This window comes from Oncorhynchus nerka, linkage group LG8 (genome assembly GCF_034236695.1).
Source record: "Oncorhynchus nerka isolate Pitt River linkage group LG8, Oner_Uvic_2.0, whole genome shotgun sequence".
NCBI classification, from domain to species: domain Eukaryota; kingdom Metazoa; phylum Chordata; class Actinopteri; order Salmoniformes; family Salmonidae; genus Oncorhynchus; species Oncorhynchus nerka.
In genome coordinates, this window is record NC_088403.1 from 13,675,833 (window position 1) to 13,820,011 (window position 144,179).

Below are 144,179 nucleotides of genomic sequence, written 5' to 3' on the forward strand. Positions count from 1 at the left end.
ACTCACACAGGAGAGAAACTATTTAGCTGTGATGACTGTGGGAAAAGCTTCAATCAGAAGGTGAACCTAAAGAACCATCAACTGACTCACACAGGAGAGAAACCATTTAGCTGTGATGCTTGTGGGAAAAGCTTCAGTCAGAAAGGGTCCCTAAAGAAGCATACACTGACTCACACAGGAGAGAAACCATTTAGCTGTGATGACTGTGGGAAAAGCTTCAATCAGAAGGTGAACCTAAAGAACCATCAACTGACTCACACAGGAGATAAACCATTTAGCTGTGATGCTTGTGGGAAAAGCTTCAGTCAGAAAGGGTCCCTAAACAAGCATACACTGACTCACACAATGAAGTCAGAACTGACTGATGACTAAATTAGCAGTGCAGATGGCATTATTTTGTTAAGTGCAGAGATGAATTATAGGTAATAAATGTGCAGAGGACTTCTGAAATTCTACAGATTTTGTGGCGCAGCAGAAAGTTCAGCATATCCCAAATCCAGAGGTTGTGAGTTCAAATCCCAGGTGGGGTCATATTGAAAAGTCTACTGAGTCATGTCAAATGTAATCATATTGTCATTGCTTACCTTTTTTTTACACCATTTTAGCTAAACAGTGTATCACTAACCTTAACAGACTACATGGTCCCAAATAAAATACAATTGTATTGGTCACATACACATATTTAGCAGATGTTGTTGTGGGTGTTGTGAAATGCTTGTGTTTCTTGCTCCAACTGTGCAGTAATATCTAACAATTCACAATAATGGACACAAACAGTAAAATAATGGAATTTAGGAATATATCAATATTAAGATGAGCAATGTGGCATGGACTAAAATACAGTAGAATAGAGTACATTATATACATATGAGATGAGTAAAGCAAAAATATCAAAACATTATTAAAGTGACTAGTGTTCCATTAAGCAAGTGGCCAGTGAATTCAAGTCTATGTATATAGGGCAGCAGCCTCTAAGGTTCAGGGTTAGGTAACCGGGTGGAAGCCGCCCAAGAGAACATTCTCAAATATGTGAGTGTAAAACACTGTTAGAAGCACTGTTTGTGTGGGGGTGGCTGTCCCTAGCATTGCCAAAAGACAAAGAGCTGTGACTGGATCAGTGGTTCACTCAGTCAGGGCCTTGATGGTTTTGGCAACAGTAACAAGGGGTGATGTGTAATACAACATCAGGTGACGTCCCCAGGAACTAGACTAAAATCTCCAGGGTACCATGACCCAACGTTCCAGCTTTCAGCCAATCACTATACAGGACCCAAACTACCCGGTTTATAAGACACTATACCAGCAGTTGTACTAAACTCCTAAGGCCTACAAGTTCTTAAAGAATTAATGTGCATCATTCATTACTATGACCATTGAACAGGCAAAGAGGTCTGCTTAGATCATCTATGCAGAAAAATATACATATTGACGTAATGATTATGACTCAGTCGTGACTTTGGCCTGTTGGGGGAGGTTTATGATCACTCAGAGGCCCCGCCCAAGTGAACAGACTTTGGTTGTAAACTATGAAACACGCCCTTCTTTCACCACTATATAAACCCGTTGACGAAAACTTTCTGTTCCAAGGACGAGAGGACGGCAGTTCCCACGTTAAAAGGACAAGATCAGCAACAGAACTAAGCCAACCTCAGCGTAAGCTCTGGTTGAACGACAAGAACCTAACGAAATTAGCATTGAATTTCAACGTGAACATGACGATGAACACACCGAAAGGATGAATTTTGACAATACCAGCCAGAATATAGCATGAACTTAAAGTATGGCAACTTGGTATGAACTTTGAACTCTTATTCACGAAAGAAGGGATACCTCCTAGCCGTTGCGTTAGCAACAGCAGCTGTAAATGTGGGCTAGGAGAGGACGGACAGAATATCCATTCTACCACGCTCCAGTTCACCACTAGACATTCTTCAGAGGACAAGAGATCCATGCTGGACAACCCGGCCTTCTATCTACGACCAATCTACCGAAGCACAGCTCAGAATAAATATTTATTGCATTTTCCTTTTCCAAATGGGCAGTTATTTAGAATGCATAAGAAACTGTATTTGCGATAGCATAGCTGCCTACGGCCCGATAGAGACATCTCTTTGCTCCTCAGTCTTCCTGCTCTTTCATTCAAAACCCAACCCCCTTTCTTTGTGTAACCAGCCGTCATATCTGTTCCGTCCGCTAGGGACCTTTTCCTTTATGACATCATTTGTAATCAATGTATGATCCATTCTGTGTAGATGTAATTATGTGTGATTATTTAGGTATTTACTAAATAAATAATTAAACCAAATGTTGTATTGCTGATTCAACTTGTTAGCCAAGGTTCGTGAAGATAACCAAGAATTTACAACTTTCAGATGAGACTGAATAAGCCGACGATTAAATATTGACTGATATTGAGGTTAAATATTACTAGGTCTTTAAGAGTTTATTCGGAAGATAACTGCTCTATAAACATTATTTTGTGTTCCCTGACTTTCTAGTTAATTACATTTACATGATTAGATTAATCAGGTAATATTAATTACAGAGAAATTATTTTATAGAATAGCATGTCATATCACTTAATCCGGCATAGCCAAAGACATGACAACTCTAGCTTGCAGGAAAAAGCAGTTTCAGGTGTTTGAAACATGCTACGTTCTCTGAACCACGCCCCCTCGAACCTCACATACTTCGTGCCCCCTCTAAAATAATGGGTGCATGATGCCCCTGACTCTAACCAATTACTAAATACATTAAAACACACACACACTGTATTACAGCTCAACAGGACCATGCTAAACTGAACCAGACATGACTGACCTGGACTGACCCTGGGAATGAGGGAAGATGTTGTAGATGTTGTGTACTGTGGGGTCAGAGGTGACTGTAAATCAGGTTTAGGTTCACAACACCAGGAGAGTCAAAGTAAACAGGTGTGTGTTGTCCAGATTGACCACAATGTGGAGGAGTGGGACTTTCACTGTATGCATTAGTCTACTACAATAGAAAGAGGTGTAGATGAGGTATCTGCTTAAATGCTCCAAAAAGGAGGACATATTTTCCTTCTATACATACAGGCTTCTAGACTAATGCATGTTGAGTAAATAAAACTAAACACATGTTTGCTCCTCAGTGTCCCTCTAAGAGGTGTCTGCATGACATCCTACTGCAGCAAAAGGAAATCGGGCTAGCTGGCCAATGAAGTGGATCTATTACACTAACAAGGATCCTTTCAGTAGGCTACAACAACATGAGAAGTGAGAATGTCCATTGTATATTTCATCCCTCTCTTTCCTTCTCTGTGTGTGTCTCACACTCTCAGCCAGACCGACAAGACATGACTCAACTTTATTTTTCATTGGTTTCATCTATAAAGGTGACCTTTAGGCATGCCGTTTGTTCCCCAGTCACCCAAATGAACTAATTCAGTGACATGCAGTATGTTCTCTCTGATCCTCACGAGAGACAGTGTTTGGTCACCACAGGACCACTGGCTAGAATAGCAGTAGGCTACAGGCCTAGAACTATCAGGATGGGCACACTGTAGGTAGATATGCATGGGGACGGACTGTGTTTGTTCCCCACAGGACCACTGGCTAGAATAGCAGTAGGCTACAGGCCTAGAACTATCAGGATGGGCACACTGTAGGTAGATATGCATGGGGACGGACTGTGTTTGGTCACCACGGGACCACTGGCTAGAATAGCAGTAGGCTACAGGCCTAGAACTATCAGGATGGGCACACTGTAGGTAGATATGCATGGGGACGGACTGTGTTTGGTCACCACAGGACCACTGGCTAGAATAGCAGTAAGCTACAGGCCTAGAACTATCAGGATGGGCACACTGTAGGTAGATATGCATGGGGACGGACTGTGTTTGTGTGGACGTGTCCAGACAGCTTTGTATTTACATTTTTGTCATTTACTAGACACTCTTATCCAGAGCAACAATTAGTGCATTCATCTTAAGATGGCCAGGTGAGAGAACCACATATCACAGTCGTAGTAAGTACATTTCCTCATGACACTAACTGTTTGGGTGTCAACAGTTGGACTCAACAGTGTAAAGCCCTGTTTCTATTATGTACTCTGCCTGTGTGGTGAAGTGCTTCCATCTAGTGACTGACATGTGAAGTTGTAGGTAAAGTAATGATGACAATATGTTGCCAGACATTCGCACAAAAGGACAAAGCAGCACAACAGGACATTATAGAGAGAGAGTCACAACACTCTCCTGTTTCGCTCTACTAGATCTAAACTCTAGGGAAAAAAGAAACATCCCTTTTTCAGGACTCTGTGATTCTAAGATAATTCAGAAAAATCCAAATAACTTCACAGATCTTCATTGTAAAGGGGTTTTAACCATTTTTTTGCTGAGTTTAGTATCCTGTGGAATGAAACAGAAGTCAGTGTTCTGGGAACAGTATTCTTTCTCCTCTCCCTCTGGGCCATCCTGTCCTGTGCATGAGTGTGACTGTCTTGGGGGGAAAAGTCAATAGTTCCTTTTGAAAGGTAATGTGAAAACAGCTAGCCAAAATCATGGTGGACAGTTCAGGAATTCTTAAGTCGGAACAATTCTTGTTCAGCAGGAAACATTATTTTTATAGTTGAAAAAATTTGATTTTGTTGCATTATTTGAGTAAAACAATGTAGGGGAATTGTATAATATTTGTAATATTATTAATTTCCATGTCTGCACTTTGCCCTTGTCTGGAGTAAATTATCCCAAATTCAAACCCTCAAAAGTGTTTTAAAATTCTAAAAACAAAAAATAATAAATGTTAACTAAAAGTATCATATATAGATCCTTGTAATAATCCTGTCTGATTTTAAATAATATTTATCTCAAAACTGTGATTCCTAAAAAAATGAGTCCGGAGATTAGGTCAACTCATTCAGATTAGTCTAAAATGAATAAATGAATCAGGAATGAGCAAGGACCCCTTCTTCATCTCCTCATTACTTGCAGTGCAACAAGACCAGTGTGTTATGTTCTAAACTTTTGATAGATTTAAACAAACAATATTGAAATCACCATATTCACAACCATAAACTATCAACTCCATCTCCCTGATAGAATATTATATTTGGTTCAGACATGTTGAAGCAACTGAGGAAAAAGAACATTGCTACTTTGCTTTGCATACCACTTGAATGAAGAAACATAACATTTTTGTCAACTCTGGAAAACACCAGATTTTTGTCTGAAAATTATGTTTTTATTCTGGATTTTCAAATCAAATATTTTCTGTATTTTATGGACTAAGTCTGTTTCCGTCACTGCTGGTTAAGAGATTGTTTTGGTCAGTATTGCAAAAATATATTTGAATCACTGTTCTGAAACAAATGCTTAAACTATTGATGTATTTGGTGTGCTAGATCTAAGGCAGTGGAGGCTGCTGATGGGGAGGACGGCTCATAATAATGTCTGGAATGGAGTCAGTGGAGTGGTATCAACCACATGGAAACCACATCTTTGTGTTTGATGTCATTCCATTGACTCCATTCCAGCCATTATTATGAGCTGTCCTCCCCTCAGCAGCCTCCACTGATCTAAGGGATAATGTATAACTTTATAAATGTTGTTTTTAAGTTCTGAATCTAGAAAGATATGCTAAAATGCGAACTAAATTAGAGCATTTTACAGTGCAGGGATGGGCAACTTTGATGGGGGTGGGGGCCACGAAAAATATGAACTCATCATGAAGTTTTAGAGTTCATTTTGTGCAATTCTACACATTTTGCTAAGAGGCGTACAGAAAATGTTAGCTGACATCAGATAATTGAGTGACTGTCAGTGGCTAACATATTTTATTACATTAGATATAACTCAACAAATAGTGGAGACCCCAACTGAATTTTAAATGTATTAACTTTACGGAAATTGATCTGAGAGCTTTCAAAATGTCGGGTCACCAGTTAACCATCTCTGATATAACGCTATAAAATACAACAAAATGTTTGGAGATTTGTATTACATATTTGAATAATCTAATGTTAGAATGAAACAACCAAGGCCTTTAAACACTTGTTGGACAAATGTCAAAATGAGATTCCTTTTATGGCGTCTGATGGAGTTGACATTTAGTAAGTTGCATTTTCAGAAATAAATGTATTAATATGAAGAAAAATATTTGTGTGAAAATGTTTCCCGTCTTTCAAGAATACCATGAATCCAGTTGGTTGCATTTTATGGAAACAAGTAATAATTAGGTTATTTGGTTAATATTAAGACAAATATTGGTGGGAAAAAAAGGTAGAGCTTGTCTCGTCTTTCAAGAATCCCAGAACAACAGTATCTATTCACATTGTCGATCTGTAGCGTGTAGTAAAACCCCATCCACATGGGGGCGCTGTGATTTGTTTATGGGCTTGCCACACGCTGACAAAAACAGAACAAAACGCAAGTAAAACTAAGGGAGGGTTTGTTTTGTTTGTGAACACCATTTTTCCCTCGTGGATGTAAACATACTAGCTGAATACCCAACTCTCCGTTGACTGAAACATGTCTAAACTACAGTTGTTTCGTGTGTTTTTAAATGAGCGTTTAACGGCGGCAGCTGTGGAGATTTTCGGGGCATTTGAAGAAACGGTAGCGGAGTACCAGGAGGAGAATGATCGGCTACGGAGACTGCTGCGGATCACACCGGAGATACAACTATGTAGAATAGTTCGTATGTAGATCTTCAGATGGCTACAATGAACAAAAATTTGAACGCAATAATTTCTATGATTTTACTGAGTTACAGTTCATATAAGGAATTCAATCAATTGAGAAATAAATTAGGCCTAATCTATGGATTTCACATTAATGGGAATGCAAATATGCATCTGTTGGTCACAGATGTGTGTGGGGGGGGTCAATATCTGGTGTGGCCACCAAATTGTATTTGTCACATGCGCTGCAGTAAAATAACAGTAGCGAGGCTATATACAGGAGGTACCGGTACAGAGTCAATGTGTGAGGGCACAGGTTAGTTGAAGTAATTGGTAATATGTATATGTTGTGACTATGTCTAGATATCATGGTCCAAACACACTAAGACAGCTGTGAAGAGGGCACGACAAAGCCTCTTCCCCCTCAGGAGTCTGAAAACATTTAGCGTGGGTCCTCATCCTCAAAATATTCTACAGCTGCACCATCGAGAGCATGGTTGCATCACTGCCTGGCATGGCAACTGCTCGGGCCAGGCTTCCTGCTATCCAGGACCTCTATACCAGGCGGTGTCAGAGGAAGGCTCTAAAAATTGTCAGACTCCAGCCACCCCAGTCATAGACTGTTCTCTCTGCTACCGCACAACAAGCGGTACCAGAGCGCCAAGTCTAGGTCCAAAAGGCTTCTTAACAGCTTCTACCCCCACGCCATAAGACTCCTAAACGGCTAACCAGCAAGCAGGTGTGTTGTTACCACCCCTCACCACCTGGGGGCGGCCCGTCAGGAAGTCCAGGATCCAGTTGTAGAGGGAGGTGTTTAGTCCCAGGATCCTTAGCTTGTTGATGAGCTTTGAGGGCTCTATGGTGTTGAACGCTGAGTTGTAGTCAATGACCAGCATTCTCACATAGGTGTTCCTTTTGTCCAGGTGGGAAAGGGCAGAGTGGAGTGCAATAGAGATTGCATCATCTGTGGAGCTGTTGGGGCGGTATGCAAATTGGAGTGGTTCTTGGGTTTCTGAGATAATGGTGTTGTTGTGAGCCATGAATAACTACAGTGGGGCAAAAAAGTATTTAGTCAGCCACCAATTGTGCAAGTTCTCCCACTTTAAAAGTGGCCTGTAATTTATCATAGGTACACTTCAACTATGACAGACAAAATGAGAAGAAAAAAAATCCAGAAAATCACATTGTAGGATTTTTAATGAATTTATTTGCAAATTATGGTGGAAAATAAGTATTTGGTCAATAACAAACGTTTATCTCAATACTTTGTTATATACCCTTTGTTGGCAATGACAGGTCAAACGTTTTCTGTAATTCTTCACAAGGTTTTCACACACTGTTGCTGGTATTTTGGCCCATTCCTCCATGCAGATCTCCTCTAGAGCAGTGATGTTTTGGGGCTGTTGCTGGGCAACACAGACTTTCAACTCCCTCCAAAGATTTTCTATGGGGTTGAGATCTGGAGACTGGCTAGGCCACTCCAGGACCTTGAAATGCTTCTTACGAAGCCACTCCTTTGTTGCCCAGGCGGTGTGTTTGGGATCATTGTCATGGTGAAAGACCCAGCCACGTTTCATCTTCAATGCCCTTGCTGATGGAAGGCTTTGTTACTTTGGTCCCAGCTCTCTGCAGGTCATTCACTAGGTCCCCCCGTGTGGTTCTGGGATTTTTGCTCACCGTTCTTGTGATCATTTTGACCCCACGGGGTGAGATCTTGCGTGGAGCCCCAGATCGAGGGAGATTATCAGTGGTATTGTATGTCTTCCATTTCCTAATAATTGCTCCCACAGTTGATTTATTCAAACCAATCTGCTTACCTATTGCAGATTCAGTCTTCCCAGCCTGGTGCAGGTCAACAATTTTGTTTCTGGTGTCCTTTGACAGCTCTTTGGGCTTGGCCATAGTGGAGTTTGGAGTGTGACTGTTTGAGGTTCTGGACAGGTGTCTTTTATACTGATAACAAGTTCAAACAGGTGCCATTAATATAGGTAACGAATGGAGGACAGAGGAGCCTCTTAAAGAAGAAGTTACAGGTCTGTGAGAGCCAGAAATCTTGCTTGTTTGTAGGTGACCAAATACTTATTTTCCACCATAATTTGCAAATAAATTCATTTAAAATCCTACAAGGTGATTTTCTGGATTTTTTTCTAATTTTGTCTGTCATAGTTGAAGTGTATCTATGATGAAAATTGCAGGCCTCTCTCATCTTTTTAAGTGGGAGAACTTTGCAATTGGTGGCTGACTAAATACTTTTTTGCCCCACTGTATATAAACCACGTCCTCTGCAAACACACCTTGAATCCATGTGTTTGACATGGGGGAGGGGACCAGTAACTTTATGATCAAACTGTATCAATGTAGAAGCAACAGTCATTTTCACACTTTGGTCTGGTTTCCTTCAAATATCATCCAGTTTCATGAAAACATACTTTGACTGCTCATGACCTTTAACTGTCCACGTGCTCTGGCAGAGTTCCCGGTCACATGCTGTTTTCAATTAGAGAAATTGGTTCTTGAGTTCAGTTCTGCTTTAAGAAGATGCATTTTAGAAATAGGTGGGTTTATGTCTGTGGCTGTGCCAGCTAGTGACGACTGTCTAAAGGCTCTATAGAAAACCTCTGCTCATCTCTCCTTTCCTCCATATTCCCTGCAGCTCGCTGTCTCTGAAGAGGTTCTCCCTGAGCAGCAGCACTGTGAGCAGGAGTGGAGCCCCAGTCTGGGGCAGGAGAACCCAGAGCTTCCACAGATTAAAGAGGAACAGGAGGAACTCAGGACCAGTCAAGAGGAAGAGCAGCTTCAAGGGCTGGAGGCTGATATCAAATTCACTCCTTCCTGTGTGAAAAGTGAATGTGATCAGGAGGACCCACTTCAGCCCTTCACTTCTCCCCAAACCCAGACTGTGGAGAACAGAGAGAGTGACCCTAAACAAGTGGTTCTCACACATTTTCTTACTGTGACCCACCTTAAGGGTCTCTACATTTCCTGTGACCCTCAAGATAATCAAAACAATGCCTCCAGCCACAACTCAGCTGTAAGCAGAATCCTAGTAGAACTTGACAGCAGCCCACCATTGGATCCCAGCCCACCATTGGATCCCAGCCCGTCATTGGATCCCAGCCCGTCATTGGATCCCAGCCCGTCATTGGATCCCAGCCCGTCATTGGATCCCAGCCCATCATTGGATCCCAGCCCGTCATTGGATCCCAGCCCTTCATTGATCCCAGCCCGTCATTGGATCCCAGCCCTTCATTGAATCCAAACCCATCGATGGGGGAACACTGTTTTAAACCCAGCACCAGGTCTAGAAAACCTCACCACTGCAGTGACTGTGGTGAAATGTCTGCTCTGAAAGCTGACCTGCAGAGGCATTTGACTCTCTCCAAGAAGAGACTCAGCGAATGCCGCTTCTGCAGAAAACGATACAACTCCACCTGTAAACTGAAGGCCCATGTCTGCTTCTGTCAAAGTGGAAAACTCTGCACCTGTTCTGTTTGTGGCAAGACCTTCAAACTCAAAGGAGATCTGTCCAAGCACATGAGGATTCACACAGGGGAGAAATAATTTAAGTGTGGCGACTGTGGGAAGAGTTTTAGTCAAAAGGGGACCCTAACCTCGCATATACGGACTCATACAGGAGAGAAACCATTTCGCTGTGGTGACTGTGGGAAATGTTTCAGTTATAAACGGACCTTATCTTTACATATGCTGACTCACATAGGAGAGAAATCATGACTGTGGGAAATGTTTCAGTTATAAACACGACCTTATCTTTACATATGCGGACTCACACAGGAGAGAAACCATTTCGCTGTGGTGACTGTGGGAAATGTTTCAGTTATAAACGGACCTTATCTTTACATATGCTGACTCACACAGGAGAGAAATCATGACTGTGGGAAAGCTTTAATCAGAAGGGAGCCTAGGGACCATAAACTGATTCTGTGACATCTATTTCTCCCTCCAGACAGATGTAAAGTAACTAGACCAGAGAGTAGCAGAGAGCACTGTGGAGAGAAACGGCAGGTTACCAATAGAATAGATCAGAGACCAGAGGAACTTTAATCCAGAAGCATGGAGAGCAGGTCCCTAGGAGAGGTATCATTGTGTCGTCCTCCACCAACCACCGGATGTGAGTCTTTGAGCATGTACTCAGTCTCTCAACACTCTCCGAGGCTTTTTAGAGGAAAATACTGCCTTATCAGGTCATGTCACAAGTCTGACAGTGGCACTGCTAATGAACTCAGTGCTGACATTTCTCCTTTCTCCCCACTAGATGGCACTGTTGGACATGTTACCCATTACTTAACACACACACTGTATTTCAGCTAAACAGGACCAGACATGACTGACCATAAGGGGATGTCATCAAATAGATGTTGTGTACTGCGGGGTCAAGGGTGACTGTAAAATGATTCGGTTGTCAACACCAGGAGTGTCAAAGTACTAACATGTATGTTATCCAGATTTATCCCAATGTGAAGGAGTTACATTAATACAATAGAAAAAGGTGTAGACTGGTTATCTGCTTAAATGTTCCCAGAAAGAGGACATCTTTTCATTCTATACATACAGGCTTCTAGACTAATGCATGTTGAGTAAATAAAACTAAACGCATGTTTGCCCCTCAGTGTCCCTCTGATTAAGAGGTGTCTGCATCACATCCTACTGCAGCCAAAGGAAATCTTAAGGGTTAATGTATAACTATAAATGTTGTTTTAAGTTCTGAATCTAGAAAGACATGGCAAAATGCCCGCCGTCTGGTAATTTGATTTATAAGTTTAGATAGCTGGCCGTTAAACTCATTTACCAGTCTAAAAAATGTTAGCTGACATAAGATAATTGAGTGACTGTCAGTGGCTGACATATCAAGAGAGAAACTGCTGATGCACAACTACATTTCAATATTGCACCTTGTGTATTTTACTACATTACATTAGATATTATAACGCCCAACAATTAGTGGAGACCCCAACTGAATTTTTTTAAATGATTTATCTGCTTACGGAAATTGATCTGAGGGCCTTCAAAAGGCCGGGTCACCAATTAACCATCCCTGATATAGTACTATCAAATAAAACAAAACGTTTGGAGATTTGTATTACATATTTGAATAATCTAATGTTAGAATGACACAATCAAAGACTTTAAACAGTTGTTGGACAATAAATGTAAAAATGAACTTCCTTTTATGGGGTTAGATGGAGTTGACATAAATCCACTTAGTTGCATTTTCAGAAAACATCCTAATTTTTAAAATGTATATCTGGTTCATCAAAATGTATATTTCAAATGTTGTTTATATGAAGAAAAATATTTGTGTGAAAAAGGTGGAGTTTGTCCCGTCTTTCAAGAATCCTTGAGCTACAGCATCTATTCCCAGTATCATTGGTCTGTAGCCTGTAGTAAAACCCCATCACAATGGGGGCGCTGTGATTTGTTTCTGGTCTCGTTTCCCGCTGACAAAAACAGAAAAAAACAATACGGAAGTAAAATGGTAGGGAGAGTTTGTTTGGGTTTGTTTGTCCTCGTCCGCGAAAACATACATGCTGAATACCCAACTTTCAGTCGACTAAAACATGTCTAAACTACAGTCGTTTCGTGTGTTTTTAAATGAGCGTTTAACCGCGGCAGCTGTGGAGATTTTCGGGGCATTTGAAGAAACGGTAGCGGAGTACCAGGAGGAGAATGATCGGTTACGGAGACTGCTGCAGATCACACCGGAGATAAAACTATGTAGGATAGGTTCGTATGTAGATCTTCAGATGGCTACGCTGAACAAAAATATAAATACATTTAACAATTTCTAACATTTTACTAAGTTACAGTTAATATAAGGAATTAAATCAATTGAAATAAATTCATTGTGCCCTAATCTATGGATTTCACATCAACGGGAATGCAGATATCCATCTGTTGGTCACATATATCTTTAAAAAGGTAGGGGGGGGGGGACCTCTATACCAGACGGTGTCAGAGGAAGGCCCTAAAAATTGTCAGACTTCAGCCACCCTAGCAAAGTCTAGGTCCAAAAGGCTTCCTAACAGCTTTTACCCCCAAGCCATGGATTTGTTGGGGTGGTATGCAAATTGGTGTGGGTCTAGGGTTTCTGAGATGATGGTGTTGATGTGAGCCATGACCAGCTGTATAAACCACACCCCTCTGCAAACACGACTTCTCCGATGTTTGTGACAATGCAGTACTTATTTAAAGAGAAGAGAATATTATGTTAGCACACATTAAAATTAAGTGATGTCACCTTGTCCCCTTAATAATGAGTCCAAGTGTTTGACATGGGGGAGGGAACCAGTAACTTTATGATCAAACTTTATCAATGTAGAAGCAACAGTCATTTTCACACTTTGGTCTGGTTTCCTTCAAATATCATCCAGTTTCATGAAACACATACTTCTGACTGCTCATGACCTTTAACTGTCCACGTGCTCTGGCAGAGTTCCCGGTCACATGCTGTTTTCAATTAGAGAAATTGGTTCTTGAGTTCAGTTCTGCTTAAAGAAGATGCAAATCCCTAGTGGGATTTATGATTGTGGCTGTGCCAACTAGTGATGACTGTCTAACGGCTGTATAGATAACCTCTGCTCCTCTCTCATTTCCTCCAGATTCCCTGCAGCTCTCTCTCGCTGTCTCTGAAGAGGTTCTCTGTGAGCAGGAGTGGAGCCCCAGTCTGGGGCAGGAGAACCCAGAGCTTCCACAGATTAAAGAGGAACAGGAGGAACTCAGGACCAGTCAGAGGGAAGAGCAGCTTCAAGGGCTGGAGGCTGATATCAAATTCACTCCTTCCTGTGTGAAAAGTGAATGTGATCAGGAGGACCTACTTCAGTCCTTGACTCTTCCCCAAACCCAGACTGTGGAGAACAGAGAGCGTGACCCTAAACAAGTGGATCTCACACCTTTTGTTACTGTGACCCACTTTAAGGGTCTCTACATTCCCTGTGACCCTCCAGATAATCAAAACAATCCCTCCAGCCACAGCTCAGCCGTAAGCAGTGACCCAGTAGGACTTGACAGCAGCCCGCGATTGGATCCCAGCCCATCGATGGCGGAACATTGTTCCAGCACGTCTAGAAAAACTCACCACTGCCGTGAATGTGGTGAAAAGTTTGCTCTGAAAGCTGACCTGCAGAGGCATATGACTCTCTACAAGAAGAGACTCCGTGAATGCAGTTTCTGCAGAAAACGCTGCACCTCCACCTGTAAACTAAAGGCCCATATCCGCCTCTGTCACAGTGGGAGACCCTGCACCTGCCCTGTTTGTGCCAAGACCTTCAAACTCAAAGGATATCTGTCCAAGCACATGAGGATTCACACAGGAGTGGGAGAGAAACCATTTAGCTGTGGAGACTGTGGGAAAAGCTTCAATTTGAAGGGGAACCTAAAGAACCATATGTTGACTCACACAGGAGATAAATCATTTAGCTGTGGAGACTGTGGGAAAAGCTTCATTCATAAGTGGAACCTAAGGAGCCATATGCTGACTCACACAGGAGAGAAACCATTTAGCTGTGGAGACTGTGGGAAAAGCTTCAATCAGGAGGGGAACCTACGGATCCATAAACAGACTCACACAGGAGGGAAACCATTTAGCTGTGATAACTGTGGGAAAAGCTTTAATCAGAAGGGGTCCCTAAAGAAGCATAAACTGACTCACACAGGAGAGAAACCGTTTAGCTGTAGTGACTGTGGGAAAAGCTTCAATCAGAAGGGGAACCTAAGAAACCATAAACTCACTCACACAGGAGAGAAACCATTTAGCTGTAATGATTGCGGAAAAAGCTTCACTCAAAAGTCTAACTTACTGACGCATGTGAAAAAAATACACAAAGGAGGAAAACAGGATTAAAACTGAAAGAAAGAACATTATGACAAAGATCTATTTAGTCACAAGATGAACATAAAAAGTCAGGATGTGGACAATATTCTGAGTACACGCTCAGACACACATAGCTGGAATAAGTAAATGAAGTCTATGAGAGAATAGTCAGATTAACTGATGACTAAAATATTAGTGCAGATGGCATTGTTTTGTTACGTGCATAGATGTGTTATAGGTAATGAATGAGTAGGGAACAGTGCAGATGGCATTGTTTTGTTACGTGCATAGATGTGTTATAGGTAATGAATGAGTAGGGAACAGTGCAGATGGCATTGTTTTGTTACGTGCATAGATGTGTTATAGGTAATGAATGAGTAGGGAACAGTGCAGATGGCATTGTTTTGTTACGTGCATAGATGTGTTATAGGTAATGAATGAGTAGGGAACAGTGCAGATGGCATTGTTTTGTTACGTGCATAGATGTGTTATAGGTAATGAATGAGTAGGGAACAGTGCAGATGGCATTGTTTTGTTACGTGCATAGATGTGTTATAGGTAATGAATGAGTAGGGAACAGTGCAGATGGCATTGTTTTGTTACGTGCATAGATGTGTTATAGGTAATGAATGAGTAGGGAACTTCTGAAATTCTACAGATTTTGTGGCACAGCAGGAATAAACACAAACCAAAAAGTAAAATAATGGAATTAAGGAATATATAAATATTAGGATGAGCCATGTCGGAGTGGCATTGACTAAAATACAGTAGAATAGAATACAGTATATTCATATGAGATGAGTAAAGCCGTATGTAAATATTATTAAAGTGAGTAGTGTTCCATTATGCAAGTGGCCAGTGAATTCAAGTCTATGTATATAGGGCAGCAGCCTCTAAGGTTCAGGGTTAGGTAACCGGGTGGAAGCCGCCCAAGAGAACATTCTCAAATATATGGGTGTAAAACACTGTTAGAAGCACTGTTTGTGTGGGGGTGGCTGTCCCTAGCATTGCCAAAAGACAAAGAGCTGTGACTGGATCAGTGGTTCACCAATCAGGGCCTTGATGGGCTTGGCAACAGTAACAAAGGGTGATGTGTAATGAAACTAGGGTGCGCGTGCCCTGGGTAAACAATTTTTTGGGGTGGGGGGGGCATTTCTTTATGAGCATCGGGTAACGTCCTCGGAACAAACCGGGAACTAGACAAAAACCTCCAGGAGAGAGCATGGCACAACGTCACATGAACCTTTAGGGACCATGACACAACATCCCAAGAATTCCTTAAAAACGTCCTCGAGACCAGCCAGGAATTAGACAGATCCTCTAGGGAGCCATGACACAACGTCCTGACGACTTTAGGCGACCATTTTGTGACGTCCTGGGAGGTCCCAACGACTCATTGTTTACATAGAAGTTATGTTATTCATTAAATAAGTAACATTTACTACGTGTTATTTCATATTTTTGATGTCTTCACTATTATTCTACAATGTATAAAATAGTAAAAATAAAAACCCTTGAATGTGTAGGTGTGTCCAAACTTTTGACTGGTACTGTACAGTCGGCCAAAAGGTTTGAGAATGACACACAAAGTTTGCTGCTTCAGTGTCTTTAGATATTTTCGTCAGATGTTGCTATGGAATACTGAAGTATAATTACAAGCATTTCATAAGTGTCAAAGGCTTTTATTGACAATTACATGAAGTTGATGCAAAGAGTCAATATTTGCAGTGTTGACCCTTCTTTTTCAAGACCTCTGCAATCCGCCCTGGCATGCTGTCAATTAACTTCAGGGCCACATCCTGACTGATGGCAGCCCATTCTTGCATAATTAATGCTTGGAGTTTGTCAGAATTTGTGGGTTTTTGTTTGTCCACCCGCCTCTTGAGGATTGACCACAAGTTCTCAATGGGATTAAGGTCTGGGGAGTTTCCTGGCCATGGACCCAAAATATTGATGTTTTGTTCCCCGAGCCACTTATCACTTTTGCCTTATGGCAAGGTGCTCCATCATGGTGGAAAAGACCTTGTTCGTTGCCAAACTGTTCCTGGATGGTTGGGAGAAGTTGCTCTCGGAGGATGTGTTGGTACCATTCTTTATTCATGGCTGTGTTCTTAGGCAAAATTGTGAGTGAGCCCACTCCCTTGGCTGAGAAGCAACCCCACACATGAATGGTCTCAGGATGCTTTACTGTTGGCATGACACAGGACTGATGGTAGCGTTCACCTTGTCTTCTCCGGACAAGCTTTTTTCCGGATGCCCCAAACAATCGGAAAGGGGATTCATCAGAGAAAATGACTTTACCCCAGTCCTCAGCAGTCCAATCCCTGTACCTTTTGAAGAATATCAAAGCAATGATGAAGACACGTGTTTCCTTGCAGGTAACCATGGTTGACAGAGGAAGAACAATGATTCCAAGCACCACCCTCCTTTTGAAGCTTCCAGTCTGTTATTCAAACTCAATCAGCATGACAGAGTGATCTCCAGCCTTGTCCTCGACAGCACTCACACCTGTGTTAACGAGAGAATCATTGACATGATGTCAGCTGGTCCTTTTGTGGCAGGGCTGAAATGCAGTGGAAATGTTTTTGGGGGATTCAGTTCATTTGCATGGCAAATAGGGACTTTGCAATTAATTGCAATTCATCTTATCACTCTTCATAACATTCTGGAGTATATGCAAATTGCCATCATACAAACTGAAGTAGCAGACTTTGTGAAAATTAATATATGTCATTCTCAACACTTTTGGCCACGACTGTACATACATTTTACATACAGTAATTACATAATAATACATGACTGAACATAGACTCCTTACTCCCACCCTCAGCCACTCTCAGCCCATCTTACCTATCACCATAGACCACCGTCGTTTGATTGACATGTGCCATATATTTATGAATTGTGCCGTGATGTTTTTTATACATTTTGAACCTTTCTAATCGTATAGTATCCACAGATTGTGAGCCAAAGATGTAAACCTTTACTACAAGTTATTTCACTGACTGTGGCTTTCCAAATTGCCCAACACTGCTATTTGTAAGGTTCATTTTAAATGAATGTTGTGTTTTTTTTTACCATTCCTGAACCTGTGACCAGAGACAAGCTACATAGAGGCAATAGCAGAATAAATGATCTACGGAGTCTGTCTCTGCAGCCAAATCTACAGAGTTGAGATTGTTGAATGCCCCATATATATAGCATTCTGTTGGTGGCAAGAGTGTTGTATAACAATTGGAAAATCTCGAAGTGTTGAATCAAGTGTTGTTTGTATCAGTTCATAAACCATGTGCCATGGAATCGGTACATCGAAAATCTCTTCCCATTTATTTTGCAGCCTGTATGGCGAAGCTGTCAACATTTTTGTCCTCAAATGAAACTGGTATATTTTTCTGTTTATGCCAATTCTTTCCAGCCCATTTGTATCTTTACTATATGTCAGACAAACAAGTGCCCTACCTTCTCCCTCTTCCACTTGTCTCCTCCATTTCTGTGGTAATGCGTCAATCAGTTGGTTGTATGTTTGGATTGAACAGACATTCCTATATATTTTCAATAGCTGCATATGTGACATAACTCCTCTGTTTCTATTCATAATATTATTAAATATAATATTTAAAGAATGTTTTTTATTCATCAGTATATTTGAGTTTAACATTTGTTGTAATATATGTTCTATCTTTTCTGGAGGATAAAACTGACATTTTAACCCACTTTGTATGTCTTGTTTAAGAAAGGGTGATACTTTAATTTCATTTTAAATTAGTCGGAAATTAGAAGTTGTAATCTGCATGAAGGCAAAAAGGCTACTTTTTAAACAAATGTACTTAATCTACTGGAGAACCATTTTGGGTTTAAGTAGAATTGATGTATGAGTGAATCCTTTAATGAGAGGTTTAAAGCTTTAATATTTCATCATCTTAGCCCCCAAACTCATGTTCATTATATAAATAGGCACGTTTAATTTTGTATGGCTTAGCTTTCGAAATAAAATGATATATTTTGCTCATAGGATTTTAAAAACAAGTTGTCTGGAGTCCCATTAGTACGTAAGTAAACTGTGGTGGGACCAAAGAGTTCATCAATGTGAATTTTCCATAAACAGAAGTATTTGCCTCTCCATGGTTGCAGAATCTTATCTATTTTTGTTAACCTTCTATTGAAATTGATTGTGGTAAGTTAATTTATATTTTTTGAGATGTGAATAACAAGTATGTCTACTTCACCATCCGCCCATGTCACGCCCTGACCTTAGAGCGCCGTTTTATTTCTCTATTTGGTTAGGTCAGGGTGTGATTCGGGGTGGGCATTCTATGTTGTTTGTTTCTATGTTTTGGCCGGGTATGGTGCATCACGGAGCATGCTCGACAGGAAGCTAGATATTCTAGCACAGGGATGGGCCCACCTTTTGAAGGCCCTAGGATCAATCCCCTCAGAAAATATTATTTTGTATTATTATACTCTTTTTTTTAACTGTCTGGGTCTCAACTTACATTTGTGAGTTAGGATAGTACAAAACACAAGGTGCAATTTTGACATTTGGTTGAGCATTAACAGTTGCCTCTTATGTCAGTCACTGATAGTCACTCAATTAGCCCATGTCAGCTAACATTTTCTAGTCTAGTGGTCGAATTACCAACCGGGGGGCCCACATTGATTTTATTAGTTAGTCTCACTCAGATATCATATTAAAAATTGCAAACATGGACCATTTCTCTGTCCTGCTAAGCATTCAAAATGTAACAACTACTTTTGGGTAAGAGAGAACATTTATTGAGTAAAAAGTAAAAGTTGTCAAAAACATAAATAGTAAAGTACAGATACCCCAAAATACGACTTCAGTAAAAATACTTTGAAGTACTACTTAAGTACTTTACACCACTGTCGGATAGCTGGCCAATGAAGTGGATCTATTACACTAATGTGGATCCTTTCAGTAAGCTACAACAACATGAGAAGTGAGAATGTGAATTGTATTTCTAATCTCTCTCTGTGTGTAGCGAGTTTAGAAGGGGTGAGTGTAACGGAGTTAAAATCATATCGTAAACTCATTCCACAGCCAGCTTGAAATGTCACCAATGGAACTGTCAAAATAGATATGTTTCCGTACTCAACAGTTGGTACGTTGTCAAGGAGAGCGGTCACATGTTTGCAAGCAGCGGATCACTGGTTGGAGTCCAGTATGGGGGAAAGGGACCGTGGAGGAAGCTATACTGTTACCAGACCACCGTTTCACAGGGATACTAGGAGAAACAGGAGTACAACCACATATAGAATAATGGTTAGTTAAAAACTGAATGCTGTCCTGCTGTGCTGATTTGTCTTGTTGTGCGGCTGACTGTACGGCAACACATTGCCGTCAATACTTTACTCACAACGAAACAAATGACCCAAGTGGTGACGACAGAGAGTAGAAAAGTGTCTTCTGTTTCTCGATCCTCTTTGAGTAGATGCCAATTTCACTTCAGTCAGAATTTCAATGTGTTCCACTTATACTCCAAGGAGCCTTGAAATGAATGCTACCTTTCAATAAACAAAGATATCAATGGAGGAATGTCATGTAATTATATAATGACGTGGTTTGGTTGCCCTTGCAGTCCCACTACTATTCAGTTTTCTGTTGTGACTCACGTCATCATTGTGTTGTCCTTGATCTGTCTTAACTCCTTTTTACACCTCTGTGGATGATAACCCTGGTACATAAATCATGGAAACAGGGATGAACACTGTGGATGATAACCCTGGTACATAAATCATAGAAACAGGGCTGAACACTGTGGATGATAACCCTGGTACATAAATAATGGAAACAGGGCTGAACACTGTGGATGATAACCCTGGTACATAAATCATGGAAACAGGGATGAACACTGTGGATGATAACCCTGGTACATAAATAATGGAAACAGGGATGATCACTGTGGATGATAACCCTGGTACATAAATCATGGAAACAGGGATGAACACTGTGGATGATAAGCATTGTACATAAATCATGGAAACAGGGATGAACACTGGATTATAAGCCTGGTACATTAGTCATGGAAACAGGGCTGAACACAGTGGATTATAAGCCTGGTACATTAGTCATGGAAACAGGGATGAACACGGTGGATGATAAGCATTGTACATAAATCATGGAAACAGGGCTGAACACTGGATTATAAGCCTGGTACATTAGTCATGGAAACAGGGCTGAACACAGTGGATTATAAGCCTGGTACATTAGTCATGGAAACAGGGATGAACACGGTGGATGATAAGCCTGGTACATTAGTCATGGAAACAGAGCTGAACACAGTGGATTATAAACCTGGTACATTAGTCATGGAAACAGGGCTGAACACAGTGGATTATAAGCCTGGTACATTAGTCATGGAAACAGGGATGAGCACAGTGGATTATAAACCTGGTACATTAGTCATGGAAACAGGGATGAACACTTGAGTCCTGCTGTTGACAGTCAAATGTTTAGCGTCATGCTACACAGCTGGCTACAGACAAACACACACACACCTGTTCCCCTATGGCAACAGAGCTATTCTTTAACAACCAGTTAACCCAACTTTTGGTTTCAGATAAATTATGTATTAATAAATACAAAAAAGTGATAAAAGTAAAGTCTGATTTGATTCATGTGATAATGTAATGATTAAACAGAAATATACAAATGTATGCTTTCCAGAAAAGATCTCCTTCCATTTGTCCAAGAGTATTTCTCATCCATTTTGACCTAATGCTACTCAAACAATGATATTCAGTCGACTCCAGATAAGTGCATTTTCTATACTTACAAACTCTGTGTTAAGTAGATTACAGTGTTTTGTCAGACCCATTTCAATCGCATGTCTTTATAATTGCTCTTGATAATGACATTCTCTGGTTTAGTGCACGCTGTCCCATTAGTCCTAAGCATACACTAATAACAACGCTATTACTCAATTCAACTGTTTCGTGTTTCCACACGTAGTTATCGATTTCCATTGTAATTTATCTGTAACTTGTATTAAACCCCCCCACCCACATTGTGACGCTGTGTTGTGTTTATGGGCTCTCCACCCGCTTCTAAAAACAGAAAAATAAAATACGGAAATAAAACTAGGAGTGTGTTTGTCACCATCGTCCTTTCTTCAACTCTCAGTCGACTGAAACATGTCTAAACTACAGTCGTTTCGTGTGTTTCTAAATGAGCGTTTAACGGCGGCAGCTGTGGAGATTTTGGGTGCAGTTGAAGAAACGGTAGCGGAATACCAGGAGGAGAATGATCGGCTACGGAGACTGCTGCGGATCACACCGGAGATAAAAACTACGTAGAATAGGTTCGTATGTAGATCTAGTGATGGCTAGGTAGATAACTCAATAAATAAACTGTTTAGGTTTTAAGCGAGCTGCATTTCAATATGTTTTATTAATGGAGGAAAACATCGTCACGAATCAGGAAGTGATTTGAAGTTATAATTTTAAATGTAAAAACATTTTAAATAAATACTAGCTTATTATCTTCAGTTTGAGATTGAATAAATATTCTAGTTGTTCAATAATTGAATTCGAATGTTGGTTCACTTGAATTTACTTCTAATTGACCCAACCTTGCCTAATACATTACATTACATTACATTTAAGTCATTTAGCAGACGCTCTTATCCAGAGCGACTTACAAATTACATTAGACTTTGTTACTTTGCTGCTGATTACACACCTCTGAGGAGATGCTGTAGCTACGTTTGTTAGGAACATTTCCTCTCACAAGCTGCACAAGCCAGAATGTTTCATCAAATGTACTGTTAATTTGAATGTACTCTGTAACTGTTGACTTTTCAAAACGCTGGGTGCGTTTCGTTCGATTGAAAGTGTGCTGCGTTTCCTAACCGTTTTAACTGAACCACACATTTTTTATTTGGGGGAAAACAAGTGTGTATGTATAAAGATTATCAGTGGAGGAAAAAAGTACCCGATTGTCACACTTGAGGAAAAATAAAGATACCTTAAAAGAAAATGACTCAAGTGAAAATCACCCAGTAAAATACTACCCGTGTAAAAGTATTTGGTTTCAAATATACTTAAGTATCAAAATACACATTCCTGAGTAATAAAGCAACACTGGAGGGAATGGTATCTAAAACAATTGCAAAATATTATGGTGTCACAGGGATATTGTAAAGTGATAAGAATTCCTTAAAATTAAGTGAAAGACCCTCTGCATCTACAAGTTGGCTCACCAATAGGATATTATTTTTGGAACCAATATTCTACAAACAAAGAAGTATTTTTATACAATGTGTCCCGATTATTCCATATATAATATCTGTGTGGAGAAAAATTGTGCTTATAAATTAAGGATCATGACAAGAAAACCTGCCGATGAAAAGCAGAGTTTCACTGGAACTTTGTCAATATTATAATTGCAAACCAACATGAATTTAAGGTTACCAAAAGTAGAGAAGACATGATGAGGAATAAAGTTCTACATACAAGTGGGTCTTCTTAGGAATTGTTTTATCCAATTGATCTTAAAAGTATTATTTAAAGTAGTAAAGTCCAGAAAATTCCAATTCACCATACTCAGAAGTGTTTATTACAACAGTTTTCCTAATGTAATGGGTACGGTTTCTAAACATTAAGTTGAAAAGCTTCTGGTCTCTCTGCTTATTTTACCATAATAATATAAAGAGCAACATATGTTAGCCTAGAGATACCCTCAGCCTTGGTTATTAGGACTTTTAAAGATAAGTCACTCTGTAGCCATTGATTTAGCTTCTTCTGGGGGTTTTTAATAAGAGGGTTAAAATGTAATAAGCCTCTAGACTTCTGATCCTTATTAATGGTTATGCCTAAATATGTACGTTCTTCTTTCACTGGAATACCATAATATGAAATTGTTATACAATCTTTGACAGCCATGAGTTCACATTTCTTAATGTTAAGACATAGACCAGATGCTTCGGAAAATGATTATATCACATTGATCGATATGGGAATCTGACTAGCATATTTCAGAAAAAGTGAAGTATCGTCAGACAGTTGGGTTAAATAATGTCTTTACCAGCTATGGAAATACCTTGTACAGGACTATTATTTAAAGAATTTGTAAGAAGTTGATTAATAAAAACAGATATGGTGAGATAGGACAACCTTGCCTAATTCCTCTCTTTAACTCAAATCTAGGTGAGATGCCATGTTTCAGTTTGATAGAGCTGTTACCATTCCTATAGTCTTAATAGCCTTACATAAAAAATCTCCAATGCCACATTTCAAGGGAGTGGAAGAGGAACTGCTGCTCTGTGTCAAATGCTTTATAAAACTGGAAAAACAATACTGCCCTACCAAGCAAAAAGGCAGTAACTGCTCATAGCGTGGAACTGAGAAAAATGGCTTTTATTTACCTTGTTTCACAGTAACTTTATGCAGATACTGCTAACATGACCCCCATTTTGTCCAAAACACAATACAATAGAGGCAGGATACTTGTCCACATCATTAAGCATGTGTTTAATGGAGCAAAAAAGACATTAACTAATTTTCGAACAAATTAGCAGTTACTGTCTTTTTGCTTGGTAGGGCAGAATATGAAGCTATCCTTGGTTATTAGGTTTGAGTAGTCAAGTATGTCTAATAATAGTCTGATATCGTTAGAAATATGTATATTCCTCATAAAGCCAGACTGTGTTTCATCAATGACTGCATCCAGGACTTCAATTATTTTTGCAAGTAGTAAGGCTAATATCTTATAGCCATTATTAAGAAGACAAACTGGATGCCAGTTATGGATGAGCAGTATGGTGGTTAGGGTAGTATGGTGGTTAGGGTAGTATGGTGGTATGGTGGTTAGGGATTCTAAACTAAGGATTCCAGCTTTAACTTCTAATTGACCCCAACCCTGATGTCTAAAAGCTGTATAGAGAACCTCTGCTCCTCTCTCCTTTCCTCCAGAACCTCTGCTCCTCTCCTTTCCTTCAGAATCTCTGCTCCTCTCTCCTTTCCTCCAGAACCTCTGCTCCTCTCCTTTCCTTCAGAACCTCTGCTCCTCTCTCCTTTCCTCCAGAACCTCTGCTCCTCTCCTTTCCTCCAGAACCTCTGCTCCTCTCTCCTTTCCTCCAGAACCTCTGCTCATCTCCTTTCCTCCAGAACCTCTGCTCCTCTCTCCTTTCCTCCAGAACCTCTGCTCCTCTCCTTTCCTTCAGAATCTCTGCTCCTCTCTCCTTTCCTCCAGAACCTCTGCTCCTCTCCTTTCCTCCAGAACCTCTGCTCCTCTCTCCTTTCCTCCAGAACCTCTGCTCCTCTCTCCTTTCCTCCAGAACCTCTGCTCCTCTCCTTTCCTCCAGACTCCCTGCAGCTCTCTGTCTCTGAGGAGGAGGTTCTCCCTGAGCAGCAGCACTGTGAGCAGGAGTGGAGCCCCAGTCTGGGGCAGGAGAACCCAGAACTTCCACAGATTAAAGAGGAACAGGAGGAACTCAGGACCAGTCTGGAGGCTGATATCATAGAGTTCAAATTCACTCCTTCCTGTATGAAAAGTGAATGTGATCAGGAGGACCCACTTCAGTCCTTGACTCTTCCCCAAACTCAAACTGTGGATAACAGAGAGCGTGACCCTAAACAAGTGGATCTTACACCTTTTGTTACTGTGACCCACCTTAAGGGTCTCTACATTCCCTGTGACCCTCAAGATAATCAAAACAATCTACCCAGCCACAGCTCAACCTTAAGCAGCGACCCAGCAGCACTTGACAGCATCCCGCCATTGGATCCCAGCCCACCATTGGATCCCAGCCCGCCATTGGATCCCAGCCCACCATTGGATCCCAGCCCGCCATTGGATCCCAGCCCACCATTGGATCCCAGCCCACCATTGGATCCCAGCCCACCATTGGATCCCAGCCCACCATTGGATCCCAGCCCACCATTGGAACCCAGCCCTCCATTGGATCCCAGCCCACCATTGGAACCCAGCCCTCCATTGGATCCAAACCTATCAATGGGGGAACACTATTCCAAACCCAGCACCACGTCTAAAAAACCTCACCACTGCCGTGACTGTGGTGAAATGTTTGCTCTGAAAGCTGACCTGAAGAGTCATGCGACTCTCTTCAAGGAGAGACTTAGCGAATGCCACTTCTGCAGAAAACGCTACAATTCCACCTGTAAAGTGATGGCCCATGTCCGACTCTGTCACGGTAGGAAACCCTGCACCAGCCCTGTTTGTTGCAAGACTTTCAAACTTAAAGGAGATCTGTCCAAGCACATGAGGATTCACACAGGGGAGAAATCATTTAGCTGTGGAGACTCTGCGAAAAGCTTCAATCAGAAGGGGAATCTAAGGAACCATAAACTGACTCACACAGGAGAGAAATCATTTAGCTGTGCTGACTGTGGGAAAAGCTTCAATCAGAAAGGGTCCCTAAAGAAGCATACACTGACTCACACAGGAGAGAAACCATTTAGCTGTAGTGACTGTGGGGAAAGCTTCATTCAGAAGGGGAACCTTAGAAGCCATAAACTGACTCACACAGGAGAGAAACCATTTAGCTGTGATGATTGCGGGAAAAGCTTCAATCAAAAGTCTAATTTACTGACACATGTTATAAACATCCACAAAGGAGGAAAACAGGATAAGCTGAAAGAAAGAACATTATGACAAAGATCTATTTAGTCACAAAATGAGAATAAAAAGTCAGGATGTGGACAATATTCTGAGTACACGCAGAATATTATTATTATATATATATTTTTTCATTTAACCTTTATTTAACTTGGCAAGTCAGTTAAGAACAAATTCCTATTTACAATGAAATGATACCAAAAGGCCTCCTGCAGGGACAGGGGCTGGGATTAAAAATACAAAATAAATTAAATAAAAATATTGGACAAAACACACATCATGACAAGAGACAACACAACATAAATAGAGACCTAAGACCGCAACATAGCATGGCGATTTTCATGAGCTCGCACTGTCAGATAAGTTGACTTGACAACTAAGTATGTTTGTGCCTCAGTATCAAATCAAATGTTATTTGTCACGTGCCGACTACAACAGGTAGGAAAATATTTACTAAATTAACTATTTTCTTTATTTGATAAAAGATAAAAAATAAAAGAACAGTAAGGAGGCTATATACAGGGGGTACAGGTTAGTTGAGGTAATATGTACATGCAGTGGTGTGGAAAAAGTACTCAATTGCCATACATTAGCAAAAGTAAATATACCTTAATAGAAAATGACAGTAAAATACTACTTCAGTAAAAGTCTAAAAGTATTTGGTCTTAAATATACTTACTAATAAAAAGTAATAGTAGTATCATAGTATCAAAAGTAAAAGTATAAATCATTTCACATTCCTTATATTAAGCAAACCAAATGGCACAATTTGATTTAGATTTTGTTTTATTGGATTGTATTTTTTTAGATAGCCAGGGGCACGCTCCAACACTCAGACATAATACATAGTATAAGGTACCCCTAAAAACTACTTCAGTCGTACTTTAAAGTATTTTTACTACATGTTTACCATTGTGCACACCTGGGTCGGGGTAAAGTGACCATGCATAGATAATAAACAGCGAGTAGCAGCAGCGTAGAAAACGTTTGGGGGTAGAAGCTGTTAAGGAGCCTTTTGGACCTAGACCTGGCGCTCCGGTACCGCTTGCCGTGCGAAAGCAGAGAGAACAGTCTAACGACTTGGGTGGCTGGAGTCTTTGGCAATTGCCTCTGATTAAGAGGTGTCTGCATCACATCCTACTGCAGCAAAAGGAATTCGGTTAGCTGGCCAATGAAGTGGATCTATTACACTAACAAGGATCCTTTCAGTAGGCTACAACAACATGAGAAGTGAGTATTTCTAATCTCTCTTTCCCTCCCTGTGTGTAGCGAGTTTAGAAATGGTGAGTGTAATGGACCGAGGTAAAGACCGTTTCAGGTTGGATATTCGACGGATATTCGCCTGTAGTTTTCCTTACCTCCACCAACAGCAGTTAGGGACCGTCAACATTGTGACAAATCAAATTTTCAAAATGCCAATAGCTATTTAACCATTACTCCTAAAACTTTCAAACTGGTTCTAGCTAACCCTATGGTATACACACACATTGCACACATTTCTTTTGTCGATTTACATCTCACACTATTTTAAATTATTTATTTACATATTTGAATTTCAATAGCTCATTAATCATATGACCTACTGGACTCAAACAAGGTTCAGAATGTCCCCTAACTACCCTTCTACATTGCACACCCTTTGGTTTGTCCATTTTCATCTCACATGAGATTTTTCAAAATGTAAAATTTCAATAGCTCCTTGGTCATGTGACCTAGTGACTTCAAACAAGGTTCAGAATGTCCAGTCAGTGGGCCTACATATTAATAAGCATTTTTCTAAGGCTGGCCTTGCTTTCCACCTGGCTACCCCTACCCCGGTCAACAGCTCTGCACCCCCACAGCAACTTGCCCAAGCCTCTCCCATTTCTCCTTCACCCTAATCCAGATACCTGATGTTCTGAAAGAGTTGCAAAATCTGGACCCCTACAAATCAGCAGGACTAGACAATCTGGACCATCTCTAAAATTATCTGCCGCAATTGTTGCAACCCCTATTACTAGCCTGTTCAACCTCTCTTCCGTATCGTCTGAGATCCCTAAAGATTGGAAAGCTGCCGCGGTCATCCCCCTCTTCAAAGGGGGTGACACTCTAGACCCAAACTGTTACAGACCTACATCTATCCTACCCTGACTTTCTAAGGTCTTCGAGAGCCAAGTTAACAAACAGATCACAGACCATTTCGAATCCCACCGTACCTTCTCCGCTATGCAATCTGGTTTCCGAGCTGGTCATGTGTGCACCTCAGCCATGCTCAAGATCCTAAACTATATCAGAATTGCCATCGATAAAAGACAATACGGTGCAGCCGTCGACCTGGCCAAGGCTTTCGAATCTGTCAATCACTGCATTCTTATCAGCAGACTCACCAGCTGTGGTATCTCATATGACTGCCTCGCCTGGTTCACCAACTACTTCTCTGATAGACTTCAGTGTGTCAACCCGGAGGGCCTGTTGTCCAGACCTCTGGCAGTCTCTATGGGGGTGCCACAGGGTTCAATTCTCGGGCCGACGCTTTTCTCTGTATATATCAATGAAGTCGCTCTTGCGGCTGGTGATTCTCTGATCCACCTCTATGCAGACGACAAAATTCTGTATACTTCTGGCCCTTCTTTGGAGACTGTGTTAACTAACCTCCAGGCGAGCTTCAATGCCATACAACTCTCCTTCCGTGGCCACCAACTGCTCTTAAATGCAAGTAAAACTAAATGCATGCTCTTCAACCGATCGCTGCTCGCACCTGTTCGCACGTCCAGCATCACTACTCTGGACGGTTCTCACTTAGAATATGTGGACAACTACAAATACCTAGGTGTCTGGTTAGACTGTAAACTCTCCTCCCAGACTCACATTAAGCATCTCCAATCCAAAATTAAATCTAGAATCGGCTTCCTATTTCATAACAAAACATCCTTCACTCATGCTGCCAAACATGCCCACGTAAAACGGACTATCCAACCGATCCTTGACTTCGGCGATGTCATTTACAAAATAGCCTCCAACACTCTACTCAGCAAATTGGATGCTGTCTATCACAGTGCCATCCATTTCGTCACCAAAGCCCCATATACTACCCACCACTGCGACCTGTATGCTCTCGTTGGCTGGCCCTCGCTTCATACTCGTCGCCAATCCTACTGGCTCCAGGTCATCTATAAGTCCTTGCTAGGTAAAGCCCTGCCTTAGCTCACTGGTCACCATAGCAGCACCCAACTGTAGCACGTGCTCCAGCAGGTATATTTCACGGGTCACCCCCAAAGCCAATTCCTCCTTTGGCCGCCAGTTCTCTGCTGCCAATGACTGGAACGAATTGCAAAAGCTGGAGACTCATATCTTCCTCACTATCTTTAAGCATCAGCTATCAGAGCAGCTTACAGGTCATTGCACCTGTACATAGCCCATCTGTAAAATAGCCCATCCAACTACCTCATCCCCATATTGTTATTTATATTTTAAATTTTCTTTGCACCCCAGTATCTCTACTTGCACATCTATTACTCCAGTGTTTATTTGCGAAATTGTAATTATTTCCCCACTACGGCCTATTTATTGTCTTACCTCCCTAATCTTACTTCATTTGCACACACTGTATATACACTTTTCTATTGTGTTATTTACTGTACGTTTGTTTATTCCATGTGTAACTTTGAGTTGTTCTTTGTCACACTGCTTTGCTTTATCTTGGCCAGGTCGCAGTTGTAACTGAGAACTCGTTGTCAACTGGCCTACCTGGTTAAATAAAGGTCAAATAAAAAATACATTTAAAAAATATATACTATATATGGGAATGTCTTATGTCCGTCCTACATGTAGTGTTGGTACATGGAATATTCCTCAACTGCATATATCATAAATTGCTATTGCAAATAGAAGTATTATGTTCAACAACTGACATTTTCAGATATTATTTTGACAAACACACTTTGGTGCTTACAATTCATTCTCTAATGTCATACATTTGGTGGTCACTGTCATCTGTGATCTTTGTGATATGACTTTCTTTAAGCACGTACTGATGACACTGTCACTTAATATTTTTTCTTAGTCTATAAACACTCTACATGTATTCATTCTGTGATAGGGTTGGATCCTATATGCTACTTTTATTATTGTCCTGTAAATGGTTCAGTACCTAGAATTTAGACTGTGTGGAGAATGGGGAATAAAGGAAATTATCTCTACTACTAAATTACTACTAGATTATAGTGATAAGGAAAACAGCATACAAATTTGGCCTGTGTATTCATTTGCCTATAACTAATCATAATTCCATTATGTTTACATAAAAAAAGAGAGTACTTCAAAATGAGAAGATCCTGCCATGGAAAAGACGACTGGGTGGACATAGGGTTATATTTTCAATAATGAATGTTATGTGACAATTAGGTAAAAAACTATATTTTGTTTTTTGTTGTAGATGGCCTGTAAAGCTTACAGATTTAAGTCTAATAGTGTAACGGATGTGAAACGGCTAGCTTAGTTAGCGGTGCGCGCTAAATAGCATTTCAATCGGTGACGTCACTTGCTCTGAGACCTTGAAGTAGTAGTTCCCCTTGCTCTGCAAGGGTCGCGGCTTTTGTGGAGCGATGGGTAACGACGCTTCGTGGGTGACTGTTGTTGATGTGTGCAGAGGGTCCCTGGTTCGCGCCCGGGTATGGGCGAGGGGACGGACATAAAGTTAGTTATACTGTTACAATAGCATGAGATGGAAGTAGACCAATATTAGAGTGTGTGATATGAAGGCATAGTCAGTGGACGTTCTGAACCTTGTTTGAGGTCATTAGGTCACATGACCAAAGAGCTATTGAAATGTTACACTTTGAAAAATGCATGTAAAAACGTGTGAGATTAAAATGGAGAAAATAAAGGGTGTGCAATAGAAGGGTAGTCAGTGGACCAAGGAGCTATTGAAATTCATGTCCAAATCGTGAAAATAAGACCCGTGAAATGTAGAAGGGTAGTCAGTGGACCAAGGAGCTATTGAAATTCATGTCCAAATCGTGAAAATAAGACCCGTGAAATGTAGAAGGGTAGTCAGTGGACCAAGGAGCTATTGAAATTCATGTCCAAATCGTGAAAATAAGACCCGTGAAATGTAGAAGGGTAGTCAGTGGACCAAGGAGCTATTGAAATTCATGTCCAAATCGTGAAAATAAGACCCATGAAATGTAGAAGGGTAGTCAGTGGACCAAGGAGCTATTGAAATTCATGTCCAAATCGTGAAAATAACACCTGTGCAATGTTGTGCGCAATTTTTCCAACACCATGACACTTATTTGGAGTCTGTGGCTCAAGTGGTTTGAAAGCTATTGAGGTTTGAAAGCGGAATATTCGTTGAATATCCAACTTGAAACTGTATTTATCTCGGTGTGTAATGGAGTTAAAAACATACCTTAAACTCACTCCTCAGTTAGTTTAGTCTTTATCCATAGCTCAAACGGTTGGTATGTTGTCAAGTAGGGCAGTCACGTGTGTTTGATCAGAAGATCACTGGTTCGAGCCCAGTATGGAGATAGGGACAGTGGAGGAAGTTATACTGTTACCAGGACACGGACGTCCATCTCACTCGACGGAGATATAGGAGAGGGTAAAACAGAATGCTGAGGGGGCTACTAGGAGATATAGGAGAGGGTACAACAGAATGCTGAGGGGGCTACTAGGATATATAGGAGAGGGTACAACAGAATGCTGAGGGGGCTACTAGGATATATAGGAGAGGGTACAACAGAATGCTGAGGGGGCTACTAGGAGATATAGGAGAGGGTACAACAGAATGCTGAGGGGGCTACTAGGATATATAGGAGAGGGTACAACAGAATGCTGAGGGGGCTACTAGGATATATAGGAGAGGGTACAACAGAATGCTGAGGGGGCTACTAGGAGATATAGGAGAGGGTACAACAGAATGCTGAGGGGGCTACTAGGAGATATAGGAGAGGGTACAACAGAATGCTGAGGTGGCTACTAGGAGATATAGGAGAGGGTACAACAGAATGCTGAAGGGGCTACTAGGATATATAGGAGAGGGTACAACAGAATGCTGAGGGGGCTACTATGAGATATAGGAGAGGGTACAACAGAATGCTGAGGGGGCTACTAGGAGATATAGGAGAGGGTACAACAGAATGCTGAGGGGGCTACTAGGAGATATAGGAGAGGGTACAACAGAATGCTGAGGGGGCTACTAGGATATATAGGAGAGGGTACAGCAGAATGCTGAGGGGGCTACTAGGATATATAGGAGAGAGTACAACAGAATGCTGAGGGGGCTACTAGGATATATAGAAGAGGGTACAACAGAATGCTGAGGGGGCTACTAGGAGATATAGGAGAGGGTACAACAGAATGCTGAGGGGGCTACTAGGATATATAGGAGAGGGTACAACAGAATGCTGAGGGGGCACTGTCGTGAAAGTTTTATACACATACAAACTCTGTTTTAAACTCTTTTTGTTTTTCCAGACCCATTTCAATATAATGTCTTTATAGTTGCTCTAGATAACGGCATTCTCCGTCTCCGGTTTAGTGCACGCTGTTCCAAGCCGTGGCAGGTCTTTCAATTCAGTTCGTGTAATAATAAAGGATCATCATAGACCACCCTATTATTTAATGTAACTGTTTCCCCACATGTACTTATCTATTTCCATTATCATTGGTGTGTAGTAAAACCCCCCACCCACATGGGATCGCCACCCGCTGATAAAAACAGAAAAATAATGCGGAAGTAAAACTGGGAGCGGGTTTGTTTTGTTTATTGCCACCAGTCTTTCCTCGTGGACGAAGCCATACTAGCTGAATACCCAACTCTCAGTCCACTGCAACATGTCTAAACTCCAGTCGTTTCGTGTGTTTTTAAATGAGCGTTTAACTGCGGCAGCTGTGGAGATTTTCGGGGCAGTTGAAGAAACGGTAGCGGAATACCAGGAGGAGAATGATCGGCTACGTAGACTGCTGCGGATCACACCGATTATAAAACGATGTAACGTAGGTTCGTATGTAGATCACTAGCAGTTCTGCTCAATAAATAAACTGTTTCAGTGATCACCATTTCAATATGTTTAAAAAAAAACTATTATCCGTTTCTAAAACCAGAGGCCCAACATCGCGAGACTTCCAAACGCAGGTTCGGCAGACCAGGGGCCTCAACAGTCGCTAACGTTACACATTACATATCTGCGTGCTCCATTTCTGAAAAGACTGCGCAATTACACAAATAGTAAGATTTATAAACTTGGCGTACGCCTGTTTGCCATTATAAATCAGCCCCGTCCTGAAACTGCGCGCGTGAATGAGCATTAAAACTCTGCCTGAAAAACGCCCATCATTCATCGTTTTATAACGCGCTCATTTGCTGTATACTTTGGAAGAATTGGAATTAGGCCAAGGCCGTTTAAAGGAAATATAGCAACGGCGGAACTTGATCAAATGTCTCTGGAGGTGTTGGCAGACTGTTTAAAACTTTTACAGTGACATTTGCTATATTTTGACCTTTTCTGAAAGAACTACAATTGAAAATGGTCGTGGACCTGTAAACAGATTGAATTCAAGCCTAATGATTTGCGATTACTTTTCCCCGAACGTAAATATTCTGCACTCCCCGCGAATTCTGAAACATTATTTTTGAGTGGACATACTAGACAATGTAAAACTATACAATAAGCATATGCCTAGTTACAGTGAAAGACCCTATAACCTACACATAGTGGAAGGCCCTATAACCTACACATAGTGGAAGACCCTATAACCTACACATAGTGGAAGACCCTATAACCTACACATAGTGGAAGACCCTATAACCTACACATAGTGGAAGGCCCTATAACCTACACATAGTGGAAGGCCCTATAACCTACACATAGTGGAAGGCCCTATAACCTACACATAGTGGAAGGCCCTATAACCTACACATAGTGGAAGGCGCTATAACCTACACATAGTGGAAGGCCCTATAACCTACACATAGTGGAAGGCCCTATAACCTACACATAGTGGAAGACCCTATAACCTACACATAGTGGAAGGCACTATAACCTACACATAGTGGAAGGCCCTATAACCTACACATAGTGGAAGACCCTATAACCTACACATAGTGGAAGGCCCTATAACCTACACATAGTGGAAGACCCTATAACCTACACATAGTGGAAGGCCCTATAACCTACACATAGTGGAAGGCCCTATAACCTACACATAGTGGAAGGCCCTATAACCTACACATAGTGGAAGGCCCTATAACCTACACATAGTGGAAGGCCCTATAACCTACACATAGTGGAAGGCCCTATAACCTACACATAGTGGAAGGCCCTATAACCTACACATAGTGGAAGGCGCTATAACCTACACATAGTGGAAGGCCCTATAACCTACACATAGTGGAAGGCCCTATAACCTACACATAGTGGAAGGCCCTATAACCTACACATAGTGGAAGGCCCTATAACCTACACACGTCAAAGTAAAATATAAACTCTGTTAATCGGTTAAATCCCCCCCCCCCCATGATGAACGCATCATGGCCAGAAAAAGTGGCGTGGGATATATTCTGCAATGATTATGAAAATATATATTATGTTTATAAATTAAATAGTGTTTACTTGAGACAAAATAAAGACAAAATAAACGAAAATTGGAAAGATGACCCTTCTGTTTTTACCATTAATGCGCTTCAGATCACATAGAGCAAAATTCTTCAAATAGTTGATCTATTTACTACTGTAAAGTGGTTCCAATGAAATGAGGGATGGGACGTTTGTAGGCCTATAGGCCACTTCGCGAGTATGAAACCATCACAGTCCGAAAAGGAAAGAAATGTATTCTGCAATGATCATGGAAATAAAATGGTAAATAGATGCCTAATTTATTTCCAGGATGTATCACATCCGGCCGTAATTGGGTGTCCCATAGGGCGGCGCATAATTGGCCCAGCTTCGTCCGGGTTTGGCCGGGTATAGGCCATTGTAAATAAGAATTTGTTCTTAACTGACTTGCCTAGTTAAATAAATAGAAAATACACTTTACAATGGAAAGATGAAGAAAAAAATGGATCTCCACTAACAGAATCTTGTTATTATTTTGAATAAGAGTGCCATCACCAGGTAAGTTAACTGAAAACACAATTCTCATTTACAGCAACAACCTGGGGAATAGTTACAGAGGAGATGAATGAGCCAATGGGAAGCTGTAGATGATTAGGTTGCCAGATTGGGCTTTTTTAGCCAAGAATTGACACCCATACTCTATGATAAGTGTCATGGGATCTCTAGTGACCAAAGAGTCAGGACACCCATTTAACATCCCAGCTGAAAGACTGAACCCAACACAGGACAATGTCCTTAATCACTGCTCTGGGATAAGTTTTTTTTACCAGAGGAAACAGTGCCTCATACTGGTTCTCCAACACCACCACTAGGTGGTAATGAAATACTTAAACCACTAGAAACGCATGTTCTTAAAGTTGTGGGAGGATAAGCACATTCTCATGTCAAGTTCAGTTTTATAAATGCCAACTTTTCTGTGAACTGGCACACACTTTTTGTGGCAGATTTTGTGCGTTGCCATGTTTTGAAATGAGGCCCCAGTGTCGTCACTAGTTGCCATGTTTTGAAATGAGGCCCCAGTGTCGTCACTAGTTGCCATGTTTTTAAATGAGGCCCCAGTGTCGTCACTAGTTGCCATGTTTTTAAATGAGGCCCCAGTGTCGTCACTAGTTGCCATGTTTTGAAATGAGGCCCCAGTGTCGTCACTAGTTGCCATGTTTTGAAATGAGGCCCCAGTGTTAGTTGCCATGTTTTTAAATGAGGCCCCAGTGTCGTCACTAGTTGCCATGTTTTGAAATGAGGCCCCAGTGTCGTCACTAGTTGCCATGTTTTGAAATGAGGCCCCGGTGTCGTCACTAGTTGCCATGTTTTGAAATGAGGCCCCGGTGTCGTCACTAGTTGCCATGTTTTGAAATGAGGCCCCGGTGTCGTCACTAGTTGCCATGTTTTGAAATGAGGCCCCAGTGTCGTCACTAGTTGCCATGTTTTTAAATGAGGCCCCAGTGTCGTCACTAGTTGCCATGTTTTTAAATGAGGCCCCAGTGTCGTCACTAGTTGCCATGTTTTTAAATGAGGCCCCAGTGTCGTCACTAGTTGCCATGTTTTGAAATGAGGCCCCGGTGTCGTCACTAGTTGCCATGTTTTGAAATGAGGCCCCGGTGTCGTCACTAGTTGCCATGTTTTGAAATGAGGCCCCAGTGTCGTCACTAGTTGCCATGTTTTGAAATGAGGCCCCAGTGTCGTCACTAGTTGCCACAAAGTCATAAACCCTGCCCATTTCTAAAAATCCTATTTTAAACCTAACCTTAAATGAATCAGATTTTTGTTTGCACGGGGGTGGCAGCATCATGGACTGGTGCAACTTCACAAATAGATGGCATCATGAGGCAGGACAATTATGTGGATATATTGAAGCAACATCTCAATACATCAGGTTAAAGCTTGGTCGCAAATGGGTCTTCCAAATGGACAATGACCCCAAGCATACTTCCAAAGTCGTGGCAACATGACTTAAGGACAACAAAGTCAAGGTATTGGAGTGGCCATCAAAAAGCCTTGACCTCAATCCTATAGAAACTTTGTGGGCAGAACTGAAAAAGTGTGCGTGAGCAAGGAGGCCTACAAACCTGACTCAGTTACACCAGCTCTGTCAGGAGGAATGGGCCAAAATTCACCCAATTTATTAAGGGAAGCTTGTGGAAGGCTACAAGAAAAGTTTGATCCAAGTTAAACAATTTAAAGGCAATGCTACCAAATACTAATTGAGTGTATGTAAACCCACTGGGAATGTGATGAAAGAAATCAAATCTGAAATAAGTCTACTATTATTCTGACATTTCACATTCTTAAATTAAGTGGTGATCTTAACTAAAACAGGGAATCTTTACTCTGATTAAATGTCAGGAATTGTGGAAAACTGAGTTTAATTGTATTTGGCTAAGATGTATGTAAACTTCCGACTTCAACTATATACTGAACAAAAATATAAATGCAACAATTTCTAAGATTTTACTGAGTTTCAGTTCATATAAGGAAATCAGTCAATTTAAATAAATTCATTAGGCACTAATCTATGGATTTCATGACTGGGCACTGCAGCCGTGGGTGGGCCTGGGAGGGCTTAGGACCACCCACTGGGCAGCTGTGGGTGGGCCTGGGAGGGCTTAGGACCACCCACTGGGCAGCCGTGGGTGGGCCTGGGAGGGCTTAGGACCACCCACTGAGCAGCTGTGGGTGGGCCTGGGAGGGCTTAGGACCACCCACTGAGCAGCCGTGGGTGGGCCTGAGAGGGCTTAGGACCACCCACTGGGCAGCCGTGGGTGGGCCTGGGAGGGCTTAGGACCACCCACTGAGCAGCTGTGGGTGGGCCTGGGAGGGCTTAGGACCACCCACTGGGCAGCGCTGCAGCCGTGGGTGGCTGCACCGCCAATCAATTGGAATTAGTTTCTCCCCACAAAAGGGCTTTATTACAGACAGAAACACTCCTCAGTTTCATCAGAGATCTGGGTAGCTGGTCTCAGACAATCCCGCTGGTAAGGAAACCAGATGAGGAGGTCCTGGGCTGGCAGGGTTACATGTGGTCTGCGGTTTTTAGTCTCATTGGATGTAATGCCAAATTCTCTAAAACACCTTTGCAGGCAGTTTATGGTAGGGAATTGAATGTTCAATTATCTGGCAATAGCTCTGGTGGACATTCCTGCTGTCAGCATGTCAATTCAAATCAAATGTTATTTGACACATGCGCCAAATACAACAGGTGTAGACCTTACAGTGAAATGCTTACAAGCCTTTACCTAACAATTGCACGCTCACTCAAAACTTGTCATCTGTGGCTTTGTGTTGTGTGAGAAAACTGCACATTTTAGAGTGGCCTTTTATTGTACCCAGCACAAGGTGCACCTGTGTAATGGTGTTTTTGAATCAGCTTCTTGATATGCCACACCTGCCAGGTGGATGGATTCTTGGCAAAGGAGAAATAATCATAATTTGAGAGAAAAGCTTTTTGTCCGTATGGAACATTTCTGGGATCTTTTATTTCAGCTCATGAAACATGGGACCAATACTTTACATGATGTTGGTGTTCAGTGTACATTGTTACAGTTGTTGGTCAGCTAGCTTGATCATTTTAGCCATATTATCCTTGACATGACATAAATTAAAACACCTCAGAACAAGATACAACTAGCTGAAACAATCCAACTATGATTCCTCACATGGCAGCTTCTTGTAATTTTTTGCTAGCTATCTGACTGTTCAGAATCTTGACAAAGCACGACTTCCGGCCACATCGATGCACGCACATCTTTTCGTGACGTTGTCAGCCAACCCATCTATATATGAATGGACAAAACCATTGATCACGTGACACCATTAATTCCTATGTGAAGACTCAACAGTGCATATGAAGCTAAATTAAGTAGTTTAAGATTTAGTCTCATGGAGACAACATGAGCAGTTTGAGCTACTCCAGGAAGTGACGTTGCAGGCTAGCTCAGTGCTGCCTTATTGAGTAAATAGGTACTGCAGGGTACTTAACTCATTTTGTGTGCGATTTAAAAAATAATTGGTTCAAGGACACACATCTGGTGTATTAAAATCAATTATTGGCACAATGATTGACTTAAATAAAAAATGTTTTTACAGAAAGATTGACCATGAAGATCGCCATTTTTCTATTCACTATAATGGGGAATCCTGTTCTGATAACAATGCCTGCAGTACCGTGGTTGGCCTTGAACTTCCACGGCTTCAATGTGCAGTCGTTCTCCCCTGGGGTGCATTCAGTTCGTTTGCTACGTTGCGGAACGGTTTGTACTAAACGACAAGTTTTCCCAAAACGTTATTGTACGTTCTTGACAGACTTTGAGATACGTTTCTTCCGTTTGGTGGGTGTGCCACGGTGTATCTTGAAGCAATGAGTGATGTACTTATAGGGCAGCGGTACATTTTGAACCCACAACCCAACCCATCCCCGTATTTTAACTGGTCGCTCAGTACAGCGACGTTTTCGTTCAATTGGACGGTCTATTACGTTTTTATGTACTGAACGTGGCCCTGGTTAGACCCAATGACGTGTGTCTGCACATGCGTTTAGCTAGCTAACGTCGCCATGACATCGCCTACATGCGTGATCGGGGATTTATTTTTAAGAAGCGGTTTCTATATATCTCTTCATTCCAAACCATCTTTGCTAATACCGTACATGGATACAAACATTGTCAGGAAAACCAGGAAGTGATTTGAATTCGTAAATACATTTTTTTTTACAAACAACTTGTGAAATAAATAGCATATCATCAGTTTATTGAGAAGTAATTGATAGTAGATTCTAGTTGTTCAATTATTGAATTGGAATGTTTGTTTATTTCATGAATCTACTTAAAGCTAGAGTCCTTAATTGAAACAATAATAACTCGGGGTTACCCTGCCTCTGTTTTGGTAAAAAGGTGATGATGAGCCTGGAGAAATTAAACCACTCTCAACAGAGAGGTCTGAACCATCAAAACATTTTATGTATTAACTAAGGATTCTAGTTTTAACTTCGAATTGATCCCAACCCTGATGTCTAAAATATAACCTCTGCTCCTCTCTCCTTTCCTCCAGACTCCCTGCAGCTCTCTGTCTCTGAGGAGGAGGTTCTCCCTGAGCAGCAGCACTGTGAGCAGGAGTGGAGCCCAACTCTGGGGCAGGAGAACCCAGAACATCCACAGATTAAAGAGGAACAGGAGGAACTCAGGACCAGTCTGGAGGCTGATATCATAGAGTTCAAATTCATTCCTTCCTGTGTGAAAAGTGAATGTGATCAGGAGGACCCACTTCAGTCCTTGACTCTTCCCCAAACCCAGAATGTGGAGAACAGAGAGCGTGACCCTAAACAAGTGGAACTCACACCTTTTGTTACTGTGACCCACCTACAGGGTCTCTACATTCCCTGTGACCCTCAAGATAATCAAAACAATACCTCCAGCCAAAGCTCAACCTTAAGCAGCGACCCAGCGGCACTTGACAGCAGCCCATCGTTGGATCCCAGCCCACCATTGGATTCCAGTCCGTCATTGGATCCAAGCCCATCATTGGATCCAAACCAGTCAATGGTGGAACACTGTTTCAAACCCAGCACCATGTCTAGAACAACTCACCGCTGCCGTGACTGTGGCGAAATGTTTGCAATGAAAGCTGACCTGCAGAGGCATGTAACTCTCTTTAAGAAGAGGCCCAGTGAATGTCGCTTCTGCAAAAGAAACTACAACTCCACCTGTAAACTAAAGGCCCATATCCGACTCTGTCACAGTGGGAAACCCTACACCTGCCCTGTTTGTGGCAAGACCTTCAAACTCAAAGGGAATCTGTCCAAGCACATGAGGATTCACACAGGAGTGGGAGAGAAACCATTTAGCTGTGGAGACTGTGGGAAAAGCTTCTATCAGAAGGGGGACTTAAGTAGGCATATACGGACTCACACAGGAGAGAAATTGTTTATCTGTGGTGATTGTGGGAAAAGCTTCAATTTGAAAGGGAACCTTAGGAAGCATAAACTGACTCACACAGGAGAGAAACCATTTCTCTGTGATGACTGTGGGAAAGGCTTCAGTCAGAAGGGGACCCTAAGGAAGCATAAACTGACTCACACAGGAGAGAAACCATTTAGCTGTGGAGACTGTGGGAAAAGCTTCAGTCAGAAAGGGACCCTAAGGAAGCATAAACTGACTCACACAGGAGAGAAATAATTTAGCTGTGACAACCTTTTGGAGGGGGGAGGGGAGGGGGGGGGTGAATGAGCCAAGTGGAAGCTGGGGGTGATTAGGTGGTGGAGATGGTATGAGGGCCAGATTGGGAATGTAGTCTCTCTTGCCCTCTTTCTGTGTGTGTAAGCGCAAACTGTTTTAAATGCATTATTGTTTTTTCAGTCACATTTCAATAACATTCTTTATAATTGCTGTTCATAACTGCCTTCTCTGGTTTAGTGCTTGCTGTCCCATCAGTCCCAAGCAGCTGCCATTAGTCACGTGTTACAGTGTGTTGTCTTTTAATTCAGTTCATGCAAGGAATGATCATCCTAGATCAGCCTAATACTTAACATGTGGGAAAACAATGATATAATAGTTTTACGTTATAATTTGTATGGAGCTTGTAGTATAACCCCATTCACATCGGGGCGCTTTGTTATGTTTATGGACTAGCCACCCGCTGATAAAAACAGAATAAGACAATACGGAAGAAACTGAGCGGATTGTTTTGTTTGTGCCCACCATTCTTTCCTCGTGGACGAAGCCGTACCAGCTGAATACCCAACTCCCCGTTGACAGAAACATGTCTAAACTACAGTCGTTTCGTGTGTTTTTAAATGAGCGTTTAACGGCGTCAGCTGTGGAGATTTTTGAGGCACTTGAGCAAACAGTAGCGGAATACCAGGAGGAAAATGATCGACTACGGAGACTGCTGCGGATCACACCGGAAATACAACCACGTAGAATAGGTTTGTGTATAGATATACTGATAGCTACAGTTCTACTCAATAAATAAACAGTTTGGGCTTTCAGTGATCACAATTTTACCATTTTTTATGAACTATTACTAGTGATGGGGAGAACGAGGATTTATGAAGCCTTTGGGGCTTTTCACTAAATTGTGCCTAAAACAAGGCCACAGGTTCCGATCTGAAAGCCCAGTTTCAACTGTTCTGAGAGGACAGCTTCGGTATTACAGTTTAACTGAATACCGGCCAAGACAAATTCCATAAATAGAAACAGTAGTGTCATATATTTGTAGGCACTAACTGGCATAGTTGAAAAAAAGCCTACGAGAAAATTGAATGGCGTTTTGGTCTGTGGTAAACACAGGCTTAGGAGATATCATACGTTTTGTTCTCTGAGAATCTTCATCAGCTAATGTCACTTTTTGTGAATTTTGAAGAAATTGTTGTGAAAAAAGTACAAAGCCATAACTGCAGGAGGTAGGGGTGCTGCATCACCCCTGATTCATTAACAAAATATACTTATTTCAATGTAATTTATTTCCCACTTATTATATTACTCCCATGGGCTTTATTATTCCTGTGAGCAGACAGAAAATGACTCCTCAGCAGCACCCTTCCTTTGGCAGCGATTACAGCTGGATACATGTTTTGTCATATTTTTTAATTCTCTGTCAATTGGGTTGGTATTGTGGACTAACTACAATATAGTTGATCCATCCTCAGTTATCTCCCATCACAGCCATTCAACTCAACTGTCTAAAGTCCCCATGGGCCTCATGGTGTAGTCCCTTAGCGGTTTCCTTCCTCTCAGGCAAATTACTTTGAAAGGACGCCTGTATCTTTGTAGTGTCTGGGTGTATTGATGCACCATCCAAAGTCATTCATATCTTCACCATGCTTAAAGGGATATTCAATGTCTGTTTTTATTTTACCCATCTACCAATAGGTGCCTTTCTTTGCGAGGCATTGGAAAACCTCCCTGGTCTTTGTGGTTGACTCTGTGTTTTAAATGTACTGCCCGACTGACGGACCTTACCGATCATTGTATGTGTGGGGTACAGAGATGACGTAGTCATAAAATATATTGAACACAGAGTGAGTCCATGCAACTTATTATGACTTGTTAAGGAAATGTTTACTCCTGAACTGATTTAGGGCTTGCCATAACAAAGGAGCTGAATACTTATTGACTCAAGACATTAGTATTTCATTTGTAAAAATGTCTAAACGTAATTCCACTTATTTTAAATGGCGAAGGTGCATAAAGATGAAAGAATTCAGAAATTAAATATTTCGTTTGAGCCCTATCCAGACTTTTTAAACTATGGCGCGCGACATGGTTCAGAACAAACTACTTTTTCGTTGTTTTGAAATGAACCGTCATGGAGCTAGATTTGTGACCATGTTTACTGTGCGAATGCCACTACAAAATAAGAGTAAGTAACCCACTGTTACACGTGACATGCTGGTAGAAATGAGGTAAAACAGATTTAAATTTGCCTGCATTAAGGTCCCCGGCCACTAGGAGCGCCGCTTCTAGATGAGAATTTTCTTATTTGCTTACGGCGGTATACAGCTCATTGAGTGCAGTCTTAGTGCCAGCATCAGTTTGTGGTGGTAAATAGATGGCTACAAATAGAGGTGATAACTCTTGGTGGTCTACAGCTTATCATGAGATACTCTCCCTCAGGCGAGCAATACCTCCAGACTTCTTTAATATTAGACATCGCACACCAGCTGTTATTGACAAATAGACACACATCCCCGCTCCTCGTCTTACCAGACATAGCTGCTCTGTCCTGCCAGTGCACGGAAAACCCAGCCAGCTCTATACTATCTGTGTCATCGTTCAGCCACGACTCGGTGAAACATAAGATATTACAGTTTTTAACATCCCGTTGGTAGGATAGTCTTAATCATAGATCATCCAGTTTATTTTCCAGTGATTGCACGTTGGCCAATAGGACGGATAGTAGTGGCGGTCTACCCACTCGCCATGAATTCTCACAAGGCTCCCTGACCTCTGCCCCCTGTTTCTCAGTTTTTTCTTCACGCGAATGACAAGGATTTGGGCCTGGTTTCGAGGAAGCAGTATATCCTTCACGTCGGACTCATTAAACATATAATCTTTGTCCGGTTCGAGGTGAGTAATCGCTGTTCTGATATCCAGAAGCTCTGTTTGGTCATAAGAGACGGTAACAGCAACAATATGTACAAAATAAATGACAAACAATGTGAAAAACAAACAAAATATCCCAGTTGGTTGGGAGCCTGTAAAGCAGCAGCCATCCCCTCCGGTGCCATTATTTCATCTAGCTAACGTGTTTGGTGCAGTTTTTTTACTATGTAAACCAACTGCTGGGCAGGTCTTTCTCACGGTGTTCTGCCGTACGATTTGATAGAGTTAAGTCACCACAGCTGTTTTCCCGTGTTAGTGGGCATTGTGGAAATCAAACCCAACCCTCAAGTCATGATGCACTGCAATCTCACAACTCAGTTTTGGAAGAGACTGACTTTATGACCAAAATTAACCTACTTGCACTTTTTAGTCAATTTTGGCACTGGCATAAATGTTCCTGACTTATATTGATATCACGTATGTCGTTTTCAACGAGAGAAGTTGGTTCTCAAGTTCAGTTCTGCTTCAAGAAGAGACATTTTAGAAATAGGTGGATTTATGACTGTGGCTGTGCCAGCTAGTGACGACTGTCTAACGGCTCTATAGAAACCTCTGCTCCTCTCCTTTCCTCCAGACTCCCTGCAGCTCTCTCTCTCTGTCTCTGAGGAGGAGGTTCTCCCTGAGCAGCAGCACTGTGAGCAGGAGTGGAGCCCCAGTCTGGGGCAGGAGAACCCAGAGCTTCCACAGATTAAAGAGGAACAGGAGGAACTCAGGACCAGTCAGGAGGAAGAGCAGCTTCGAGGGCTGGAGGCTGATATCAAATTCACTCCTTCCTGTGTAAAAAGTGAATGTGATCAGGAGGACCCACTTCAGTCCTTGACTCTTCCCCAAACCCAGACTGTGGAGAACAGAGAGAGTGACCCTAGGGGTGCGTTCAGTTCGTTTGCTATGTTGAGGAATGGTTTGTACTGAAGGACAAGTTTTCCTAAAACTTCCTTGAACAGTCTTTGAGATATGTTTCCTCCTTTCGGTGGGTGTGCCGAGGTGTGGCTTGAAGCAATGAGTGACATATTTAAAGGGCAGCAGTGCATTTTGAGCCCACAACCCAACCCCTCCACGTTTTTCAACTGGTCCCCCAGTACCGCATTGTTTCCTTTCAATTGAACATTCTATTACGTTTGTATGTACTGAACGTAAATATGTAAATAGCTTATTATCTTCAGTTAATTGAGAAGTAATTGAAAGTAGATTCTAGTTGTTCAATTATTGAATTGGAATTTTAGTTCATGAATCTACTTAGTTAAAGCTAGAGTCCTTAATTGAAACAATAATTAAATGGGGGCACCCTACCTCTGTTGTGGAAAAAAGGTGAAGGATGAACCTGGAGAAATGTAACCACTCAAATTCATAGACTGAGATATGGATGCAAGGACTGACCATCCATGATATCAACATTATAGTTTTAACCATGTTTTGTGGCTGTATTTACATTGTCTACAAACATTGGAGTAAAACAAGCTTATATTTTGGGTTCTGATGGGGGACGAGAGTTGAACTATGTTCATGAGGCATTCATACGTTGTATTCTTCAAGAACCAATGTATATAATTAATTTATAATTTTAAAAATGTATAGTGCAATTAAGGATTCCAGCTTTAACTTCTAATTGATCCCAACCCTGATGTCTAAAAGCTGTATAGAGAACCTCTGCTCCTCTCCTTTCCTCCAGAACCTCTGCTCCTCTCCTTTCCTCCAGACTCCCTGCAGCTCTCTGTCTCTGAGGAGGAGGTTCTCCCTGAGCAGCAGCACTGTGAGCAGGAGTGGAGCCCCAGTCTGGGGCAGGAGAACCCAGAGCTTCCACAGATTAAAGAGGAACAGGAGGAACTCAGGACCAGTCAGGAGGAAGAGCAGCTTCAAGGGCTGGAGGCTGATTTCAAAATTCACTCCTTCCTGTGTGAAAAGTGAATGTGATCAGGAGGACCCATTTCAGTCCTTCACTTCTCCCCAAACGCAGACTGTGGAGAACAGAGAGAGTGACCCTAAACAAGTGGAACTCACAACTTTTGTTACTGTGACCCACCTTAAGGGTCTCTACATTCCCTGTGACCCTCCAGATAACCAGAACAATACCTCCAGCCACAACTCAGCCGTAAGCAGTGACCCAGTAGGACTTGACTGCAACCCGCCATTGGATCCAAATCCATCAGTGGTGGAACACTGTTTCAAACCCAGCACCACGTCTGGAAAAACGTTTGCAGAGAGAACTGACCTGCAGAGGCATGTGACTCTCATCAAGAAGAGACTCAGTGAATGTCGCTTCTGCAAAAAACACTACAACTCCCCCTTAAACTGAAGGCCCATGTCTGCCTCTGTCACAGTGGGAAACCCAACACCTGCCCTGTTTGTGGCAAGACCTTCAAACTCAAAGTAGATCTGTCCAAGCACATGAGGATTCACACAGGGGAGAAACTTTGTTGTGGCGACTGTGGGAAGAGCTTTAATCGCAAGTGGACCCTAGCCGCACATATACAGATTCACACAGGAGAAAACCCATTTAACTGTGCTGACTGTGGGAAAAGCTTCAATTTGAAGGGGAAACTTAGGAAACATACTCACACAGGAGAGAAATCATTTAGCTGTGGAGACTGTGGGAAAAGATTCAATCAGAAGGGGGCCCTAATTAAGCATATACGAACTCACACAGGAGAGAAATTATTTAGCTGTGATGAATGTGGGAAAAGCTTCCATTTAAAGGGGAACCTAAAGAAGCATGACCTGACTCACACAGGAGAGAAATCATTTAGCTGTGGTGACTGTGGGAAAAGATTCAAACGCAGGGAAAACTTAACCACGCATATACTGAGTCACACAGGAGAGAAACAATTTAGCTGTGGTGACTGCGGGAAAAGCTTCTCCCAGAAGGGGAACCTTAGTAGGCACATACTGACTCACACAGGAGAGAAACCATTTAGCTGTGTAGACTGTGGGAAAAGCTTCAGCCAGAAGGGGACCCTAACGGCGCATATACGGACTCACACAGGCGAGAAATAAATAAGCTGTGATGTGTGCGGAGAAAGCATCACTCGAAAGTCTAACTTACTGATCCATGTGGAAAACAGGATGAAAACTGAAAGAAAACAGAAAATTAGTACAAAGATCTATTTAGTCACAAGATGAGAATAAAAAGGCAGGATGTGGACAATACTCTGAGTACACGCTCATAGACTCACATCTATTGGTTGGTGGAGGACAATACGATGATACCTCTCCTAGGGACCTGCTCTCCATGCTTCAGGATTAAAGTTCCTCTGGTCTCTGATCTATTCTATTGGTAACCTGCTGTTTCTCTCCACAGTGCTCTCTGCTACTCTCTGGTCTACATGAGGGCCTAGCTTCTTTACATCTGTCTGGAGGGAGAGATAGAGGTCACAGAATGAGGTTTCTAGTCTCAACACTCTCCAAGGCTTTTTTAGAGGAAAATATTAACTTTTCAGGTCATGTCACAAGTGCCTTCTCTGACAATGGCACTGCTAATAAACTCAGTGATGACACTTCTCCTTTCTCCCCACTAGATGGCACTGTTTGAGATATGATCGCATCACACCATCTCTGTTGTATGTAAATACGTGTTAGTCATTTGAAATCATTCTTCACAGACCTATGAGGGTATAATGTTAAATGAATCAGCACTGTTACCCATTACCAAACACATTGAAACAGACACACACTGTATTACAGCTAAACAGGACCATGCTAAACTGAACCAGACATGACTGACCATAAGGGGATGTCATAGAATAGATGGTGTGTACTGTGGGGCCAAAGGTGACTGTAAATCAGGATTAGGTTAACATCTGAGTGGTATACTACGAAGTAAGCTAAATCAACTCAGGGTTTTCTAAAGCTAACCAGCTTCAGTTAGCTTCACATTCCAGCTCAGGCTTCATCCGTACCATGACAGTGGACATTGCTTGTCCGCCTGCCGCTTACTCTAGCAGGCTTGTAGCTGCGCTTCCACGTCACACGTGGTTTGTCGAACGCCAAACTCTTCATTGAGACAGTGCTGAAAAATCAACCCGTGTGCGAGTCAGTGCCACATTTTCATTTGTGAAAATTTCAAAATGAAAGAAAATTGATCTTACAGATTCAGCAGACTGGTGTGAAATAGGCTTTTAGAAGTGCTGTCTTTATTTGACTACTTATCATTACTGCCGTCTTTGCTTTGCTTATCGCTCCTTATTCTATGTGTGAAACAGCTTGTTGTGTTGTGGCCATAGACATAATCCATAGAAGGGTTTTGTGACCTCTGACCCTGTCAATTTGACTGTTATTTTTATTTTTTTATTTTTATTTTACCTTTATTTTACTAGGCAAGTCAGTTAAGAACAAATTCTTATTTTCAATGACGGCCTAGGAACAGTGGGTTAACTGCCTGTTCAGGGGCAGAACGACAGATTTGTACCTTGTCAGCTCGGGATTCGAACTTGCAACCTTTCGGTAACTAGTCCAACGCTCTAACCACTAGGCTACCCTGCCGCCCCAACTCATGGGTACACTAGCAATGGCTGGCAGTTTGACTTGAATAGGGACTACCATCTATGGATTCTATATCTATGGTTGGTTGTGGCTGTCAGTTTGACTTGAATAGGAACTACCATCTATGGTTGGTTGTGGCTGTCAGATTGACTTGAATAGGAACTACCATCTATGGATTCTATATCTATGGTTGGTTGTGGCTGTCAGATTGACTTGAATAGGAACTACCATCTATGGATTCTATATCTATGGTTGGTTGTGGCTGTCAGATTGACTTGAATAGGAACTACCATCTATGGATTCTATATCTATGGTTGGTTGTGGCTGTCAGATTGACTTGAATAGGAACTACCATCTATGGATTCTATATCTATGGTTGGTTGTGGCTGTCAGATTGACTTGAATAGGAACTACCATCTATGGATTCTATATCTATGGTTGTCAAGATTGACTCTTACTATGAATACATTGGCTAACTAGGCCATCTATGTAACATCTATGTTGGATGGCTGTCAGTTTGACTTGAATAGGAACTACCATCTATGGATTCTATATCTATGGTTGGTTGTGGCTGTCAGATTGACTTGAATAGGAACTACCATCTATGGATTCTATATCTATGGTTGGTTGTGGCTGTCAGTTTGACTTGCAAATGTCTAAATACAACAGTGTGAAACACATGCTGTTGTTACTTTCAAAATCACAGTAAGGTACTGAATTGTAACCCAGAAATGATTTGATATTAAGATAAAAATGTCTGCATTAGTCCTTTAAATGCTCTCCAAAGGAGGACATATCATTCTATACATACAGGCTACTATACTAATGAATAAATAAAGCTAAACCCATGTTTGTGCATCAGTGTCCCTCTGCCGAAGAGATGTCTGTATGACATCTTACTATAACAACATTACATTGGCTAAGACTAGCAGGCCAGTCAAGTGGATCTAACACACTAACATGGATCCTATCAGTGTCCCTCTGCTGAAGAGATGTCTGTATGACATCTTACTATAACAACATGACATTGGCTAAGGCCAGTCAAGCAGGCCAGTCAAGAGATGGATCTAACAACATTACATTGGCTAACATGGATCCTATCAGTGTCCCTCTGCTGAAGAGATGTCTGTATGACATCTTACTATAGCAACATGACATTGGCTAAGGCTAGCAGGCCAGTCAAGTGGATCTAACACACTAACATGGATCCTATCAGTGTCCCTCTGCTGAAGAGATGTCTGTATGACATCTTACTATAGCAAAATGACATTGGCTAAGGCTAGCAGGCCAGTCAAGTGGATCTAACACACTAACATGGATCCTATCAGTGTCCCTCTGCTGAAGAGATGTCTGTATGACATCTTACTATAACAACATTACATTGGCTAAGGCTAGCAGGCCAGTCAAGTGGATCTAACACACTAACATGGATCCTATCAGTGTCCCTCTGCTGAAGAGATGTCTGTATGACATCTTACTATAACAACATTACATTGGCTAAGGCTAGCAGGCCAGTCAAGTGGATCTAACACACTAACATGGATCCTATCAGTGGGCTACAACAACATGAGAAGTGAGAATGTAAATTGTATTTCTAATCTCTCTCATTCCCTTCCTGTGTGGGTGGGTGTAAATCATTTCCCTAGGGACTACAGGAGGTCCTGGTTTACCATTAGGTAGTCTGAGCACTCATAGGCTCACCATGTTCAAGAGGAGTGTCACAATGTTAAATAATTACACACATCGCCTGCTACAGAGCTATAGAACAAACCAAGGTCGCCTCATCTCAAGGTTGGAATACATTTACTCGAGAATTCTACAGAGAATTGACTAATATACCCCTTTATCAAAGCAAGAGCATGTCTAGTAAGACATTCATACTTTTCTAAAATGGTCTTTTGCTCCAAGTTTGCTTGTTCTTTCAACAGGCCAAGCAGCGCAGTGTACAATACTTGCTTTTAGCCCATGTCTCTCTCTCTCTAATAACACACACAAAAGGCAATCATGGAAAGGGGACAGTAGGGCTCTAGACCCCACCCACCCCGCCTGCCGCTACTGGCTCCAGCTCCTTACACCTCTCTCTGACAAAAAGAAACAGCGAAAGGGAGAGAGGGCGTATGAAAGAGAGCCGATGAGAATGGTACAAACCCGAACAGCTTTGTGTGTCACACTCGAATACATCGCTTCCACAGCTATGACCTACGCGCGGATCGTCGCTCTCAAGACAAGCGCAACATCGGAGAGAGCAATTACGCATGGTTCTGATAGAGAATGAATGAGAAGCTGTATCCAACAATTCCAAAACGCCCGGTTGATCTCATTTTGCTACCATTTAGAGCATCAACTGGATTACCATAAGGGAGCGACGAGAACGGAGCACAGTAGCAACAACGTCTTTACAATTGAGGAATAAGAGATTTTGCTCCAATAATTGAATCATTTACTTTTCATCAAAACACAAATATTTGTATGTATTTAGAGGTGTATTTCCAAGGACACATACATTAAAGCGCGGTTAGCCGTCTTTAGGTCCACTTGGATTTGAGCATATTGACACTTTATCAGTTATCCTGATGGAAACTGCTTCAAAAGCTCGTCGGCTATCCAATGTGTCCACGGCATCTAACGTGTCCAATGTGTCCACGTCCAGCGCAGGGACTGAGGTAGGACAGAGCGATGTGCAGATTTGGGGGGACAGACCTTTACCTGTCGACTACCTTGGTGACATCTCGATCCTGGATGACGGGAGATGGTCTAACTCTAGCGTGAAGAAACATCACCACAAGCACAACCTGAAGCACCGCTACGAACTGCTGGAGACACTGGGGAAAGGGACATACGGCAAAGTGAAGAAAGCCATCGAGAGACAATCCGGCAAAGTGGTGAGTTTTAGACAACGACTAACCGCCAATGAAACGTGTGTGACAGTTGGAACGTGGTGAATTACAACAAGTGAATAACACGATTATAATGAAGGTCGTGATGTAAGAACATCAAAAAGCAGCGTCTGGCAACTAAATATAGTGTGATATGTTGTTTCTTTGATACATATTCATAAACACTCATGTTCATGGCGTGGCAATCAGAAATCCCTTGAATTCTTGATGAGACCACGTGGGATTTCAGCTTTCCAATTTAAATTAAGCAATGAGCCCATTTAATGTTGTTTTATGGCCATAATTACACACGTGGCTTCAGGAGACAAAATCAGTTGTATTGTCTCAGAGGTCACACTGCTTATACAAGATGAGTCAAAGGTCAGTTTAAAAGTACATGTTTAGTCAATTTTAAAGGCCCATCTATAACATGTGTTTTCAGTGTTACCAGACCTCAGAAGAATGAGTCTCTTGTCTAATTCTGTTGACTTTAACTTGTGAGTTTTGATGAGCTGAGATGCACGAGTAAAAATGAAAGTTTTGTCCCACTGAACGTGAACTGACAAATCCATTTAATAATGCACCTTGAACCACCTTCCCTGTAGCCATGACATGTGAATTATATTATAGGGATATTTCAGGTATTTTGTTGACTCGTACTAAAATAGGTCTAGTGGGTTACTCAACCTCTGTACTGTGTGAAGAGACAGTGGGAGGGGGAGGGAGATACTGAGGGTATTATTTGACCTTTGGTCACCCCCTGGCTGGGCAACTAGAACTTTCCAAGTGTGAGGTATGCAGGAGGAAAGTAGACAGTCTGCTGTGTGTGTCTCCTCGTTCTGACTAACACCGAGGTGTGAAGGAAGCAGAGGCTCTTGGAGGGGTTACGTGTGGGGTGCACACACACAAAACACAAGCCCACATATATATACACACATACACGACCAGAGCTTCTCACTTGGTCGCTGTATTGATGAGGTACCTAATGACTTCAAACTGTATGAACAGTGGAGAGAGAGAGAGAGAGAGATGGGGGGGGGCTACATTCTCACTGGTTATCCTGTATAGCCAGGAAGAGAAGACACCACAGAGCCTCCTAAACATTACCCGTCTGTGTGGAGGCTCTGTCAGGCATAGAAATGCCTCCCTGTCCATGTCTAAGAGGTCTGGAGACATGCCTGCTTCAGGACACCCTGCTTACTAGACAGGGAGAGAGAGGATGAGCCAGTGACTGAACACACACTCACACAGACAATACAAACAGAAGTCTGGATGGGATTTTTAGGCCGGGGTGACTCATTGAGATTAGCTGCTATAAAACCACCAGTCTCCTGAGTACAGTCTCCTGGCTGCTACCATACAAGAGTATTCAGTCTCCTGGCTGCTACCATACAAGAGTATTCAGTCTCCTGTCTGCTACCGTACAAGAACATTCAGTCTCCTGGCTGCTACCATACAAGAGTATTCAGTCTCCTGGCTGCTACCATACAAGAGTATTCAGTCTCCTGTCTGCTACCATACAAGAGTATTCAGTCTCCTGGCTGCTACCGTACAAGAGTATTCAGTCTCCTGTCTGCTACCGTACAAGAGCATTCAGTCTCCTGTCTGCTACCGTAAAATAACATTTAGTCTCCTGTCTGCTACCGTACAAGAGTATTCAGTCTCCTGTCTGCTACCGTACAAGAACATTCAGTCTCCTGGCTGCTACCGTACAAGAGCATTCAGTCTCCTGTCTGCTACCGTAAAATAACATTCAGTCTCCTGTCTGCTACCGTACAAGAGTATTCAGTCTCCTGTCTGCTACCGTACAAGAACATTCAGTCTCCTGGCTGCTACCGTACAAGAGTATTCAGTCTCCTGGCTGCTACCATACAAGAGTATTCAGTCTCCTGGCTGCTACCGTACAAGAGTATTCAGTCTCCTGGCTGCTACCGTACAAGAGTATTCAGTCTCCTGGCTGCTACCGTACAAGAGCATTCAGTCTCCTGGCTGCTACCGTACAAGAACATTCAGTCTCCTGGCTGCTACCATACAAGAACATTCAGTCTCCTGTCTGCTACCGTACAAGAGCATTCAGTCTCCTGTCTGCTACCGTACAAGAGCATTCAGTCTCCTGTCTGCTACCGTACAAGAGCATTCAGTCTCCTGGCTGCTACCGTAAAGAGCATTCAGTCTCCTGGCTGCTACCATACAAGAGCATTCAGTCTCCTGGCTGCTACCATACAAGAACATTTAGTCTCCTGGCTGCTACCGTACAAGAGCATTCAGTCTCCTGGCTGCTACCATACAAAAACATTCAGTCTCCTGGCTGCTACCGTACAAGAGCATTCAGTCTCCTGGCTGCTACTGTAAAAGAGCATTCAGTCTCCTGGCTGCTACCATACAAGAGCATTCAGTGGGACTTTGAGTCAGTCAATTATGATGCACAAGGTTGAGTCGCCGTGTGTCTAATCTGTTGTGTCTATCTGACTAAACATTTGTGTACCCACCTTGATCCTTTTTCCCCAGTAGAGACATAAGACACAGTCATATGGTGGAGGGTTGAGAGAGCCTTTAGATTGAATGTTATGTAATTATGCAGCTTTCCCTGGCCTGGTCTGGTCTAGTCTGGTAATGTTATGAAAGCAGTGAGAGGAGCAGGTTGATAGGGTCAGCCAAGCAGCAGGAAGGGAACACTTCTATGTTGACCTGTCAGGGGACTCTGTGTGAGTGTGTGTAAGTGCCTGTGTTCTGCGCCAGCTTCTCTGGATAGATAGGTATTTCAGAGACAGGTCTAAGGAGAGAGAGACAGAGATAAGGGGGGGGCATGTCTCCTCTCCAAGCTGGGCTAGTCTGGTGTATACTTCACAATAAAACCACCAGTAGCATCCCTCCTCTCCAGCTGGGTTAGTCCAGTGTGTACATCACAATAAACCCACCAGTAGCATCTCTCCAGCTGGGTTAGTCTGGTGTGTACATCACAATAAAACCACCAGTAGCATCTCTCCAGCTGGGTTAGTCTGGTGTGTACATCACAATAAAACCACCAGTAGCATCTATCCCCTCCAGCTGGGTTAGTCTGGTGTGTACATCACAATAAAACCACCAGTAGCATCTCTCCTCTCCAGCAGGGTTAGTCTGGTGTGTACATCACAATAAAACCACCAGTAGCATCTCTCCTCTCCAGAAGGGTTAGTCTGGTGTGTACATCACAATAACCCCCCAGTAGCATCTCTCCCCTCCAGCTGGGTTAGTCTGGTGTGTACATCACAATAAAACCACCAGTAGCATCTCTCCTCTCCAGCAGGGTTAGTCTGGTGTGTACATCACAATAAACCCACCAGTAGCATCTCCCCTCTCCAGCAGGGTTAGTCTGGTGTGTACATCACAATAAACCCCCCAGTAGCATCTCTCCTCTCCAGAAGGGTTAGTCTGGTGTGTACATCACAATAAACCCACCAGTAGCATCTCTCCCCTCCAGAAGGGTTAGTCTGGTGTGTACATCACAATAAAACCACCAGTAGCATCTCTCCTCTCCAGAAGGGTTAGTCTGGTGTGTACATCACAATAAAACCACCAGTAGCATCTCTCCTCTCCAGCAGGGTTAGGCTGGTGTGTACATCACAATAAACCCCCCAGTAGCATCTCTCCAGCAGGGTTAGTCTGGTGTGTACATCACAATAAACCCACCAGTAGCATCTCTCCTCTCCAGCAGGGTTAGTCTGGTGTGTACATCACAATAAACCCCCCAGTAGCATCTCTCCAGCTGGGTTAGTCTGGTGTGTACATCACAATAAACCCCCCAGTAGCATCTCTCCAGCTGGGTTAGTCTGGTGTGTACATCACAATAAACCCCCCAGTAGTATCTCTCCAGCTGGGTTAGTCTGGTGTGTACATCACAATAAACCCCCCAGTAGTATCTCTCCAGCTGGGTTAGTCTGGTGTGTACATCACAATAAACCCCCCAGTAGTATCTCTCCAGCTGGGTTAGTCTGGTGTGTACATCACAATAAACCCCCCAGTAGCATCTCTCCAGCTGGGTTAGTCTGGTGTGTACATCACAATAAACCCCCCAGTAGCATCTCTCCAGCTGGGTTAGTCTGGTGTGTACATCACAATAAAACCACCAGTAGCATCTCTCCTCTCCAGAAGGGTTAGTCTGGTGTGTACATCACAATAACCCCCCAGTAGCATCTCTCCCCTCCAGCTGGGTTAGTCTGGTGTGTACATCACAATAAACCCACCAGTAGCATCTCTCCTCTCCAGCAAGGTTAGTCTGGTGTGTACATCACAATAAACCCCCCAGTAGCATCTCTCCAGCAGGGTTAGTCTGGTGTGTACATCACAATAAACCCACCAGTAGCATCTCTCCTCTCCAGCAGGGTTAGTCTGGTGTGTACATCACAATAAACCCCCAGTAGCATCTCTCCTCTCCAGCTGGGTTAGTCTGGTGTGTACATCACAATAAACCCCCCAGTAGCATCTCTCCAGCTGGGTTAGTCTGGTGTGTACATCACAATAAAACCACCAGTAGCATCTCTCCTCTCCAGCTGGGTTAGTCTGGTGTGTACATCACAATAAACCCCCCAGTAGCATCTCTCCTCTCATCATTCTCATCAACCCTGTGTTTACCATTATCTCTAATGACCATGCTGTGAATAGCAGCACCTGCTATGGTGAGCCTCCTTTCCACTCCACTGATGCAGGGCATAGCCTTTCCCTAATTTCTTCATCAAACAGCCTGCTTGTAAACCAACACACCTGGTTCCTACCACAGACAAAGCCCTGGTCTGTATCTGTGACAGCTCTTCTTCTTCTCTTATAGCCTGAGGCTAAAGAGCACACATGAACAAATGAGCACGCACACACGCAAGAACACGCACACCCCCTCACACACGCACGCATGCACGCAAGAACACGCACACCCCCTCACACACACACAGACACACACCCCGCCCGCCCCCCCACTTAGCCCAGTCAGCCAGCTGTTGTATGGCCCAAATGGTGGTTGTGACTAACGATCCATAACCCTGGGCTGGAGGGGTAAGGGTGTGTCCGTCCTGTCTACCCAGCTGTACAGTAGGCAGGGATCACCATTCACTATCACCACAATAGACGATTCATGAGTTCAGATCTGCGTCCCAAATGGCACCCTTCGGTCCAAAGTAGTGCACTATGTAGGGAATAGGGTGCCATTTGGGATGGAACCTATATTTGGACTGTAATTAAGGAAGGACTTAGAACCTATTCAATATAGTTCTGTTCTCTGTATTGCCTTTATTAACTTATAATACGCAACTGTACCCACATTCTACGCTCCGTTCATAACCCATTTTAAAAACACTAATAATATTCAACTGTATCCACATTCTACACTCCGTTCATAACCCATTAAAACACTATTAATATTCAACTGTATCCACATTCTACACTCCGTTCATAACCCATTAAAAACACTATTAATATTCAACTGTATCCACATTCTACACTCCGTTCATAACCCATTAAAAACACTATTAATATTCAACTGTATCCACATTCTACACTCCGTTCATAACCCATTAAAAACACTATTAATATTCAACTGTATCCACATTCTACACTCCGTTCATAACCCATTAAAAACACTATTAATATTCAACTGTATCCACATTCTACACTATAACCCATTAAAAACACTATTAATATTCAACTGTATCCACATTCTACACTCCGTTCATAACCCATTAAAAACACTATTAATATTCAACTGTATTCACATTCTACGCTCCGTTCATAACCCATTAAAACACTATTATTATTCAACTGTAACCATTCTACACTCCGTTCATAACCCATTTAAAACACTATTACACTGTATAACCCATTAAAACATTCTATATTAAAACACTATTCAACCCATTTAAAAACCCATTTAAAAACACTATTAATATTCAACTGTATCCACATTCTACACTCCGTTCATAACCCATTTAAAACACTATTAATATTTAAGTTGGACACTTAACTATAACACATGATTTGTAACTATAACACATGATTTGTAGCTATAACACATGATTTGTAACTATAACACATGATTTGTAACTATAACACATGATTTGTAACTATAACACATGATTTGTAACTATAACACATGATTTGTAACCATAACACATGATTTGTAACCATAACACATGATTTGTAACTATAACACATGATTTGTAACTATAACACATGATTTGTAACCATAACACATGATTTGTAACCATAACACATGATTTGTAACTATAACACATGATTTGTAACCATAACACATGATTTGTAACCATAACACATGATTTGTAACCATAACACATGATTTGTAACCATAACACATGATTTGTAACCATAAGACATGATTTGTAGACATCCAAGGCACCATTGTTTTTAAACCATGTTGAGTCTAGAGGCAGACGTCACTCTGTTAGGAAAGTGTAAATCCAAGGTACCACATACAGGACATTGCCAATACTAATATCATATGATGTAATAGAGTCTTATCAGACGTGTTACATAATGTTCTGATACTGTTTCTGCCAGCCTGCCACTATGTCTTCTGGAAAGGGGGGAATATTTCACTTCACTTGTCTGCATCCCATATTGCACCCTATTCCCTATATAGTGTACTACGTTTGACTAGCTCTGGTATAAAGTAGTGCACTAAATAGGGAATAGGGTGCCATTTGTGACACATATTTTGTCAAAGGTGTGATTAAACTCTTCTCCCTAAAAGGAGTGAAGGAGGATATGGTGCCATGAGTGACGCAGGGAATAAGGAAGTACATCTCACTGGAACTTCCTGTCCCTGTCGGCTGACTCATAACCCACTTCCTGTATTCCTAATCCTTTCTATTTTCCCTATTAAGCCTTACCCCCCCCCATGGTCTGTCTGAGATACTGTAGAGGAAGGTTCCCAACTCCAGTCCTCCAGTACCCTCAACAGTTTCTGTTGTAGGTCCGGACAAAAAACACATGATTCCTCATTGAGCGCACGCACGCACACACACACACACACATACAGAGAGAGAGAAGCACAACCCTTCAATTGAGCCCACTGCTATGGTGAATCCCACAAATGACCTTAAAGCAGTCACAGAGACAGGGTCTACATAACCACTGTGCTGGGGATATTTCCTGTCCCATTTACCAAGGCTAATGTCATCCCACTGTGTTCATTATGAGTTTGCCGTGTGGAACCAGCATGGTCTGTCTGAGATACTGTAGAGCAGAGGTTCCCAAGTCCAGTCCTCCAGTACCCTCAACAGTACACAACAAAACACCTGATTCCTCATTGAGGGCGCACACACACACACACACACACACACACACACACACACACTGAGCTGTGTAAAAATGGAACATCTATTTGTATCTAACCTCATTTAGCATCTGTTGTCTCCAGTGGGCTGGCTGCGTGTCCTTCCATAAACCTAGTTTCTCTCTTCAAGGTTGTGGTAAAACTTCACCATCCATCCTCTCCTCCTCCGAGAGAGAGAGAGAGAGAGAGATATTCTTGAGGGTCTTGGCCCAGTTAGAGACACAGCCAGGTTATTTTCCACTACCAGAGGACGGGACACTGCTTATGAGCTTTATTGTGAGAACTAGAACAATCAAAAGTTTATGAGCACATATAAGCAAAATAGTATTTCTTTCCTCTCGCAAGGGACTGGACAAGTTTTACGACTCTTACAAGACCTGAAACAATAAACATAAGTATAAAAGTGAAATGACCACACATAAGTGAGACTATATCACACAGATAAACAATTAATCTCTTCCTACAGCCGCTGTATCAGTGGAGAGCCATGAAACTGGTAATGGACTGGTAATGGAGAATAATACTCTGTTGAAGACCTGAGACCTGCACGATGCTGCCCCTCTGACCTCTGACCTCACTGACACAGGCGTTTATAATACTCTGTTGAAGACCTGAGACCTGCACCATGCTGCCTCTCTGACCTCTGACCTCACTGACACAGGGGTTTATAATACTCTGTTGAAGACCTGAGACCTGCACCATGCTGCCTCTCTGACCTCTGACACAGGGGTTTATAATACTCTGTTGACGACCTGAAACCTGCACCATGCTGCCCCTCTGACCTTACTGACACAGGGCAGGATAAGCCAGAGACAGTTCTACTAAACGCTGAGCTGTTGTATTGATCCAGTATTGATCATCTGATCATGTGTGTGAAGTAATCTGCAGTCACGCTCTAATCAGTGATCACGCATTAGAGCGTGACTGCAGATTACTTCACACACAGTTATCTGAGTCCACTGTGAACATGTTGTATTGGAGTGACCCTTGTATTTTGACTGGACCTGATGACATTCACAGACGTTTAAATGTTATCGTCTGTCACGGGAGACAAACAGATGATCAATACTGGATCAATACAACAGCTCAGCGTTTAGTAGAACTGTCTCTGGCTTATCCTGCCCTGTGTCAGTAAGGTCAGAGGTCAGAGGGGCAGCATGGTGCGGGTCTCAGGTCTTCAACAGAGTATTATAAACCCCTGTTCTGTTGTGTGACCTGTGTGTGATCTGCCGTCAGTGTGTGATGATGTGATGTTCTCTCTCTCTCTTCTGCCAGGTGGCCATTAAGTCCATCAGGAAGGAGAAGATCAAGGATGATCAGGACATGGTTCACATCCGCAGAGAGATCGAGATCATGTCCTCCCTCAAACACCCTCACATCATCTCCATCTACGAAGGTAGGTCTGAGAGAGATGGGGAGAGAGAGAGAGAGAGATGGGGGGAGAGAGAGAGACAGAGAGAGAGAGATGGGGGAGAGAGAGAGAGAGAGAGAGACAGAGAGATAGAGAGAGATGGGGGGAGAGAGAGAGAGAGACAGAGAGAGAGAGAGATGGGGAGAGAGAGACAGAGAGAGACAGAGAGATGGGGGGAGAGAGAGAGAGAGAGATGGGGAGAGAGAGAGACAGAGAGAGACAGAGAGAGAGAGAGAGAGAGACAGAGAGAGAGAGAGAGAGAGAGGGAGCGCGAGCAGTGAGTGTGTTCATTTGTTTGCCTTTGCACATACTGCACTGTACAGTGAATCAGAAGGGAACATTGGGCAGATTCCACTGAAGATTCCTCATCCCTCTGTCTCCACTATCGCCAAGTCCAACATCTGTGGATGTTTACTATGATGTTGGCTGCTTACGTAGGAACAGGGAACACACATGACTGAGAGACCAAGTGTAACCCAAAACAAACCCAAATAACACTCAAATAGCAACACATTATGTAATAACGTAGACTTGTATTTGTATTTTAAGTACATCTGTCTGGATAATTTGAATATTTGAGTATATTTGGGTGTGAAGGCCGTCAGTGTCTTGTTGCCTTGCTGGTGTGTGTCTCTCATTGTGAAACCACAAAGGTTCTGTGAGGGCAGCCAGCAGTACCATCTCTGTGTTCTGTACAGTATCTGTCATCAACTATACAACAGAGTCTTTAAAGGATGATTACTACATGTGTTTATTGTTGTGGTTTGGACCGAGCCCAGAAAGCCCTAGAAACCTATAGAAACACACTTTATAAAGTTTATACAGCCTCGCCCCGGTGTCATCCGAATAAGAGAGAGAGCAGGAGGAGGGAGAGAGGGGAGAGAAGGAAGAGAGAGAGGAGGGAGAGAGAGAGAGAGAGAGAGAGCAGGAGGAGGGAAAGAGAAAGAGAGGGGAGAGAAGGGAGAGAGAGAGGAGGGATAGAGAGAGAGAGAGAGAGAGAGAGAAAGAGAGAGAGAGAGAGAGAGAGAGAGAGGAGGGAGAGAGAGTACAAAGAGAGGAGGGGGGAAAGAGGAGGAGGGAGAGAGAGAGGAGGAGGAAAGAGAGAGAGAGAGAGAGAGAAGAGAATGGAGAGAGAGAGGAGGAGGGATAGATAGAGAGAGAGGAGGACAGAGAGAGAGGATGAGGGAGAGAGGAGGAGAGAGAGAGGTGGAGAGAGAGAGAGAGAGGATGTCTTTGGACCCCCATTATTTTGGGGCCTGACCGGTCTCTTTCATTAGTCTCTATGTTTAGACTAGAGGGGAGAGGGCCCACCTCTCAGAGTCCACTAGCCTGTATTTAATAGGGATGAACTGAACTAGCTAGGTAATTACACTAAGGAGTGACTGGAGAGGACTGCCATAGGTTGCAGCTAGCAGACAGACTGAAGGCCACACACACACACAGTGGAACCAGCCCCCTGTGGTTTTCTGGTTTCACAGCAACAGCAGCAGATTAAGTGGCCAGGAGTCAGAGAAAGTTCAGGTTCAGTCCTGACTAGCCAGCCCACAACCAGCACTGTAGGGATCTTTCCTTAGATGTCAAAATACTGTCTAACACAAACATGATAAATGACGAGTAAAGTTATGACCTGACCAATATAAATACCCTTTATTTTATCACAAAAATGGTCTACAGTGGTCGGTCCGTGGGGATTTTCCAGGAGCTCTGGACCTGAGTCAGTGTTGTTAATGTGCAGAGCCATGTAGTGCAGAAGGAGAATAGACAGGGCCTCTGACAGCCTACTATCGACTGACAGGCTACTGTCGCTTAGCTCCAGGTCAGGCACAATGGAAAGAGTTCAGGATCTGGGAGAGGAGAGAGGGGGAGAGAGAGAGACTGAAGGAGACAGAGGGGGGAGAGAGAGACTGAAGGAGACAGAGGGGGGAGAGAGAGACAGAAGGAGACAGAGGGGAGAGAGAGAGACTGAAGGAGACAGAGGGGGGAGAGAGAGACAGAAGGAGACAGAGGGGAGAGAGAGAGACTGAAGGAGACAGAGGGGGGAGAGAGTGACAGAAGGAGACAGAGAGATAGAGAGAGAGAGGAGAAGAGGTGAGAGTGACATACAGGGTCTATTAACAGGGTTAGAGGTGTGTGATACACTGACCACTCTCTCTTTTAGTGATCTTACATAATACTGACACTTGCCGTACGCACACAGGATGGAAGAACCAACACACACACACACACACACACACTATCCTCCTACTCTTCTCACCAGAAGGTCTACCAACATGACTTCTACCAACTGTCCTGGGTGAGGACATGACTCAGATATCACAGTGTTCCTCAGCTATATCAGGGTAGAACAGTGTCCCTATTCTAAACAGTTAACAGCAGTATAACACAACAATGTGAACAGTATCAGTAACCTCGCCGTGGAAGCAAGATCCCAAGTCGTGCTAAATTGGCGACAGTATGCCTGTATTCTGGATTCTGGATTTACTCCAAAGGGCCCCATTGTTGAAACTGTGGACCCGGTGGGCCCTGGTCAAAAGTAGTGTTCACTATATCTGGAAATAGAGGGCTATTTGGGATGCAACCTGAGATGGGTTTGCTGATTTCAAACTCCTCCCCTCCTGACGTTGTCCTCTGTGTATGTCCTTGTGTCCAGTGTTTGAAAACAAGGACAAGATAGTGATCGTGATGGAATACGCCAGTAAGGGAGAGCTGTATGATTACATCAGCGAGCGACGGCGGCTGAGCGAGAGAGAGACACGACACTTCTTCAGGCAGATTGTTTCCGCCGTGCACCACTGTCACAAGGTAAGAGATGCGCTGATCTGAGGTCACTTTTACTCTCTTCTGTATGGTAAAGGCTAGGACCTGGGGAAGGCTGAGCTGATCCTAGGTCTGTGCCCTAAGCCAATGGACATTTCTACAAGGAAAAGCTATGCAGCTGTCCCAACCCACACATCCATTCTGTAGTTGGAAACCAGAGTTAAAGGGTACAGTACCCTACAGCAGACCAGAGTACATTACCCTACAACAGACCAGAGTACATTACCCTACAGCAGACCAGAGTACATTACCCTACAGCAGACCAGAGTACAGTACCCTACAGCAGACCAGAGTACATTACCCTACAGCAGACCAGAGTACATTACCCTACAGCAGACCAGAGTACATTACCCTACAGCAGACCAGAGTACATTACCCTACAGCAGACCAGAGTACATTACCCTACAGCAGACCAGAGTACATTACCCTACAGCAGATCAGAGTACATTACCCTACAGCAGACCAGAGTACATTACCCTACAGCAGATCAGAGTACATTACCCTACAGCAGACCAGAGTACAGTACCCTACAGCAGACCAGAGTACATTACCCTACAGCAGACCAGAGTACATTACCCTACAGCAGACCAGAGTACAGTACCCTACAGCAGACCAGAGTACATTACCCTACAGCAGACCAGAGTACATTACCCTACAACAGACCAGAGTACATTACCCTACAGCAGACCATAGTACAGTACCCTACAGCAGACCAGAGTACATTACCCTACAGCAGACCAGCGTACAGTACCCTACAGCAGACCAGAGTACATTACCCTACAGCAGACCAGAGTACAGTACCCTACAGCAGACCAGAGTACATTACCCTACAGACCAGACAGTACCCTACAGCAGACCAGAGTACATTACCCTACAGCAGACCAGAGTACATTACCCTACAGCAGACCAGAGTACATTACCCTACAGCAGACCAGAGTACAGTACCCTACAGCAGACCAGAGTACAGTACAGTACCCTACAGCAGACCAGAGTACAGTACCCTACAGCAGACCAGAGTACATTACCCTACAGCAGACCAGAGTACATTACCCTACAGTAGACCAGAGTACAGTACCCTACAGCAGACCAGAGTACAGTACCCTACATCAGACCAGAGTACAGTACCCTACAGCAGACCAGAGTACAGTACCCTACAGCAGACCAGAGTACAGTACCCTACAACAGACCAGAGTACAGTACCCTACAGCAGACCAGAGTTAGCTCACACAATAAGACACATAATTGCCCTTCTGTGCCCATGTAGCAGCCCATCCCCCACCCTCCCCTTCCCTCAGGCCCTCTCCACCTCCAGGTTGACTGCTGTTCCCTGGGGAGACAGAGAGAGTGTTGGCCCTTTGTCTTCCACAGTCCCTACAGCTGGTGGCTATGACTGATGTCATTACTGTAGGTCCTGGTGGAGTGATGTCATATCCCCAGCTGGGAGAGACTGAGGGTGCATCCCAAATATAGTGCACTACTATGGGCCCTGGTTAAAAAAAGTGTGCACTGCAAAGGGAATAGGGCGCCAGCTGGGAGAGGATGACTGACGGATAGGGCTGGCTACATGGGGGCAACCGTGACATGGTGAGGAGGGAGTTGTCGGGGGCAACCGTGACATAGTGAGGAGGGAGGAGCCGGACATAGAGATACAGTAGGTTAGGACAGGGCAGCGCTGCTGTGACACACTGAAGGAAGTGTTGCAGAGTATAGACTTCCCATGCTTCCTCCCTACAGATAGAGAGACGGGGAGAGAGAGAGAGAGACAGAGAGAGAGAGACAGAGAGAGAGAGAGAGAGAGAGAGAGAGAGAGAAAAGCGAGAGAGAGATAGAGAGAGGTCGGCCACATCTTTCTCTGAGCACATCTGCCTTCCATGGTTAAGTGAATTATCAACACACAGAGCATGGTCAAACTGTTCACGTGGTCCTTCTGGTTCATATTGAACCATGACCACACTTCCTGTCACTGGCTGAATTCCAAATGGCACCCTGATCCCTACATGCACTGACTACTGCACTCATTACGACCTGGGCCCATGGGGCTCTGGCCCGAAGTAGTGCACTATGTAGAGAATAGGGTGGCGTTTGAGATGCGGATCCTGTGTCCCACATGTTTAACAGCTGTTTTAGTGTGTCACCCAACAACATGAGAGATGTACTTTATGTCATTGAGATGAATTAAAGACGCTACATTTATATAGAACATGTGCCACTTGAAAATAACCATTGCGGATGAGCTCACCAAACATAGTAGACAAAAGAAAGGTGCGCATGTGTGTGTGTGTACGTGGGCGTGTGTGTGTGCGTGCAGGTGTGTGTGTACGTGGGTGTGTGTGTGTGTACGTGGGCGTGTGTGTGTGTACGTGTGTGTACGTGGGCGTGTGTGTGTACGTGGGCGTGTGTACGTGGGCGTGGGCGTGTGTATGTGTGTGTGTAAATGGGTCACAGTTTAATTAGACTTGTTTTGTACTCCTGTTTTGTCTTTGTAGAACGGAGTGGTGCACAGGGATTTAAAACTGGAAAACGTGCTGCTGGATGAAAACTGTAATATCAAGGTAAGACCTTTGACCCCGTAGAGATGTCTTGTCTTTCCTATGCTGTATTTCAACACAGCATCTTAGCGACAGGAAGTCTCTTTACAGGTGCAATCAGGAGTCTTATCCAAGGGTCATTTAACATTGATTGTCATGCTCTTCTCTCCTCCAGATTGCTGACTTTGGTCTGTCCAACCTTTACCACAAAGACGAGCTCCTTCAGACGTTCTGTGGCAGCCCTCTGTACGCCTCACCAGAGATCGTCAACGGCAGGCCCTACCATGGTCCAGAGGTACACACACACACACACACACACACACACACGTAAGACACAAATAGCCCACATGGCAGGGAACAATGGAAATCCTTCTCTTCACTTCTGATCTGTGTCATTCTGAAACCCAGAGAGTCTTATTTCAGACCTGCTGGACTGATCCTGCTGTACATCATGGAAATAAGACACAAATCTAAACTCCCGGGTTCTCACCAGTGGAAAATCCCCAGAACAAATTCCCTATAACAGTTGGATAAGGGAAACACTGAAGGGAACCCCCATCCCAAAAAGTGCTCTTGCTCCCTGGGTCTTCTGGGTTTGTCCTTAAGCTGACAAGTGAAGGTAGTGATCACCCGTTCCTGTCTTGGAGGAAGTTTACTCACACACACACACACACACACACACACACACACACACACACACACATCCTGTCAGGCCCAGCCAGCCAGGCTTCACAGCCACTTCCCCAACAGCCTGCCCAGGTCAGCTCACTCATCTGAAAGGAGTCTCAACATGTTACCAAACATAGACCCAGAATGACTATGACTCCAGAATTTCACTGAGTCCCATCATTTCATGAGACATAAGGAGCCGCCCCTCTCCCACCCTACAGTAAATCTGACATAATGACCCCTACACCAGCTGACCCTGTCACCCCTCCTCTACTCCCATCTCCTTTAGCTTCCTGAGAAAAGCCCTTCCTCGGTTTGACACAGCTGGTCAAAGAGGCAGAGACCGACAGAGTCCAAGCCAACAATCACAGCTCTATATTCACGCACACACACACGCACGCACTGAGGTTATGGAGTCAGGGGAGTAGACTTCCCCAGAGACTAATCGTCCATTGTTTCCCAGCTAGCTGTGGTTTACAGAACACTGTGATTCCTGGAGATTATCTCAGCTAATCAGAGAATATGGCCTGTGTCCCAAATTAAACCATATTCTCTATGAGCCCTGGTCACTACATAGGGAATAGGCTGTCATTTGGGCCGAAGCCTAAGGTCTATACCTCAGAGCCAAAGGCAACCTCATCAGAACAGAACCCAATCACTTAAGTCACAGGCCTTGACATGGCTTTTACAACAGCAATCAGTGTGCAAAGAACGGAGTGTTTGGAGAAGATACAGAATCTTGTTATTCTTTCTGTTAAAACACATTAAAGGGCCATTATCTTAGCCAGCAGACGGGTGTGAAAACAGTAGGAAGTATAACCATGACAAACCAACAGTAGTAAATCAGCAGCCTTGAGGTCTGTGTGCTACTGAGGCCACCATACAAGAACGCTATGGACAGTATTGTAACTACCAGCGTGTTGTGTTTCCAGGTAGACAGTAGTGTTTCCAGGTAAACAGTAGTGTTTCCAGGTAGACAGTATTGTAACTACCAGTGTGTTGTGTTTCCAGGTAGACAGTATTGTAACTACCAGTTTGTTGTGTTTCCAGGTAGACAGTATTGTAACTACCAGTGTGTTGTGTTTCCAGGTAGACAGTAGTGTTTCCAGGTAGACAGTATTGTAACTACCAGTTTGTTGTGTTTCCAGGTAGACAGTATTGTAACTACCAGTGTGTTGTGTTTCCAGGTAGACAGTAGTGTTTCCAGGTAGACAGTAGTGTTTCCAGGTAGACAGTATTGTAACTACCAGTGTGTTGTGTTTCCAGGTAGACAGTAGTGTTTCCAGGTAGACAGTATTGTAACTACCAGTGTGTTGTGTTGTAACTACCAGGTAGACAGTATTTTCCAGGTAGACAGTAGTGTTTACCAGGTGTGTTGTGTTTCCAGGTAGACAGTATTGTAACTACCAGTGTGTTGTGTTTCCAGGTAGACAGTAGTGTTTCCAGGTAGACAGTAGTGTTTCCAGGTAGACAGTATTGTAACTACCAGTTTGTTGTGTTTCCAGGTAGACAGTATTGTAACTACCAGTGTGTTGTGTTTCCAGGTAGACAGTAGTGTTTCCAGGTAGACAGTAGTGTTTCCAGGTAGACAGTATTGTAACTACCAGTTTGTTGTGTTTCCAGGTAGACAGTATTGTAACTACCAGTGTGTTGTGTTTCAGTTTCCAGGTAGACAGTAGTGTTTCCAGGTAGACAGTATTGTAACTACCAGTGTGTTGTGTTTCCAGGTAGACAGTATTGTAACTACCAGCGTGTTGTGTTTCCAGGTAGACAGTAGTGTTTCCAGGTAGACAGTAGTGTTTCCAGGTAGACAGTAGTGTTTCCAGGTAGACAGTATTGTAACTACCAGTGTGTTGTGTTTCCAGGTAGACAGTATTGTAACTACCAGTGTGTTGTGTTTCCAGGTAGACAGTATTGTAACTACCAGTGTTTGTGTTTCAGGTAGACAGTATTGTAACTACCAGTGTGTTGTGTTTCCAGGTAGACAGTATTGTAACTACCAGTGTGTTGTGTTTCCAGGTAGACAGTAGTGTTTCCAGGTAGACAGTAGTGTTTCCAGGTAACTACCAGTGTGTTGTGTTTCCAGGTAAACAGTAGTGTTTCCGGGTAGACAGTAACTACCAGTGTGTTGTGTTTCCAGGTAGACAGTATTGTAACTACCAGTGTGTTGTGTTTCCAGGTAGACAGTAGTGTTTTGTGTTTCAGGTAGACAGTAGTGTTTCCAGGTAGACAGTAGTGTTTCCAGGTAGACAGTAGTGTTTCCAGGTAGACAGTATTGTAACTACCAGTGTGTTGTGTTTCCACGTAGACAGTATTGTAACTACCAGTGTGTTGTGTTTCCAGGTAGACAGTAGTGTTTCCAGGTAAACAGTAGTGTTTCCAGGTAGACAGTATTGTAACTACCAGTGTGTTGTGTTTCCAGGTAGACAGTAGTGTTTCCAGGTAGACAGTAGTGTTTCCAGGTAGACAGTAGTGTTTCCAGGTAGACAGTATTGTAACTACCAGTGTGTTGTGTTTCCAGGTAGACAGTAGTGTTTCCAGGTAGACAGTAGTGTTTCCAGGTAAACAGTAGTGTTTCCAGGTAGACAGTATTGTAACTACCAGTGTGTTGTGTTTCCAGGTAGACAGTATTGTAACTACCAGTGTGTTGTGTTTCCAGGTAGACAGTAGTGTTTCCAGGTAGACAGTAGTGTTTCCAGGTAGACAGTATTGTAACTACCAGTGTGTTGTGTTTCCAGGTAGACAGTATTGTAACTACCAGTGTAGTGTTTCCAGGTAGACAGTATTGTAACTACCAGTGTGTTGTGTTTCCAGGTAGACAGTAGTGTTTCCAGGTAGACAGTAGTGTTTCCAGGTAGACAGTATTGTAACTACCAGTTTGTTGTGTTTCCAGGTAGACAGTATTGTAACTACCAGTTTGTTGTGTTTCCGGGTAGACAGTATTGTAACTACCAGCGTGTTGTGTTTCCGGGTAGACAGTATTGTAACTACCAGTGTGTTGTGTTTCCAGGTAGACAGTAGTGTTTCCAGGTAGACAGTAGTGTTTCCAGGTAGACAGTATTGTAACTACCAGTGTGTTGTGTTTCCAGGTAGACAGTAGTGTTTCCAGGTAGACAGTAGTGTTTCCAGGTAGACAGTATTGTAACTACCAGTTTGTTGTGTTTCCAGGTAGACAGTATTGTAACTACCAGTGTGTTGTGTTTCCAGGTAGACAGTAGTGTTTCCAGGTAGACAGTATTGTATCTACCAGTGTGTTGTGTTTCCAGGTAGACAGTATTGTAACTACCAGCGTGTTGTGTTTCCAGGTAGACAGTAGTGTTTCCAGGTAGACAGTAGTGTTTCCAGGTAGACAGTAGTGTTTCCAGGTAGACAGTATTGTAACTACCAGTGTGTTGTGTTTCCAGGTAGACAGTAGTGTTTCCAGGTAGACAGTATTGTAACTACCAGTTGTTGTGTTTCCAGGTAGACAGTATTGTAACTACCAGTTTGTTGTGTTTCCAGGTAGACAGTATTGTAACTACCAGCGTGTTGTGTTTCCAGGTAGACAGTATTGTAACTACCAGTGTGTTGTGTTTCCAGGTAGACAGTAGTTTTCCACGTAGATAGTATTGTTTCCAGGTAGACAGTAGTGTTTCCAGGTAGACAGTAGTGTTTCCAGGTAGACAGTATTGTAACTACCAGTGTGTTGTGTTTCCAGGTAGACAGTAGTGTTTCCAGGTAGACAGTAGTGTTTCCAGGTAGACAGTATTGTAACTACCAGTGTGTTGTGTTTCCAGGTGACAGTTGTTTCCAGGTAGACAGTATTGTAACTACCAGTGTGTTGTGTTTCCAGGTAGACAGTATTGTAACTACCAGTTTGTTGTGTTTCCGGGTAGACAGTATTGTAACTACCAGTGTGTTGTGTTTCCAGGTAGACAGTATTGTAACTACCAGTGTGTTGTGTTTCCAGGTAGACAGTAGTGTTTCCAGGTAGACAGTATTGTAACTACCAGTGTGTTGTGTTTCCAGGTAGACAGTATTGTAACTACCAGTGTGTTGTGTTTCCAGGTAGACAGTAGTGTTTCCAGGTAGACAGTAGTGTTTCCAGGTAGACAGTAGTGTTTCCAGGTAGACAGTATTGTAACTACCAGTGTGTTGTGTTTCCAGGTAGACAGTATTGTAACTACCAGTGTGTTGTGTTTCCAGGTAGACAGTAGTGTTTCCAGGTAGACAGTAGTGTTTCCAGGTAGACAGTATTGTAACTACCAGTGTGTTGTGTTTCCAGGTAGACAGTAGTGTTTCCAGGTAGACAGTAGTGTTTCCAGGTAAACAGTAGTGTTTCCAGGTAGACAGTATTGTAACTACCAGTGTGTTGTGTTTCCAGGTAGACAGTATTGTAACTACCAGTGTGTTGTGTTTCCAGGTAGACAGTAGTGTTTCCAGGTAGACAGTAGTGTTTCCAGGTAGACAGTAGTGTTTCCAGGTAGACAGTAGTGTTTCCAGGTAGACAGTATTGTAACTACCAGTGTGTTGTGTTTCCAGGTAGACAGTAGTGTTTCCAGGTAGACAGTAGTGTTTCCAGGTAGACAGTATTGTAACTACCAGTGTGTTGTGTTTCCAGGTAGACAGTAGTGTTTCCAGGTAGACAGTATTGTAACTACCAGCGTGTTGTGTTTCCAGGTAGACAGTATTGTAACTACCAGTTTGTTGTGTTTCCGGGTAGACAGTATTGTAACTACCAGTGTGTTGTGTTTCCGGGTAGACAGTATTGTAACTACCAGTGTGTTGTGTTTCCAGGTAGACAGTAGTGTTTCCAGATAGACAGTAGTGTTTCCAGGTAGACAGTATTGTAACTACCAGTGTGTTGTGTTTCCAGGTAGACAGTATTGTAACTACCAGTGTGTTGTGTTTCCAGGTAGACAGTAGTGTTTCCAGGTAGACAGTAGTGTTTCCAGGTAGACAGTAGTGTTTCCAGGTAGACAGTATTGTAACTACCAGTGTGTTGTGTTTCCGGGTAGACAGTATTGTAACTACCAGTGTGTTGTGTTTCCAGGTAGACAGTAGTGTTTCCAGGTAGACAGTAGTGTTTCCAGGTAGACAGTATTGTAACTACCAGTGTGTTGTGTTTCCAGGTAGACAGTAGTGTTTCCAGGTAGACAGTAGTGTTTCCAGGTAAACAGTAGTGTTTCAGGTAGACAGTATTGTAACTACCAGTGTGTTGTGTTTCCAGGTAGACAGTATTGTAACTACCAGTGTGTTGTGTTTCCAGGTAGACAGTAGTGTTTCCAGGTAGACAGTAGTGTTTCCAGGTAGACAGTATTGTAACTACCAGCGTGTTGTGTTTCCAGGTAGACAGTAGTGTTTCCAGGTAGACAGTAGTGTTTCCAGGTAGACAGTATTGTAACTACCAGTGTGTTGTGTTTCCAGGTAGACAGTAGTGTTTCCAGGTAGACAGTAGTGTTTCCAGGTAGACAGTATTGTAACTACCAGCGTGTTGTGTTTCCAGGTAGACAGTATTGTAACTACCAGTTTGTTGTGTTTCCGGGTAGACAGTATTGTAACTACCAGCGTGTTGTGTTTCCGGGTAGACAGTATTGTAACTACCAGTGTGTTGTGTTTCCAGGTAGACAGTAGTTTTCCACGTAGATAGTATTGTTTCCAGGTAGACAGTAGTGTTTCCAGGTAGACAGTAGTGTTTCCAGGTAGAAACTACCAGTGTGTTGTGTTTCCAGGTAGACAGTAGTGTTTCCAGGTAGACAGTAGTGTTTCCAGGTAGACAGTATTGTAACTACCAGTTTGTTGTGTTTCCAGGTAGACAGTATTGTAACTACCAGTGTGTTGTGTTTCCAGGTAGACAGTAGTGTTTCCAGGTAGACAGTATTGTATCTACCAGTGTGTTGTGTTTCCAGGTAGACAGTATTGTAACTACCAGCGTGTTGTGTTTCAGGTAGACAGTAGTGTTTCCAGGTAGACAGTAGTGTTTCCAGGTAGACAGTAGTGTTTCCAGGTAGACAGTATTGTAACTACCAGTGTGTTGTGTTTCAGGTAGACAGTAGTGTTTCCAGGTAGACAGTATTGTAACTACCAGTGTGTTGTGTTTCCAGGTAGACAGTATTGTAACTACCAGTTTGTTGTGTTTCAGGGTAGACAGTATTGTAACTACCAGCGTGTTGTGTTTCCAGGTAGACAGTATTGTAACTACCAGTGTGTTGTGTTTCCAGGTAGACAGTAGTTTTCCACGTAGATAGTATTGTTTCCAGGTAGACAGTAGTGTTTCCAGGTAGACAGTAGTGTTTCCAGGTAGACAGTATTGTAACTACCAGTGTGTTGTGTTTCCAGGTAGACAGTAGTGTTTCCAGGTAAACAGTAGTGTTTCCAGGTAGACAGTATTGTAACTACCAGTTTGTTGTGTTTCCAGGTAGACAGTATTGTAACTACCAGTGTGTTGTGTTTCCAGGTAGACAGTAGTGTTTCCAGGTAGACAGTATTGTATCTACCAGTGTGTTGTGTTTCCAGGTAGACAGTATTGTAACTACCAGCGTGTTGTGTTTCCAGGTAGACAGTAGTGTTTCCAGGTAGACAGTAGTGTTTCCAGGTAGACAGTAGTGTTTCCAGGTAGACAGTATTGTAACTACCAGTGTGTTGTGTTTCCGGGTAGACAGTATTGTAACTACCAGTGTGTTGTGTTTCCAGGTAGACAGTAGTGTTTCCAGATAGACAGTAGTGTTTCCAGGTAGACAGTATTGTAACTACCAGTGTGTTGTGTTTCCAGGTAGACAGTAGTGTTTCCGGGTAGACAGTATTGTAACTACCAGTGTGTTGTGTTTCCGGGTAGACAGTATTGTAACTACCAGTGTGTTGTGTTTCCAGGTAGACAGTAGTGTTTCCAGATAGACAGTAGTGTTTCCAGGTAGACAGTATTGTAACTACCAGTGTGTTGTGTTTCCAGGTAGACAGTATTGTAACTACCAGTGTGTTGTGTTTCCAGGTAGACAGTAGTGTTTCCAGGTAGACAGTAGTGTTTCCAGGTAGACAGTAGTGTTTCCAGGTAGACAGTATTGTAACTACCAGTGTGTTGTGTTTCCGGGTAGACAGTATTGTAACTACCAGTGTGTTGTGTTTCCAGGTAGACAGTAGTGTTTCCAGGTAGACAGTAGTGTTTCCAGGTAGACAGTATTGTAACTACCAGTGTGTTGTGTTTCCAGGTAGACAGTAGTGTTTCCAGGTAGACAGTAGTGTTTCCAGGTAAACAGTAGTGTTTCCAGGTAGACAGTATTGTAACTACCAGTGTGTTGTGTTTCCAGGTAGACAGTATTGTAACTACCAGTGTGTTGTGTTTCCAGGTAGACAGTAGTGTTTCCAGGTAGACAGTAGTGTTTCCAGGTAGACAGTATTGTAACTACCAGCGTGTTGTGTTTCCAGGTAGACAGTAGTGTTTCCAGGTGACAGTAGTGTTTCCAGGTAGACAGTATTGTAACTACCAGTGTGTTGTGTTTCCAGGTAGACAGTAGTGTTTCCAGGTAGACAGTAGTGTTTCCAGGTAGACAGTATTGTAACTACCAGCGTGTTGTGTTTCCAGGTAGACAGTATTGTAACTACCAGTTTGTTGTGTTTCCGGGTAGACAGTATTGTAACTACCAGCGTGTTGTGTTTCCAGGTAGACAGTATTGTAACTACCAGTGTGTTGTGTTTCCAGGTAGACAGTAGTTTTTCCACGTAGATAGTATTGTTTCCAGGTAGACAGTAGTGTTTCCAGGTAGACAGTAGTGTTTCCAGGTAGACAGTATTGTAACTACCAGTGTGTTGTGTTTCCAGGTAGACAGTAGTGTTTCCAGGTAGACAGTAGTGTTTCCAGGTAGACAGTATTGTAACTACCAGTTTGTTGTGTTTCCAGGTAGACAGTATTGTAACTACCAGTGTGTTGTGTTTCCAGGTAGACAGTAGTGTTTCCAGGTAGACAGTATTGTATCTACCAGTTTTGTGTTTCCAGGTAGACAGTATTGTAACTACCAGCGTGTTGTGTTTCCAGGTAGACAGTAGTGTTTCCAGGTAGACAGTAGTGTTTCCAGGTAGACAGTAGTGTTTCCAGGTAGACAGTATTGTAACTACCAGTGTGTTGTGTTTCCAGGTAGACAGTAGTGTTTCCAGGTAGACAGTATTGTAACTACCAGCGTGTTGTGTTTCCAGGTAGACAGTATTGTAACTACCAGTTTGTTGTGTTTCCGGGTAGACAGTATTGTAACTACCAGCGTGTTGTGTTTCCGGGTAGACAGTATTGTAACTACCAGTGTGTTGTGTTTCCAGGTAGACAGTAGTTTTTCCACGTAGATAGTATTGTTTCCAGGTAGACAGTAGTGTTTCCAGGTAGACAGTAGTGTTTCCAGGTAGACAGTATTGTAACTACCAGTGTGTTGTGTTTCAGGTAGACAGTAGTGTTTCCAGGTAAACAGTAGTGTTTCCAGGTAGACAGTATTGTAACTACCAGTTTGTTGTGTTTCCAGGTAGACAGTATTGTAACTACCAGTGTGTTGTGTTTCCAGGTAGACAGTAGTGTTTCCAGGTAGACAGTATTGTATCTACCAGTGTGTTGTGTTTCCAGGTAGACAGTATTGTAACTACCAGCGTGTTGTGTTTCCAGGTAGACAGTAGTGTTTCCAGGTAGACAGTAGTGTTTCCAGGTAGACAGTAGTGTTTCCAGGTAGACAGTATTGTAACTACCAGTGTGTTGTGTTTCCAGGTAGACAGTATTGTAACTACCAGTGTGTTGTGTTTCCAGGTAGACAGTAGTGTTTCCAGGTAGACAATATTGTAACTACCAGTGTGTTGTGTTTCCAGGTAGACAGTATTGTAACTACCAGTGTGTTGTGTTTCCAGGTAGACAGTAGTGTTTCCAGGTAGACAGTATTGTAACTACCAGTGTGTTGTGTTTCCAGGTAGACAGTAGTGTAACTCCAGTGTGTTGTGTTTCCAGGTAGACAGTAGTGTTTCCAGGTAAACAGTAGTGTTTCCAGGTAGACAGTATTGTAACTACCAGTGTGTTGTGTTTCCAGGTAGACAGTAGTGTTTCCAGGTAGACAGTAGTGTTTCCAGGTAGACAGTAGTGTTTCCAGGTAGACAGTATTGTAACTACCAGTGTGTTGTGTTTCCAGGTAGACAGTAGTGTTTCCAGGTAGACAGTAGTGTTTCCAGGTAAACAGTAGTGTTTCCAGGTAGACAGTATTGTAACTACCAGTGTGTTGTGTTCCAGGTAGACAGTATTGTAACTACCAGTGTGTTGTGTTTCCAGGTAGACAGTAGTGTTTCCAGGTAGACAGTAGTGTTTCCAGGTAGACAGTATTGTAACTACCAGCGTGTTGTGTTTCCAGGTAGACAGTAGTGTTTCCAGGTAGACAGTAGTGTTTCCAGGTAGACAGTATTGTAACTACCAGTGTGTTGTGTTTCCAGGTAGACAGTAGTGTTTCCAGGTAGACAGTAGTGTTTCCAGGTAGACAGTATTGTAACTACCAGCGTGTTGTGTTTCCAGGTAGACAGTATTGTAACTACCAGTTTGTTGTGTTTCCGGGTAGACAGTATTGTAACTACCAGCGTGTTGTGTTTCCGGGTAGACAGTATTGTAACTACCAGTGTGTTGTGTTTCCAGGTAGACAGTAGTGTTTCCAGGTAGACAGTAGTGTTTCCAGGTAGACAGTATTGTAACTACCAGTGTGTTGTGTTTCCAGGTAGACAGTAGTGTTTCCAGGTAGACAGTAGTGTTTCCAGGTAGACAGTATTGTAACTACCAGTTTGTTGTGTTTCCAGGTAGACAGTATTGTAACTACCAGTGTGTTGTGTTTCCAGGTAGACAGTAGTGTTTCCAGGTAGACAGTATTGTATCTACCAGTGTGTTGTGTTTCCAGGTAGACAGTATTGTAACTACCAGCGTGTTGTGTTTCCAGGTAGACAGTAGTGTTTCCAGGTAGACAGTAGTGTTTCCAGGTAGACAGTATTGTAACTACCAGTGTGTTGTGTTTCCAGGTAGACAGTAGTGTTTCCAGGTAGACAGTATTGTAACTACCAGCGTGTTGTGTTTCCAGGTAGACAGTATTGTAACTACCAGTTTGTTGTGTTTCCGGGTAGACAGTATTGTAACTACCAGCGTGTTGTGTTTCCGGGTAGACAGTATTGTAACTACCAGTGTGTTGTGTTTCCAGGTAGACAGTAGTTTTTCCACGTAGATAGTATTGTTTCCAGGTAGACAGTAGTGTTTCCAGGTAGACAGTAGTGTTTCCAGGTAGACAGTATTGTAACTACCAGTGTGTTGTGTTTCCAGGTAGACAGTAGTGTTTCCAGGTAGACAGTAGTGTTTCCAGGTAGACAGTATTGTAACTACCAGTGTGTTGTGTTTCCAGGTAGACAGTAGTGTTTCCAGGTAGACAGTATTGTAACTACCAGCGTGTTGTGTTTCCAGGTAGACAGTATTGTAACTACCAGTTTGTTGTGTTTCCGGGTAGACAGTATTGTAACTACCAGTGTGTTGTGTTTCCGGGTAGACAGTATTGTAACTACCAGTGTGTTGTGTTTCCAGGTAGACAGTAGTGTTTCCAGATAGACAGTAGTGTTTCCAGGTAGACAGTATTGTAACTACCAGTGTGTTGTGTTTCCAGGTAGACAGTATTGTAACTACCAGTGTGTTGTGTTTCCAGGTAGACAGTAGTGTTTCCAGGTAGACAGTAGTGTTTCCAGGTAGACAGTAGTGTTTCCAGGTAGACAGTATTGTAACTACCAGTGTGTTGTGTTTCCAGGTAGACAGTATTGTAACTACCAGTGTGTTGTGTTTCCAGGTAGACAGTAGTGTTTCCAGGTAGACAGTAGTGTTTCCAGGTAGACAGTATTGTAACTACCAGTGTGTTGTGTTTCCAGGTAGACAGTAGTGTTTCCAGGTAGACAGTAGTGTTTCCAGGTAAACAGTAGTGTTTCCAGGTAGACAGTATTGTAACTACCAGTGTGTTGTGTTTCCAGGTAGACAGTATTGTAACTACCAGTGTGTTGTGTTTCCAGGTAGACAGTAGTGTTTCCAGGTAGACAGTAGTGTTTCCAGGTAGACAGTATTGTAACTACCAGCGTGTTGTGTTTCCAGGTAGACAGTAGTGTTTCCAGGTAGACAGTAGTGTTTCCAGGTAGACAGTATTGTAACTACCAGTGTGTTGTGTTTCCAGGTAGACAGTAGTGTTTCCAGGTAGACAGTAGTGTTTCCAGGTAGACAGTATTGTAACTACCAGCGTGTTGTGTTTCCAGGTAGACAGTATTGTAACTACCAGTTTGTTGTGTTTCCGGGTAGACAGTATTGTAACTACCAGCGTGTTGTGTTTCCGGGTAGACAGTATTGTAACTACCAGTGTGTTGTGTTTCCAGGTAGACAGTAGTTTTAACTACCAGTGTAGTATGTGTTTCCAGGTAGACAGTAGTGTTTCCAGGTAGACAGTAGTGTTTCCAGGTAGACAGTATTGTAACTACCAGTGTGTTGTGTTTCCAGGTAGACAGTAGTGTTTCCAGGTAGACAGTAGTGTTTCCAGGTAGACAGTATTGTAACTACCAGTTTGTTGTGTTTCCAGGTAGACAGTATTGTAACTACCAGTGTGTTGTGTTTCCAGGTAGACAGTAGTGTTTCCAGGTAGACAGTATTGTATCTACCAGTGTGTTGTGTTTCCAGGTAGACAGTATTGTAACTACCAGCGTGTTGTGTTTCCAGGTAGACAGTAGTGTTTCCAGGTAGACAGTAGTGTTTCCAGGTAGACAGTAGTGTTTCCAGGTAGACAGTATTGTAACTACCAGTGTGTTGTGTTTCCAGGTAGACAGTAGTGTTTCCAGGTAGACAGTATTGTAACTACCAGCGTGTTGTGTTTCCAGGTAGACAGTATTGTAACTACCAGTTTGTTGTGTTTCCGGGTAGACAGTATTGTAACTACCAGCGTGTTGTGTTTCCGGGTAGACAGTATTGTAACTACCAGTGTGTTGTGTTTCCAGGTAGACAGTAGTTTTTCCACGTAGATAGTATTGTTTCCAGGTAGACAGTAGTGTTTCCAGGTAGACAGTAGTGTTTCCAGGTAGACAGTATTGTAACTACCAGTGTGTTGTGTTTCCAGGTAGACAGTAGTGTTTCCAGGTAAACAGTAGTGTTTCCAGGTAGACAGTATTGTAACTACCAGTTTGTTGTGTTTCCAGGTAGACAGTATTGTAACTACCAGTGTGTTGTGTTTCCAGGTAGACAGTAGTGTTTCCAGGTAGACAGTATTGTATCTACCAGTGTGTTGTGTTTCCAGGTAGACAGTATTGTAACTACCAGCGTGTTGTGTTTCCAGGTAGACAGTAGTGTTTCCAGGTAGACAGTAGTGTTTCCAGGTAGACAGTAGTGTTTCCAGGTAGACAGTATTGTAACTACCAGTGTGTTGTGTTTCCAGGTAGACAGTATTGTAACTACCAGTGTGTTGTGTTTCCAGGTAGACAGTAGTGTTTCCAGGTAGACAATATTGTAACTACCAGTGTGTTGTGTTTCCAGAGACAGTATTGTAACTACCAGTGTGTTGTGTTTCCAGGTAGACAGTAGTGTTTCCAGGTAGACAGTAGTGTTTCCAGGTAGACAGTAGTGTTTCCAGGTAGACAGTAGTGTTTCCAGGTAAACAGTAGTGTTTCCAGGTAGACAGTATTGTAACTACCAGTGTGTTGTGTTTCCAGGTAGACAGTATTGTAACTACCAGTGTGTTGTGTTTCCAGGTAGACAGTAGTGTTTCCAGATAGACAGTAGTGTTTCCAGGTAGACAGTATTGTAACTACCAGTGTGTTGTGTTTCCAGGTAGACAGTATTGTAACTACCAGTGTGTTGTGTTTCCAGGTAGACAGTAGTGTTTCCAGGTAGACAGTAGTGTTTCCAGGTAGACAGTAGTGTTTCCAGGTAGACAGTATTGTAACTACCAGTGTGTTGTGTTTCCAGACAGTAGTAACTACCAGTGTGTTGTGTTTCCAGGTAGACAGTAGTGTTTCCAGGTAAACAGTAGTGTTTCCAGGTAGACAGTATTGTAACTACCAGTGTGTTGTGTTTCCAGGTAGACAGTATTGTAACTACCAGTGTGTTGTGTTTCCAGGTAGACAGTAGTGTTTCCAGGTAGACAGTAGTGTTTCCAGGTAGACAGTATTGTAACTACCAGTGTGTTGTGTTTCCAGGTAGACAGTAGTGTTTCCAGGTAGACAGTAGTGTTTCCAGGTAAACAGTAGTGTTTCAGGTAGACAGTATTGTAACTACCAGTGTGTTGTGTTTCCAGGTAGACAGTATTGTAACTACCAGTGTGTTGTGTTTCCAGGTAGACAGTAGTGTTTCCAGGTAGACAGTAGTGTTTCCAGGTAGACAGTATTGTAACTACCAGCGTGTTGTGTTTCCAGGTAGACAGTAGTGTTTCCAGGTAGACAGTAGTGTTTCCAGGTAGACAGTATTGTAACTACCAGTGTGTTGTGTTTCCAGGTAGACAGTAGTGTTTCCAGGTAGACAGTAGTGTTTCCAGGTAGACAGTATTGTAACTACCAGCGTGTTGTGTTTCCAGGTAGACAGTATTGTAACTACCAGTTTGTTGTGTTTCCGGGTAGACAGTATTGTAACTACCAGCGTGTTGTGTTTCCGGGTAGACAGTATTGTAACTACCAGTGTGTTGTGTTTCCAGGTAGACAGTAGTTTTTCCACGTAGATAGTATTGTTTCCAGGTAGACAGTAGTGTTTCCAGGTAGACAGTAGTGTTTCCAGGTAGACAGTATTGTAACTACCAGTGTGTTGTGTTTCCAGGTAGACAGTAGTGTTTCCAGGTAGACAGTAGTGTTTCCAGGTAGACAGTATTGTAACTACCAGTTTGTTGTGTTTCCAGGTAGACAGTATTGTAACTACCAGTGTGTTGTGTTTCCAGGTAGACAGTAGTGTTTCCAGGTAGACAGTATTGTATCTACCAGTGTGTTGTGTTTCCAGGTAGACAGTATTGTAACTACCAGCGTGTTGTGTTTCAGGTAGACAGTAGTGTTTCCAGGTAGACAGTAGTGTTTCCAGGTAGACAGTAGTGTTTCCAGGTAGACAGTATTGTAACTACCAGTGTGTTGTGTTTCCAGGTAGACAGTAGTGTTTCCAGGTAGACAGTATTGTAACTACCAGTGTGTTGTGTTTCCAGGTAGACAGTATTGTAACTACCAGTTTGTTGTGTTTCCGGGTAGACAGTATTGTAACTACCAGCGTGTTGTGTTTCCGGGTAGACAGTATTGTAACTACCAGTGTGTTGTGTTTCCAGGTAGACAGTAGTTTTCCCAGGTAGATAGTATTGTTTCCAGGTAGACAGTAGTGTTTCCAGGTAGACAGTAGTGTTTCCAGGTAGACAGTATTGTAACTACCAGTGTGTTGTGTTTCCAGGTAGACAGTAGTGTTTCCAGGTAAACAGTAGTGTTTCCAGGTAGACAGTATTGTAACTACCAGTTTGTTGTGTTTCCAGGTAGACAGTATTGTAACTACCAGTGTGTTGTGTTTCCAGGTAGACAGTAGTGTTTCCAGGTAGACAGTATTGTATCTACCAGTGTGTTGTGTTTCCAGGTAGACAGTATTGTAACTACCAGCGTGTTGTGTTTCCAGGTAGACAGTAGTGTTTCCAGGTAGACAGTAGTGTTTCCAGGTAGACAGTAGTGTTTCCAGGTAGACAGTATTGTAACTACCAGTGTGTTGTGTTTCCAGGTAGACAGTATTGTAACTACCAGCGTGTTGTGTTTCCAGGTAGACAGTAGTGTTTCCAGGTAGACAATATTGTAACTACCAGTGTGTTGTGTTTCCACGTAGACAGTATTGTAACTACCAGTGTGTTGTGTTTCCAGGTAGACAGTAGTGTTTCCAGGTAGACAGTAGTGTTTTCCAGGTAGACAGTAGTGTTTCCAGGTAGACAGTAGTGTTTTTCCAGGTAGAACAGTAGTGTTTCCGGGTAGACAGTATTGTAACTACCAGTGTGTTGTGTTTCCGGGTAGACAGTATTGTAACTACCAGTGTGTTGTGTTTCCAGGTAGACAGTAGTGTTTCCAGATAGACAGTAGTGTTTCCAGGTAGACAGTATTGTAACTACCAGTGTGTTGTGTTTCCAGGTAGACAGTATTGTAACTACCAGTGTGTTGTGTTTCCAGGTAGGCAGTAGTGTTTCCAGGTAGACAGTAGTGTTTCCAGGTAGACAGTAGACCAGTAGTGTTTCCAGGTAGACAGTATTGTAACTACCAGTGTGTTGTGTTTCCAGGTAGACAGTATTGTAACTACCAGTGTGTTGTGTTTCCAGGTAGACAGTACAGTGTTTCCAGGTAAACAGTAGTGTTTCCAGGTAGACAGTATTGTAACTACCAGTGTGTTGTGTTTCCAGGTAGACAGTATTGTAACTACCAGTGTGTTGTGTTTCCAGGTAGACAGACAGTAGTGTTTCCAGGCAGACAGTAGTGTTTCCAGGTAGACAGTATTGTAACTACCAGTGTGTTGTGTTTCCAGGTAGACAGTGTGTTGGTAGACAGTAGTGTTTCCAGGTAGACAGTATTGTAACTACCAGTGTTTGTGTTTCCAGGTAGACAGTATGTGTAACAGTAGTGTTTCCAGGTGTGTAGTGTTTACCAGGTTATTGTGTTTCCAGGTAGACAGTAGTGTTTCCAGGTAGACAGTAGTGTTCCAGGTAGACAGTATTGTAACTACCAGTGTGTTGTGTTTCCAGGTAGACAGTATTGTAACTACCAGTGTGTTGTGTTTCCAGGTAGACAGTAGTGTTTCCAGGTAGACATTGTTTCCAGGTAGACAGTATTGTAACTACCAGTGTTGTGTTTCCAGGTAGACAGTAGTGTTTCCAGGTAGACAGTAGTGTTTCCAGGTAGACAGTATTGTAACTACCAGTGTGTTGTGTTTCCAGGTAGACAGTAGTGTTTCCAGGTAGACAGTAGTGTTTCCAGGTAGACAGTATTGTAACTACCAGTGTGTTGTGTTTCAGGTAGACAGTATTGCAACTACCAGTTTGTTGTGTTTCCAGGTAGACAGTATTGTAACTACCAGTGTTGTTGACAGTGTACCAGTCAGGTAGACAGTAGTGTTTCCAGGTAGACAGTAGTGTTTCCAGGTAGACAGTATTGTAACTACCAGTGTGTTGTGTTTCCAGGTAGACAGTATTGTAACTTGTGTTGTGTTTCCAGGTAGACAGTAGTGTTTCCAGGTAGACAGTAGTGTTTCCAGGTAGACAGTATTGTAACTACCAGTGTGTTGTGCTTCAGGCAGACAGCAGTGCTTCCAGGTAGACAGTAGTGTTTCCAGGTAGACAGTAGTGTTTCCAGGTAGACAGTATTGTAACTACCAGTGTGTTGTGTTTCAGGTAGACAGTAGTGTTTCCAGGTAGACATTGTAACTACCAGTGTGTTGTGTTCCAGGTAGACAGTAGTTTTCCAGGTAGACAGTATTGTAACTACCAGTGTGTTGTGTTTCCAGTAGACAGTATTGTAACTACCAGTGTGTTGTGTTTCAGGTAGACAGTAGTGTTTCCAGGTAGACAGTAGTGTTTCCAGGTAGACAGTAGTGTTTCCAGGTAGACAGTAGTGTTTCCAGGCAGACAGTATTGTAACTACCAGTGTGTTGTGACAGTAGTGTTCCAGGTAGACAGTAGTAACTACCAGTGTTTCCAGGTAGACAGTAGTGCTTCCAGGTAGACAGTAGTGTAACTTCCAGGCAGAGACAGTATTGTAACTACCAGTTTGTTGTGTTTCCGGGTAGACAGTATTGTAACTACCAGTGTGTTGTGTTTCCGGGTAGACAGTTGTGTTGTGTTCCAGGTAGACAGTAGTGTTTCCAGGCAGACAGTAGTGAGACAGTATTGTAACTACCAGTGTGTTGTGTTCCAGGTAGACAGTATTGTAACTACCAGTGTTTGTGTTTCCAGGTAGACAGTAGTGTTTCCAGGTAGACAGTAAGGTAGACAGTAGTGTTTCCAGGCAGACAGCATTGTAACTACCAGTGTGTTGTGTTTCCAGGTAGACAGCATTGTAACTACCAGTGTTTCCAGGCAGACAGTAGTGCTCCAGGTAGACAGTAGTGTTTCCAGGCAGACAGTAGTAACTACCAGTGTGTTGTGCTCCAGGCACTAGACAGTAGTGTTTCCAGGTAGACAGTATTGTAACTACCAGTGTGTTCCAGGTAGACAGTATTGTAACTACCAGTGTGTTGTGTTTCCAGGCAGACAGCAGTGTTTCCAGGCAGACAGTAGTGTTCCAGGCAGACAGCATTGTAACCACCAGCGTGTTGTGCTCCAGGCAGACAGTATTGTAACCAGGCAGACAGTAACTACCAGGCAGACAGTGTTGTGTTTTCCAGGTAGACAGTAGTGCAGACAGCAGTGCTCCAGGTAGACAGTATTGTAACTACCAGCGTTTGCTTCCAGGTAGGTAGACAGTAGTGTGGCAGACACCAGTTCCAGGCAGACAGCATTGTAACCACCAGTGTGTTGTGTTCCAGGTAGACAGTATTGTAACTACCAGTGTGTTGTGTTTCCAGGTAGACAGTAGTGTTGACAGTTTGCTCCAGGCAGACAGTAGTGCTCCAGGCAGACAGTAGTAACCACCAGTGTGTTGTGCCAGGCAGACAGCATTGTAACTACCAGTGTGTTGTGTTTCCAGGCAGACAGTAGTGCTGGCAGACAGCAGTGCTCCAGGCAGACAGTTGTGTTGTGTTCCAGGCAGACAGCATTGTAACCACCAGACAGTAGTGCTCCAGGTAGACAGTAGTGTCCAGGTAGACAGCATTGTAACCACCAGTGTGTTGTGTTTCCAGGTAGACAGTATTGTAACTACCAGTGTGTTGTGTTGACAGTAGTGTTCCAGGCAGACAGTAGTGTTCCAGGCAGACAGCAGTGCTCCAGGCAGACAGTTGGCAGACAGCATTGTTGTGTGCTGGCAGACAGTGCCACAGCAGTGCTCCAGGCAGACAGCATTGTAACTACCAGTGTGTTGTGTTCCAGGCAGACAGCATTGTAACTACCAGCTCCAGGCAGACAGCAGTGCGTGTTGTGTTCCAGGTAGACAGCATTGTAACTACCAGTGTGTTGTGTTTCCAGGTAGACCAGTGTGCTTCCAGGCAGACAGCAGTGCTCCAGGCAGACAGCAGTGTTTCCAGGTAGACAGTAGTGTAACTCCAGTAGTGTGTTGTGTTCCAGGCAGACAGCATTGTAACAGTGTGTTGTGCTCCAGGCAGACAGTAGTGTTCCAGGCAGACAGCATTGTAACTACCAGTGTGTTGTGCTTCCAGGCAGACAGCATTGTAACTACCAGTGTGTGTGTTTCCAGGTAGACAGTAGTGTAACTACCAGTGTTGTCCAGGTAGACAGTAGTGTGTTGTGTTTCCAGGCAGACAGCATTTCCAGGTAGACAGTATTGTAACTACCAGTGTGACAGCAGTGCTTCCAGGTAGACAGCATTGTAACTACCAGTGTGTTGTGTTTCCAGGCAGACAGTAGTGTTTCCAGGCAGACAGTAGTGCTCCAGGCAGACAGCAGTGCTCCAGGCAGACAGCAGTGCTCCAGGCAGACAGCATTGTAACCACCAGTGTGTTCCAGGCAGACAGCAGTGCCAGGCAGACAGCAGTGCTCCAGGCAGACAGCATTGTAACCACCAGTGTGTTGTGCTCCCAGACAGCAGACAGTAGTGTTCCAGGCAGACAGTATTGTACAGTGTGTTGTTTCCAGGCAGACAGCATTGTAACTACCAGTGTGTTGTGCTCCAGGCAGACAGCAGTGCTCCAGGCAGACAGTTGTGCTCCAGGCAGACAGTAGTGTTTCCAGGCAGACAGTATTGTAACCACCAGTGTGTAGTGCTCCAGGCAGACAGTAGTGTGTGTTGTGTTCCAGGCAGACAGTTGTGTTTCCAGGTAGACAGTATTGTAACTACCAGTGTGTTGTGTTTCCAGGCAGACAGTATTGTAACCACCAGTGTAGTTTGTGTTTCCAGGCAGACAGTGCTCCAGGCAGACAGCATTGTAACTACCAGTGTGTTGTGTTTCCAGGTAGACAGTAGTAGTGTTGTGCTCCAGGTAGACAGACAGCAGTGTAACTCCAGGCAGACAGCAGTGCTCCAGGCAGACAGCATTGTAACCACCAGTGTGTTGTTTCCAGGCAGACAGTATTGTAACTACCAGTGTGTTGTGTTTCCAGACAGCAGTGCTCCAGGCAGACAGTAGTTCCAGGCAGACAGCAGGTAACCAGACAGTGTGTTGTGTTCCAGGCAGACAGCAGTCCAGGCAGACAGCATTGTAACCACCAGTGTGCAGTTCCAGGCAGACAGCAGTTTTCCACCAGACAGTTGTGTCCAGGCAGACAGTAGTAACTACCAGTTTGGCAGACAGTGTTTCCAGGCAGACAGTATTGTAACTACCAGTGTGTTGTGCTCCAGACAGCATAACCACAGTAGTGTTTGCCCAGGCAGACAGCATTGTAACTACCAGTGTGTTGTGCTCCAGGTAGACAGCAGTTGTAACCACCAGTGTGTTGTGTTCCAGGTAGACAGTAGTGTCCAGGCAGACAGTATTGTAACTACCAGTGTGTTGGCAGACAGCATTGTAACCACCAGCTCCAGGCAGACAGTAGTGCTCCAGGCAGACAGTAGTGCTCCAGGCAGACAGCAGTGCTCCAGGCAGACAGTTTGTAACTACCAGTGTGTTGTGTTTCCAGGTAGACAGTATTGTAACTACCAGTGTGTTGTGCTCCAGGCAGACAGTAGTGTAACCAGGCAGACAGTGTTCCAGGCAGTGTTTCCAGGTAGACAGTATTGTAACTACCAGTGTGTTGTGTTTCCAGGCAGACAGCATTGTTTCCAGGTAGTTGTGTTCCAGGGCAGACAGTATTGTAACACCAGTTTGTTGTGCTCCAGGCAGACAGCATTGTAACTGCCAGTGTGTTGTGTTTCCAGGTAGACAGTAGTGTTTCCAGTAGACAGTCCAGGCAGACAGCATTGTAACTACCAGTGTGTTGTGTTCCAGGCAGACAGCATTGACAGTGCTCCAACCACCAGACAGTAGTGCTCCAGGCAGACAGCATTGCCACCAGTGTTGTGTTTCAGGCAGACAGCATTGTGTGTGCTGTGCTCCAGGCAGACAGCAGTGCAGGCAGACAGTAGTGTCCAGGCAGACAGTGCAGTGTAACCACCAGGTGTAGTGTCCAGGCAGACAGCATTGTAACCACCAGTGTGGCAGACAGCAGTGTCCAGGCAGACAGTGTCCAGTGTTCCAGGTAGACAGTATTGTAACTACCAGTGTGTTGTGTTCCAGGCAGACAGTAGTAACTACCAGTGTGTTGTGTTCCAGGCAGACAGTAGTGTTTCCAGGCAACTACAGCGTGTTGTGTTTTGTAACCACCAGTGTGTTGTGCTCCAGGCAGACAGTTGTAACCAGGCAGTGTGCAGGCAGACAGTGTGCTTCCAGGTAGACAGCAGTGCTCCAGGCAGACAGCATTGTAACTACCAGTGTGTTGTGTTTCCAGGTAGACAGTAGTGTTTCCAGGCAGACAGTGCATTGTAACCAGTAGACAGTGCTCCAGGTAGACAGCATTGTAACTACCAGGTAGTGTTGTGTTTCCAGGTAGACAGTATTGTAACTACCAGTGTGTTGTGTTCCAGGTAGACAGCATTGTAACTACCAGTTTGTTGTCCAGGCAGACAGTATTGTAACTACCAGTGTGTTGTGTTTCCAGGCAGACAGTAGTTGTAACCACCAGTGTGTTGTGCTTCCAGGCAGACAGTAGTGTAACCAGGCAGACAGTAGTGCTCCAGGCAGACAGCATTGTAACTACCAGTTTGTTGTGACAGCAGTCCAGGACAGCAGACAGTAACCACCAGTGTTTGGCAGACAGCATTGCTCCAGGCAGACAGCAGTGTCCAGGCAGACAGCATTGTAACCACCAGTGTGTTGTGCTCCAGGCAGACAGCATTGTAACCACCAGCCGTGGTTGTGCTCCAGGCAGACAGCAGTGCTCCAGGCAGACAGTGCTCCAGGCAGACAGCAGTTCCAGGTAGACAGCATTGTAACCACCAGTGTGTTGTGCAGGCAGACAGCATTGTAACCACCAGCGTGTTGTGTCCAGGCAGACAGCATTGTAACTACCAGTTTGTTGTGTTCCGGGCAGACAGCATTGTAACTACCAGCGTGTTGTGCTTCCGGGTAGACAGCATTGTAACTACCAGTGTGTTGTGTTGTGTTGCTCCAGGCAGACAGTAGTGTTTCCAGGCAGACAGTAGTGCTCCAGGCAGACAGCATTGTAACCACCAGTGTGTTGTGCTCCAGGCAGACAGTAGTGCTCCAGGCAACAGTAGTGCTCCAGGCAGACAGCATTGTAACCACCAGCGTGTTGTGCCCAGGCAGACAGCATTGTAACCACCAGTTGTTGTCAGCAGTGCTCCAGGCAGACAGCAGTGTTTCCAGGTAGACACAGCATTGTAACTACCAGTGTGTTGTGTTTCCAGGCAGACAGTATTGTAACTACCAGTGTGTTGTGTCCAGGCAGACAGTATTGGTAACTAGTGTGTTGTGCCAGGACAGTAGTGTTGCTCCAGGCAGACAGTAGTGCCCAGGCAGACAGTATTGTAACTACCAGTGTGTTGTGTTTCCAGGTAGACAGTAGTAGGCAGACAGTAGTGTTCCAGGTAGACAGACAGCATTGTACCAGTGTGTTGTGTTTCCAGGTAGACAGTATTGTAACTACCAGTGTGTTGTGCTCCAGGCAGACAGCAGTGCTCCAGTTGTAACTACCAGTGTCCAGGCAGACAGTAGACCAGTGTGTCAGGCTGTGTTTCCAGGCAGACAGTAGTGCTTCCAGGTAACTACCAGTGTGTGCTCCAGGCAGACAGTATTGTAACCACCAGTGTGTTGTGTTTCAGCAGTGCTCCAGGCAGACAGCAGTATTGTAACTACCAGTGTGTTGTGCTTCCAGGCAGACAGTAGTGCTCCAGGCAGACAGTAGTGTTCCAGGTAGACAGTAGTGTTTCCAGGCAGACAGCATTGTAACCACCAGTGTGTTTCCCAGGCAGACAGCATTGTAACTACCAGTGTGTTGTGTTTCCAGGCAGACAGCAGTGCTCCAGGCAGACAGCAGTGTTCCAGGCAGACAGCATTGTAACTTCAGTGTGTTGTGTTTCCAGGCAGACAGTAGTGCTCCAGTAGAGACAGCATTGTAACTACCAGTGTGTTGTGTTTCCAGGTAGACAGTAGTGTTTCCAGGCAGACAGTTGTGTTTCCTAGACAGTTGTAACTACCAGTGTTGTGTTTCCAGGTAGACAGTATTGTAACTACCAGTGTGTTGTGTTTCCAGGTAGACAGTATTGTAACCAGGCAGACAGTAGTGTGTTGTGTTCCAGGCAGACAGTATTGTAACTACCAGTGTGTGTGTGCAGACAGCAGTAACCACCAGTGTGTTGTGTCCAGGTAGACAGTAGTGCTGGCAGACAGTAGTGCTGGCAGACAGCAGTGTGTTGTGCTCCAGGCAGACAGCATTGTAACCACCAGTGTGTTGTGCTCCAGGCAGACAGCAGTGCTCCAGGCAGACAGTAGTGTTCCAGGCAGACAGCATTGTAACCACCAGTGTTGTGTTCCAGGTAGACAGTAGTGTAACCAGGCAGACAGCAGTGCTCCAGGCAGACAGCAGTGCTCCAGGCAGTGTTTGTGCTCCAGGCAGACAGCAGTGCTCCAGGCAGACAGTATTGTAACAGTGTGTTGTGCTTCCAGGCAGACAGGTAGACAGTATTGTAACCACCAGCGTGTTGTGTTTCCAGGCAGACAGCATTGTAACCACCAGTGTGTTGTGTTTCCAGGCAGACAGTAGTGAGGCAGACAGCAGTGCTCCAGGTAGACAGTAGTGCTCCAGGTAGACAGCATTGTAACCACCAGGTGTTGTGTTGCTCCAGGCAGACAGTAGTGCTCCAGGCAGACAGTGTTGTGTTCCAGGCAGACAGCATTGTAACTACCAGTGTGTTGTGCTTTCCAGGCAGACAGTAGTGTTTCCAGGCAGACAGTAGTGTTTCCAGGCAGACAGCATTGTAACTACCAGCGTGTTGTGTTTGTAACAGGTAGATTGTAACACCAGTAGTGTTTCCAGGTGCTCCAGGTAGACAGTAGTGTTTCCAGGTAGACAGCATTGTAACTACCAGTGTGTTGTGTTTCCAGGCAGACAGACCCAGGCAGTGTAGTGCTCCAGGTAGACAGTAGTGTTTCCCACCAGGTAGACAGTAGTGTTTCCAGGTAGACAGTATTGTAACTACCAGTTTGTTGTGTTTCCAGGTAGACAGTATTGTAACTACCAGTGTGTTGTGTTTCAGGTAGACAGTAGTGTTTCCAGTGTTGTTTCCAGGTAGACAGTATTGTAACTACCAGTGTGTTGTGTTTCCAGGTAGACAGATTGTAACTACCAGTGTGTTGTGTCCACGAGATAGTATTGTTTTCAGGTAGACAGTAGTGTTTCCAGGTAGACAGTAGTGTTTCCAGGTAGACAGTATTGTAACTACCAGTGTGTTGTGTTTCCAGGTAGACAGTAGTGTTTCCAGGTAGACAGTAGTGTTTCCAGGTAGACAGTATTGTAACTACCAGTGTGTTGTGTTTCCAGGTAGACAGTATTGTAACTACCAGTGTGTTGTGTTTCCAGGTAGACAGTAGTGTTTCCAGGTAGACAGTAGTGTTTCCAGGTGTTGTGTTTCAGGTAGACAGTATTGTATCTACCAGTGTTGTGTTTCAGGTAGACAGTATTGTAACCACCAGACAGTTGTGTTTCCAGGTAGACAGTAGTGTAACTACCAGGTAGACAGTAGTGTTTCCAGGTAGACAGTAGTGTTTCCAGGTAGACAGTATTGTAACTACCAGTGTGTTGTGTTTCCAGGTAGACAGTAGTGTTTCCAGGTAGACAGTTCCAGGTAGACAGTATTGTAACTACCAGTGTGTTGTGTTTCCAGGTAGACAGTATTGTAACTTCCAGTTTGTTGTGTTTCCAGGTAGACAGTATTGTAACTACCAGCGTGTTGTGTTTCCAGGTAGACAGTATTGTAACTACCAGTGTGTTGTGTTTCCAGGTAGACAGTAGTGTTTCCAGTTTTTGTTTCCAGGTAGACAGTAGTTTCCAGTTTGCTCCAGGTAGACAGTATTGTAACTACCAGTGTGTTGTGTTTCCAGGTAGACAGTAGTGTTTCCAGGTAGAACACCAGTGTGTTGTGTTCCAGGTAGACAGTAGTGTTTCCAGTGTAGTTAACTACCAGTGTGTTGTGTTCCAGGTAGACAGTATTGTAACTACCAGTGTGTTGTGTTTCCAGGTAGACAGCATTGTAACCACCAGTGTGTTGTGTTTCCAGGTAGACAGTTGTGTTTCCAGGTAGACAGTAGTGTAACCACCAGTGTGTTGTGTTTCCAGGTAGACAGTATTGTAACTACCAGTGTGTTGTGTTTCCAGGTAGACAGTACCAGTGTGTTGTGTTTCCAGTAGTGTTTCCAGGTAGACAGTATTGTAACTGTTTCCAGGTAGACAGTAGTGTTTCCAGGTAGACAGTAGTGTTTCCAGGTAACCACAGTAGTTTCCCAGGTAGACAGTATTGTAACTACCAGTGTGTTGTGTTTCAGGTAGACAGTATTGTAACTACCAGTGTGTTGTGTTTCAGGTGACAGTGTGTTTCCAGGTAGACAGTAGTGTTTCCAGGTAGACAGTATTGTAACTACCAGTGTGTTGTGTTTCCAGGTAGACAGTATTGTAACTACCAGTGTGTTGGTAGACAGTATGTTTCCAGGTAGACAGTAGTGTTTCCAGGTAGACAGTATTGTAACTACCAGTGTGTTGTGTTTCCAGAGACAGTTGTAACCACCAGTGTGTTGTTTCCAGGTAGACAGTAGTGTTTCCAGGTAGACAGTAGTGTTTCCAGGTAGACAGCATTGTAACTACCAGTGTGTTGTGTTTCCAGGTAGACAGTAGTGTTTCCAGGTAGACAGTAGTGTTTCCAGGTAGACAGTAGTGTTTCCAGGTAGACAGTAGTTGTAACTACCAGTGTGTTGTGTTTCCAGGTAGACAGCATTGTAACTACCAGTGTGTTGTGTTTCCAGGTAGACAGTAGTGTTTCCAGGTAGACAGTAGTGTTTCCAGGTAGACAGTATTGTAACTACCAGTGTGTTGTGTTTCCAGGTAGACAGTATTGTAACTACCAGTGTGTTGTGTTTCCAGGTAGACAGTAGTGTAACCAGGTAGTGTAGTGTTTCCAGGTAGACAGTATTGTAACTACCAGTGTGTTGTGTTTCCAGGTTGACAGTATGTTTCCAGGTAGACAGTAGTGTTTCCAGGTAGACAGTAGTGTTTCCAGGTAGACAGTAGTTGTAACTACCAGTGTGTTGTGTTTCCAGGTAGACAGTAGTGTTTCCAGGTAGACAGTAGTGTTTCCAGGTAGACAGTATTGTAACTACCAGTGTGTTGTGTTTCCAGGTAGACAGTATTGTAACTACCAGTTTGTTGTGTTTCCAGGTAGACAGTATTGTAACTACCAGCGTGTTGTGTTTCCGGGTAGACAGTATTGTAACTACCAGTGTGTTGTGTTTCCAGGTAGAGACAGGTAGACAGTAGTGTTTCCAGGTAGACAGTAGTGTTTCCAGGTAGACAGTATTGTAACTACCAGTGTGTTGTGTTTCCAGGTAGACAGTAGTGTTTCCAGGTAGACAGTATTGTAACTACCAGTTTGTTGTGTTTCCAGGTAGACAGTATTGTAACTACCAGTGTGTTGTGTTTCCAGGTAGACAGTAGTGTTTCCAGGTAGACAGTATTGTATCTACCAGTGTGTTGTGTTTCCAGGTAGACAGTATTGTAACTACCAGCGTGTTGTGTTTCCAGGTAGACAGTAGTGTTTCCAGGCAGACAGTAGTGTAGGCAGACAGTTGTTTCCAGGTAGACAGTATTGTAACCACCAGTGTTTGTGTTTCCAGGTAGACAGTAGTGTTTCCAGGTAGACAGTATTGTAACTACCAGTGTGTTGTGTTTCCAGGTAGACAGTATTGTAACTACCAGTGTTGTGTTTCAGGTAGACAGTAGTAACTACCAGCGTGTTGTGTTTCAGGTAGACAGTATTGTAACTACCAGTGTGTTGTGTTTCCAGGTAGACAGTAGTAACCACCAGTGTATTGTTTCCAGGTAGACAGTAGTGTTTCCAGGTAGACAGTAGTGTTTCCAGGTAGACAGTATTGTAACTACCAGTGTGTTGTGTTTCCAGGTAGACAGTAGTGTTTCCAGGTAGACAGTAGTGTTTCCAGGTAGAACAGTAGTGTTTCCAGGTAGACAGTATTGTACCAGTGTGTTGTGTTTCCAGGTAGACAGTAGTGTTTCCAGGTAGACAGTATTGTAACTACCAGTGTGTTGTGTTTCCAGGTAGACAGTAGTAACTACCAGTTTCAGACAGATAACTACCAGACAGTAGTGTTTCCAGGTAGACAGTATTGTAACTACCAGTGTGTTGTGTTTCCAGGTAGACAGTAGTGTTTCCAGGTGACAGTGTTTCCAGGTAGACAGTATTGTAACTACCAGACAGTGTGTTTCCAGGTAAACAGTGTGTTTCCAGGTAGACAGTATTGTAACTACCAGTGTGTTGTGTTTCCAGGTAGACAGTATTGTAACTACCAGTGTGTTGTGTTTCCAGGTAGACAGTAGTGTTTCCAGGCAACAGTAGTGTTTCCAGGTAGACAGTATTGTAACTACCAGTGTGTTGTGTTTCCAGGTAGACAGTATTGTAACTACCAGTGTGTTGTGTTTCCAGGTAGACAGTAGTGTTTCCAGTAGACAGTAGTGTTTCCAGGTAGACAGTAGTGTTTCCAGGTAGACAGCATTGTAACTACCAGTGTGTTGTGTTTCAGGTAGACAGTATTGTAACTACCAGTGTGTTGTGTTCCAGGTAGACAGTAGTGTTTCCAGGTAAACAGACAGGTAGACAGTATTGTAACTACCAGTGTGTTTTCCAGGTAGACAGTATTGTAACTACCAGTGTGTTGTGTTTCCAGGTAGACAGTAGTGTTTCCAGGTGACAGTAGTGTTTCCAGGTAGACAGTATTGTAACTACCAGTGTGTTGTGTTTCCAGGTAGACAGTAGTGTTTCCAGGTAGACAGTAGTGTTTCCAGGTAGACAGTATTGTAACTACCAGTGTGTTGTGTTTCCAGGTAGACAGTAGTGTTTCCAGGTAGACAGTAGTGTTTCCAGGTAGACAGTATTGTAACTACCAGTAGTTGTGTTTCCAGGTAGACAGTAGTGTTTCCAGGTAGACAGTAGTGTTTCAGGTAGACAGTATTGTAACTACCAGTTTGTTGTGTTTCCAGGTAGACAGTATTGTAACTACCAGCGTGTTGTGTTTCCGGGTAGACAGTATTGTAACTACCAGTGTGTTGTGTTTCCAGGTAGACAGTAGTTTTTCCAGTGATAGTATTGTTTCCAGGTAGACAGTAGTGTTTCCAGGTAGACAGTATTGTAACTACCAGTGTGTTGTGTTTCCAGGTAGACAGTAGTGTTTCCAGGTAGACAGTAGTGTTTCCAGGTAGACAGTTTGTAACTACCAGTTTGTTGTGTTTCCAGGTAGACAGTATTGTAACTACCAGTGTGTTGTGTTTCCAGGTAGACAGTAGTGTTTCCAGGTAGACAGTATTGTATCTACCAGTGTGTTGTGTTTCCAGGTAGACAGTATTGTAACTACCAGCGTGTTGTGTTTCAGGTAGACAGTAGTGTTTCCAGGTAGACAGTAGTGTTTCCAGGTAGACAGTAGTGTTTCCAGGTAGACAGTATTGTAACTACCAGTGTGTTGTGTTTCCAGGTAGACAGTAGTGTTTCCAGGTAGACAGTATTGTAACTACCAGTGTTGTGTTTCCAGGTAGACAGTATTGTAACTACCAGTTTGTTGTGTTTCCAGGTAGACAGTATTGTAACTACCAGCGTGTTGTGTTTCCAGGTAGACAGTATTGTAACTACCAGTGTGTTGTGTTTCCAGGTAGACAGTAGTTTTTCCACGTAGATAGTATTGTTTCCAGGTAGACAGTAGTGTTTCCAGGTAGACAGTAGTGTTTCCAGGTAGACAGTATTGTAACTACCAGTGTGTTGTGTTTCCAGGTAGACAGTAGTGTTTCCAGGTAGACAGTAGTGTTTCCAGGTAGACAGTATTGTAACTACCAGTTTGTTGTGTTTCCAGGTAGACAGTATTGTAACTACCAGTGTGTTGTGTTTCCAGGTAGACAGTAGTGTTTCCAGGTAGACAGTATTGTATCTACCAGTGTGTTGTGTTTCCAGGTAGACAGTATTGTAACTACCAGCGTGTTGTGTTTCCAGGTAGACAGTAGTGTTTCCAGGTAGACAGTAGTGTTTCCAGGTAGACAGTAGTGTTTCCAGGTAGACAGTATTGTAACTACCAGTGTGTTGTGTTTCCAGGTAGACAGTATTGTAACTACCAGTGTGTTGTGTTTCCAGGTAGACAGTAGTGTTTCCAGGTAGACAGTATTGTAACTACCAGTGTGTTGTGTTTCCAGGTAGACAGTATTGTAACTACCAGTGTGTTGTGTTTCCAGGTAGACAGTAGTGTTTCCAGGTAGACAGTAGTGTTTCCAGGTAGACAGTAGTGTTTCCAGGTAGACAGTAGTGTTTCCAGGTAAACAGTAGTGTTTCCGGGTGTGTTTCAGACAGTATTGTAACTACCAGTGTGTTGTGTTTCCAGGTAGACAGTAGAACTACCAGTGTGTTGTTTTCCAGGTAGACAGTAGTGTTTCCAGATAGACAGTAGTGTTTCCACCAGTGTTGTGTTTCCAGGTAGACAGTATTGTAACTACCAGTGTGTTGTGTTTCCAGGTAGACAGTAGTGTTTCCAGGTAGACAGTAGTGTTTCCAGGCAGTAGTGTTTCCAGGTAGACAGTATTGTAACTACCAGTGTGTTGTGTTTCCAGGTAGACAGTATTGTAACTACCAGTGTGTTGTGTTTCCAGGTAGACAGTAGTGTTTCCAGGTAAACAGTAGTGTTTCAGGTAGACAGTATTGTAACTACCAGTGTGTTGTGTTTCCAGGTAGACAGTATTGTAACTCCAGTGTGTTGTGTTTCCAGGTAGACAGTAGTGTTTCCAGGTAGACCAGGTAGACAGTGTTTCCAGGTAGACAGTATTGTAACTACCAGTGTGTTGTGTTTCCAGGTAGACAGTAGTGTTTCCAGGTAGACAGTAGTGTTTCCAGGTAGACAGTATTGTAACTACCAGTTTGTTGTGTTTCCAGGTAGACAGTATTGTAACTACCAGTGTGTTGTGTTTCCAGGTAGACAGTAGTGTTTCCAGGTAGACAGTATTGTATCTACCAGTGTGTTGTGTTTCCAGGTAGACAGTATTGTAACTACCAGCGTGTTGTGTTTCCAGGTAGACAGTAGTGTTTCCAGGTAGACAGTAGTGTTTCCAGGTAGACAGTAGTGTTTCCAGGTAGACAGTATTGTAACTACCAGCGTGTTGTGTTTCCAGGTAGACAGTATTGTAACTACCAGTTTGTTTGTGTTTCCAGGTAGACAGTAGTTTTCCAGGTAGACAGTATTGTAACCAGGTAGACAGTAGTGTTTCCAGGTAGACAGTAGTGTTTCCAGGTAGACAGTATTGTAACTACCAGTGTGTTGTGTTTCCAGGTAGACAGTAGTGTTTCCAGGTAGACAGTAGTGTTTCCAGGTAGACAGTATTGTAACTACCAGTGTGTTGTGTTTCCAGGTAGACAGTAGTGTTTCCAGGTAGACAGTATTGTAACTACCAGCGTGTTGTGTTTCCAGGTAGACAGTATTGTAACTACCAGTTTGTTGTGTTTCCAGACAGTATTGTAACTACCAGGTGTTGTGTTTCAGACAGTATTGTAACTACCAGTGTGTTGTGTTTCCAGGTAGACAGTAGTGTTTCCAGGTAGACAGTAGTGTTTCCAGGTAGACAGTATTGTAACTACCAGTGTGTTGTGTTTCCAGGTAGACAGTAGTGTTGTGTTGTGTTTCCAGGTAGACAGTAGTGTTTCCAGGTAGACAGTAGTGTTTCCAGGTAGACAGTAGTGTTTCCAGGTAGACAGTATTGTAACTACCAGTGTGTTGTGTTTCCAGGTAGACAGTATTGTAACTACCAGTGTGTTGTGTTTCCAGGTAGACAGTAGTGTTTCCAGGTAAACAGTAGTGTTTCCAGGTAGACAGTATTGTAACTACCAGTGTGTTGTGTTTCCAGGTAGACAGTATTGTAACTACCAGTGTGTTGTGTTTCCAGGTAGACAGTAGTGTTTCCAGGTAGACAGTCCAGGTAGACAGTATTGTAACTACCAGTGTGTTGTGTTTTCCAGGTAGACAGTAGTGTTTCCAGGTAGACAGTAGTGTTTCCAGGTAAACAGTAGTGTTTCCAGGTAGACAGTATTGTAACTACCAGTGTGTTGTGTTTCCAGGTAGACAGTATTGTAACTACCAGTTGTTGTGTTTCCAGGTAGACAGTAGTGTTTCCAGGTAGACAGTAGTGTTTCCAGGTAGACAGTATTGTAACTACCAGCGTGTTGTGTTTCCAGGTAGACAGTAGTGTTTCCAGGTAGACAGTAGTGTTTCCAGGTAGACAGTATTGTAACTACCAGTGTGTTTCCAGTTTCCAGGTAGACAGTAGTGTTTCCAGGTAGACAGTAGTGTTTCCAGGTAGACAGTATTGTAACTACCAGCGTGTTGTGTTTCCAGGTAGACAGTATTGTAACTACCAGTTTGTTGTGTTTCCGGTAGACAGTATTGTAACTACCAGTGTGTTGTGTTTCCGGGTAGACAGTATTGAACAGTGTGTTGTGTTTCCAGGTAGACAGTAGTTTTTCCAGGTAGATAGTATTGTTTCCAGGTAGACAGTAGTGTTTCCAGGTAGACAGTAGTGTTTCCAGGTAGACAGTATTGTAACTACCAGTGTGTTGTGTTTCCAGGTAGACAGTAGTGTTTCCAGGTAGACAGTATGTTTCCAGTAGACAGTATTGTAACTACCAGTTTGTTGTGTTTCCAGGTAGACAGTATTGTAACTACCAGTGTGTTGTGTTTCCAGGTAGACAGTAGTGTTTCCAGGTAGACAGTAGTGTTCTCCAGGTGACAGTAGTTTTCCAGGTAGACAGTATTGTAACTACCAGTGTTGTGTGGTGACAGTTGTTTCCAGGTAGACAGTATTGTAACTACCAGTGTGTTGTGTTTCCAGGTAGACAGTAGTGTTTCCAGGTAGATTGTAACAGTGTTGTTTCCAGGTAACAGTACCAGTTTGTTGTGTTTCCGGGTAGACAGTATTGTAACTACCAGCGTGTTGTGTTTCCTGGTAGACAGTATTGTAACTACCAGTGTGTTGTGTTTCAGGTAGACAGTAGTTTTCCACGTAGATAGTATTGTTTCCAGGTAGACAGTAGTGTTTCCAGGTAGACAGTAGTGTTTCCAGGTAGACAGTATTGTAACTACCAGTGTGTTGTGTTTCCAGGTAGACAGTAGTGTTTCCAGGTAAACAGTAGTGTTTCCAGGTAGACAGTATTGTAACTACCAGTTTGTTGTGTTTCCAGGTAGACAGTATTGTAACTACCAGTGTGTTGTGTTTCCAGGTAGACAGTAGTGTTTCCAGGTAGACAGTATTGTATCTACCAGTGTGTTGTGTTTCCAGGTAGACAGTATTGTAACTACCAGCGTGTTGTGTTTCCAGGTAGACAGTAGTGTTTCCAGGTAGACAGTAGTGTTTCCAGGTAGACAGTAGTGTTTCCAGGTAGACAGTATTGTAACTACCAGTGTGTTGTGTTTCCAGGTAGACAGTATTGTAACTACCAGTGTGTTGTGTTTCCAGGTAGACAGTAGTGTTTCCAGGTAGACAATATTGTAACTACCAGTGTGTTGTGTTTCCACGTAGACAGTATTGTAACTACCAGTGTGTTGTGTTTCCAGGTAGACAGTAGTGTTTCCAGGTAGACAGTAGTGTTTCCAGGTAGACAGTAGTGTTTCCAGGTAGACAGTAGTGTTTCCAGGTAAACAGTAGTGTTTCCGGGTAGACAGTATTGTAACTACCAGTGTGTTGTGTTTCCGGGTAGACAGTATTGTAACTACCAGTGTGTTGTGTTTCCAGGTAGACAGTAGTGTTTCCAGATAGACAGTAGTGTTTCCAGGTAGACAGTATTGTAACTACCAGTGTGTTGTGTTTCCAGGTAGACAGTATTGTAACTACCAGTGTGTTGTGTTTCCAGGTAGGCAGTAGTGTTTCCAGGTAGACAGTAGTGTTTCCAGGTAGACAGTAGTGTTTCCAGGTAGACAGTATTGTAACTACCAGTGTGTTGTGTTTCCGGGTAGACAGTATTGTAACTACCAGTGTGTTGTGTTTCCAGGTAGACAGTAGTGTTTCCAGGTAAACAGTAGTGTTTCCAGGTAGACAGTATTGTAACTACCAGTGTGTTGTGTTTCCAGGTAGACAGTATTGTAACTACCAGTGTGTTGTGTTTCCAGGTAGACAGTAGTGTTTCCAGGTAGACAGTAGTGTTTCCAGGTAGACAGTATTGTAACTACCAGTGTGTTGTGTTTCCAGGTAGACAGTAGTGTTTCCAGGTAGACAGTAGTGTTTCCAGGTAGACAGTATTGTTTCCAGGTGTTGTGTTTCCAGGTAGACAGTAGTGTTTCCAGGTAGACAGTAGTGTTTCCAGGTAGACAGTATTGTAACTACCAGTGTGTTGTGTTTCCAGGTAGACAGTAGTGTTTCCAGGTAGACAGTAGTGTTTTTCCAGGTAGACAGTATTGTAACTACCAGTTGTTGTGTTTCCAGGTAGACAGTATTGTAACTACCAGTGTGTTGTGTTTCCGGGTAGACAGTATTGTAACTACCAGTGTGTTGTGTTTCCAGGTAGACAGTGTGTTTCCAGGTAGACAGTATTGTAACTACCAGTGTGTTGTGTTTCCAGGTAGACAGTAGTGTTAACTCCAGGTAGTTGTGTTTCCAGGTAGACAGTATTGTAACTACCAGTGTGTTGTGTTTCCAGGTAGACAGTAGTGTTTCCAGGTAGACAGTAGTGTTTCCAGGTAGACAGTATTGTAACTACCAGTGTGTTGTGTTTCCAGGTAGACAGTAGTGTTTCCAGGTAGACAGTATTGTAACTACCAGTGTGTTGTGTTTCCAGGTAGACAGTATGTTTCCAGGTAACAGTAGTGTTTCCAGGTGACAGTGTAACTGTGTGTTGTGTTTCCAGGTAGACAGTATTGTAACTTGTGTTGTGTTTCCAGGTAGACAGTAGTGTTTCCAGGTAGACAGTAGTGTTTCCAGGTAGACAGTATTGTAACTACCAGTGTGTTGTGTTTCCAGGTAGACAGTAGTGTTTCCAGGTAGACAGTAGTGTTTCCAGGTAGACAGTATTGTAACTTTCCAGTGTGTTGTGTTTCCAGGTAGACAGTATTGTAACTACCAGTGTGTTGTGTTTCCAGGTAGACAGTATGTTTCCAGGTAACTACCAGTGTGTTGTGTTTCCAGGTAGACAGTAGTGTAACTACCAGGTGACAGTTGTGTTTCCAGGTAGACAGTATTGTAACTACCAGTGTGTTGTGTTTCCAGGTAGACAGTATTGTAACTACCAGTGTGTTGTGTTTCCAGGTAGACAGTAGTGTTTCCAGGTAGACAGTAGTGTTTCCAGGTAGACAGTATTGTAACTACCAGTGTGTTGTGTTTCCAGGTAGACAGTAGTGTTTCCAGTGTGTTGTGTTTCCAGGTAGACAGTATTGTAACTACCAGTGTGTTGTGTTTCCAGGTAGACAGTATTGTAACTACCAGTGTGTTGTGTTTCCAGGTAGACAGTAGTGTTTCCAGGTAGACAGTATAACTACCAGTGTGTTGTGTTTCCAGGTAGACAGTATTGTACAGTGTAGTGTTTCCAGGTAGACAGTATTGTAACTACCAGTGTGTTGTGTTTCCAGGTAGACAGTATTGTTTCCAGGTAGACAGTAGTGTTTCCAGGTAGACAGTGTGTTTCAGGTAGACAGTATTGTAACTACCAGTGTGTTGTGTTTCCAGGTAGACAGTATTGTAACTACCAGTGTGTTGTGTTTCAGGTAGACAGTATTGTAACTACCAGTGTGTTGTGTTTCCAGGTAGACAGTAGTGTTTCCAGGTAGACAGTAGTGTTTCCAGGTAGACAGTAGTGTTTCCAGGTAGTGTGTTTCCAGGTAGACAGTATTGTAACTACCAGTGTGTTGTGTTTCCAGGTAGACAGTATTGTAACTACCAGTGTGTTGTGTTTCCAGGTAGACAGTAGTGTTTCCAGGTAAACAGTAGTGTTTCCAGGTAGACAGTATTGTAACTACCAGTGTGTTGTGTTTCCAGGTAGACAGTATTGTAACTACCAGTGTGTTGTGTTTCAGGTAGACAGTAGTGTTTCCAGGTAGACAGTATTGTAACTACCAGTGTGTTGTGTTTCCAGGTAGACAGTAGTGTTTCCAGGTAGACAGTATTGTAACTACCAGTGTGTTGTGTTTCCAGGTAGACAGTATTGTAACTACCAGTGTGTTGTGTTTCAGGTAGACAGTAGTGTTTCCAGGTAGACAGTAGTGTTTCCAGGTAGACAGTATTGTAACTACCAGTGTGTTGTGTTTCCAGGTAGACAGTAGTGTTTCCAGGTAGACAGTAGTGTTTCCAGGTAGACAGTATTGTAACTACCAGTGTGTTGTGTTTCCAGGTAGACAGTATTGTAACTACCAGTTTGTTGTGTTTCCAGGTAGACAGTATTGTAACTACCAGTGTTGTGTTTCAGGTAGACAGTATTGTAACTACCAGTGTGTTGTGTTTCAGGTAGACAGTAGTGTTTCCAGTAGATAGTATTGTTTCCAGGTAGACAGTAGTGTTTCCAGGTAGACAGTAGTGTTTCCAGGTAGACAGTATTGTAACTACCAGTGTGTTGTGTTTCCAGGTAGACAGTAGTGTTTCCAGGTAGACAGTAGTGTTTCCAGGTAGACAGTATTGTAACTACCAGTGTGTTGTGTTTCCAGGTAGACAGTATTGTAACTACCAGTGTGTTGTGTTTCCAGGTAGACAGTAGTGTTTCCAGGTAGACAGTAGTGTTTCCAGGTAGACAGTAGTGTTTCCAGGTAGACAGTAGTGTTTCCAGGTAGACAGTATTGTAACTACCAGTGTGTTGTGTTTCCAGGTAGACAGTAGTGTTTCCAGGTAGACAGTATTGTAATTACCAGTGTGTTGTGTTTCCACGTAGACAGTATTGTTTCCAGGTAGACAGTAGTGTTTCCAGGTAGACAGTAGTGTTTCCGGTTAGACAGTATTGTAACTACCAGTGTGTTGTGTTTCCAGGTAGATAGTATTGTTTCCAGGTAGACAGTAGTGTTTCCAGGTAGACAGTATTGTATCTACCAGTGTGTTGTGTTTCCAGGTAGACAGTATTGTAACTACCAGCGTGTTGTGTTTCCGGGTAGACAGTATTGTAACTACCAGTGTGTTGTGTTTCCAGGTAGATAGTATTGTTTCCACGTAGACAGTATTGTAACTACCAGTTTGTTGTGTTTCCGGGTAGACAGTATTGTAACTACCAGCGTGTTGTGTTTCCAGGTAGACAGTAGTGTTTCCAGGTAGACAGTATTGTATCTACCAGTGTGTTGTGTTTCCAGGTAGACAGTATTGTAACTACCAGTGTGTTGTGTTTCCAGGTAGACAGTAGTGTTTCCAGGTAGACAGTATTGTAACTACCAGTGTGTTGTGTTTCCAGGTAGACAGTATTGTAACTACCAGTGTGTTGTGTTTCCAGGTAGACAGTATTGTAACTACCAGTGTGTTGTGTTTCCAGGTAGACAGTAGTGTTTCCAGGTAGACAGTAGTGTTTCCAGGTAGACAGTAGTGTTTCCAGGTAGACAGTATTGTAACTACCAGTGTGTTGTGTTTCCAGGTAGACAGTTGGGCCCTGGGAGTGCTTCTCTACACCCTGGTCTATGGGACCATGCCCTTTGATGGGGAAGACCACAATAAACTCATCCGCCAGATCACCAACGGAGAGTACAGGGAACCTACACAGTCCTCAGGTACCAGTTTAACTCTGTTGCAGTGTCCTCTTTCTTTCTCTTTCTGTAGCTGTCTCCTCTCTCTCTTTCTGTAGCTGTCTCCTCTCTCTCTCTCTGTAGCCGTCTCCTCTTTCTTTCTCTCTCTCTGTAGCTGTCTCCTCTTTCTTTCTCTCTCTCTGTAGCTGTCTCCTCTTTCTTTCTCTCTCTCTGTAGCTGTCTCCTCTTTCTTTCTCTCTCTCTAGCTATCTCCTCTTTCTCTCTCTGTAGCTGTCTTCTCCCTCTCTCTGTAGCTGTCTTCTCCCTCTCTCTGTAGCTGTCTTCTCCCTCTCTCTGTAGCTGTCTTCTCCCTCTCTCTGTAGCTGTCTTCTCCCTCTCTCTGTAGCTGTCTCCTCTCTCTCTCTGTCTGTTAAATAATGCCATAGATTGCTGCTAAAGTCTCTGTCCGCCTCACCTTCACTCTCTCCCAGATGCTCGTGGTCTGATCCGATGGATGTTGATGGTTAACCCGGAGCGTCGAGCCACGGTGGAAGACATCGCCAACCACTGGTGGGTCAATTGGGGCTGGAAGACCACTGTGTGTGACTGTGACGTCCAGAAGGATAACAGTGGCTGCATCTCTTCTCCAACGCTAGCACGCTTTATCGACTGGCAGAACCGCACCACAGAGTCACCCAGGGTGGCGCTGGTCAAGCCTCCCCGCTCGGAACACCCCGCCGTACCCCCCCACGCTGGCCGCCAGCGCCTGAGGAAGTCCAGGAAGGAGAATGATAGCGGGGCGCTCCACCATCACACCGCGTGGGAAGACAAAGACAAACCAGGACTGAAGAGACCCAAAGGGATCCTGAAGATGCATGTGTCTGATCAGAGGTCCCACAGCCTGGGGGAGATCGAGCTGAGTCGCTCCCTGCACTTCCACGAGGGAAGGGAGCTGCTCTCCAGCCCCGAGAGGGATGAGGAGGAGGACGATGATCAGGATCGCCTGGGGGTCTCGCCGGCCAAGATGGTGCCCATCCTCCCCAAGAAGGGCATCCTGAAGAACAACCAGCAGCGGGAGTCTGGCTACTACTCCTCCCCGGAGCGCAGTGAGTCCTCTGAACTGCTAGGGGGCAGCACCTCCATGACCCCACCCGCCAGCTCACCAACAAAGAGGTCCATGGGGAGAAAGGGCATATTGAAGCGTAATGGGAAGTACGGCAACTCCACTTCCTTCCACAGTGGCTTGTCCAATATGAGCTTCCACGGAGAGACTCCGGGGGACTCGGGCCTCTCTCGCAGCCAGAGTAAACCCTCCAGTATTGTCTGTGAGGAGATGGGTCTCTCCAGTGTTCCCCCCTTAATGGGAATGGATTGGTCTCCCTCGTCCCCGCAGCCACACGTCAGGGCCTGTATGTCGGCTGAGGATCTACTCCAGCTGGCAGGCTTCAGACGGGGCCTCCAGACGGCTGCAGGGGGGCTCCATGGGGGGAAGGTGGGGACCCGAGGGACACCAGGGTCCCCTGGTGATGACGGCAGCTTCTCTCTGCTAGGGGACATGGATGATATGACCCAGGTCTACCAACACACCCTAGACATCAGCAGCAATCTGACCTAGAGGAGGTGGAGTTGGGAGTTTGGAAGGGAAGGGACATGGGAAGGACAGACACACACTTGAACCTTCATTTCTGGGTTAGGACTGGCCAGGTGTGTTGTGAACTGGGCATCCCAGCCACCTTAATGTACTGAATCTACCCTCTCAGAGACAGTGCTGTTGTAAATCTTTATATGGTCAATAGAGCTAAATAAATATTGTGTTTTATGTCACTCAGAGTCACAAACCATGCTGTGGTGAAGCTCAATGTAATGGACAGTTAGGACTACTGTTCATGTTATCTCAATGTAATAGACAGTTAGGACTACTGTTCATGTTATCTCAATGTAATAGACAGTCAGGACTACTGTTCATGTTATCTCAATGTAATAGATAGACAGTTCTCAATGTAATAGACTACTGTTCATGTTATCTCAATGTAATAGACAGTTAGGACTACTGTTCATGTTCTCAATGTAATAGACAGTTAGGACTACTGTTCATGTTCTCAATGTAATAGACAGTTAGGACTACTGTTCATGTTATCTCAATGTAATAGACAGTTAGGACTACTGTTCATGTTATCTCAATGTAATAGACAGTTAGGACTACTGTTCATGTTATCTCAATGTAATAGACAGTTAGGACTACTGTTCATGTTATCTCAATGTAATAGACAGTTAGGACTACTGTTCATGTTATCTCAATGTAATAGACAGTTAGGACTACTGTTCATGTTATCTCAACCTAATGATAACCGTGTGTTATCTATTCATATTGTTGAAACAGACATATATTGCCTGTGTGTATGTACCCTTCAAGGAATGGTACTGTATAATAGTATTGCTTGATTGAATTGACATGAATGCCATACGTGATGTGTCCTAATCCAGCAGGACATCTATTGTTCAGTATCACAGTGGGAAGGTTGAAGAGCAAACCGTGTGTATTGATATAAGTCTACTGTATGGGCCGTCCACAGGAAGTGCCTTTATTAGTGCTATGTTATCATGTACTGTATTTCCTGAAGGTTTATGGAGGAACAGATAGATAACCAACCAAACTCACCACGAGACACAACTATAGGGAGGCGATTCACAGAGCTGTGACCACGCAGTCTCCCGAGTCGAAACAACTAGGACTTGTTCATGTTCGTAACCATTTGGTTTCACAGTAGAACTGTCGTTGTTTTAGAAAGGGGACTGAAAGACAGAACGACTGAAAGAACAGAAGAAGGGTGGGTAGAGACGTGGAGTCAAAACTTAAGTCGATTCACAGAGTTGTGGCTACAAGCCCTCCAGTCTACAGGACTAGCTCATGTGTAGGCCATATGTAAATGAACTGTCGTTGTTTTAGAAAGAGAAATACTGAAAAAACAAGGGGTCGATAGACGTGAGTCAGTGGGAGGGGTTAATGGGTTGGTTGTAGAGGTCTTGTTTGTGGAGGGAAGTTGGGTGCTGGCCAGGGCTGTTACACCTCTTCCTCCCCAGACTGAAGACTCAGAGTGGAGAGAGAAAAGAGGGGGTTGAAAGAGAGAGAGAGGGCTGAGAGATAGAGGGGAGATGATAGACAGAGAGAGCGATAGTAGCTTAGTGTAGCTGGGAAAAGAAAGGGGGAGTAGAGAGAGAGAAAGGTTGAGTGAAAAAGGTAAAATGGAAATAATATTTGGAAGGGTGAAGGGAATTATGTTTCAGCTGACCAAATAAATGCAGCTTTAAGTTGGGAAGATACACAGTTCAACACATTTCAGCTGAAAGTCATTACAGTCACTGTAGTGTAGTCTCACTGGGAAAGAAAGTCATTACAGTCACTGGGCTGAGTCATTACAGTCACTGTAGGTGAAAAGTCAGTCACTGTAGAAAGTCATTACAGTCACTGTAGCTGAAAGTCATTACAGTCACTGTAGCTGAAAGTCATTACAGTCACTGTAGGTGAAAGTCATTACAGTTACTGTAGGTGAAAGTCATTACAGTTACTGTAGGTGTCATTACAGTCACTGTAGGTGAAAGTCATTACAGTCACTGTATGTCATTACAGTCACTGTAGCTGAAATCATTCAGTCACTTAGCTGGGAACAGTCACTGTAGCTGAAAGTCATTACAGTCACTGCAGCTGAAAGTCATTACAGTCACTGTAGCTGAAAGTCATTACAGTCACTGTAGCTGAAAGTCATTACAGTCACTGTAGCTGAAAGTCATTACAGTCACTGTAGCTGAAAGTCATTACAGTCACTGTAGCTGAAAGTCATTACAGTCACTGTAGCTGAAAGTCATTACAGTCACTGTAGCTGAAAGTCATTACAGTCACTGTAGCTGAAAGTCATTACAGTCACTGTAGCTGAAAGTCATTACAGTCACTGTAGCTGAAAGTCATTACAGTCACTGTAGCTGAAAGTCATTACAGTCACTGTAGCTGAAAGTCATTACAGTCACTGTAGCTGAAAGTCATTACAGTCACTGTAGCTGAAAGTCATTACAGCCATTGCAGCTGAAAGTCATTACAGTCACTGTAGCTGGTACTATACATCCTTGGTAGAACAGCAGTGTGTTAGCTCACTGTGAGTGTTACATATAGATGGCCTTCTCTCTCTACAGCCTGTGTGCTGCTGGAATATGTGCTCTATGAAGCGTGGCTTGGTGAGAGGGCATAACCTTCAGTACCACTCTAGAACAGAAATAACCCAGGCAATTATATGTTTCAGTGTGTTTGGGTTTCTCAAACACCACACGGTTGTTTAAATGTCTGGGTTTGTGTCCCAAATGGCACCCTATTGGTTACTTTTGAACGCAGTTCTATGGGCCCTTTGTGAAAAGGAGTGCACTACATAGGGAATAGGTTGCCATTTGGGACACAGACCCAGACATTTAAACAATCGGGCGGTGTCCGAGAAACCCAAACAGACTGAAACATATTAGTGTTGAGAAATCAATGGAGCCCCACTGTGGAAATGTCACATATGCCAACGGACAGCTCATCAAAATAAATCAAAATCAGCCAATGAATGATTCTGAAAGGTCAGGGGTCTTTATGGCTCAGGGCCCAGGGTGTTACCATAACAACCAACAGTCTTGTTAAGTATTGTATGGACTGAAATTGTATTTTGTAACTGGATTTTACAGCGCTGAAAAATGATACTATGTTAGTATTTTCATAGGATTTGTTTTGAATCATGCTTCTGTTTTTGATTTTTCCAAAATATAGAAACATTGTATGGTTTTATTTTATGGGCAGAGGATGTGTACCAGGTCTGCCTTAATAACTGGAAGGGGACCTGCCTCCTATGAAAACAGGGTTAGCGGTATGTGTGTGTATAAGGGACTGAAGAGGTTAAAGTTCAACAACAGTAAAGAACAAGTTGTAAACACAAGTGATTCTCTGGGAGTCGTAAGACTGAAAACACACACATGCCTGCCTGCGCACGCACGCACACACGCACACACACACACACACACACACACACACAGCTATGTAGAATGTAATGGAAAAGAAAGGGGTGGCATCAAGTCTCAACAGGTCTAAGAGCCCCCAAGCTGCCCTCTGCCTAACTAGACAAAACAGATGTTAGCCTACATCTGTTTGTTACAATATGTCATATAACTATAGGACAACTAGATATTATCTTATGATGAAGTATTATAATGTTATTTAAGCTGCTGTCTATTGATAGTGAAGTTATTACTGTTACTATAGTTACTATCTGGTTATAGATGGTTCAACCTGGATTGTGCTTTTGTTTGTCACCATCACAGATGTGCTGTTCTGGTTTTTATAAAAAACTGTTTCAGATTGTGTAATAGCGTTGTTCTCTACTACGTATTACAGTGGGAAATCATGTATGTAGTCAGGAGAGTGAGGAAACCACAGATTCTCACAATATCTTCTTTCTGAATCATCTCAAATAAACAGCTCCATTTCAGTCTCTTGTCGTCTCTGGTGTGTGTTCTTGCGTGCGTCTATTAAAGTCTTCCCATGCTGACTCTAGTAAAAGTCTCCCTCAGCAAAGGAGAATAAGTACTCCATGTCCCTTGTTCTCCATGTTCCTCTTCCACTACCTAGTTGTCAAAACAACCGTATTATAGCTGCAGGCTTTGTTTTCTCTGACAGCCAGCAGGAAGAAGACATGTCACAGACCAGACCATATTTCTCACTGAGGTTGTTGAGAAGATAAAGGAGAAGGATGGGCATTTAACACAGGAGGGGATAGGTGTAGACTACAGTATGTAATTTAACACAGGAGGGAATAGGTGTAGACTACAGTATGTAATTTAACACAGGAGGGAATAGGTGTAGACTACAGTATGTAATTTAACACAGGAGGAATAGGTGTAGACTACAGTATGTAATTTAACACAGTAGGAATAGGTGTAGACTACAGTATGTAATTTAACACAGTAGGGAATAGGTGTAGACTACAGTATGTAATTTAACACAGTAGGAATAGGTGTAGACTACAGTATGTAATTTAACACAGGAGGAATAGGTGTAGACTACAGTATGTAATTTAACACAGGAGGAATAGGTGGAGACTACAGTATGTAATTTAACACAGGAGGGAATAGGTGTAGACTACAGTATGTAATTTAACACAGGAGGGAATAGGTGTAGACTACAGTATGTAATTTAACACAGGAGGGAATAGGTGTAGACTACAGTATGTAATTTAACACAGGAGGGAATAGGTATAGACTACAGTATGTCATTTAACACAGGAGGAATAGGTGGAGACTACAGTATGTAATTTAACACAGGAGGGGATAGGTGTAGACTACAGTATGTAATTTAACACAGGAGGAATAGGTGTAGACTACAGTATGTAATTTAACACAGTAGGGAATAGGTGTAGACTACAGTATGTAATTTAACACAGGAGGAATAGGTGTAGACTACAGTATGTAATTTAACACAGGAGGGAATAGGTGTAGACTACAGTATGTAATTTAACACAGGAGGGAATAGGTGTAGACTACAGTATGTAATTTAACACAGGAGGAATAGGTGTAGACTACAGTATGTAATTTAACACAGGAGGGAATAGGTGTAGACTACAGTATGTAATTTAACACAGGAGGGAATAGGTGTAGACTACAGTATGTAATTTAACACAGGAGGAATAGGTGTAGACTACAGTATGTAATTTAACACAGGAGGGGATAGGTGTAGGGTACAGTATGTAATTTAACACAGTAGGGGTGTAATAGGTAATTTAACACAGGAGGAATAGAGACTACAGTATGTAATTTAACACAGGGGCATAGGAGATAGGTAATTTAACACAGGAGGGAATAGGTGTAGACTAGGGAGGGAATAGGTGTAGTATGTAATTTAACACAGTAGGGAATAGGTGTAGGGTACAGTATGTAATTTAACACAGGAGGAATAGGTGGAGACTACAGTATGTAATTTAACACAGGAGGGGATAGGTGTAGACTACAGTATGTCATTTAACACAGGAGGAATAGGTGGAGACTACAGTATGTAATTTAACACAGTAGGGAATAGGTGTAGACTACAGTATGTAATTTAACACAGGAGGGGATAGGTGTAGGGTACAGTATGTAATTTAACACAGTAGGGAATAGGTGTAGGGTATAGTATGTAATTTAACACAGGAGGGAATAGGTGTAGACTACAGTATGTAATTTAACACAGGAGGGGATAGGTGGAGACTACAGTATGTAACAGGAGAAGAGAGAGAATGGACATGTTCTGTTATCAGGACTTAGTGAACTACAGTTCAAGATAGAAGTGTGTCCCAAATGACACCGTATTCTCTTTATATATATTTTTAATGTATTTTATTTAACCAGGCAAGTTTTTAAGAACAAGTTCTTATTTACAATGATGGCCTACCCCGGCCAAACCCGGACAACGCTGGGCCAATTGAGCGCCTGCCCTATGGGACTCCCAATCACGGCCGGTTGTGAAACGGCCTGGAATTGAGTGTCTGTAGTGATGCCTCTAGCACTGAAATGCAGTGCCTTAGACCACTGCACCACTCGGGAGCCACTTGGGAGCACTACTTTGGACCAGTTTTGACCAGAGCTCTGTAGTGCACTACATAGGGAATAGAGTGCCATTTGGGATGCACATAAACACAGAGTGGGAACTTGTATAAACTCTAGTGGACTAGTGTTTTCCCTTGGACTGAACACCAACAGAGGAGTGAAAAGGGCCAAGTCTGAAGGTAGTCACTCATGCTCCTGTCTAGAGAAACAGGCACTGTAGGCTAGCAGGACATGCTCCTGTCTAGAGAAACAGGCACTGTAGGCTAGCAGGACATGCTCCTGTCTAGAGAAACAGGCACTGTAGGCTAGCAGGACATGCTCCTGTCTAGAGAAACAGGCACTGTAGGCTAGCAGGACATGCTCCTGTCTGGAGGAACATGCACTGTAGGCTAGCAGGACATGCTCCTGTCTAGAGGAACAGGCACTGTAGGCTAGCAGGACATGCTCCTGTCTAGAGAAACAGGCACTGTAGGCTAGCAGGACATGCTCCTGTCTAGAGAAACAGGCACTGTAGGCTAGCAGGACATGCTCCTGTCTAGAGGAACAGGCACTGTAGGCTAGCAGGACATGCTCCTGTCTAGAGAAACTGGCACTGTAGGCTAGCAGGACATGCTCCTGTCTAGAGAAACAGGCACTGTAGGCTAGCAGGACATGCTCCTGTCTAGAGGAACAGGCACTGTAGGCTAGCAGGACATGCTCCTGTCTGGAGGAACAGGCACTGTAGGCTAGCAGGACATGCTCCTGTCTGGAGGAACAGGCACTGTAGGCTAGCAGGACATGCTCCTGTCTGGAGGAACAGGCACTGTAGGCTAGCAGGACATGCTCCTGTCTGGAGGAACAGTCACTGTAGGCTAGCAGGACATTCCACATGCAGGGCTGGGTCTGGTGGGTCTGGTGGTGAAAACAGAGTAAGTAAAGTAAACACTGGAACACACACACACCAGGAACCCAAGCAGGCCCAGGGCCAGTAGCAACAGTACAGTGGAGTGTGTAAGTGTGTGTGTAGGTGTGTGACAATGGTTGTTTTAGAGGGCCGGTTTAAAGGGCCGGTTTAAAGGGCCGGTTTAAAGGGCCGGTTTAAAGGGCTGGTTTAAAGCTCCTAGCATGGGTTGGCTTCTTCTAACGTCTCTGAGAAGACTGGTCTCTTTCTACCACTGACTGAGTGCTGTAGAGATAGCCTGGTCCCAGGTCTGTTTGTGCTGTGTAGCCAACTTCTATTGTCATATACACCAAACATCAGAATGACCATAAGAGTTGGCAACACAGCACAAACAGATGTGGGCCCAGGCTACTGTAGAGCTCTCAATCTAGTAGCAGGGACGGAATCTGGAGCTCAATTTATCGCCCCTCCTCCAACCCAGCCCAACCCAAGCTAACCCCAAAACCCTGGAACCAGTGACCACACCATTAAGCATTTCTCTATGAACGTCAAACACGTTTCTGTGGTGATCTTTCTATTTTTGGCTGCTTCTATGCTGGCCATGTTCGGGAATTGAGGTATTTGGTTCTGACTGGCTGAATGGGTTGTCTCCGGTTGTCTGGACTACTACACCATTTGGAATGTCTGGCATACGATCAAGAACCACTACAAAGAGGGGGTGGGAGGAGAGAGGGGGGGAGAGGGAGAGAGAGAGAGAGAGAGAGAGAGAGAGAGAGAGAGAGAGGAGAGAGGGGGGGAGAGAAGAGGAGAGAGGGGGAGAAGAGGAGAGAGAGAGAAGAGGGGGAGGGGGATAGGAGAGTAGAGACAGAGAGAGAAAGAGGGAGAAGAGGAGAGAGAGAGAGAAAGAGGGAGAAGAGAGAGAGAGAGAGAGGGGAGGGGAGGGGAGAGAGAAGAGAGAGAGAGAGGGGGAGAGAGGGAGGAGAGGAGAGGAGAGGAGAGAGAGAGAGAGAGGGGGAGAGAGAGAGGAGAGAAGAGTGGTGGGAGGTTGAGAATGCTGGCAAAAGGTCATATATATAGTGAGTGATGACCACACTATTAAAGAACGTCTAAAGAAGTGAGGAGGGAGGTTAGTGTTGTGATGAGGGAGGGAGATATTTATATATGTATAGTGAGTGATGACAACACTATTAAAGACGTGAGGAGAGAGGTTAGTGTTGTGATGAGGGAGGGAGATATTTTAGTGATTTCAGTGTGTTTGTTCTCATCCACCCAGATAAAGCCCAAATAGGACAGATCTTTCTCTCCCAACCCAGTTTTATAGATACAACTAAACCTCTCTCTCCATCACCACAGGGAACGCTCATCCTATCGGCGTAGGATTGGGCTGAAACATTATGTTTTGATGTTCCCTTGCATCTCCTCTTTCAATGTCTTTTTCACAAGCACACACACACACACAAAACGTTATACTGAATGTCAGAATATGTATTTCCTGGCTCTAAGGATCACATGATTTAAAGGAAGAACATGGGCCTCATCAAAACACCCACCAACTGTCTGTTTCACCATAAATGCGGAATATTTTCACAAGACAGGACACAATGCAACACACACAGACCATTTCACCTATTAGGCAGAAAAACAGTCACCAGAAGTTCATCCTGTTTAGCCTAGTGTTTTTGAAGGGAGGAGGGTGATGCCACTCAGAATGGGAGTAATTAGTGAAATATGGTGTTGAACCCAAAACTGACTCCAGATCAGTAATGAGATGCTGGTGCTGTCTGACTGTCAGTCTTTGCCCTACTTCATACACAGCTTGGCTGATACTGTACATAAATAGCTGGTGCATACATCCACAAAGGTCCTGCCAAAGTCAACAACCACACACATTCTCTGTCACTGACATGAGTTAGAGATTGACCCTATTCATATTACATCCAGGTTCAACCTGTCCATATATGGAATCTCAGCAGTCACCAACTAACAACAGGGGTGTCCAAAACTGCATCCTGTTCCCTATAGGGTGCACTACTTTTGACCAGGGCCCATTGGACTCAAAAAGTAGTGCACTATGTAGGGAATAGGGTGCCATTTGAGACACATCCATGTTAAGGAGGACATTGGGTTCCTGACCTGGCCTCGTCACTAAGGAATGGAAATTCCAAGAGTTCCTAAGTTGCCCCAGGTTACGGGAGAACTGACCTCAGATGTTCAGGAACTCCGATAGCGATCTAACATTCCAAACATTCCAACAGGAATCAATAGGCTGTTTGGTTGTTCACTCTAACTGGCCAATCAGCGACCAAGACAGGGGCTGAGGAATGAAGGTATAGACCATGGGCCATGTGAGTGTTGGGCAGAGAGGTGTATGTGTGTGTGTGCGTGCGTGCGTGCGTGTGGCTGCGTTCATGCCTGATTCTATGTGTCTGTGGGGTGTTGTTCGTCTGTCTGAGCTCTCAGGATAGTTACTCAGTATCAGTTGGTAATCCTCCTTTCCTACAAACAGAAGTGTTCTTTCAATGTGGCCCCTTAAAGACCCTCCACTGACGGGGAGAGGTGACCCGTGACTGTGGAATCACATGCATAGAGAACCCGAACAGGTCATTCTGGTCATCCTACACCATCTACACTGGTAGGTATGGTTTCATTAAATGGTCTAGGAGAAAAATACTTCTCCCCTTTGACCTAAAGCATCCTCACCCATTACTCACACACACATCTACCCTGTTATACCTGTTACCATTGTACCATGACCTGGGACTTAGCTGTTATACCTGTTACCATGACCTGGGACTTAGCTGAGGTATGTGTTACCATGACCTGGGACTTAGCAGTGCCTTGCGTTACCATGACCCCCTTGGACTTTGCTGAGGTATTTTACCATGACCTGGGACTTAAACTAAAGATATAAAACTATTTTTTTGTATAGAATCAACAACAAGTGGGACACAATCTGAGGTGGAATGACATTTATTGACCTATTTAAACTTTTTGTTAACAAATCAAAAACTGGGAAATTAGCTGAGGTATGTGTTACAGCCCCTGGGACTTAGCTGATATGTGTTACCATGACCTGGGACTTAGCTGAGGTATGTGTTACCAGCTGGGAGTTAGCTGAGGTATGTCTCTATCAGTTTTGCACATGACCTGGGACTGACATTTTTCCCATTCCTCCTTGCAAATGTGTTACCATGACCTGGGACTTAGCTGAGGTTGGATGGAGGGCATTTGTGAACAGCAGTTTTCAGTTCTTTCCACTTATTCTCGATTGGATTCAGGACTGGGACTTTGACTTGGTATTCTAACACCTGGATAGTTTATTTTGTTAACCATTCCATTGGGACTTTGCTGAGGTATGTTTTATCATGACCTGTCTTGTTGGAAGACAAATCTGGGACTTAGTCTGAGGTCTTTTGCAGACTCCATGGGTTTTCTTCCAGAATGGTCCTGTGTTTGGCTCCATCCATCTCCCCTGAATTTTAACCATCTTGACCTGTCCCTGCTGAAGTGTTAGCATGACCTGGGACTTAGCTGATGCTGTTACCATGACCTGGGACTTAGCTGGGGTATGTGTTACCATGACCTGGGACTTAGCTGTGTTGCTTTTATGCCAAACATAGCGTTTTGTATTGACCTGGGACTTAGTTCAATTTTGGTTTCATCTGACCATGACCTGGGACTTCCAGCTGTTTGGTATGTGTTACCATGACCTGGGACTTAGCTGAGGTATGTGTTACCATGACCTGGGACTTAGCTGGATATCTTTACCATGACCTGGGACTTAGCTGAGGTATTGTTACCACTCTTCCATAAAGGCCAGATTTGTGCAATATACGACTGGGACTTGCTGAGGTATGGACATGACCTGGGACTTAGCTGTAGATCTCTGCAGTTCATCCATGATCTGGGACTCTTGCTGCATCTCTGTGTCTTCTGACCTGGGACTTAGCTGAGGTAGTTTAGAGGACCTGGGACAGGTCTGAGGTATGTGTTACAGTGACCTGGGACTTAGCTGATTTCAATATTATCGTGACCTGGGACTTAGCTGGATGTTTAAAGACCTGGGACTTAGCTGAGGTTGTGTTCCAAACCTGGGACTTAGCTGAACTTACAGTGACCTGGGACCTGCTGAGGTATGTGTTACCGTGACTTCTGGGACTTAGCTGAGGTATGTGTTATCGGACCTGGGACTATACAGTGCAGGTGTTTATCGTGACTTGATTACACTGAGGTGGATTGTATTTGATCATCACTTAGCATTTAGGTCATTGGATCATTCGTGACCTGGGACTTAGCTGAGGTATGTGTTTGCTGACCTGGGAGTAAGCTGAATCATTTTATCGCCCTGGGACTTTTCAGTTGAGGTATTTGTTAAAAAGACCTGGGATTAGCTGATAAATGTTGTTACTTCATGATTGGGACTTAGCTGAGGATTCTTCATCAAAAAAATGGGACAGTTTTATATCTTTATGTCTGAAGCCTGGGACTGTAGCTGAGGTATGTGTTCAAGACCTGGGACTTAGCTGAGGTATGTGTTACCATGACCTGGGACTTAGCTGAGGTATACCTGTTACCATGACCTGGGACTTAGCTGAGGTATGTGTTTTCATGACCTGGGACTTAGCTGAGGTATGTATTACCATGACCTGGGACTTAGCTGATACCTGTATGTGACCATGACCTGGGACTTAGCTGATACCTGTTATATGTGTTATCATGACCTGGGACTTAGCTCTTATACCTGTTACCATGACCTGGGACTTAGCTGTTATACCTGTTACCATGTTATCATGACCTGGGACTTAGCTGAGGTATGTGTTACCATGACCTGGGACTTAGCTGTTATGTGTTACCTGTTGACCATGTTATCATGACCTGTTACCATGACCTGGGACTTAGCTCTTATGTGTTACCACCTGGGACTTAGCTGAGGACCTGTTACCATGACCTGGGACTTAGCTGAGGTATGTGTTATCATGACCTGGGACTTAGCTGAGGTATGTGTTACCATGACCTGGGACTTAGCTGAGGTATGTGTTACCATGACCTGGGACTTAGCTGAGGTATGTGTTATCATGACCTGGGACTTAGCTGAGGTATGTGTTACCATGACCTGGGACTTAGCTGAGGTATGTGTTATCGTGACCTGGGACTTAGCTGAGGTATGTGTTATCGTGACCTGGGACTTAGCTGAGGTATGTGTTATCGTGACCTGGGACTTAGCTGAGGTATGTGTTATCGTGACCTGGGACTTAGCTGAGGTATGTGTTACCGTGACCTGGGACTTAGCTGAGGTATGTGTTATCGTGACCTGGGACTTAGCTGAGGTATGTGTTATCATGACCTGGGACTTAGCTGAGGTATGTGTTACCGTGACCTGGGACTTAGCTGAGGTATGTGTTACCGTGACCTGGGACTTAGCTGAGGTATGTGTTATCATGACCTGGGACTTAGCTGAGGTATGTGTTATCATGACCTGGGACTTAGCTGAGGTATGTGTTACCATGACCTGGGACTTAGCTGAGGTATGAGTTACCATGACCTGGGACTTAGCTGAGGTATGTGAACGTCTTTGTGATGGATTTTTTTTTTTATAAAATATTACATTTAGGGAGTTTAATCAATTAACATTAATGAATGAAGTATTTCCACAAATATTCTGCTGTTCTTAAGAGTAAAGAGCAGGAGTCACCTACCTGACATAGCAACCCTTCTCTCTCTGTTCTTTAGAGTAAAGAGCAGGAGTCACCTACCTGACATAGCAACCCTTCTCTCTCTGTTCTTAGAGTAAAGAGCAGGAGTCACCTACCTGACATAGCAACCCTTCTCTCTCTGTTCTTTAGAGTAAAGAGCAGGAGTCACCTACCTGACATAGCAACCCTTCTCTCTCTGTTCTTTAGAGTAAAGAGCAGGAGTCACCTACCTGACATAGCAACCCTTCTCTCTCTGTTCTTTAGAGTAAAGAGCAGGAGTCACCTACCTGACATAGCAACCCTTCTCTCTCTGTTCTTTAGAGTAAAGAGCAGGAGTCACCTACCTGACATAGCAACCCTTCTCTCTCTGTTCTTTAGAGTAAAGAGCAGGAGTCACCTACCTGACATAGCAACCCTTCTCTCTCTGTTCTTTAGAGTAAAGAGCAGGAGTCACCTACCTGACATAGCAACCCTTCTCCCTCTGTTCTTTAGAGTAAAGAGCAGGAGTCACCTACCTGACATAGCAACCCTTCTCTCTGTTCTTTAGAGTAAAGAGCAGGAGTCACCTACCTGACATAGCAACCCTTCTCTCTCTGTTCTTAAGAGTAAAGAGCAGGAGTCACCTACCTGACATAGCAATCCTTCTCTCTCTGTTCTTTAGAGTAAAGAGCAGGAGTCACCTACCTGAAATAGCAACCCTTGTCAAACTCTAAAAGTAAAGATATTTACTACTTCAGTAAAACTGAATGTCACCCAGTAAAATACTACTTCAGTAAAAGTCTAAATGTACACTGCTCAAAAAAATAAAGGGAACACTTCAACACACTGTAACTCCAAGTCAATCACACTTCTGTGAAATCACACTGTCCACTTAGAAGCAACACTGATTGACAATTTCCATCTGTTGTGCTGTTCTTTATAGGCAATTAGCAAGACACCCACAATAAAGGAGTGGTTCTGCAGGTGGTGACCACAGACCACTTCTCAGTTCCTAGCTTCCTGGCTGATGTTTTGGTCACTTTTGAATGCTGGCGGTGCTTTCACTCTAGTGGTAGCATGAGACGGAGTCTAAACCCACACAAGTGGCTCAGGTAGTGCAGCTCATCCAGGATGGAACATCAGCTGTGAAGATTTGCTGTGTCTGTTCTTGTCCAGAGCATGGAGGCGCTACCAGGAGACAGGCCAGTCACCTAGCTGACAGGAGCTACAGTGGTGGAAAAAGCATCAAAATGACCTCAATTGTCAAACTTGAGTAAAAGTAAAGATACCTTAAAATACTACTGTGTCTCAGATAAAACTGAATGTCACCCAGGTGGGGGTTGTGCTTAAAACCGTACTACTTTGCAGTAACACCAAATGTATACTGGCGCCCTGTGCTCTTCAAGATGAAAGCAGGTTCACACTGAGCACATGTGACAGACAACAGAGTCTGGAGACGCCGTGGAAACGTCTGCAAGCCTGCAACATCCTCCAGCATGACCGGTTTGGCGGTGGGTCAGTCATGGTGTGGGGTGACATTTCAAACTGCCCTCCATGTGCTCGCCAGAGGTAGCCTGACTGCCATTAGGTACTGATGAGATCCTCAGACCCCTTGTGAAACCATTTGCTGGTGCTGTTGGGTTCAAATGCAAGACAATGCTAGACCTCATGTGGCTGGAGTGTGTCAGCAGTTCCTGCAAGAGGAAGGCATTGATGCTATGGATTTATTCCCCAGACCTGAATCCAATTGACATCATGTCCCCAATAACGCCACGTTGCACCACAGACTATCCAGGAGTTGGCAGATGCTTTAGTGGTCTGGGAGGAGATCCACAGAGACCATCCACCACCTCATCAGTTGCCCAGGCATTGTAGGGAGGTCTGGCACGTGGAGGTTTACTGAGCCTCATTTTGACTTGTTATAAGGACATTACATCAAAGTGGATCAGCCTGTAGTGTGGTTTTCCACTTTAATTTTGAGTGTGACTCCAAATCCAGACCTCCATGGGTGGCTCAGTGTGATTTTGTAGCTCATTCAACAGGATGGAACATCATTCATTCAGATGTGGCCTGATTTTTGCTGTGTCTGTTTGTCCAGAGCATGGAGGCGCTTTCAACAGGAAAAAAGACATAATAAGAATATTTCAATTCAGATCTAGGATGTGTTATTTTAGTGTTCCTTTATTTTTTTGACAGTCAGGGCATATACTTAAGGATGACAAATGTAATGGAGGCAGACTTATGATTAAGCAAACCAGATAGGTTTTGAGTCCGCCAGGGCAACAACCCAGGGATCATTTACAAACACAGCATGTTTAGGAGTCCGCCAGGTCAGAGGCTTTGGGATGACCAGGGATGTTCTCTGTTTAGGAGTCCGGAGGTCAGAGGCAGTAGGGATGACCAGGGATGTTCTCTGTTTAGTGAGTCCGCCAGGTCAGAGGCAGGGATGACCAGGGATGTTCTCTGTTTAGTGAGTCCGCCAGGTCAGAAACAGTAGGGATGACCAGGGATGTTCTCTGTTTAGTGAGTCCGCCAGGTCAGAGGCAGTAGGGATGACCAGGATGTTCTCTGTTTAGTGAGTCCGCCAGGTCAGAGGCAGTAGGGATGCCAGGATGTTCGTTTAGTGAGTTGCCAGAGAGGCAGTAGGATGACCAGGATGTTCTCTGTTTAGTGAGTCCGCCAGGTCAGAGGCAGTAGGGATGACCAGGGATGTTCTCTGTTTAGTGAGTCCGCCAGGTCAGAGGCAGTAGGGATGACCAGGATGTTCTCTGTTTAGTGAGTCCGCCAGGTCAGAGGCAGTAGGGATGACCAGGATGTTCTGCTGTTTGCAACAGTCCTCCAGGTCAGAGGCAGTGGGATGACCAGGGATGTTCTCTGTTTAGTGAGTCCGCCAGGTCAGAGGCAGTAGGGATGACCATGTTCTCTGTTTAGTGAGTCCCCAGGTCAGAGGCATGGGATGACCAGGGATGTTCTCTGTTTAGTGAGTCCGCCAGGTCAGTAGGGCCTGACCAAGGATGTTCTCTGTTTAGAGAGTCTGAGGCAGTAGGGATGACCATGTTCTCTGTTTAGGTCCGCCAGAGAGTAGGGATGACCAGGGATGTTCTCTGTTTAGTGAGTCCGCCAGGTCAGAGGCAGTAGGGATGACCAGGGATGTTCTCTGTTTAGTGAGTCCGCCAGGTCAGAGGCAAGGGATGACCAGGGATGTTCTCTGTTTAGTGAGTCCGCCAGGTCAGAGGCAGTAGGGATGACCAGGGATGTTCTCTGTTTAGTGAGTCCTGCAAGAGGCAGTAGGGATTGGGATGTTCTCTGTTTAGTGAGTCCCGCCAGTTCAGAGGCCCAGGGATGTTCTTGTTTAGTGAGTCCGCCAGGTCAGAGGCAGTAGGGATGACCAGGGATGTTCTCTGTTTAGTGAGTCACAGAGGCTAGGGACATCAGGGATGTTCTCTGTTTAGTGAGTCCTCCAGGTCAGACCAATGACCAAGGATGTTCGTTTAGTGAGTCCGCCAGGTCAGACTGGGATGACCAGGATGTTGGCTGATTAGTGAGTCCTCCAGGTCAGAGGCCTGGGATGACCAGGGATGTTCTCTGTTTAGACCATCCGCCAGATCCTCATCAGGAGGGATGACCAGGCATGTTCTCTGTTTAGTGAGTCCGCCAGGTCAGAGGCAGGGGATGACCAGGGATGTTCTCTGTTTAGTGAGTCCGCCAGGTCAGAGGCTACTAGGGATGACCAGGGATGTTCTCTGTTTAGAGAGTCCGCCACATCAGAGGCAGTAGGGATTACAGGGATGTTCTCTGTTTAGTGAGTCCGCCAGGTCAGAGGCAGTAGGGATGACCAGGGATGTTCTCTGTTTAGTGAGACTCCCAGACCATGGGTTGATCAATTTGAGGGATTTCTCTGTTTAGTGAGTCCTCCAGGTCAGAGGCAGTAGGGATGACCAGGGATGTTCTCTGTTTAGAGAGTCCGCCAGATCAGAGGCAGTAGGGATGACCAGGGATGTTCTCTGTTTAGTGAGTCCGCCAGGTCAGAGGCAGTAGGGATGACCAGGGATGTTCTCTGTTTAGTGAGTCCGCCAGGTCAGAGGCAGTAGGGATGACCAGGGATGTTCTCTGTTTAGTGAGTCCGCCAGATCAGAGGCAGTAGGGATGACCAGGGATGTTCTCTTGTCCTGCTAAAAATTCAAAATGTGACGAGTACTTTTGGGTGTCTGTGAAAATGTATGGAGTAAAAAGTACATTATTTTCTTTAGGAACGTAGTGAAGTAAAAGTTGTCAAAAATATAAATAGTAGAGTAAAGTACAGGTACCCCAAAAAACAACTTAAGTATTACTGAACTTTAAAGTATTTTTATTTAAGTACTTTACACCATTGCATACCAACCCTTTTCTCTCTGCTTACTGACCAAGTGCTAGTCCTACATTCCTCCCCATCACTCTGACATGCCTGCATACTGCTGTCACGAGGCCAACCACTCTTATCAGTAAAATAAGGAGCTATAGACAGCTAGGAGAGGCATGGAGGTGTGTGTGTGTGTGTGTGTGTGTGTGTACACCCTGGTCATCTGTCTAGCTGGATAAGGCTTTCACGTCTCTGCAAAGCTCTCATCACGCTCTCATTGTAAAGCTCACACATGACAACAGTCCCCTTCTGGCCGGCACCATAATCATTACCACATCACTCATGCATGTTCTGTGCTATGCCAGGTCTGCCCATGATGTTTTTAAAGAGCTTGCTGTACTATACAATACGTTTTTAAAGAGCTTGCTGTACTATACAGTATGTTTTTAAAGAGCTTGCTGTACTATACAGTATGTTTTTAAAGAGCTTGCTGTACTATACAGTATGTTTTTAAAGAGCTTGCTGTACTATACAGTATGTTTTTAAAGAGCTTGCTGTACTATACAGTATGTTTTTAAAGAGCTTGCTGTACTTTACAGTATATTGTTATTGATGTATTCACTTGTTTTCTTTTCTTACAAGGATCTGCACAGTAGTATTGTAGACAGTGTTGTATTCCAGGACTCAAGCTGTAGTGATTTGATTTATGACACAGATAGTTGGTGCAATAGGGCGAAGGCAAACATACACAACATTTTAGGCGACAGTATTTCTGCAGTAGTGCAGTTAACACTTTCTGTCTTGAACAAGGCTACTTAACATCTAATAGTAGACCTAGATCTACGGGCTGATATACAGGAATTTACTAACTTCTTGGACCCAGTCCAACAGTGTCACAGCATCACTGGTATGTGTGTTTGTCCTTCACCATCTTAGATACATGTAATATAACCTGAAAAATGAAGAGACAAAAAAACTGGTGAATGAGAATAGAGGTAGGTATCACATTCCAGGGCATTGACTTGTGAGAGATGAGATTCGGCTTCACTAATCAGAATCTATATATCTATCTATGCAGGTAGGGGGGTAGGTGGGTTGATGAGTGACTGATGATTAACCTTTAACCTGTAAGTGAAGAAAATAGATAATTCCTCCACTGACAGTACTCTGTTCCCACAGCAATAGAGACTATTTGAGCATTCTAAGGAGTTGACCTGTGTGGACATCTCTCTCCTCTTCACTCAACAGAGACTGGGCTGATAGTGTAGAGAGGCAGGCTGAAGGGGTAGATGGGAGTTTCTGCTATGCAAAGCCCTCTGCCTCCACATGCACTTAGGCCTAGATTCAATCAGGTCAAGCTGATGTTTCGGTGGTGTCGGAGGTGGAACTGCTATCGTCATTGTTATGAAGCCACACCCACCCCACTCACATTAGAAAATCAAGTGTAGGCTTTGTAGAAATAACGATCAGCCTAATCATTTAACTAAATCAGGAAGATTTCTATCAGCCTAATGGAGGTGTATAGTGGCTTGCAAAAGTATTCACCCCCCTTGGCATTTTCCTATTTTGTTGACTTACAACCTGGAATTAAAATGGATTTTATGGGGGGGGTTGTAATCGTTTGATTTACACAAAATGCCTACCACTTTGAAGATGCTAAGTATTTAATGTGAAACAAACAAGAAATAAGACCAAAACCGAAAACTTGAGCGTGCATAACTATTCACCCCACCGAAGTCAATACTTTGTAGAACCACCTTTTACAGCAATTACAGCTACAAGTCTCTTGGGGTATGTCTCTATAAGCCTGGCACATCTAGCCACTGGGATTTTTGCCCATTCTTCAAGGCAAAACTGCTCCAGCTCCTTCAAGTTGGATGGGTTCCGCTGGTGTACACAATCTTTAAGTCATACCAGAGATTCTCAATTGGATTAAGGTCTGGGCTTTGACTAGGCCATTCCAAGACATTAAAACGTTTCCCCTTAATTAAACCATTCGAGTGTTGCTTTAGCAGTATGCTTAGGATCATTGTCCTGCTGGAAGGTGAACCTCCATCCCAGTCTCAAATCTCTGGAAGACTGAAACAGGTTTCCCCTAAAGAATTTCCCTGTATTTGTCATTATTTCAAGTCTGACTAGTTTCAAAGTCCCTGCTGATTAAAAACATCCCCACAGCATGATGCTGCCACCCCCATGCTGGGGATGGTGTTCTCGGGGCGATGTGAGGGGTTGGGATTGCGCCAAACATAGCATTTTCCTTGATGGCCAAAAAGTTACATTTTAGTCTCATCTGACCAGAGTACCTTCTTCCATACATTTGGTGAGTCTCCCACATGCCTTTTGGTGAACACCAAACGTGTTCGCTTATTTTTTTCTTTAAGCAATGGCTTTTTTTCTGGCGACTCTTCAGTAAATCCCAGCTCTGTGGAGTGTGTGGCTTAAAGTGTTCCTATGGACAGATACTCCAATCTCCGCTGTGGAGCTTTGCAGCTCCTTCAGGGTTATCTTTGGTCTCTTTGTTGCCTCTCTGATTAATGCCCTCCTTGCCTGGTCTGTGAGTTTTGGTGGGCGGCCCTCTCCTGGCAGGTTTGTTGTGGTGCCATATTCTTAAACATTTTTAAAAGTGAATTTAATGGTGCTCTGTAGGATGTTCAAAGTTTCGCATACTTTCCTATAACCCAACCCTGATAAGTACTTCTCCACAACTTTGTCGCTGACCTGTTTGGAGAGCTCCTTGGTCTTCATGGTGCTGCTTGCTTGGTGGTGCCCCTTGCTTAGCTGTGTTGCAGACTCTGGGGCCTTTCAGAACAGGTGTATATATACTGAGATCATGTGACAGATCATGTGACACTTAGATTGCACACAGGTGGACTTTATTTTACTAATTATGTGACTTCTGAAGGTAATTGGTTGCACCAGATCTTATTTAGGGGCTTCATAGCAAAAGGGGTGAATACCTATGCACGCACCACTTTTCCATACATTTTTTAAAATAAGTCATTTTTTTCATTTCACTTCACCAATTTGGACTATTTTGTGTATGTCCATTACATGAAATCCCCAAACAATCCATTTAAATTACAGTTTGTAATGCAACAAAATAGGAAAAACACCAAGGGTGATGAATACTTTTGCACGGCACTGTAAATTACATTTCTCATCCCAGTGTTCCAACTGGTTAACAAGGCTGCATGGAATGTATTGAATAGAGCCCTTAGATGCCTAATGCACTCAGTGTTATGACTGACTATAGGTGACCAGACCCCGGGACCGCTCAGTGTTATGACTGACTATAGGTGACCAGACCCCGGGACCGCTCAGTGTTATGACTGACTATAGGTGACCAGACCCCGGGACCGCTCAGTGTTATGACTGACTATAGGTGACCAGACCCCGGGACCGCTCAGTGTTATGACTGACTATAGGTGACCAGACCCCGGGACCGCTCAGTGTTATGACTGACTATAGGTGACCAGACCCCGGGACCGCTCAGTGTTATGACTGACTATAGGTGACCAGACCCCGGGACCGCTCAGTGTTATGACTGACTATAGGTGACCAGACCCCGGGACCGCTCAGTATTATGACTGCAGGTGGCCAGACCAGACCCCAGGACCACTCAATGTTATGACTGCAGGTAGCCAGACCAGACCCCAGGACCACTCAGTGTTATGACTACAGGTAGCCAGACCAGACCCCAGGACCACTCAGTGTTATGACTACAGGTGGCCAGACCAGACCCCAGGACCACTCAGTGTTATGACTACAGGTGGCCAGACCAGACCCCAGGACCACTCAGTGTTATGACTACAGGTGGCCAGACCAGACCCCAGGACCACTCAGTGTTATGACTACAGGTGGCCAGACCAGACCCCAGGACCACTCAGTGTTATGACTACAGGTGGCCAGACCAGACCCCAGGACCACTCAGTGTTATGACTGCAGGGAACCAGACCCCAGGACCACTCAGTGTTATGACTACAGGTGGCAAGACACCAGGACCACTCACTGTTATGACTGCAGGGAACCAGACCCCAGGACCACTCAGTGTTATGACTACAGGTGGCAAGACACCAGGACCACTCACTGTTATGACTGCAGGGAACCAGACCCCAGGACCACTCAGTGCTATGACTACAGGTGGCCAGACCAGACCCCAGGACCACTCCGTACTATGACTGCAGGGAACCAGACCCCAGGACCACTCAGTGTTATGAATGTAGGGGACCAGAACCCAGGACCACTCACTGTTATGACTGCAGGGAACCAGACCCCAGGACCACTCAGTGTTATGACTGCAGGGAACCGGACCCCAGGACCACTCACTGTTATGACTGCAGGGAACCAGACCCCAGGACCACTCAGTGTTATGACTTAGGGGACCGGACCCCAGGACCACTCACTGGTTATGACTGCAGGGAACCAGACCCCAGGACCACTCAGTGTTATGACTTAGGGGACCGGACCCCAGGACCACTCACTGGTTATGACTGCAGGGAACCAGACCCCAGGACCACTCAGTGTTATGACTTAGGGGACCGGACCCCAGGACCACTCACTGGTTATGACTGCAGGGAACCAGACCCCAGGACCACTCAGTGTTATGACTTAGGGGACCGGACCCCAGGACAAGGAATGATGATGTGGGCCGGAAATAGGAATGAATGAATGAATGACACAGGCCAGAAGACAGCAGGAAATGAATCACTTGTAATGTTGCCAATGCTCCGATGAAAGAAGCAACCATAACTGTTAATAAGTCACTGTCTCCTATTGTTGTTGGAGATATTTTTAATGTTTTAATTTAAAAAGGCAAGTCAGTTTAAGAATAAATTCTTATTTACAATGACGGCCTACCCCGGTCCAAACCCGGACGACGCTGGGCCAATTGTGCGCCGCCCTATGGGTCTCCCAATCACGGCTGCATGTGACACAGCCTGGATTCGAACCAGGGACTGTAGTGAAGCCTCTAGCACTGAGATGCAGTGCCTTAGACTGCTGTGCCCCTCCGGAGCCCCAAGGTTAATAACTGTTGACCCTCTAAATACAGTACTACCTTCATATTACCTACAGGACAGTAGAAAAGGGCATGTTTAGGCCCATTGAAAATAATGATGAAAATCACCAGATCACCTTGTATTATTGTTATTTTATTGTGTTCCTTTATTCTATTTTTTACTTTATTTAGTAAATATTTTCTTAACTCTATTTCTTGAACTGCATTGTTGGTTAAGGGCTTGTAAGTAAGCATTTCACAGTAAGGTCTACTACACCTGTTGCATTCGGCGCATGTGACAAATACAATTTGGTTTGATCAGACGCAGGTACTAGCAGACAGGATCTAGTTTTATTGGCCTGGCACAGACATGCGGGTGTCAGCATTCACCCATAAAGGCACCAGATTAAATAACATAATTATCTTCACCTGTTTGGAATAGAAACAGTTGTTGTTTCTGTTATTGTTTATGTAGGGGACATCCTGTTTTCATAAAACCCACATTTCTTAGGGCAAATGTTCTTTCCGATTTCACCATGGTGAAGGAGGTTTGGTATTCTAAAAAGAACATTGTGATCTTATCTTACATAACCTCCCAAACGGCACCCTATTCCCTACATAGTGCACTACTTTTGACCAGAGCCTCATATGTTCTAGTGCACTATGCAGGGAATAGGGTGCCATTTGAGAGGGGAGCTGTGCATGTTTACGTGAGCTATGCTGACAATGTGTACTCAATTCTATTTCCACATCTGCTATTGTTTAACTGAAGCGTCTTCTGAATAAATGATATCACCTTAGAGGTATTCTTTAAAAGATGTTCCAGTTTAGCAATGATATTATGTTACACACACATCTGGTTGTGCCCAGAGCACATCTTATATTTCTGATTGATTGTTATGAAATCTAATTGGGTTGGTATCTACTAGAGGAAAGATGTGGGGACTTGGTAATGGTCTGCTCTCACGACCTTGTAACATGGCATTTCGGTCCCTCTGTGTGTTTGTGTCTCTCTCTCTCTCTCTCTCTCCATCCTTCTCCACCTCCCTCCAACTCTCCATCCTTCTCCACCTCCCTCCAACTCTCCATCCTTCTCTACTTCCCTCCAACTCTCCATCCTTCTCTACTTCCCTCCAACTCTCCATCCTTCTCTACTTCCCTCCAACTCTCCATCCTTCAACTCCCTCCAACTCTCCATCCTTCACCTCCCTCCAACTCTCCATCCTTCTCTACTTCCCTCCAACTCTCCATCCTTCACCTCCCTCCAACTCTCCATCCTTCTCTACTTCCCTCCAACTCTCCATCCTTCTCTACTTCCCTCCAACTCTCCATCCTTCACCTCCCTCCAACTCTCCATCCTTCTCTACTTCCCTCCAACTCTCCATCCTTCTCCACCTCCCTCCAACTCTCCATCCTTCTCCACCCTCCAACTCTCCATCCTCCAACTCTCCATCCTTCTCCACTTCCCTCCAACTCTCCATCCTTCTCCAACCTCCTCTCCATCCTTCTCTCCACTTCCATCCTCCAACTCTCCATCCTCCAACTCTCCACCTCCTCCAACTCTCCATCCTTCTCCACTCCCTCCAACTCTCCATCCTTCTCTACTTCCCTCCAACTCTCCATCCTTCTCCACCTCCCTCCAACTCTCCATCCTTCTCCACTTCCCTCCAACTCTCCATCCTCCACCTCCCTCCAACTCTCCATCCTTCTCACCTCCTCCAACTCTCCATCCTTCTTCTCCAACTTCCTCCAACTCTCCATCCTTCACCTCCCTCCAACTCTCCATCCTTCTCTACTTCCCTCCAACTCTCCATCCTTCTCTACTTCCCTCCAACTCTCCATCCTTCTCTACTTCCCTCCATCCTCCATCCTTCTCTACTTCCCTCCAACTCTCCATCCTTCTCTACTTCCCTCCAACTCTCCATCCTTCTCACTCCCTCCAACTCTCCATCCTTCTCTACTTCCCTCCAACTCTCCATCCTTCTCTACTTCCCTCCAACTCTCCATCCTTCTCTACTCCCTCCAACTCTCCATCCTTCTCTACTTCCTCCAACTCTCCATCCTTCTCCACCCCAACTCTCCATCCTCCAACTCTCCATCCTTCTCTACTCCCTCCAACTCTCCATCCTTCTCTACTTCCCTCCAACTCTCCATCCTTCTCTACTTCCCTCCAACTCTCCATCCTTCTCTACTTCCCTCCAACTCTCCATCCTTCTCTACTTCCCTCCAACTCTCCATCCTTCTCTACTTCCCTCCAACTCTCCATCCTTCTCCACCTCCCCTCCATCCTTCTCTACTTCCTCCACTCTCCATCCTTCTCTACTTCCCTCCAACTCTCCATCCTTCTCTACTTCCCTCCAACTCTCCATCCTTCTCTACTTCCCTCCAACTCTCCATCCTTCTCCACCTCCCTCCAACTCTCCATCCTTCTCTACTTCCCTCCAACTCTCCATCCTTCTCCACCTCCCTCCAACTCTCCATCCTTCTCTACTTCCCTCCAACTCTCCATCCTTCTCTACTTCCCTCCAACTCTCCATCCTTCTCTACTTCCCTCCAACTCTCCATCCTTCTCTACTTCCCTCCAACTCTCCATCCTTCTCTACTTCCCTCCAACTCTCCATCCTTCTCTACTTCCCTCCAACTCTCCATCCTTCACCTGATACATGCACGATGTCAACCACTGAACCACGTGAGAGTTGAGGAAATTACACAATGTAAAAGATAGGCAACAACTCAACCAGGGTCAAACAGTGCTCAGTGCAGGGCTGCTGTCATTCCACATACAGCACTCCTCTTGTCCATTCACACTCATACTGTATCAGTGATGCACACCATCTGTCTGTGAGCCGCGACAACATATTTTGGAGAACCTAAATATGCATGTATTTTCAGTATGCATGACCAAAAAAGTTTCAGAAAGAGGGATGTTGATGTTTTCAATTCCTGTTGTCCAGAATGACGGTCCGATATTGATTAATATATGTTGTCCAGAATGACGCTCCGATACTGATTAATATATGTTGTCCAGAATGACGGTCCGATACTGATTAATATATGTTGTCCAGAATGACGGTCCGATATTGATTAATATATGTTGTGCAGAATGACGGTCCGATATTGATTAATGTATGTTGTCCAGAATGACGGTCCGATACTGATTAATATATGTTGTCCAGAATGACGGTCCGATACTGATTAATATATGTTGTCCTGAATGGTATTGTGTCCCTGACATCGTGTAGACTCCTACTAGAGCATGTCCAGATTGTCTTTAAATAACATACTGGCACCAAATGGCACCAAATGAAATGGAAAGCCAAACAATTCATTCACTGATTTCCTGCGTCCAAAACACACTAATTCTTATGGCAGTCATATTTTCCATAGCACCTTATCAATCATGCTAGGAAATGATTCGATGGTATACAATGATGAATTTCAGGAAACAATTGTCAAAGACAGCCTCCTATCCCAGATTGGCAAAAATGTGTAAATAAATATTTAAAAATGTATTTAAAAAATGAACACAGAAACGGATTGAATTTACATTTAAAAACATTTCTTACATTTTTGGAAGGAGGGGGCGGTTGGAGAATATTCATGCATACTGTACATCTCTCAATATTTTTTACAAACTTAGACACTTCAATGTGTATCTTATTTTATTTTAAATCAAACATACAACTCAATGTCTTTAAGCATCGCATAAAACACCACAGACGATGTATTTCAGTAGCAAATCAAAAACTTTGTCAATTATTTTCACATTGTTATCTAAACCTAGTTTCAATGTTTTTCTATTTTAGTTTAGAGAAAGTAAAATCACTGGAACTGTTAACATTAACAATGTATTCATTAACAATTTTACTGAATAAAAAAGCTGAAATTGAACCCAATGCTAGTTTTTGCTAACAACTGTTACTCTGCTTCCTAAGCGGAGACCAGGAATCCAGTGAAGGTGGTGTGGTGAGCCGCGTCATCATAGACGTGATGTTCTGCTTTAAGACGTGTGTAGACCTCTTCACCTTCTACCAGCTGCAGGGTGACACCATTGGATCCACTGTCTTCTCCATCATGTGGTGTGCTATGGTCAGTCACAGTCACCATAAGTTGTCCTCCTTTGTACAGGGACACTCTTCTATGTTTGGAGGTCATTCCAAAGGCAGTGAATCTGAAGTAGTAGATTCCACTCACCGGCGCCTTAAAGATGCCAGTCACCGGACTGTAAGCATTGCCAATGTTGGTGAAGACATGCTTGTAAACCAGGGTGATGTCAGTATTGAAAGGTCCTTTGGTTTCAGACAGTGAAGCTGAGAAGGCTACCTTCGGTCTCTCTCTGTTCTCTCTCTTCAGTTCCTCCACGGTGGCTCTCAGCTCTTGGAGTGCAGAACTCTGTTTCTCCACTGTGGCTCTCAGTGAAAGCAGTAGGTCTTTCTGTTCCTCTACCTGGCACTCACTGGCTGTCAGGGTGGCTTCCATGACTGTTTAGATAGAGATCTTCAGGAACAAGTTGACTCTGTAAAGGAGAAGAGTTGAGTCTGTGGTTGTGGTCGAGGTAACAGCTTTATGCAGAGTGCTCTGGGGTGCAAGCAGTCACATCAAAATGCAAAGGCAAGTACAAAGGGAAACTTCTTCCATCTCAAGGTTATATGCATTGACTTAATTAAGTATGCATTCATCACTTCAGTGTCACAATTATGTAAATTCTCTGTCATAAAACATGAGTTTCTTGGAAACAGGATGAACTTCTGGTGACTGTTTTTCTGCCTAATAGGTGAAATGGTCTGTGTGTGTTGCATTGTGTCCTGTCTTGTGAAAATATTCTGCATTTATGGTGAAACAGACAGTTGGTGGGTGTTTTGATGAGGCCCATGTTCTTCCTTTAAATCATGTGATCCTTAGAGCCAGGAAATACATGTTCTGACATTCAGTATAACGTCTTGTGTGTGTGTGTGTGTGTGTGTGTGTGTGTGTGTGTACTAGACACAGAGGAATGCTTCAATGCAGTGACTAACTGTTTTCTCTTCTCTTTCTTCAGAAATGTTGCTTGTCATCGTTTTCGGTTTTGTGAACATGATCAGCAGCTATTCAACTGTAAATAATTCCAAACCTCATTGCCAATAACAGCTGGCTTTCAGTTTTCCACTCCCTTCTCAGACCACTCCCAGACTGTCCTAGTAAAATTCTTTCTTGACAAATATTTTTTTGCTAACAATCCATTTGTTTCAGTTTTAACAGAATTCTATTACAGTAAGGTCCTAATTGCTACACAGAAGTGATTTGATATTGAGATTAAAATGGCTGCATTGGGCCTTTAAGAATGAAAAGCTCCACTGGGGACAGAGTGAATGAACGGGGCAGGTGAATAGAAAACACTTAACATCCTAATTGCAGTGGCAGTAGAAGAGATTGAGAGATTGAGGTCTGTGTTTTGCTTCAGGGGAACACGCTGATTATTTCATCTGATGAATTGACGTCATTCAGTGCGGTGGTCTGGTGGTCTCAGTGGTAATCAAGGGTTTAATGGGTGTGTTTATTTCATTACTGTCCCAAATGGGAAACATGGACAGTTTCAACCTAGTTGTGTATTCAACTATTAAACTTTCGGTTAATTTACAGTATATCAGTCGACGACACACACTGCGTGTGTGTGTGTGTGTGTGTGTGTGTGTGTGTGTGTGTGTGTGTGCCCTCCATCTAATGTATTTTTTTCTTTACAGTGCAAATCTCTCCTCACCAAAACTAGACCATACAAACACATAGCCCCTTCAGCAAAACTAGACCATACAAACACATAGCCCCTTCACCAAAACTAGACCATACAAACACATAGCCCCTTCACCAAAACTAGACCATACAAACACATAGCCCCTTCACCAAAACTAGACCATACAAACACATATCCCCTTCACCAAAACTAGACCATACAAACACATAGCCCTTCACCAAAACTAGACCATACAAACACATAGCCCCTTCACCAAAACTAGACCATACAAACACATAGCCCCTTCACCAAAACTAGACCATACAAACACATAGCCCCTTCACCAAAACTAGACCATACAAACACATAGCCCCTTCACCAAAACTAGACCATACAAACACATAGCCCCTTCACAACATTACGCAAGATGACAATGTTTTAAATGGAGATAACCATAAAAAATATCCTATAATAGTCAACACCCCCCACCTCACCATCCTATAATAGTGTCAACAAACCCCTACCCCCACCTCACCATCCTATAATAGTGTCAACACCCCACCCCCCACCTCACCATCCTATAATAGTGTCAACACCCCACCCACTACCCCACACCTCACCATCCTATAATAGTGTCAACACCCCACCCCCTACCCCACACCTCACCATCCTATAATAGTGTCAACACCCCACCCCCTACCCCCACCTCACCATCCTATAATAGTGTCAACACCCCACCCCCTACCCCCACCTCACCATCCTATAATAGTGTCAACACCCCACCCCCTACCCCCACCTCACCATCCTATAATAGTGTCAACACCCCACCCCTACCCCCCACCTCACCATCCTATAATAGTGTCAACACCCCACCCCCTACCCCCCCCCACCTCACCATCCTATAATAGTGTCAACACCCACCCCCTACCCCCCACCTCACCATCCTATAATAGTGTCAACACCCCACCCCTCACCATCCTATAATAGTGTCAACACCCCACCCCCCTACCCCCCCCACCTCACCATCCTATAATAGTGTCAACACCCCACCCCTCACCATCCTATAATAGTGTCAACACCCCACCCCCTACCCCCACCTCACCATCCTATAATAGTGTCAACACCCCACCCCTACCCCCCACCTCACCATCCTATAATAGTGTCAACACCCCACCCCTACCCCCACCTCACCATCCTATAATAGTGTCAACACCCCCCCCTACCCCCACCTCACCATCCTATAATAGTGTCAACACCCCCCCCTACCCCACACCTCACCATCCTATAATAGTGTCAACACCCCACCCCCTACCCCCCACCTCACCATCCTATAATAGTGTCAACACCCCACCCCCTACCCCACACCTCACCATCCTATAATAGTGTCAACACCCCACCCCCCCACCCCCCACCTCACCATCCTATAATAGTGTCAACACCCCACCCCCTACCCCCCACCTCACCATCCTATAATAGTGTCAACACCCCACCCCCTACCCCCCACCTCACCATCCTATAATAGTGTCAACACCCCACCCCTACCCCCACCTCACCATCCTATAATAGTGTCAACACCCCCCCTACCCCCTCACCATCCTATAATAGTGTCAACACCCCACCCCCTACCCCCCACCTCACCATCCTATAATAGTGTCAACACCCCACCCCTACCCCCCACCTCACCATCCTATAATAGTGTCAACACCCCACCCCCTACCCCCACCTCACCATCCTATAATAGTGTCAACACCCCACCCCCTACCCCCCACCCACCATCCTATAATAGTGTCACCTCACCACCATCCTATAATAGTGTCAACACCCCACCCCTACCCCCACCTCACCATCCTATAATAGTGTCAACACCCCACACCTCACCATCCTATAATAGTGTCAACACCCCACCCCCTACCCCCACCCCCCACCATCCTATAATAGTGTCAACACCCCACCCCCTACCCCCCACCTCACCATCCTATAATAGTGTCAACACCCCCACCCCCTACCCCCCACCTCACCATCCTATAATAGTGTCAACACCCCACCCCCTACCCCCCACCTCACCATCCTATAATAGTGTCAACACCCCACCCCTACCCCCACCTCACCATCCTATAATAGTGTCAACACCCCACCCCCTACCCCCCACCTCACCATCCTATAATAGTGTCAACACCCCACCCCCTACCCCCACCTCACCATCCTATAATAGTGTCAACACCCCACCCCTACCCCCACCTCACCATCCTATAATAGTGTCAACACCCCACCCCCCACCTCACCCCTATAATAGTGTCAACACCCCCACCTCACCATCCTATAATAGTGTCAACACCCCACCCCCTCACCCCCAACACCCCACCCCTACCCCCCACCTCACCATCCTATAATAGTGTCAACACCCCACCCCTACCCCCCACCTCACCATCCTATAATAGTGTCAACTCACCATCCTATAATAGTGTCAACACCCCACCCCTACCCCCCACCTCACCATCCTATAATAGTGTCAACACCCCACCCCTACCCCCCACCTCACCATCCTATAATAGTGTCAACACCCCACCCCTACCCCCACCTCACCATCCTATAATAGTGTCAACACCCCCCCCTACCCCCCACCTCACCATCCTATAATAGTGTCAACACCCCACCCCCTACCCCCACCTCACCATCCTATAATAGTGTCAACACCCCACCCCCTACCCCCCACCTCACCATCCTATAATAGTGTCAACACCCCACCCCTACCCCCCACCTCACCATCCTATAATAGTGTCAACACCCCACCCCCTACCCCCCCCCACCTCACCATCCTATAATAGTGTCAACACCCCACCCCCTACCCCACCCACCATCCTATAATAGTGTCAACCCCCCCCCTACCCCCACCTCACCATCCTATAATAGTGTCAACACCCCACCCCTACCCCCCACCTCACCATCCTATAATAGTGTCAACACCATCCTATAAATAGTGTCAACACCCCACCCCTACCCCCACCTCACCATCCTATAATAGTGTCAACACCCCACCCCCTACCCCCCCCCACCTCACCATCCTATAATAGTGTCAACACCCCACCCCCTACCCCCACCTCACCATCCTATAATAGTGTCAACACCCCACCCCCTACCCCCACCTCACCATCCTATAATAGTGTCAACACCCCACCCCCTACCCCCACCTCACCATCCTATAATAGTGTCAACACCCCACCCCCTACCCCCCACCTCACCATCCTATAATAGTGTCAACACCCCCTACCCCCACCTCACCATCCTATAATAGTGTCAACCCCCACCCCTACCCCCACCTCACCATCCTATAATAGTGTCAACACCCCACCCCCTACCCCCCACCTCACCATCCTATAATAGTGTCAACACCCCACCCCCTACCCCCACCTCACCATCCTATAATAGTGTCAACACCCCACCCCCTACCCCCCCCCACCTCACCATCCTATAATAGTGTCAACACCCCCCCCTACCCCCACCTCACCATCCTATAATAGTGTCAACACCCCACCCCCTACCCCCCACCTCACCATCCTATAATAGTGTCAACACCCCCCCCTACCCCCACCTCACCATCCTATAATAGTGTCAACACCCCCCCCTACCCCCACCCACCATCCTATAATAGTGTCAACACCCCACCCCTACCCCCCACCTCACCATCCTATAATAGTGTCAACACCCCACCCCCCCCACCCCCCACCCCCCACCTCACCATCCTATAATAGTGTCAACACCCCACCCCTACTACCCCCCACCATCCTATAATAGTGTCAACACCCCACCCCCTACCCCCCACCTCACCATCCTATAATAGTGTCAACACCCCACCCCCTACCCCCCACCTCACCATCCTATAATAGTGTCAACCCCCCCCCTCACCATCCTATAATAGTGTCAACACCCCACCCCTACCCCCCACCTCACCATCCTATAATAGTGTCAACACCCCACCCCTACCCCCCACCTCACCATCCTATAATAGTGTCAACACCCCACCCCCCTACCCCCACCTCACCATCCTATAATAGTGTCAACACCCCACCCCCTACCCCCACCTCACCATCCTATAATAGTGTCAACCACCCCCTCCCCCCACCTCACCATCCTATAGTGTCAACACCCCACCCCTACCCCCACCTCACCATCCTATAATAGTGTCAACACCCCACCCCCTACCCCCCACCTCACCATCCTATAATAGTGTCAACACCCCACCCCCTACCCCCCCACCTCACCATCCTATAATAGTGTCAACACCCCACCCCTACCCCCACCTCACCATCCTATAATAGTGTCAACACCCCACCCCTACCCCCCACCTCACCATCCTATAATAGTGTCAACACCCCACCCCTACCCCCCACCTCACCATCCTATAATAGTGTCAACTCACCATCCTATAATAGTGTCAACACCCCACCCCCTACCCCCCACCTCACCATCCTATAATAGTGTCAACACCCCACCCCCTACCCCCACCTCACCATCCTATAATAGTGTCAACACCCCACCCCCTACCCCCACCTCACCATCCTATAATAGTGTCAACACCCCACCCCTACCCCCACCTCACCATCCTATAATAGTGTCAACACCCCACCCCCTACCCCCACCTCACCATCCTATAATAGTGTCAACACCCCACCCCTCCCCCACCATCCTCCTATAATAGTGTCAACACCCCACCCCTACCCCCCACCTCACCATCCTATAATAGTGTCAACACCCCACCCCCTACCCCCACCTCACCATCCTATAATAGTGTCAACACCCCACCCCCTACCCCCCACCTCACCATCCTATAATAGTGTCAACACCCCACCCCTACCCCCACCTCACCATCCTATAATAGTGTCAACACCCCCTACCCCTCACCATCCTATAATAGTGTCAACCCCCACCCCCTACCCCCCACCTCACCATCCTATAATAGTGTCAACACCCCACCCCCTACCCCCCCACCTCACCCAATCCTATAATAGTGTCAACACCCCCACCCCTCCTACCCCCCCACCTCACCATCCTATAATAGTGTCAACACCCCACCCCCCCATCCTACCCCCACCTCACCATCCTATAATAGTGTCAACACCCCACCCCCTACCCCCCACCTCACCATCCTATAATAGTGTCAACACCCCACCCCCTACCCCCCACCTCACCATCCTATAATAGTGTCAACACCCCACCCCTCACCATCCTATAATAGTGTCAACACCCCACCCCTCCCCCCACCATCCTATAATAGTGTCAACACCCCACCCCTACCCCCCCCCCACCTCACCATCCTATAATAGTGTCAACACCCCACCCCCACTCACCATCCTATAATAGTGTCAACACCTCACCATCCCATCCTATAATAGTGTCAACACCCCACCCCCCATCCTATACCCCCCACCTCACCTCACCATCCTATAATAGTGTCAACACCCCACCCCCTACCCCCACCTCACCATCCTATAATAGTGTCAACACCCCACCCCCTACCCCCCACCTCACCATCCTATAATAGTGTCAACACCCCACCCCCTACCCCCACCTCACCATCCTATAATAGTGTCAACACCCCACCCCCTACCCCCACCTCACCATCCTATAATAGTGTCAACACCCCACCCCCTACCCCCACCTCAATCCTATAATAGTGTCAACACCCCCCCCTACCCCCACCTCACCCCTATAATAGTCAACACCCCCCACCTCACCATCCTATAATAGTGTCAACACCCCACCCCCTACCCCCCACCTCACCCCTATAATAGTGTCAACACCCCACCCCCTACCCCCCACCTCACCATCCTATAATAGTGTCAACACCCCACCCCTACCCCCCCCCACCTCACCATCCTATAATAGTGTCAACACCCCCCCTACCCCTCACCATCCTATAATAGTGTCAACACCCCACCCCTACCCCCCCACCTCACCATCCTATAATAGTGTCAACACCCCACCCCCTACCCCCCACCTCACCATCCTATAATAGTGTCAACACCCCACCCCCTACCCCCCACCTCACCATCCTATAATAGTGTCAACACCCCACCCCCTACCCCCCACCTCACCATCCTATAATAGTGTCAACACCCCACCCCTACCCCCACCTCACCATCCTATAATAGTGTCAACACCCCACCCCCTACCCCCCACCTCACCCCCACCTATACAACATCCTATCACCATCCTATAATAGTGTCAACACCCCACCCCCCCCACCCCCACCTCACCATCCTATAATAGTGTCAACACCCCACCCCCACCACCTCACCATCCTATAATAGTGTCAACACCCCACCCCCTACCCCCCACCTCACCATCCTATAATAGTGTCAACACCCCACCCCTACCCCCACCCCACCATCCCATCCTATAATAGTGTCAACACCCCACCCCCTACCCCCCACCTCACCATCCTATAATAGTGTCAACACCCCACCCCCTACCCCACCCCCATACCCCCCCCCCTCACCATCCTATAATAGTGTCAACACCCCACCCCCTACCCCCCCCACCTCACCCCCCACCTCACCATCCTATAATAGTGTCAACACCCCACCCCTACCCCCCACCTCACCATCCTATAATAGTGTCAACACCCCACCCCTACCCCCACCCTCACCATCCTATAATAGTGTCAACACCCCACCCCCTACCCCCACCTCACCATCCTATAATAGTGTCAACACCCCACCCCCTACCCCCACCTCACCATCCTATAATAGTGTCAACACCCCACCCCCTACCCCCCCTCACCATCCTATAATAGTGTCAACACCCCACCCCTACCCCCACCTCACCATCCTATAATAGTGTCAACACCCCCTACCCCCACCACCATCCTATAATAGTGTCAACACCCCACCCCTACCCCCACCTCACCATCCTATAATAGTGTCAACACCCCACCCCTACCCCCCACACCTCACCATCCTATAATAGTGTCAACACCCCACCCCCATCCCCCACCTCACCATCCTATAATAGTGTCAACACCCCACCCCTACCCCCCACCTCACCATCCTATAATAGTGTCAACACCCCACCCCCACCCTCCCCCCACCTCCCATCCTATAATAGTGTCAACACCCCACCCCCTACCCCCCACCTCACCATCCTATAATAGTGTCAACACCCCACCCCTACCCCCCACCTCACCATCCTATAATAGTGTCAACACCCCACCCCCTACCCCCACCTCACCATCCTATAATAGTGTCAACACCCCACCCCCTACCCCCCACCTCACCATCCTATAATAGTGTCAACACCCCACCCCCTACCCCCCACCTCACCATCCTATAATAGTGTCAACACCCCCACCTCACCATCCTATAATAGTGTCAACACCCCACCCCTACCCCCCACCTCACCATCCTATAATAGTGTCAACACCCCACCCCTACCCACCATCCTATAATAGTGTCAACACCCCACCCCCTACCCCACCTCACCATCCTATAATAGTGTCAACACCCCCCCCCCCCCCCCCCACCTCAACACCACCCCCACCCCCACCTCACCATCCTATAATAGTGTCAACACCCCACCCCTACCCCCCCCACCTCACCATCCTATAATAGTGTCAACACCCCACCCCCACCCCACCTCACCACAACACCCCACCCCCTCCCCCACCTCACCATCCTATAATAGTGTCAACACCCCACCCCCACCCCCATCCTATAATAGTGTCAACACCCCCCACCTCACCATCCTATAATAGTGTCAACACCCCACCCCCCCCCCCCCCTCACCATCCTATAATAGTGTCAACACCCCACCCCTACCCCCACCTCACCATCCTATAATAGTGTCAACACCCCACCCCCTACCCCCCACCTCACCATCCTATAATAGTGTCAACACCCACCCCTACCCCCCACCTCACCATCCTATAATAGTGTCAACAACCCCCTACCCCCACCTCACCATCCTATAATAGTGTCAACACCCCACCCCCTACCCCCACCTCACCATCCTATAATAGTGTCAACACCCCCTACCCCCCCCCACCTCACCATCCTATAATAGTGTCAACACCCCACCCCCTACCCCCCACCCCCACCTCACCATCCTATAATAGTGTCAACACCCCACCCCCTACCCCCACCCCCACCTCACCATCCTATAATAGTGTCAACACCCCACCCCTACCCCCCACCTCACCATCCTATAATAGTGTCAACACCCCACCCCTACCCCCACCTCACCATCCTATAATAGTGTCAACACCCCACCCCCTACCCCCACCTCACCATCCTATAATAGTGTCAACACCCCACCCCCTACCCCCCCACCTCACCATCCTATAATAGTGTCAACACCCCACCCCCTACCCCACCTCACCATCCTATAATAGTGTCAACACCCCACCCCCTACCCCCCCCACCTCACCATCCTATAATAGTGTCAACACCCCCACCTCACCATCCTATAATAGTGTCAACACCCCACCCCCCCCCTCCCCACCTCACCATCCTATAATAGTGTCAACACCCCCCCCCCCCCACCTCACCATCCTATAATAGTGTCAACACCCCACCCCCTACCCCACACCTCACCATCCTATAATAGTGTCAACACCCCACCCCTACCCCCACCTCACCCCCTACCCCCACCTCACCATCCTATAATAGTGTCAACACCCCACCCCTACCCCCCCACCTCACCATCCTATAATAGTGTCAACACCCCACCCCCTACCCCCCACCTCACCATCCTATAATAGTGTCAACACCCCCACCCCCATCCTATAATAGTGTCAACCCCCCCTACCCCCACCTCACCATCCTATAATAGTGTCAACACCCCACCCCCTACCCCCACCTCACCATCCTATAATAGTGTCAACACCCCACCCCCTCACCATCCTATAATAGTGTCAACACCCCACCCCCTACCCCCCCACCTCACCATCCTATAATAGTGTCAACACCCCACCCCCTACCCCCACCTCACCATCCTATAATAGTGTCAACACCCCACCCCTACCCCCCCCACCTCACCATCCTATAATAGTGTCAACACCCCCCCCCTACCCCCACCTCACCATCCTATAATAGTGTCAACACCCCACCCCTACCCCCCACCTCACCATCCTATAATAGTGTCAACACCCCACCCCCACCCCACCTCACCATCCTATAATAGTGTCAACACCCCACCCCTACCCCCCACCTCACCATCCTATAATAGTGTCAACACCCCACCCCCTACCCCCACCTCACCATCCTATAATAGTGTCAACACCCCACCCCCTACCCCCACCTCACCATCCTATAATAGTGTCAACACCCCACCCCTACCCCCCTCACCATCCTATAATAGTGTCAACACCCCACCCCCTACCCCCACCTCACCATCCTATAATAGTGTCAACACCCCACCCCCCCCACCCCCCCTACCCCCACCTCACCATCCTATAATAGTGTCAACACCCCACCCCTACCCCCCACCACCATCCTATAATAGTGTCAACACCCCACCCCCTACCCCCCACCTCACCATCCTATAATAGTGTCAACACCCCACCCCCTACCCCTATAATAGTGTCAACACCCCACCCCCCCCCCACACCTCACCATCCTATAATAGTGTCAACACCCCACCCCCTACCCCACACCTCACCATCCTATAATAGTGTCAACACCCCACCCCCTACCCCCCACCTCACCATCCTATAATAGTGTCAACACCCCACCCCTCCCCCCACCTCACCATCCTATAATAGTGTCAACACCCCACCCCTACCCCCACCTCACCATCCTATAATAGTGTCAACACCCCACCCCTCACCTCCAACACCCCCACCTCACCATCCTATAATAGTGTCAACACCCCACCCCCCCACCCCCCACCTCACCATCCTATAATAGTGTCACCCCACCCCCTACCCCTCACCATCCTATAATAGTGTCAACACCCCACCCCCTACCCCCCACCTCCCCATCCACCTCACCATCCTATAATAGTGTCAACACCCCACCCCCCACCCCCCCCCACCTCACCATCCTATAATAGTGTCAACACCCCACCCCCTACCCCACACCTCACCATCCTATAATAGTGTCAACACCCCACCCCCTACCCCACACCTCACCATCCTATAATAGTGTCAACACCCCACCCCCTACCCCCCACCTCACCATCCTATAATAGTGTCAACAACCCCCTACCCCCACCTCACCATCCTATAATAGTGTCAACACCCCACCCCCCACCCCCACCTCACCATCCTATAATAGTGTCAACACCCCACCCCCTACCCCCACCTCACCATCCTATAATAGTCAACACCCCCACCTCACCATCCTATAATAGTGTCAATACCCCACCCCCTACCCCCCACCTCACCATCCTATAATAGTCAACACCCCCCACCTCACCATCCTATAATAGTGTCAACACCCCACCCCCTACCCCCACCTCACCATCCTATAATAGTGTCAACACCCCACCCCCTACCCCACCTCACCATCCTATAATAGTGTCAACACCCCACCCCTACCCCCACCTCACCATCCTATAATAGTGTCAACACCCCACCCCCTACCCCACACCATCCTCACCATCCTATAATAGTGTCAACACCCCACCCCCTACCCCCCCCACCTCACCATCCTATAATAGTGTCAACCCCCCTACCTCACCATCCTATAATAGTGTCAACACCCCACCCCCTACCCCCCTCACCATCCTATAATAGTGTCCACCCCACACCTCACCATCCTATAATAGTGTCACCCCCCCCCCCCACCATCCTATAATAGTGTCAACACCCCACCCCTACCCCCCACCTCACCATCCTATAATAGTGTCAACACCCCACCCCCTACCCCCACCTCACCATCCTATAATAGAGTCAACACCCCACCCCACCCCCACCTCACCATCCTATAATAGTGTCAACCCCACCCCCTACCCCCACCTCACCATCCTATAATAGTCAACACCCCACCCCCTACCCCCCACCTCACCATCCTATAATAGTGTCAACACCCCACCCCCTACCCCCACCTCACCATCCTATAATAGTGTCAACACCCCACCCCCTACCCCCACCTCACCATCCTATAATAGTGTCAACACCCCACCCCCTACCCCCACCTCACCATCCTATAATAGTGTCAACACCCCACCCCCTACCCCCCCACCTCACCATCCTATAATGGTGTCAACACCCCCCACCTCACCATCCTATAATAGTGTCAACACCCCACCCACCATCCTATAATAGTGTCCCCCCCTACCCCCACCTCACCATCCTATAATAGTGTCAACACCCCACCCCTACCCCCCACCTCACCATCCTATAATAGTGTCAACACCCCACCCCCTACCCCCCCTCACCATCCTATAATAGTGTCAACACCCCACCCCATCCTACCCCCCACCCCCTCCCCCACCACCATCCTATAATAGTGTCAACACCCCACCCCTACCCCCCCCCACCTCACCATCCTATAATAGTGTCAACACCCCACCCCTACCCCCTCACCATCCTATAATAGTCAACACCCCCACCTCACCATCCTATAATAGTGTCAACACCCCACCCCCTACCCCCCACCTCACCATCCTATAATAGTGTCAACACCCCACCCCCTACCCCCACCTCACCATCCTATAATAGTGTCCTAACACCCCACCCCCTACCCCCACCTCACCATCCTATAATAGTGTCAACACCCCACCCCTACCCCCACCTCACCATCCTATAATAGTGTCAACACCCCACCCCCTCCCCCACCATCCTATAATAGAGTCAACACCCCACCCCTACCCCCCACCTCACCATCCTATAATAGTGTCAACACCCCCCCTACCTCACCATCCTATAATAGTGTCAACACCCCACCCCTACCCCCACCTCACCATCCTATAATAGTGTCAACACCCCACCCCCTACCCCCCCCACCTCACCATCCTATAATAGAGTCAACACCCCACCCCCTACCCCCACCTCACCATCCTATAATAGTGTCAACACCCCACCCCCTACCCCCCCTCACCATCCTATAATAGTCAACATCACCATCCTATAATAGTGTCAACACCCCACCCCTACCCCCACCTCACCATCCTATAATAGTCAACACCCCCACCCCACACCATCCTATAATAGTGTCAACACCCCACCCCCTACCCCCCACCTCACCATCCTATAATAGTGTCAACACCCCACCCCCTACCCCTACCCCACACCTCACCATCCTATAATAGAGTCAACACCCCACCCCCCCCTACCCCACACCTCACCATCCTATAATAGTGTCAACACCCCACCCCCTACCCCCCCTCCCACCCTCACCATCCTATAATAGTGTCAACACCCCACCCCCCCACCATCCTATAATAGTGTCAACACCCCCCCCTACCCCCTCCCACCCTCACCATCCTATAATAGAGTCAACACCCCACCCCCTACCCCCACCCCTCACCATCCTATAATAGTGTCAACACCCCACCCCCCATACCCCCACCTCACCATCCTATAATAGAGTCAACACCCCACCCCCTACCCCCACCTCACCATCCTATAATAGTCACACCCCCCCCCTACCCACCTCACCATCCTATAATAGAGTCAACACCCCACCCCTACCCCCCACCTCACCATCCTATAATAGTGTCAACACCCCACCCCCTACCCCACACCTCACCATCCTATAATAGAGTCAACACCCCACCCCCTACCCCCCACCTCACCATCCTATAATAGTGTCAACACCCCACCCCCTACCCCCACCTCACCATCCTATAATAGTCAACACCCCACCTCACCATCCTATAATAGTGTCAATACCCCACCCCCTACCCCCCACCTCACCATCCTATAATAGTCAACACCCCCACCTCACCATCCTATAATAGTGTCAACACCCCACCCCTACCCCCACATCACCATCCTATAATAGTGTCAACACCCCACCCCCTACCCCACACCTCACCATCCTATAATAGAGTCAACACCCCACCCCCCTACCCCACACCTCACCATCCTATAATAGTGTCAACACCCCACCCCCCCCTACCCCACACCTCACCATCCTATAATAGAGTCAACACCCCACCCCTACCCCACACCTCACCATCC

General features: G+C 44.7%; 5 protein-coding genes, 1 long non-coding RNA gene and 2 pseudogenes across 7 annotated transcripts in view; all 8 read left to right on the forward strand.

The window, feature by feature from the left end:
• The window catches only part of LOC135572858 (gastrula zinc finger protein XlCGF57.1-like), a 7,709-nt gene extending 7,024 nt beyond the window's left edge, over window positions 1-685 (forward strand). Inside the window, exon 2 of the mRNA XM_065021369.1 lies at window positions 1-685. This exon is cut by the window's left edge and continues 1,082 nt beyond it. Coding sequence (XP_064877441.1) covers window positions 1-372 — 372 coding nt within the window. The 3' untranslated portion in view covers window positions 373-685.
• A 5,823-nt stretch (window positions 686-6,508) lies between these two features.
• LOC135573029 (zinc finger protein 250-like) lies at window positions 6,509-11,287 on the forward strand (annotated as a pseudogene).
• Window positions 11,288-11,850: 563 nt separating this feature from the next.
• On the forward strand, window positions 11,851-18,201 carry LOC135572859 (gastrula zinc finger protein XlCGF57.1-like). Of its 2 annotated transcripts, none has more exons than XM_065021371.1 (2): window positions 11,851-12,402; window positions 13,278-18,201. In XM_065021371.1, exons 1-2 carry the CDS (start codon window positions 12,237-12,239, stop codon window positions 14,516-14,518), a joined length of 1,407 nt encoding a protein of 468 aa, XP_064877443.1. In that variant the 5' UTR covers window positions 11,851-12,236; the 3' UTR covers window positions 14,519-18,201. The 2 variants fall into 2 exon arrangements, with proteins under 2 accessions (XP_064877443.1, XP_064877444.1); XM_065021372.1 differs by having other exon boundaries at window positions 11,851-12,393.
• A 6,193-nt stretch (window positions 18,202-24,394) lies between these two features.
• Window positions 24,395-26,173, forward strand: LOC115127388 (zinc finger protein 629-like). The gene has a single exon (XM_029657001.2). It carries the CDS (start codon window positions 24,993-24,995, stop codon window positions 26,118-26,120), a length of 1,128 nt encoding a protein of 375 aa, XP_029512861.2. The 5' UTR covers window positions 24,395-24,992; the 3' UTR covers window positions 26,121-26,173.
• Window positions 26,174-32,781: 6,608 nt separating this feature from the next.
• Window positions 32,782-41,336, forward strand: LOC115116962 (endothelial zinc finger protein induced by tumor necrosis factor alpha-like). Its single transcript, XM_065021373.1, has 2 exons — window positions 32,782-33,069; window positions 39,728-41,336. Exons 1-2 carry the CDS (start codon window positions 32,904-32,906, stop codon window positions 40,849-40,851), a joined length of 1,290 nt encoding a protein of 429 aa, XP_064877445.1. The 5' UTR covers window positions 32,782-32,903; the 3' UTR covers window positions 40,852-41,336.
• A 91-nt stretch (window positions 41,337-41,427) lies between these two features.
• LOC135573030 (zinc finger protein 892-like) lies at window positions 41,428-47,111 on the forward strand (annotated as a pseudogene).
• Window positions 47,112-50,333: 3,222 nt separating this feature from the next.
• On the forward strand, window positions 50,334-103,848 carry LOC115126859 (NUAK family SNF1-like kinase 1). Its single transcript, XM_065021374.1, has 7 exons — window positions 50,334-51,137; window positions 59,725-59,845; window positions 62,511-62,662; window positions 65,164-65,229; window positions 65,381-65,500; window positions 101,779-101,911; window positions 102,358-103,848. Exons 1-7 carry the CDS (start codon window positions 50,829-50,831, stop codon window positions 103,479-103,481), a joined length of 2,025 nt encoding a protein of 674 aa, XP_064877446.1. The 5' UTR covers window positions 50,334-50,828; the 3' UTR covers window positions 103,482-103,848.
• A 1,469-nt stretch (window positions 103,849-105,317) lies between these two features.
• Window positions 105,318-106,824, forward strand: LOC135572756 (uncharacterized). The gene is made up of 2 exons (XR_010464465.1): window positions 105,318-105,388; window positions 105,595-106,824. It is a non-coding gene; the product is annotated as an uncharacterized LOC135572756 (long non-coding RNA).
• Window positions 106,825-144,179: the final 37,355 nt, after the last annotated feature.

Excerpts from the sequence above, each read along its gene's own strand:
- LOC115116962 (XM_065021373.1), top strand. The coding sequence starts at position 32,904 with ATGTCTAAACTCCAGTCGTTTCGTGTGTTTTTAAATGAGCGTTTAACT. Across the intron at positions 33,070-39,727 it reads TATAAAACGATGTAACGTAG|ACTCCCTGCAGCTCTCTGTC; the intron begins GTTCGTATGTAG and ends CCTTTCCTCCAG.
- LOC115126859 (XM_065021374.1), top strand. The coding sequence starts at position 50,829 with ATGGAAACTGCTTCAAAAGCTCGTCGGCTATCCAATGTGTCCACGGCA. Across the intron at positions 62,663-65,163 it reads CCGTGCACCACTGTCACAAG|AACGGAGTGGTGCACAGGGA; the intron begins GTAAGAGATGCG and ends TTGTCTTTGTAG. Across the intron at positions 65,230-65,380 it reads ATGAAAACTGTAATATCAAG|ATTGCTGACTTTGGTCTGTC; the intron begins GTAAGACCTTTG and ends TCTCTCCTCCAG.
- LOC135572859 (XM_065021371.1), top strand. The coding sequence starts at position 12,237 with ATGTCTAAACTACAGTCGTTTCGTGTGTTTTTAAATGAGCGTTTAACC. Across the intron at positions 12,403-13,277 it reads GATAAAACTATGTAGGATAG|ATTCCCTGCAGCTCTCTCTC; the intron begins GTTCGTATGTAG and ends CATTTCCTCCAG.
- LOC115127388 (XM_029657001.2), top strand. The coding sequence starts at position 24,993 with ATGAAAAGTGAATGTGATCAGGAGGACCCACTTCAGTCCTTGACTCTT.